This window comes from Muscardinus avellanarius, assembly GCF_963383645.1.
Source record: "Muscardinus avellanarius genome assembly, chromosome: 12".
Taxonomy (NCBI): Eukaryota; Metazoa; Chordata; class Mammalia; order Rodentia; family Gliridae; genus Muscardinus; species Muscardinus avellanarius.
This window is the reverse complement of record NC_137798.1, coordinates 4,329,983-4,473,353: the sequence shown is the minus strand read 5'-3', so window position 1 is coordinate 4,473,353 and position 143,371 is coordinate 4,329,983. Positions and strand designations below refer to the sequence as shown.

General features: G+C 47.2%; 2 protein-coding genes across 5 annotated transcripts in view; one reads left to right on the top strand and one right to left on the bottom strand.

Moving 5' to 3' along the window:
* Window positions 1-39,628: 39,628 nt before the first annotated feature.
* BUB1B (BUB1 mitotic checkpoint serine/threonine kinase B) lies at window positions 39,629-101,101 on the bottom strand (the record flags this gene model as incomplete). Of its 3 annotated transcripts, none has more annotated exons than XM_080707963.1 (22): window positions 100,956-101,101; window positions 98,791-98,850; window positions 97,069-97,213; window positions 94,059-94,255; window positions 85,074-85,243; window positions 82,989-83,200; window positions 82,731-82,822; window positions 78,751-78,980; window positions 69,676-69,788; window positions 68,520-68,635; window positions 66,637-66,683; window positions 65,222-65,297; window positions 64,994-65,099; window positions 59,036-59,295; window positions 57,548-57,681; window positions 57,121-57,261; window positions 56,692-56,792; window positions 51,542-51,688; window positions 48,376-48,518; window positions 43,976-44,147; window positions 42,734-42,840; window positions 39,629-39,860 (listed from the first exon to the last, which is right to left on the bottom strand). In XM_080707963.1, the coding sequence occupies exons 1-22, from the start codon at window positions 101,093-101,095 to the stop codon at window positions 39,629-39,631; spliced, it is 3,141 nt and encodes a 1,046-aa protein (XP_080564089.1). In that variant the 5' UTR covers window positions 101,096-101,101. The 3 variants fall into 3 exon arrangements, with proteins under 3 accessions (XP_080564089.1, XP_080564090.1, XP_080564091.1); XM_080707964.1 differs by having other exon boundaries at window positions 65,222-65,282; XM_080707965.1 differs by having other exon boundaries at window positions 65,222-65,275; window positions 66,630-66,683; window positions 100,956-101,098.
* Window positions 101,102-141,226: 40,125 nt separating this feature from the next.
* BMF (Bcl2 modifying factor) overlaps window positions 141,227-143,371 on the top strand; it is a gene marked incomplete at both ends in the record, with an annotated part of 17,457 nt that continues 15,312 nt past the window's right edge. The window contains 2 exons of one of the 2 annotated variants that reach the window (XM_080707470.1): window positions 141,227-141,518; window positions 143,108-143,205. In XM_080707470.1, coding sequence (XP_080563596.1) covers window positions 141,227-141,518; window positions 143,108-143,205 — 390 coding nt within the window. Of the gene's footprint in view, window positions 141,519-143,107; window positions 143,269-143,371 lie in introns of both variants that reach the window. The other variant, XM_080707469.1, reaches the window with a different exon arrangement.

Below are 143,371 nucleotides of genomic sequence, written 5' to 3'. Positions count from 1 at the left end.
GCTGATGGGTTAGGAGAACAGCCAACACCCAAAACAAGTGGTTCTCAAAGAAGAATTCTCGAAATAGATGGAGCACACCCTGAGGCAGGGTTGCTTGACCTCTATGCACCTCCCTCGGGAACTGGCACCCACCCTTACACCCTTCATGAGGAGAGACGGCCTCACCCACTGGTCTCTATGAACAGAAGACCTCTCATCGGACTAGTCTCATTAGCTAGGAAGATTTTCCTTGAACTTTACTTTCTAGAGTTTGTTTAAATATAAAGATACATTATTCATTCAAAAAGTATTCATTTGCTCAAAAAGTATTTATCACGTCTGGATGTGGTTGCAAATGCCTGTGATCCCAGCGACTCGGGAGGCTAAGGCAGGAGGATCCCAAGTTAGAGCCTAGCCTGGGCAATTGAGTGAGAACTACTTGTCTTAGAATAAAATATAAAACAAAATAAAGTAAATAAGGGCTGGAGATACAGCTCAGTGGTAGTGTTTGCCTACAATGTGTAAGGCACTGGGTTCAATCCCTGATGATGTACTAGAAAAAAAAGCATTATGCACCTACTCTACTCTGAGCTCTGAGGACCACCGTAAACAGGACAAGGGACCTGCTCGCGTGCGGGCAGCTCTCTTCCTCCAAGCTTGAGGTCAGCCTGGATCCGCCTGCACCACCCGGGTCTCCGTGAGCGCAGTCCCCTCTGTCTCCTCCCTAGCCCAGACTCCGGCCCCTCTGTGGCGCCGCCAGTGCTCCACACTCTGCCCCGTGTGTTCAGCAGCGGAGTGCCCTCCTGCTCCCCAAGGTCTGCCTCTATGCCCTTGGCCCTCACTGCGGAACTGTCTTTCCTTAACCTCCAAGTGACATGGCGGGGTGCAGGGGTGCAGGAGTGGCTGCGCCCCAGCACTCTACCCTGTCCAAAGAAACACGCGAGGGGGAAGGAAGCCCGTGGTTCTGCGCAGTTGCAGGATGAGGGATCTTAGGCCAGGGCGACGGCCCTCGGGCCCATCACCACAGGCCTCGCACACCTGGGGCCAGCGCGCTCAAGTGTTGGGGTCCCTAGGAGGCTGAGCAGTACCCGGAGGTTCTGCTGTCCCACACGGGAGATCCAGGCAGATGAGGCGTGAGCTGGACCAGTGTCCGCTGTGCAGGCAACAAGCCAAAGCGTCTAGGCTCCCTGCCCTGCACCTGCACCGTACCACAGGCCCCAGAGATGCCCCAGGGGAGGGATAATGGCTGTTGTTTAAAATGTAAAAATACAATGATGAAGCTCATTCAGTGGCTTGTGTCAACACTCCAGCTGAATGAGAGGCCGGAGAGCGGGGCTGTCCAGCCGGGGAAGGTCAATATTGACTCAGGCGCCTCTCGCCCAGCTCCTGCCTGCTCAGACGGTGCTGCAGTCTGCAGCGGCTCAGGCCAGCCCGGCCCTCTGACCTGTTTACTGATTGTACCTGGAATTCCAACCTGCGCCCATCCCCCTCCCGGTGCACAGCACCCGGCTTTCTGGGCATGGGGTGGTCACCAAGCGAAGAGGGGGAGAATGACATTCTTCTTCTCGGCACAGTGCTCAGAGCCCAGCCAGAAAGAACCGCTGTGGTCCCTAGCTGGTCACAAGACTGCCGTAGATTTTTACAACCCTTAACTTCCACATCTCTATTTCGTTTACCTCCTCACTTTATACCACAAGATAGGCTGAACCAGCTTTATCTGGCCTATTTTACTATTTATTTATTTATTTATTTATTTATTTATTTTGTGGTACTGGGGATGGAACCCAGGGGCATTCTACCTCCAAGCTATACCCCCAGCCCTATTTTTTACTATATTTTAAAACAGGGTCTCACTGAGTTGCAGAGGGCCTCACTAAGTAGCTGAGGCTGTCTGCGAACCTGGATCCTCCTGTCTCAGCCTCCCAAGTACTGGGATGACAAGCGTGCCCACCACGCCCGGCTTATCTGGCCTATTTTAGAGATGGCAGGTGGCTGGAGAGAGGAAGGAGAAGACGAGAAAGGGTCCACACGCGTATAAAGTGCCCAGCACATGCCAATACTAGGCTAGGTGCTTTTGACTAGTGCATCCAACGGTTAAGGGTAAATATTATGAATTCCTTTTTACGGATGAAGAAACCAGGGCTGAGAGGAGAGCGATGGTCCGAGATGGTTAAGAGTGGATCTGGGACGCAAAGTCTGACTCCAAGCTCATCGACTACGCCCAGTGCCCAGAGACGCCAATCAGCCTAAGCCAGATCGCACAGCCACTTAGAACAAAGGTGGACCCAGAAGCTCTCTCCACCCAGGGCCACCCATGAACGCGTGACCACGTGGCATGGATGTGGTTGCTACTATTTCTGCCACTAAAATTGGATCCCCTTCCAGAACTGGCCCCTTCCCTGGGCCAGGGACCCTGGATTAGGGTCTTCCACTGCTCCCTCCTCAAGCTGTCTAATAAATAAATAGGAACAAACTATTGTTTTGTACTAATAAATAAAGAGGCACTAATAAATAAATAGGAACAAACTATTGCTTTGCTCAAGGCCCTCCGATGGCATCTTACTGAATGGCTAGAACTTTCTCCACGTCCTCCCAGAGGAGGGCTCAGGGGCCTAACTTTTTCTAAGCAGAGACTGGGGAGGTGGCCTGCGGGGCTGCTCAGCATCTCCCATCACAGCTGCTCCTCACAACTACCCTATGAGGATGGTAAAAGGGCTCCAGGGGCCAGCACTGCTGGGCTCCTTCCCTCCCGGGCAAAGGCCAGTACCTGGTGGGCTCCTGCCCAGCCTGGGACCTGCTCCCGCAATTTACCTTTTCTTTAATAGCTCCTCGTCTGTTAAAGTCTCCTTGAACGCACACCACCAAGCTGTCCAGGGGAACCTCCGACTTTCTCTGCAGCCATACTCCCACCTGCCCACTTCGGGAGGACCCGACCTCCTGGCCAAGGAGCCCCCCCCCTATGACACCTCCTGACAGCAGGAAGTAGCTTAAGACTCAGTCTCCGCCCAGTATCACCAAAAGGCCGGGATGATAAGTTGGGTCCCTCCCCTCCCCCACGTGATCTCGCAGCGGGAACAGGAGGCCGAACCCTGGAAGCAGAGTCCGCTCCGGAGACGACAGATATCACGAGAGGAGCGGCGTTCCCACGCTTAGCCCCACCCCCAAAAAATATTTGCCTTAAAAGAGAAGTACTTCCACCCTGGAACCCAGATGACTCCAATGGCCGATTGGGACTGGTCCCTTTCCCCACGACCGGAGGACCCATCCCAAAGGGCACTGAGTAATGCAGATGGCTGGCTGATGGCCTCCTTTGTAATCTCTCGCCTCTAACCAAATATTTCAGATGGCATCACAATCCCCATTCTACAGATGAGGACAATCTAAAGGGTGGGGAGAAGTGGAGTGTTTTGTCTACGGAGTCAAAGGCAAAGTCAGCATTCAAAGCCAGCTCTTTTTTGTTACAAATGTTATGTTTTCAGCCACTGTCCTATATATGGCCCAAGGAGAACTCACAGCATTGATTATATATATATATATATATATATATATATATATATATATATATATATATATTTTTTTTTTTTTTCCCCCCGGTACTGGGGATGGAACAACCCAGGGGCATTCTACCTCTGAGAGACACCCCCATCCCTGTTTTTATTCTTTATTTTGAAACAGGGTCCCTTTGAGTTGCAAAGGGCCTCACTACGTAGTAGCTGAGGCTGTCCATGAACTGCGATCCTCCTGTCTCAGCCTCCCAAATGCTGGGATTGCAAGCGTGGGCCACCACACCTGGTGTGCAATATCTTCTTCACCAGCCACAAAAGCCAATACACACTAGGCATGGTGCTGTAGGCCTGTAATCCCAGTACTTGAGAGGCTGAGAGGAGGGGATCGCAGGTTTGAGAACAGTCTCAGCAACCGGGCAAGACCCTGTTTCCAAATAAATACATAAATAAATAAGGCCAGGGGGAGTGAAGTTTGGAGATAGAATGCCCCTGGGTTCAATCCCTAGTACCACAAAAACAAAATAAAACAAAACAAAAACCCAGCACAGACCAGAGCCCCTTTCCCGCTCGCTACCCAGAAAAAAACAAGTCTGAGGAGCCTAAAAACACCCCAAAATAGGGAAAGATGCGGAGGGTGCAGCCCGAACCCCAGGAGCCCCTCATGTTTTAGCCCTTGGCATTCCTAGCAGCAGCACACCCCACAACCACGGCCACCCTGGCCATAGAGAGAGCTGGGCAATTTGAGCTCGGGGATGAGGGACCAGCTGGCGGCTGGGGGTGCAGCGCGGACCCCTGTCTGGAGTCCTCGTGCAGCGCAGCAGGCCCGCACCGCTTCTGTCCCAGCGCATCCAGGGCGCCCGGGCTGGCAGGACCTGAGGCCGCGCTGGGCCCAGGGCGGGCCATCTAAGCCCTCAGGACCTACCCTGGGCTGAGGAATGGCCCCTGGGCCCCACTCACCTCCCCGGGGCCGCCGCCCCGCGTCTGCTCGCCGTCTGCCGCCTGCGCTCCGGGGCGGCCGGGGGGAGACCCGGGGCCGTCCTGGGCCGGTCCACCGCAGGCCTGGGCGGGAACAAGAAATACATTGTGGCAAGAGCAGCCGGGGTCGCCGGGGCCTCCCACGCCCGCCCTGGGGTGCCCGTGCGGCGGCTCCGGCCCGGTGCCCGGTGCCCGGTGCCCGGTGCCCGGCGCTCGGTGCCCGGCGCCCGGTGCCCAGTGCTCGGTGCCCGGTGCTCGGTGCCCGGCGCCCGGTGCTCGGTGCCCGGCGCCCGGTGCTCGGTGCCCGGTGCTCGCCAGGGCGGCGGGGAGCACAGGCCGAGCAGGGCGGCCCCGGGGCGCCCCGTCCAGCCCCCGCGAGGCCCGGAGCGCGAGGCCCGCACCCACCTGCCGCGCGGGCTGGGCGGCGGGGACCGGCCCGCCCTCCGCGGGAGGGACCTGGGCGCGGCGCGGGAGGGGCGGTGCGTGTCGGCGCGCCGGCTCACCTGGCCTGGAGTTTGATTTCAGGGTGGGGCTCCAGGTGGGGCCGGGGCGGGCCGAGCCAGCTGGCTGCCCAGGGCGACCCCTGCCAAGCGCCTCCGGCCGGCCTTCGAGCCCCGAGCGGGCTGCCGTCTTTAGCTCGTTAATTTTCCTTGCAGGCTCGGCTCTGGCACGGTGGGCCGCTGTCGGGGACCCCGGAGGGGCCGCGGCGCCCGCCCGCCCGCCCGTCCCGGAGAGCCCAAGCTGGCTGCGGGCGCCTGGCCCATCCTGGGCAAGCCTGGGACTCTCGGGGCAGCCGCCTTGGGCCGCAAGGAGAGCGGGACTTAAAAGGATTCCAGTCCTCTCTCACGCCGGCCTCACACTGAGAGTTCTCTGACCTCTGGATTCCAGGCTGGACACACCTTGGAGGACAGAGACCTTCAGGAGCCCTGCGACCGAGGGTGAGGCCCATACAGGAGCCCGCCACCTGTGTCTGTTCTAGAGCCAGCATCCTCTGGTTGTCCCCAGCAGTGCCCTGTAAGACCAGGCTGGCCGTTTCCAGAGGTTTCCTCTGGCTTCCCAGCTGGGGTAGGTCTAACAGGTTGCCCTGGTTCTTTTGGGGTAGAGGGGAGTGGCTGGGGAGAGAGGCCAGCCACCTCTCTGTCTTCCCCAGTGAAGCAGGGAGACCCTCGCTGCCCGTGACTTGTGCCCCCAAAGGGCTGCCTGCTGGCTGAGGGCCAAGCGGCTGGGCTTTGGAACTTCAGTGCATCCGGACCCCAAAGGGTCATCCTCAGCTGGCGGCTGTGTGACCTCCAGTGGCATGCCGCGGGGACTGAGGACCGCAGGGACTTTTTCTCTACCCTTGTTGGGGACCTCACATTTCGGTTACTAACCGAGGTCACTGTTACCACACACGTTTGTTTACTGACTCTAGCTACAACACTGCTATTTATGGGAAAATCATTTGCATTGTAGGCTCTATTGCCGTGCAGGTTTAAGGATTTGGCCACAAAAGTGAAAGCGATCCGTGGGAACTCACCAGCCCCCAACAGGTCTGTACCCTGCACCTGGCGGCCGAGCCCTGATGCCCTCAGCCTCCCCAGGAAGAGCTTGGTGCCAGGCAGCATGGGTGATGTAAGCCAGGCAGCTGACCAACAGGTATTCCCTGCTGCGCCCCAGCACACGTCTGGGCTGTTCTGTCCAGGCTGTCTCTTCCTCTTCTCCGCGTCTTTTCCAAGTGGAGCCTTTCCCTCTCCTCTCACTGGCCACCATAGGCCTGGCTCTGTTGGATAAACCCTGGCTTCCCAGGGCTACCCAGGAAGCTGGCTGCTGAGTCAAGGGTGAAAGAGGAAACCTGGCTTTACCCAGGGACACGGGTGGGTGCGGTGGGGGTGCTGGCTGTGGGGAGGGGGAGGAGCTGTGCGTCTGAGCATGTGAAATGAACCGTGGACTGAAGCTAGAGTGAAAGGCATTATGTGGTTGGATTTAGAATCGACACCCTAAATTACTTTTTACTGACTCACAAGTGTTCATGTGAATTATTTTCTCTTAATACAGATGCCTTATGCACCAAACCCACACAGTTCCAAGTAGAAGTTTTGAACTTTTGAACCACAATTAAATATGAATAGTAGAATATTATCAGAAATTAACTGGTATTTAGCCGGGCGTGGTGGCGCACGCTTGTAATCCTTGCGCTTGGGAGGCGGAGACAGGAGGATCGCACAGGTTTGAAGCCAGCCGCGCTGGCTTAAGAGACCCTGTTTCCAAATAAAACCATAAAACTGCCGGGCGTGGTGATGCATGCTTGTAATCCCAGCTTCGGAAGGCTGAGACCTGGAGGATCGCGGTTCACGGACAGCCTCAGCTACTTAGTGAGGCCTTCTGCAACTCAGTGAGACTCGGTTTCAAAATAAAGAATAAAAAATAGGGCAGGGGGTATAGCTCAGAGGTCAAATGCCCATCCTCAGACCCGCAAAAAAATACATATATATATATAATATATAATATATAATATAATATTTAATATATATAATATAATATATTATATCATATATATTATATATAAATAAATATATATACACTCCCAGACATATATATATATGTCTGGGAGTGTAGCCCAGAGGTAGAAGGGTTTCCAGGAACCCCAGTACCACCAAAAAAAAAAAAAAGAAAAAGAAAGAAATTAACTGGTATTAAATTTTGTTTGAATCTATACTCGAGTATCCCAGAATGGCTGCTAGCCAAGTCCTATCCTCACCTTTTAGGGTGTAAGTCTAGGAACTGCTGGGTTCTTCCCATCCTTGGGAGCTGCAATGGGGTTAGTGGCATTGAGAGACATGGAGACTCCCATAGAAGACTGACCAAGGAGGTAATGAATCCCCCACCACTGGAGGTAATCAAGAATACCTATTAGATACGCTAGAGGAAAGGTTCCTGTGCTAAGTACAAGACTAGACTAGGAGACCCTTGGACAAGGGCAGTGCCTCCCTTTCTGCACGTCCAGTCTCCTCTACACGTGTTTCCCGTGTACCAGTTAGATGACACCCTGCGCTGTGGGAGAGCTGGGACTTGCAGGTGGGCCCTGAGCGGTCAATTCCTGTATGTGAGCCTCCCTCCTCTCCTCCCCTGGTCCAGAATGACCGTATGTCAGGAGCAGTCTGAGTACAGCACCTCTTCCAGTGTCCTCATGCCTCCCTCTGGGCCCTTCCCAGGCTGCCGTGCTGAGCATGGGCTGGGTGTGGGGACAGGCGCACCCCGCTGGAGAGCCGGGGCTGCTGGCATGGGCCTCTGGCTGAGGGAGTTGTCCAGACACAACCACTCCGAAATTGGCCAGGACTGAAGTCACCAAGGACAGACATTTCGCCATGGAAAAAGGCCCCTGGATCCCTGCCCGCTCTGGGGCATGGCTGCCCAGTGGGATCTGCAAGGGCCCTGGGCAGGCAGGGCTGGGGCAGGCCCTTCCCACTCTCTCTCGGCCTGTGCTTGTCAGACCTGTTGTAACATCTGAGCTCCAGCAGCCAGGGCTGAGAGCCCAGGTTAGGGCCAAAGAGGAAAGAAACAGATCGACTTGTGGTTTAGAAATACAAACACATTATCTCTTCTCTGCACCTTTTACTCATGTCTTGAAAAGCTTCCTGAGGGTCAGAAACCTGCTAACACCCTCCCTTACTCCTTGCAGGGTTCCTTTCTGTGACGCGTGGTTCTTCCTCCTCTGATAATAGTAATAACACTGAGCCGGGCGTGGTGGTGCACATTTGTAATCCCAGTACTTGGGTGGCTGAGACTGGAGGATGGCACAGGTTCAAAGCCAGCCTCGGCCACTTAGTGAGGCTCTCAGCAACTTAGTGAGACCCTGTTTCCAAATAAAATATAAAGTAGGTTTGGGAGTGTAGCTCAGAGGTAGAAAGCTCCTAGGTTTCATCCCCAGTACCACCACCACCAAAAAAAGTAATAATGCCAGCCAATTGCCAAATGCTCCCATAGGCCAGGCCCCATGCTGAGCTGTTTGCACATAGGATCTTACTCGGTCTTTCCGACAGCCTGGGATGAAGGCACTGCACTATTATAACTCCTGTGTTACAGATGAGGAGACTGAGGTACAGGGTAAAGGAACTAGCATCGGTACTGCTGCACACTGGACCTTTGTGCCCCTCCCAGATTCCTCTGCTGAAATCTAATCCTCAATGTGGGGGTATTAGGAGGTACGGCCTTTAGGGATTAGCTCCTGTGATAATGATTAGCGCCTTTAGAAAGGAGGCCCCGCAGAGACCTCTGACCCACGCGAGGTTGTAGTAAGAAGACGACCGGGAAGCAGACCTTGACACCAAACCTGCCGGTGTCTTGATGTTGACGTCCCAGCTTCCAGAACTGTTGGAAACAAATTTCTGTTGTTTGTAAAGTACCAGTCTGCGGGATACTGTTACAGCTGCGCAAATGCACTAAACAAGTTCCCGAGTGGAAAAGCGAGACTTTGAAGCTAAGGGCATCTGCCCCTAAAAAAAAAAAAAAAAAGCCTGTTCTTTTACCTCTGTGCTGCTCAGAAGTCCCAGGTCCCAAGGACAGTCAGAACAGTTGGAGAGGGGCCGACTCGGTCCACACTGCCCCAAAGGATGAGCCACAGGAGACGGGGGGCCGGGGTGTAGCTCAGTGGAAGAGTGCTTTCCTAGCATGTGCAAGGCCCTGGGTTCAGTCCACACAAAGAGGCCAGGGCTGTGGGGACACAGCCTCCACACATTCCTGAGCAGGTCTCCAGGATCCCACGTGCTGGCATGAGGGGCAGAGCGGTCGCTGGGTTCCCTGGGCATGAGCCAGCGCCCTGCTTGAAACCCCTGCATCGAGCCATCTGTCCTTTACAGATCCTCCTCAGGCCCAGTGCAGGGACTGTGGGGGCACATCTGCTCACCACATGGGCTCCAGGAGAGTTAGCTGCCACTCACCCCGGAGCGCTAGGCAGGCATTCTTTGGAGAAGACCCCTTGCCCTCCGCAATTCTAGGTCACCCCACACCTGACCTTTCTTGCTCTGAGTCTGTGCCCCCCACCCTGATGAGGCCCCCACCTCTCTGTGGATGGGACCGAGAGGCAGGTGCAGCCCTCTGAGGGCCTGGCAATGTGAGTTGACTATGTCAGGCCTCAGGGCTCTCAGGCAAGAGGGAGGTAGACAGAGTCCAGCTACAGAAGCCAGGAATCCTACAGGACTGGAGCCCGGCCGCCTCTCTAGACTGATAGCATGTGCTCAGCTCAGTTGCTTGACATGGGAAATGGGGAGAGGGTGCTTTCTCCCTTGGGTAGGTGGGGAGTATGAGGTCTAGAGCACTGGGGTACAGGGTCCTGAGGACCATAGCTCCTAACAGCGAACACAGCTGCTGGAGACAAGCAAAAACTCCCCTAATCCTGTGCATGTGCACGTATGCGCGCGTGTGTGCGTGCATGTGCACATGCACACGCGCACGTGCGCACACACGCGCGTACACGCACACCACAGGGAGCAATGGAGCCCAGTTTCATGTACCACCGAGCAGAATCCCAGGACTCTTCCAGAAGACAAGGCTTGCTAAACCAACTTCAAATCCCAGGAAGAGAACCCCCAGCCCTGGCTGGGACCCAGCGCGGTGCTGGAGAAGGCAATGATCGCTTCCTGGTACTGCACAGGTTTGTCCTGCTGATACTCTGAGCCTCAGCAGAAAGAAACCGCCATACCCGAGCCTCAAGCCTCTCTCTGGCAGCCTTTCTCTCACGTCCCCATCTGTCCTAGCTTCCCAGGCCAGTGGGCATATATAGGACTCTCCCCCCAAATAAAGTGGCCCCGGGGACTAAACTTGTGTGATAGGCCCCAAGGGGTCTGGTAACTCGGGACGAGCTGCTCAGATTAAGGAACGTTGCTGGCCCTGACTCCTTCCCAGGTGCTTGGGGCACATGGCGACCCAAAGAGCCACCTCGCTTTGAAGCCCCTGCTCTTAATGGCTTCCAAAGTTCTATCAAGAGTCTTTTGGTGGCGCTTTAGCCCAGGCTGGCAGAAATGACAGCTGGAAGCCTCCTTGAATGGAAACCCCTACTGTCCTTTCTTCGCTCTGCTGACCCGCCAGCAGCGTCCCCAGGTCTGGGCCAGGGCAGAGCTGTGCTGTGGAGCCCAGAGCCTGGTTTTCAGGGGGGCAGGCTGTTGTGAGGGGAGCGGAAGGCCTGTGCTGGCCAGGTGAGGGCCAAGGGGAGCCCTAGGAAAGGAGCCAGAGGCAGCGTGCCTCAGCCCTAAATGAGCAAAGGCCACAGGCCGTGGGCTGTGCGGCCTCCAGGGGCCACTGACCACTCTGCTTCTGCCCTGGCGAGCGTTAGAAGGTGTGGCCTGTCACCTAGCTGGTCTGTGCTGGGCTGCTATCCCTCTGCGGCACACACCTGGCAGAGCCCGTGCCTCCCACCCAGGGGGCTGGCCTGTTGGACATTCCTATGGAAGGTCTTGGTGGCAACCCTGCCACACCCTCACCAGTGACCAGCCATCCAGCCCTGCGGAGCCGGCGCATGTCGTGGGAGCAGCCCCCACCTGCTCTGCCCTGAACACCTCGTGTTCCTGCTGCTGGGCCTGGCCCCGTCCCTCCCCAGGGCTGAGGACTCCACCTCTCCCCACCTTCTGGACCTCAGCAAGATCCACTCTAGTGGGATATAAAAGTCTTCTTGTTTAGCTGGGACCTAATGATAGGGTGGCAGGTGACCACTCTCCTCGTTTTGGAAACTGACCTTTGATGGAGCTATTGCACAACTGAAATTCCTGCCTGGGAGCCAGGCATGGCGGAGCGTGCCTATAACCTCAGTCCTGGGGAGCCTGAGCCGGGACTTCACGTTCAAGACCAGCCTCAGCAGCTTCGTGAGACACGCAGCAATTTAGCAATACCCCGCTTCAAAACAAACAAACAAAAAGGCCCGGAAGTATAGCTTGGAGGTTGAATGCCCCTGGGTTCAACCCCTAGTACCAAAATAAATATATAAGATAAGGAATTCCTGCCTAGGGTCAAAAGTATACGCTGGCAAAAAGACTGATGGATGTAGAGGGCCTCCTGGGTGCCTCCCCTAGCCTCTATCCAGATTTTCTTTCATTTTTAGACACTCTTGTTTTTACTCTCTTCTTGGGCTTAAGGCATTACCAGCCTATGGTTAAAATGTAAGATGCTACCTGGGACACACAGAACTAGATCCATTTAAAAGTTAGTTGTTTATCAGCGAGTGATCTGAGCGCTGTGGGACAGGTCTGTCCTTGGAGAGCGCGTAGTTAACAGGCATGGGCCCGGCTAGGGCTTCCTGATGAGGAATGTGGGATGCAGGATGCCGTAGCAGGGCTCAGCCCCGTGGGGGCAGGAGGCACAGAGGAGGGCTGGGGTCTGTGCGGCCTCCCAGTGCCAGGCCAGGGCACTCTCAAGCCATCGAGCTCCTGAGGGCCCCCGAGGTAGCAGCAGCGGCACGGAGCAGGCACTCGGGACCGCTGGGCCTGACACTGGCCCTGCCTTCAGTTAGCTGTGTGGTCTCGGGGACCACTTTCCTTCCTTCTCTGAGCCTGTTTCCCTCTATAATGATGGTGTTTGAATTGAACATCCTCAGAGGACCCCCTCTGGCTTGAGTGTGCGACAACCATCTAAGATGGCAGCCCCTTCACTGGCGGCCTTTCCCTCCTTGACCACCTCCCCACGGTGCTCTGGCCACTCGGGGAAGCTTGGGTACAACTGGCCCCTTCACTCCCTCTACCTCTGTGCTTTCGTGAACAATTCCATATGGAGCTTCATTTGAAGCTCAAAGAAAGAAAATGTAGCTGGAGAGGCTCCAGGCCGGGACGCCGACCACAGAACCAGTCCTCCCGGTTTTAACTCCGCTGCTGCACAGCCTTCAGGAGCCCCTGCGCGGCGGGCGGAGGCCTAGAGCGAGTGACTGGTTTGTTGCTATCTGCCTTGGGGAAAGAGGCTGGTTCCTGCTGCACACTAGGATCAGAGGCCGGAGCGAGGTGCCAGCTCCCTGAGCTTTCTGCATCTGCTTCTCTGGGCGCCCATGGGAGCCCTCCCGGGTCCTGCGCAGCCTGGGAGTGTATGAAGGACGCAACCCTGCTGCCACCTATTTAGCTAGAGGCCCGGGTTCCTAAGTGCGTAGAGGTTTGAGCAAACCCAAGCATAGGCCCGTGTCACCAGGGAAGACAAGCTGGATTTGCCGATCCAGGTAGCACTTTGGCAAAATCGGTTGCCAGAGAAAACCCACGGATGCGCAAAAATGTTCATCAGTGTTCCTCTGCAAAGACCTGGGCCTTGGCGTTGCCTGATGCCATAATGAGGTTTTATATAAAAAAATAATGATGATGATGCTGACCAAGGGTGACCCTGTGTGGGGCTGAGGCCGAGGCGGCCTCTCCTGTGGTCATGAGGGAACCTATTAACATGCGCTCTCTCCCCAGCAGATGAACGCCCGCCATGTTAGAGGTTTGTCCTGTAGGTGGGGGTTTGAGGTGTTTTCTTTTTTTGGTGGTACTGAGGATTGAACTCGGGAGCATACTACCTCCAAGCTACACCCCCAGCCCTATTTTATTTTTTACTTTGAAACAAGGTCTCATAAATTGCAGGGGGCATCATAAATTGCGATCCTCCTGTCTCAGCCTCCCAAGTACTGGAATTACAAGCCAGTGCCACCGTGCCTAGCTTGCCCTGTAATTTTTTTTAATTGTTTTATGTCTTCTTAATATGAAAAGAACTTGGGATTACCTTTTCTAAATTTAAAGGACAGAGAGCCCTTTGGAAAGAAAATCAAAACGTCCCTGAGAAAGCCGGGCGTGGTGGCGCACGTTTGTAATCCCAGCGTTAGGGAGGCCGAGATAGAAGGATAGAGGTTCGCGGCCAGCCTCAGCTACTTAGTGAGGCCCTCTGCAACTAAGTGAGACCCAGTTTCAAAATAAAAAATAAAAAATCGGGCTGGGAGTGTAGCTTGGAGGTAGAATGCCCCTGGGTTCCATCCCCAGTGCCGAAAAAAAGAAAGTCTCTGAGACAGCCTTATAATTACTGTGCGCTTCCAACTCATGTGCCAGAGCAATCACTGGGAGCTCCAGTCTGGCTCCTTTGCATACTCGAACCTCTAAGTTTTGTGCTTTGTTTTTTAATTTTTATGATGCTAGGAATTGAACCCAGAGGTGCTCTGACCTACACCCCTAGTCCTATTTTATTTTGAAACAGAGTCTCACTAAGTTATTGTGTGCTGGCCTCGAAACTGTAATCCTCCTGTCTCAGCCTCCCTAGCACTGGGATTCTAGGCATGTGCCAATGCGCCTGGCCAGGTTTCATGCTTCAGGTGGGGTTCATTAGGACACACTTCTTCAAGGAATCATGACAGAAGATTCCAGCCCAAAGAGCGATGGGACCAGGGCCATGTCCAGCCTCCTGATCCTCCTTCACCAGGTGCAACTCTCAAGTCTTCAATACCTCCAACTCTAGACCCCAGAAGGACCTGTTTCAAGTAGCCAGGTGTGGTGGTGTCTGCCCATAATCTCAGTTTCTTGGGAGGCTGAGGCAGGAGGATCACAAGTTTGAGACCATCTAGGCAACTTAGCAAGACCCTGTCTCAAAATAGAAAAGGAGGGAAGGCTGGTGTGTGTAGCCCAATGGTAGAGGGTCTTGGGTTCAGTCCCCAGCACCACACAACAACAACAATAATGATCTCAAGTAATTACTTGGGGAACCTCAGGGGCAAACAATTTGCCATGTGGGGGGATAAAAGACGGACCTGGTATCATTTCTTTCTAGCCTAACGGGGCACGGATCTCCCAGCAGTCAGAGAGAACCTTAACTTCTCTTCAGGGAAGGGTCCTTCCGAAGCCACCTTCTCCGGAAGCCTTCCCTGATTCCCCTAATCAGGGTGTGGTCTCTTCACGGACAGCTCCTGCAGTAACTTAGCAGGTCCCACCTCGCCTTAGTCAATCCTCTTTCAACAGCCCTCTCACAGGCACTGTAATTATCTCTGTTGGAAACTGGGACCTAGAGACGCGAGGTAACTTATGGAAGTCCCCAGGCCTGGTGCCGGCCCTGCTAACCGCCCGTCCGTCTCTCGCTGCACTTCTGGGTCCCCCTGAGCCTTCTGCCAGACCCAGGACTGAAGCTGCTTCCCCAGGTGGTTTTCATTCTCAGCTTATCTCGTTTTATCCATTTTTATAAAGTCCGGTGTTAAGAACCATCTCCCAGTATTGCTTTTTCATGACCTGGGCTGGATGAGTCATGGCTGACAACTTCAGCAACGACCCCGGGCTCTGCTTTCCTTCCCACCCTCCTATCTAAGAGTGGAAAGCTTCCAGGGCCAGAGCTCCGTCCCATTTATCTATGGGCACGGTTCCCACCTTCTCCAGCCACCGGGGCTGCGCACTTAGGAGCCCGCGCCCAGGGAGGCCTGGGTCCCACATCCTGACAGGCGCTGCTCCGGCTTAAATGTGTGGCCCAAGTTCACCTGTTGTTGGGAATGCAGTCCCCAGCACAACCGCATCCAGAAGTGGGATTTTTTTTGTGTGTGTGTGTGATACTGGGGATGGAACCCAGGGGCATTCTACCTCTGAGCTACACCCCCTGCCCTATTTTTTTTTAATTCTTTATTTTGAAACAAGGTCTCACTGAGTTGCAGAAGGCCTCACTAAGTAGCTGAGGCTGTCCACAAACCGCGATCCTTCTGTCTCAACCTCCCAAATGCTGGGATTACAAGCATGCGCCACGGCCTCAGAGGTGGGATCTTTAAGAGGTCAGGAGGACTCTGACCTCAAGAAGAGATATTAATATCCTTATCACAGGAGATTATCTCAAAAGTGAGTTCAGCCTGCTCTGCACCCTCGCACACAGCACGCAGGCCCTCGCCAGGGCTGAGCCCCTCAATCTTGGGGGCTAATCTAGTCTCCACAACTGTGACCCGAGTAAAATGCCATTGTGTATGAGTCCCCGAGTCTCATGGTTACAGCAGAACAGGAAGACAAGCTCTCCTTTACCTCACCCGCGTCTCACCCTCGCCCTTGGGGCTTAGGGCCAAGCTCCCACGGGGATGCAGGGCAGATTTCTAGGGCAGGAGGGCCAGAAGCGAGCTGAACCCCAACCTAGCCCAGTCCCTCCTACCACAGGCTCAGGAACACTTGTTGAAGTTCCCACCCCAAGGGCAGGCTGCACAATGCTTCTTTTTTTCTATTTTTATTTTTTGCAGTACTGTGGTTGGAACCCCAGGGGCATTCTACCTCTGAGCTATACCACCAGCCCTATTTTTTTTTATTATTCTTTATTTTTTATTTTGTTTGGCGGGTCTGGGGATGGAACCCAGGGGCATTTGACTTCTGAGCTACACCGTCTTCCCTATCTTTATTCTTTATTTTGAAGCAGGGTCTCACTAAGTTGCGGAGGGCCTAAGTAGCTGAGGCTGGCCACGAACCGCAATCTTTTGGTCTCAGCCTCTTGAATGCTGGGATTACAAGTGTGCGCCACCATGCCCTGCTCTTTTTATTCTTTATTTTGAAACAGGGTCCCACTGAGCTGCAAAGGGCCTCACTAAGTAGCTGAGGCTGTCTGCGAACCGCGATCCTCCGGTCTCAGCCTTTCGAATGCTGGAATTAAAAGCCCGTACCACCACCCCCAGCCAGGATGCCTAGTTCTAAGGTTTGCGGGTGTCCTTCTTCCGGTCCAAGTCTGACCACTGCTCCTGAGCGCCAGGCCTTCCCTTGATGGTCTGGAAGGCGTGCTCTGCTTCCGGCCGTGCCACCAGGCAGCCTTCCCTGCCTGGGTCTGCCCGTACTCAGCACCCAGTGGGGTTCTCACAGAGGCAGACATGTGTAAGAAAGCCAGCTGTCCAGAGCCCACCCTTAACCCTCTTAAAACCCCAGGCGGCCTTGTCTCCTGCTCCTATGCCCGGCCCCCGCCACCCTCCCCTCGGCCGGCCAGCGGCTGCTCTGCTCACCTGTAGCTTGCCCCGTGCTCACTGGCCGGTGTCGTTCCGCCCAGGCTGGGCACCGACCACTGCTCGGCTCTGCACACCTGGAGGCCGCCCAGGCTCAGAGTCGCCTTTCCCGAAGAAGCAGAAGCACTCCCACCGCTGGGTCCTCTTCCTGGCCCTGGGGCCAAGTGTGGGAGACGCTTACGACCCTCACTCTGATCCCACGAGCTCTCCCCCAGGTCAGGGGTGTCGGTGGTCATCCTTAGAAGCGGTCCAGAGTAGGCTTTGCCTTGACTGGAGACCCCACCGGCCTGTGCCTGTCCTGTCCCAGAGGACACAGAGCTCACAAGACTCCGTCTGTCCTCAGGGAACTGGAAGGGCCGCACGGTCCCACATGCCCACCCGCCACCACTCTCAGGGTCACAGAGCTTCCCCGCAGATCTCTTTCAGAAAGGCCTGTATCTGGGGCCGGCCCTCTCCTGGTGCTCTTGTTGCCAAGTTCCCAGTTTTGCCACCCTGAGCCTGGAACCAAGGCCACTGCAGGAAAGCCTGCCTGCCCTGCCCGCAGGCCTCAGTCCCAGGAGGTGAGCTCCCCTGGGGCCAGGTCCTAGGCCCACAGGCCCAGGGGCCACCCAGCCCTGAACGTCTCCTCTAGTCTTGAGCCTGGTTCCCAATAGAACCAGCTTAGAGCAAGCCCTCCCCCAGCAGAAATGCAAAACCTCTGACCTTACTCAGAAGTGGTGGTCCCCGCCTATGATCCCAGGACTTGGGAGGCTGAGACAGGAGGGTCACAGGTTTAAGGACAGTCTCAGCAAGTAGTGAGACTCTCACTCACTTAGGGAGATCCTGTTTTAAAATAAAAATAAAGTGCCAGGCATGGTGGCGCACGCTTGTAATCCCTGCACTTGGGAGGCTGAGACAGGAGGATCGCACAGGTTCGAAGCCAGCCTCGGCTACTTAGGCTCTCAGCAACTTAGTGAGACCCTGTTTCCAAATAAAATACAAAATAGGTCTGGGAGTACAGCCCGGAGGTAGAAAGCCTCTGGGTTCCACCCCCAGTACCACCAAAAAATAAAAATTAAATTAAATTAAATAAATAAATAAAATAAAAATAAAGCTGGGTGTGGTGGTATACACCTGTAATCTCAGAACTTGGGAGGCTGAGACAGGAGGATCACAGGTTTAAGGACAGTCTCAGCAAGTAGTAAGACGCTGTAGTAAGACGCTCATCCACCTAGGGAGAGCCTGTTTAAAAAAAATAAATAAAACCGAGTGTGGTGGCACATACTTGTAATCCCCGTGCTTGGGAGGCTGAGACAGGAGGATCGCACAGGTTCAAAGCCAGCCTCAGCAACTTAGTGAGACCCTGTTTCCAAACAAAGTATAAAATAGGTCTGAGAGTGTAGCCCAGCCCCTGAGTTCCACCCCCAGTACCACAAAAAGAAAAATAAATAAAATAAAATGGAAGTAAAACTGGGCTGGTAGGGCTATAGGTGTAGCTCAGAGGTAGAATGCCTCTGTGCTCAATCCCCAGTACCCACCCCACACATACACACACAAAACAAACTTCTGGCCTTGGCCCGTGAGGCGTGGGACAGAGCAGAGGGGAGACTGCAGGGCATGTGCGTTGCTCCTCGGGGGCAGCCCACACTTCACCAGCCTGAGCGCCCCGGCCTGCGGCCCACCCCACCGGCTCAGTGGCCCTCCAGGAGCGATGGGGAGCCAAGGCCTGAGTGCGCTCAGCGGGTGACCCCCTGACCCGGGCTGGCACTGAGTCTCAGAGTCAGAATGTGTGCCATGCCAAGCTCAATGAGAGGGTGTGACTCAGAGCCTGGGACCCAGCGGACGCTCCACAAATATTTGTGGAATGAATTTATGAGGGGTTAGGTGCGAGGGGCTTCCTGGTGGCCCTGGCCTGGGCCAGCCCAGGAACCGCAGAAACAAGCCTCTCTCCCTGGCCAGGGAGCCAGAGGCTGGCTTGAATCGGACTGTTTCAAAATGTACCTGGAGAGGGGGCGGTGGTTTGGATGGGACGGGAACTCAGGGCTTCCGTGAGACACCGCGTTACCCTCTGTGGCCACAGCACCGTCCCAGTCCCAGAAGCCAGAGCCTGCGGTAGCAGCAGGGACCTTACCTTGGCCACTCCTGCCGGGCAGCGGGCCTCACTCTCTCCAGCACAGGCTGCTGCTTGTCTCCAGCCCAGGAAGTGGTGCTTCCTTCAGGCAGAAAAGAAAAAGAAAAAAAGAAAAAGAGAATCTCAGTGCTTTTCTTGCACAGCCTCTCCCCCCGGAAGTCTCCTGGCCGGTGTCGCCCTGCGTCTGTGGGCACGCAGCCTGACTCCCTCGGGCAGCTTACTCACCGGTGTGCCCGCGGGGCTGCCAGCTATGTGGGGGAGGCGGGGCCCCACACCCTCCGCCTGACGAGCACAGGACAGGCCTGTAAGGGTCAGGGCTGGGGTGGCCCCCAGCTGTGCCCTGGCCAGCAGTGCCCTTCTCAATGAAAGTGCCCATGGGCTTAGAGGGGGTGCCTATAGGTGCTATCAGCCCTCACGGGAGAGTGCAGGGTCTTGGGAGGAGGCTGTATCCTTGGTGCCCGGTGGCCAGGAAGCAGGGCCACTGATTCTATGTCCAGCCCAGGTGGGGTTGGTTCCCGCCCTCTGCCAGTCCTACCATGGCATCATGTAGTGTCTGTCCCATGGCCCCAGGGAGATCCCGGGCCTGCCAAGCCTGGACAGGCCATGTGCTTGGTGCCCCTTCTCCTGGCACCGTCCAATATCCGGGCCCACCCAGCATCACTTAGGAGCAATTGCTGTCCAGTTCCCCATCCCCAGCTCTCTGCCGGACCCAGGTTCTATAGAGGGACGGCACACACTGCTACACTCTCTCTCTCACACACACACGTGGGTCCACACCCAGCACGGAGCCACCTACCTGCACAGGCCTTTCTAAGCCAATCCAGCCTTGCTCTCCAAATGCCACGGGCCCTAGAAGCCACTCACTGATAGAGTCATCCTGTGAGGCGGGTTCAGAGCCAGCCCCAGGGGCCTCCAGCTGGCGTGGGCAGAGGTCCCCTTCTCTCTCGACACCTCCAGAGGACACAGGGCCAGCTGATCACCATGTCTGCTATTGCACTCTGCCGGCTGCGATCTCTCCGCAGGCACCTCTGGCGCCCACCGTGCCTTCCTTGTCCTCAGGGAGTGGCGGCAGATTCCCAGCAAGTCCCATCTTCCTCTGAGCCGAGGCGGGGAGGGGAGAGAGAGAAGGGGCGGGCCCCAGGTGCAGCTCCAAGTTTCAGCTCCAAAATAATGAAATGCCAAGGAGAAGGAAGAAAGGCTGTGGCGGAGGGTGATTCAGTGGCGGTGGGCCGGCTTAGTCACCTGGATGGCTGCTGGCGGCTCGGCAGCCGGGGGATCGAAGCCCTCCCCCACCTGCTGTGGGCAGCGGCACTGTCAGGGGAGCCGGCCGCCGAGCCCTAGCGCGCCCGGGCTGCCAGGCTGGCGGCCGGCAGCTCCCGCCTGGCCCTGGCCGACCCGGGCCCGGCAGCTCCGGCCGCGCCGCGCCCCTCCTCCACCCTGCACCCCGGCTCACTTTGGGATTCCTCCATTAAATCCTCAGGCAGCGACCTGCTCGTTCGGGGCGCCAGCTGCTCCAACGTTGCTTGGCAATTTTGATATCGTCGGGGGTTGCCATGGGGAGGAGGGTGATGTCATTGACACAAAAAACCCACTGAATTTACAAATCGGCTGGGGCTGGAGCTATTTATAAAGACACGTTTTCCTCTGCCTTCCCTTGCTGAGGGGGAGGGAGAGGAAGGGCTGCCAGCTCCGCTCAGGGGAGCCTCTTGCAGCCCGCCCTACCTTCCCCCCAGAACCCGGACCTCCCTGGCTCACCCGGCCCCCCCAAGATCCCAGAGCTGGCAGGTGCTGGTCACAGCTGGGCTGAGCCCCCCTTTTGGGGTCTCATCTGGCTCTGGTGAAGAACAAAGGTCAGCTCGAGTTGGGGCGTGGGGGCGTGCCAGGCAGGCTGGATACCAGTGTCCTGAGCTGGCAGGAGCCAGAAGCATCCGCTCTGCCAGGGCCCTTCATTTCCTGGGCCCTGATTAGAAACAGGGGCATTTGCTGGGGAGGTAGCTGGGATCCATCTGGGCGTGCCTGCCCACCTGCGCACCCGCCCACCTGCTCCCGGGAGCCCCAGGTGAAGCCTGGCCTTCCACAGTGCCGGGGAGTGCAAACCTCAGGACTCCTTCACTGACCCTTCTTCTCCCGGAGGGCTGACTGTGGGGTGCCCAGACCCCAGTGCTGACTCCCCCCACCGCTCATCTCCCCCACGCGTGCCCTCTGCCTGGGTGCACCTGCTTCCCAGGGCTGGGAGCCGGAGCCCTCCCTGGCCCACCCAGCCCTGGCATCCACGGGGGCGCGAGGGTGGACAAGTTGTTTTTGAAAACCATTTCTTAAATTTTGCCCATGGTGAAGCAGTATGGTTTTGTCTGAAAGCCCAGGCTCTGAGTTTTCGCGGTATCCAGTTCACAGCCCAGTTCCACCGTTCCTTCATCCGTCCAGTGACCTTTGGCATGCAATTTAACCACCTGAACCTCAATTTCCTCCTCCATAAAATGGCGGTGGTTTCACCGGCCTCACGGCGAGTGGGAACAAAGCTCCTGGCCCAGGGATTGCTCACCTGAGAGCTTAATAAGCAGCAGTTTTCCTCTCTGTTGGCCTGATGATGTTTGGCCTGACAGTATTGCCCATTCTTACCAGTGGCCGTTAATCTACCAAGACCTGGTCACCTCCGGTGCACAGGTGTCAGCATGAACACAGACATCTTGGATGAATCAGAGAGTCCGATATCATGGCATTAAATGTAAAAACTTTAGTTAGTGGCCAACATCAAATATTTTCTCTTTAAGTAGGTTATTAGTTCCTTTGGGGGAATACTATTTCTATTTTTCTGTATCTCAATATAACTTGATGATATATTAAGTTGTAAATAATATGCTCTATCTCACTAAAGATCCAGAAAATGCAAACTAGGGATATACTATCCCCTCCTGTCATATGGGGGAAATACGGCAGTCGGGAAAGGGAATTGGTACAATTACGCAGAGGGCAATTTTACAGTCCTAATCAATTTCAAAATGTGCATCCACTTGATCCAGCAAATGTGTTTCTAGGAATCCATGTTGGGAAATAATTGCACATATCCCAAAGATATTTGTATAAAAATACCCACTGTAGTATTTTAGAACAGTTTTTATTCATTGCAAAAAAGCTAGAAGCTACCAATATGTGCATGAACAGAGACTTGTACAGAATGGCAATTCACATGCAAGGAAGTATCTGTGGGTTTAAGAAGGACGAGGTTGATCATTTGTATGTGTGAAGAAGGATGGGCTCAATGATGATTGAGAGAAATGCCAAGTTGCAGAGCAATGGGATGGCATAGCCACATATTTGTTAAAAAATAAAGATGTTAGGCCGGGCGTGGTGGTACGTGCTTGTAATCCCAGCATTAGGGAGGCAGAGACCAGAGGATCGCGGTTCGCGGACAGCCTCAGCTACTTAGTGAGGCCCGGTTTCAAAATAAAGAATAAAAAATTAGGGCTGGGGGTGTCACTCAGAGGTAGGATGCCCCTGGGTTCCATCCTCAGTACCGCAAAATAAATAAATAAAAATAAATAAATAAATAAAATATAAAATAGGTCTAGGAGTATAGCCTGGAGGTAGAAAGCCCCCGGGTTCCATCCCCAGTACCACCAAAAAAAAAATTAAAAAATTAAAAATAAAAATAAAATAAATAAATAAAAATAAAAAGACTTTAAAAAATAGGACTATGGGTGTGGCTTGGAGGCATAATGCCCCTGGGTTCCATCCCCAGTACTGCAAAAACCAACAAAAATAAATAAATAAAGATATTTATATATCTGTAAGTGTAACAACAAACTATTCATGTTGTTTGGTTACTCCATGCAGTGGTGAAAGGGATCTTTCGCCTTTGATGTGTTATACTTTTGGTGTGTGTGTGTGTGTGTGTGTGTGTGTGTGTGTGTGTGTGTGTGTTACTGGGGACTGAATCCAGGAGTATTCTACCTCTGAGCTATACCCCCCAGCCCTATTTTATTTTTTATTTGGAAAGCCTTGCTATGTTGCTGAGGCTGTCTTCAAACCTGTAATTCTCCTGTCTCAGCCTCCCAAATACTAAGATACCACCATGCACAATTCTTTTGTATTGTTTAAAATTTTCAGTGTGAGCCTGGCATGGTGGCGCACACTTGTAACCCCAGTACTTGGGAGGCTGAGACAGGAGGATCGCAGGTTCACGGTCAGCCTCAGCTACTTAATGAGGCCCTCTGCAATATAGTCAGACCCTATTTCAAAATAAAGAAAAAAAAATAGGGCTGAGTGTGTAGCTCGAAGGTAGAATGCTCTTGGATTTAGTCCCCAGTACCACATAATAATAATAATAATAATAATAATAATAATAATAATAAAAAAATAAAATTTTCAGTGAACATGTTTTTTTATTTAAAAATATGAAACTAAGCTGGGTGTGGTGGCACACGCTTGTAATCCCCACGCTTGGGAGGCTGAGACAGGAGGATCGCACAGGTTCGAAGCCAGCCTCAGCTACTTAGTGAGGCTCTCAGCAACTTAGTGAGACCCTGTTTCCAAATAAAATAGAAAATAGGTCTGGGAGTGTAGACCAGAAGTAGAAAGCCTCTGGGTTCCATCCCCAGTACCACACACTCACAAAAAAATGAAACTAAATATAAGAATTTAAAATATAAAAATTTAAAACTAATATGGAAACCCAAGAACTGTGAAGAGTACTTAAAACATGTATACTGGAACATTATCCCCCACAAATTCCATTTTAAGACAATGCAGGGGGTATGAATAATGCTTTTTCTTCCCTCATGTCTTGTAAATTTCCAGAAGTGGTGATTCAGTAGGAAACGAAAAGATGTGAAGGAGCTAAAACAAGCTTATTAAATTTAAAACAAATTATTCAGATAATAATTATGATTACTTTTAAAGAAATGCTTACTCTCTTTAAAAAAAATGTTTCTAAGTTTCTACAGGTTCTTAAGCAGCAGGTGAGCTGGGCGTGGTGGCGCACGCTTGTAATCCCAGCATTCGGGAGGCTGAGCCTGGAGGATCACGGTTCGCGGACAGCCTCAGCTACTCAGTGAGGCCCTTCACAACTCGGAGAGACCCTGTTTCAAAGTAAAGAATAAAAAGATAGGGCTGGGGTGTCGCTCGGAGGTAGAATGCCCCTGGGTTCCATCCCCAGTACTGCGCCCCCCCAAAAAAAACACAAAACAAAAAGGCAGGTGGAAATTCCTGAAGAAACAATCACTAATATACACAAATCAAGTAAAGTCCCACATTTTCCAGTTTTCTGCTACAGTGTCTGTCAGCTAGAGATGATAGTCAATGCATGAAAGTAATTGAGATCAAAGCAAACCACCTCCCCTGCGCTGTTATCAGTCAGCTTCTCAAACCGCCAGCTGGAGAAGCAAGTCCCAGAAAGAAGCCGGGGACGCTGGGAGTTCTGAGCACCAGGACTGACTCGGTCTCCGCGGGTCTTCACACGGGACAGAAGATGCTTCTCGCGCGGTCCACGACCGCATCCCAGCCCTACCACCAGGGAGAGTCTGATTGGCTGGCTTAGGTCATGTGCCCGCCTCTCACTTAGGAGAGGGGAGAGGTATCCCGGAGACAGCGCTCCTGTGTTCACACTTGATGTCAGGAAGATGGTAGGGAAGAAAATTAGTGCCACAACTAAAGGAACGGGAGAGAAACAGCCAGGCTCACCACAGCATCCTTACTACTTGGAAGTCATGTTCAGTTCCTGAGTGTGATACTCACAAGTGTTGATTCTTTGACCCCCCTTGTTTTCATGGGCTTCTGGAAACGAATGGCCTGTGTAACCCCATCCTGTCGTGTGTTTTCCCCACTGGTGGTACTGGGGGACAATCGCTGGCCATAGGAAGCAGCCCTTCGAGGGCTCGGCCCCTGTTGCAGGGGCAGTTCTCCGACCCCCGTGCTCCGGGGCCAGTCTCTGCTCACCCCAGGAGGCTGTGAGCTCTCCAGGCACCAAGTCCAGCGTGATGCTTTGGCATAGAGCAGATGCTCAGGAAAACTTTGTTGAATGAACATCTGAAAGGTTCCTTTAGCCTCCCTTCCTTAGAACCCATGAATCACAGCGCTGAAAAGGACTTCAGGATCATGAGCCGCGCCCTTCCCTCTAGAGATGCCAACTGCAGCCCCAAGATTAAGTGACTCAGCACAGCTGCAGAGGAAATCGCAGGCAGCGGGGACTGGGCCTCAGCTTTCCTCTCGAGGCCTGGATGGGTCCCGGCTGTAAGCCCATCGCCCCAGCCAGAGTGTGGTGGATTCGTAATTCAAGGCAGAGGCGGTGCTGTCACCACGGATGATTCTGCCTTTGAATTGTGGCTCCTCGGGATCTGCAGCACTGTGAATCAGTCAAGCTGCATCCCTACAGTTTCTCCATCGTCTTTGGCTTTGTTCCCTTCTGTTTTGTGAATGGACACCTACTTGTAGACCCAAAAGACATTTGCTTTACCTGCACCATTTTGACCAGTAGGGCTCACTTAGAAAGATTACTTACATCAACACTCTCCCACGGTTTTTGTGTTTGTTTGTTTGAATTCTATCTCTGAGCTACACCTCCTCTCCTATTTTTAGTTTTTTTTTTAATTTTTAGTTTTTTTTTTCTTTTGATACTGGGGATTGAACTCAGGGGCACTCTACCTCTGAGCTACACCCCCAACTCTATCTTTTATTCTTTATCTTGAAAAAAAGTCTTACTAAGTTGCAGAGGGCATAAGTAGCTAGTGGAGAACTCGTGATCCTCCCGTCTCAGTTCCCCAAGTATTGGGATTATAAATGTGCACCATCATGCCCAGCTTTATTCTTTATTTTGAAACAGGGTCTCACTAGGTTGATGAGTCTCACTACTTGCTGAGGCTGTCCTTGAACCTGCGATCCTCCTGTCTCAGAGTCTCAAGTACTGGGATTCCATACATGCTGCGCCGTCATCACACCTGGCTCTCCCAAGGTTTATTTTATTTGTGGTGCTGGGGATGGAACCCAGAGGCTTTCTACCCTTGAGCTACACCCCCAGACCTATTTTGTATTTTATTTGGAAACAGGGTCTCACTAAGTTGCAGAGTCTCACTCAGTAGCTGAGGCTGGCTTCGAGCCTGCTCAATCCTCCCGTCTCAGCCCCTCAAGTACTGGGATTACAAGCGTGCACCACCACGCCCAGCTTTCTCCCAAGCTTTCAAAAGAACATTGGAGGATGTGTTTAGAAAGGCCATTGTCAATAATGAAATCCTAAAAAGTTTTAAAAACCAAATGTTTTCTAAGTTTCCCCAAAGGATAATATAGCCGGGCATGGTGGTGCACACTTGTAATCCCAGCATTTGGGAGGCTGAGACAGGAGGATCGCGGTTTGTGGTTTGCAGCCAGTCTCAGCTACTTAGGCTCTTTGCAACTCAGTGAGACCCTGTTTCAAAAATAAAGAATATAAAATAGGGCTGGAGGTGTAGCTCGGAGGTAGAATGCCCCTGGGTTCCATCCCCAGTACCACAAAAAAAAAAAAAAGAAAGAAAGAAAGAAAGAAGGAAGAAAGAAAAAAAGAAAAAGAAACAAAGTCTATGGCCCAGTGTGTTAGAAAAATCCTTTTACTAACAACATTTAGACCTTCAGATTCTTCAGCACACTCCCCAAGCCCTTCCCGCAGGCCTCTCTGCCTGGGCCTGTCTCCACCTGCCTGCACTAGTCAGAGCCGCTCAGCTCAAGGGCCGGGAAGGGAGGAAGGGATTCTGGCGGCCTCACCGCCACCTCAGCCACCTCAGCCCGGGCAGGCTCTGCGGAGGAGCAGCTTGGGCTCATGAGCAGGTGTTGCCCCTGGAGCTGGCCTTGCCAGGGAGGTGCCCGGGCCCCCAGGAGAGCTCCGCCCCCTACTCTAAGATGTTGGCAGCAAAGCGCAGGAGGGCCAGACAATTCCTGGGGCCTTGCCAGTGAGTGCCTTAGGTCCCATGTGCCCTCTCCTCCAGCCCCAGCCTCCCGTGGGAGGCCCAGTGCACGGCCGCCCCCAGTGTTCTGTGCCCCTGGGAGGCGGCGTGCCTGCAGGCTGCAGATTTGGGAATGCCTGCAGGAACTCCACTCCCAACCAAGCAGCGCAGTGAGGGGTGACTACTGCTGCCTGGCCACTGCCCCCCTGGCCTGGGTCAGAAGGCCCAGCGTTGGCCTCTGGCTTGGAGGAAAGAGGAGAAGGCCTGCCTTCCAGTCACCTGGCTGCAAGTGGGCAGGGGGAGCGGGAGGCAAAGGACCAGAGAGACCAGAGGGAAGACAGGGACAATCCCTGAGAAGCTGGCCAATGTCCTCCGCCTCCATCTCCCACAATGCTTCTGCCTGGAGGGATGGGTGGAGGGGAGGCTGCATGTGGACACCATTTTGTAAGGTCATTCCCCCCCTTTTTTTTTGGTGGCCTTGGGAATTGAACCCAAGGGCATTTACCTCTGAGTTACACCCCCAGCCCCATTTTTATTTTGAAACAGTCTCACTAGGTTTATGAGTCTCACTACTTGCTGAGGCTGTCCTCCAACCTGAGATCCTCCTGCCTTAGCCTCCCAAGTACTAGGATTACAAGCGTGCGCCACCACACCCAGCTAGCCTTCCCTTCTTGTCCAGTCTCTGGTCACAATGCTCTGGGGAATGGAGAGAGCAGAAGCCAGGATCCTGCCAGGATTGGGAGTAACCCTGGCACAGGACTCCTGCGGACTTCCTTGAGTTTTCCCTGGAGGTTTTTCAAGCAGGTGAAGAGGAAGTGGCATTCATTCTTGCAGAACCAGGGATTGTGAAAATACCTGGTTTCATGACACAGACGGCAGCAGAGAAAGCCCTTCTGTGAGTGCCTGGGCTGGGTGAGGCTCAGCTCACATGGGCATGGCTAGGCGCTTTCCACCCGCTATTTTACTGAATCCTCCAAGCCCTGCGGTAGGTGTTATTATTACAGACTGGGCAGGGGAGGGGCCTGAGGCTCCGCATCCAGAGAACTCGCTCCCCATCAGCCAGGAGTGGCAGAGCCAGGATTGGGGTCCGAGGCCCCGGTTCCCACCGTGGCACTCTGTGGCAGGCAGAGGCAGGAACTTACCGGGGAGCTTTGACTTCTCTGGGTGGCACTGCACAGGGGCTTGAAGGGAGCCCTGCGGCCCGGGCTGGCCGCGGCTGCCCTGCCAGGGGCTGAGTGCCGCTGGGGGCGAAGTGCCGCCGCCGTGGCTTCAGCCTTGTGGGCAGGAGGGTCAGGGCCTGAGCCTCAGGTGCGGGCCAGCCCTCCGGCGGCAGGTCCAGCAGAGGCCTGTCCTGCGGATGAGTCCTTCCTGGGAACAGCCCTGCTGGAGGGCAGGGAGGGAGAGGGGCTACCAAAAACCGACTGCGACTTCACTAGGAACAGACAAAGAAGAAAAACCTTTTTTCTTTCCTTTTGGTACTGGGGATTGAACCCAAGGGCATTCTATCTCTGAGTTATGCCCTCAGCCCGATTTTACTTTTATTTTTTATTTTATTTTTTGGTGGCTTTCTACCTCCGGGCTATACTCCCAGACCTATTTTATATTTTTTATTTGGAAACAGGGTCTCACTAAGTTGCTGAGAGCCTCACTAAGTAGCTGAGCCTGGCTTCGAACCTGTGCAATCCTCCTGTCTCAGCCTCCCAAGTGCGGGGATTACAAGCATGTGCCACCACGTCTGGCTTACTTTTGTTTTAAAACAGAGTTTCACTAGGTTGATGAGAGGCTCACTATGTTGGGAGGCCGTCCTTGAACCTGTGATCCTCCTGTCTCAGCCTCCCTAGGACTGGGATTACAGGTGTGCACCACCACGCCTTGTTAGTGAAGTGGGTGCCCCTCCAGACTCTGGCCAGCTGTCCTCAGAGTAAGCGAGGCTGGCCCATGGGGCTCAGCGGTTAACCCTGAGGTGCAATGGGCGACGGGAAGAACTGCTCAGAAGCCAGTCAGAGCAGAGCTGCAAACCTCGGAGACCTGAGCCCCGACTCACAAAGGTCCTGTTTCCGGCAGGGAATGTGCTGGGCGCGTGCCGGCCCAGCCCCATCCACCCAGAGTGGAGCCTTCTTGGCAGGTCTGGGCTTCTGTGGGGAGCAAGGTATCGGTGGGCCTGTGGCATAGCGGATGCAAGGACAGGTGCAGAGGGCCCCGTATGTCTCTACCATGGCTACAGCTAAAAGAGAAGCTTTTTTTTCCCCAAACATACCATAGATTACGTGCTGTGCCTTGCCCTTGCTATTCATTCATTCATTCATTCATTCAGTCAGTCAGTCAGTCAGTCCTCACAGCAATCCAATCACTTAGTGAATTCAACAAATACCTACTGAACTCCTGCTAGGTGCTGGGGAGCAGTCTGTGAGCCAGTGCCTGTCCTCATGAAATCGCAGTCTGGTTGGAGCTGTTGCCCATTTTAGAGTGAGGAGACTCAGGCCTCCCAAGGGCAGTCAATTGCTCGGGTCTGTCTGACATGGCAGGGTTTGAACACAGGCAATCTGCCTCGGAATCCTTCTGAGGTAGGATAAAAGAAAGACGTGGGTACAAAGGAGACGTAAGAAAAGGACAAAGCCAGGCCTGTCACTCCTCAAGCCAGTTTATCTCCCAGGACAGTCACTCCCAAGTTTCTGAGAAATCTGTAAATCTGAAAGTTAACTGGAAATTCACTCTCTTATGATAGCTACTTTGTGCACTGTTAATTAGCCCACCAAAACTGGGCATGGTGGCGCACGCTTGTAACCCCAGCATTCGGGAGGCTGAGACAGGAGGACCGAAGTTCTCGGACAGCCTCAGCTACCTAGTGAGGCCCTCTGCAACTCAGTGAGACCCTGTTTCAAAGTAAAGAATAAAAAATAGGGCTGAGGGTATAGCTTGAAGGTAGAATGCTCTCCCCTGTTCTATCTCCAGTACCAAAAATTTTTTTTAATTAATTAGCCCATCAATAAATAGGTTAGAGAGGGAGATGACGTCTTACTACCAGTCAGATAACAGACACCAGTCAGCCCAAGAATCCTGAGATTTAATTCCCACATGGCTTCCTGTACCCACCCCTCACCAAGTTTCCTTTGGAACAGGAGCAGGGACCCCAAAGTGTCTCTCCAGATGGTCTGCATTCTCTCTTGAATGTGTGTTCCTTGTTTTCCTAAATAGATCTCGCAATGAAATTCTCGCCCTCGTGACCATCACAGACCCCACGTGTCCTGAGTGGAGTCGCCCCGCCCCCGAGAAGCCCTGGTGCCGTCTTCCAGGGACATCTCTTTTCTGGCGGCGAAGTCTGTGTTCTTCCCAGCACTACCATGCAGCGGCGCTGGCGGGTGCCTCACTAAATCCATCTCCTCTCCCTCCCACGGGGATGGAACGCGGTTGTGTGAATACATACCTCCAACTGGTGAGCTCAGGGAAGGGCCCTCCCCAGCCCAGCCCGGCCCAGCCCCAGGGGCCAATCTTTGCGTTTAAACCAATCTCAGCAACTCCCTTCTCTTTGCCAGGGGTTGGCTTAGGTTCCAAATATGTGACAATCCGGCCAAGAGACCAGAGGGAAAGTTGGCTGGGAAGGTTTTGAGGGACTTTTTTTTTTTTGGTACTGTGGGTGGAACTGAGGCTTTCTACCTCGGGGCTATACTCCCAGACCTATTTTCTATTTTATTTGGAAACAGGGTCTTACTAAGTTGCTGAGAGCCTAAGTAGCTGAGGCTGGCTTCGAACCTGTGTGATCCTCCCGTCTCAGCCTCTCAAGAGCGGGGATTATAAGTGTGCCCCACCATGCCCGGCTTTGAGGGAAATTTTTTAGGCAGCTTCAAGTTGCTCTGAAACTGTGGTCGTCAACTGGGTCTCGTAAGGTGACGGCCGAGGATAAAAGCCACCGTGCAGAGGATGGCAGAACAGGAAGGTGGGACCAGCTCGAGTCCGCGTGAGCAGGTGTGCTCCGGGCTTCTTGTGTGATAACATTCTCACCCCTTAAGACATTCCAGCTGTTTCTGATTTCTGCAGTCCCAAACTACCAAACAGAAGCTAGTTCCGACCCCTGCCACACTGGATGGCTTCTGGGACGCCTCCTGAGCGCTCAGACCCATACTACTTGCTCCTCCCTGGCTCTGCTCAAGGAAAGCCTTGAGGTGCCTATTTTTTTTTTCTTTTTCTTTTGTGGTACTGGGGGTGGAACCCAGGGGCATTCTACCTCTGAGCTATACATTCACTCCTATGTTTTATTCTTTATTTTGAAACAGGGTCTCACTGAGGTGCAAAGGGTCCCGGTAGCTGAGGCTGTCCTCGAACCGCGATCCTCCTGTCTCGGCCTCCCAAATGCTGAGATTACAAGCATGTGCCACCACACCTGGAAGGTGTCTATGTTCTATTTTTATTTTTCATAGTATTAGGGATTGAATCCAGGGGCACTCTGCTTCCGAGCTATACCCTCAGGCCTATTTGATTTTGAAACAGATCTCACTAGGTTGAGGAGTCTCGCCACTTGCTGCGGTTGTCCTTAAACCTGTGGTTGTTCTTAGACCTCCTGTCTCAGCCCCCAAGTACTGGGGTCACAGGTGTGCACCACACCTGGCTAGGGTGTCCTATTTTTTACATTTCTCTCATATCTTTTCTTGGATGCTTTTTTTTTTTTTTTTTGTACTGGGGACTCAACCCAGGGGTTTTCTACCTCTGAGCCATATTCTTTATTTTGAAACAGGGTCTCACTAAGTTGCTTGGGGCCTCGGTAAATTGCTGAGGCTGGCCACAAACCTGCCATCCTCCTGTCTCAGCCTCCCAAGTACTGGGATTACAGGCGTGCAGCACACACCCAGTTTTGAATTTCTTTATGGCTTGTCATCAATGTGAAGCCCATAGTATAGCTTAATGAATATTTATTGGCTGATCTTTTTTATTTTTTTAACCACATTCCAATTTTATTTGCTGCCCTGGAGGGGATAAGTAAACACGTTTCAACATAGTAAAAGAGGAGTCAACGGGTTGCGGGTTGCGGCAGGAGGCCGGGAGTGAGGAAGAATGTCAGTCATCTACCTCAGTCGTGGCCTGGATCCCACAGCTCCAACTGGGCACCAGCTCCAGGGGCCTCCTCTGTGTCTCCTTCTGGGCCGGTACCGGGGCGGCAGAGATGAATCTACTGCTTGCTCCAAACCTAGGAACTTACACCCTTATCTCCTGTTAATTCTCACAACCCTTCGCAGTAGGAGGTAAAAGCACTCATTGAGAGGGAACACGTAGGCAGACTGACCTGCTCCAACAGGCAGCTGCTCACCAGTGGAACTGATGTTTAGGCCCAGGGTTTCCAGCTCCCAAATTGAGATCATAGGATTCCATATATTTCCCGTCTCCTTTTTCCTACTAAGCAAATGACTACCTTTTATTCACTGGTTCAGGAGAGAGATATAGCAAAGCATTAAATAGAAATAATTCCCCAAGTCTAAGTTCAAGCAGGGGAAGAGTCTCAGGAAGAGGCCAATGTCTTCGCCTTAAATCAGTAGGCTCTACTCTCTCAGCCAGAAAACCAATTCCCTCCATGAGGGAATGGAAGAGAAGAGGGTCGAGAGGGAGCTGCGTCTGTAGGCGGCCACTGGGCAGCAAGATGCTGGCTGGTAAGTCAGAGCAAACAGGAACTGAGGAAAAGGGGAAATAGAAAGGGAACACTTGGACATTATTGGTGGGACTGTAAATAAGTTTGACCACTATGGAGATCAGTATAGCTAGTGCTCAAAAGGCCAGAAATGGAACCACCGCATGACCCAGCTATACCACTCCTCAGTACCTTTCCAAAAGAACTAAGGTCAAAATACTACAGCGATACATGCATAGTCGTGTGTGTAGTGATGCTACTCAGATAGCCAAGTATGAACCAGCCCAGATGTCCACCAAACAGATGAGTGCATGAAGAACTTGTGCTATGTATGTTCATGTACGTATGAGACGGGTTTTTACTTGGCCATAAAGATGAACAAAATGATACCATTTGCTGGTAAATGGATGGGACCGGGGAACGTCATACTGAGTGAAATAAGCCAGACTCAGGAAGTCAAGAGATGTGGAAGCTTTTCACATGTGGAAGCTTCGAGAGGAAGAAAGGAATAAAAAAGAACATCATGAAAATGGGAGACCAGTGCAGTAGAGGAGTGGACAGGGGAGGGCAAGGAAAGGGAGGCGCTGAGGAATGAGACTGACTGAATTGTGATATTGTGCACGAGGGAATATAACGCAAGGAAAACCGTGTTTATGCATAATATAATGCACAATAAAAAGAATGATGAACAAAGATTCCTGCAGTCTGCACAGACACAGAAGCAGCACAGCTGGGAGCCAGAGGCCTTCAGACCGAAGTGCCCTGTGAACTAAGAACAGGACCGATGGACTCTGGCACTTGCCTGCTGTTGAGACTGCTTTAAGGACAACATTTGTCTGAATGTTACTCCTAACAACGAATTTCCCTTATCTTTAGATTGCAAAATCCCACATTTCACTTATTACAGTACCAGCTTCGCTCTACTGAATGCTGTGGATTGGGCCAGAAGACCTGACCTTCCCCCCGGTGAGAGCGCTGGAGCGAAGGCCAGTGGTAGAGTGTGTGCCTAGTACACGCGAGGTCCTCGGTCCCATCCCCAGCATGGACAGAGAGAGAGACGGGCTTTTGTGTCAAGAGGGACATTGGGGGGCCACCCATCCGACACGTCCCCTGACTGGCCTGCACACACCCAGGCCACGCATGCCCTCTTCACAGGCTTGCTTCCAGAGCATCTTCCACGCACCACAGAACTGGAAACGAGACCCCTCTGCTTGGTTTTGTGCTGCTCCTCATGTTAGATATCTTGACCAAGCCGGGCGTGGTGGGCACGCCTGTGATCCCAGCATTCAGGAGACTGAGACAGGAGGATCGCGGTTCGTGGACAGCCTCAGCTACTTAGTGAGGCCCTCTGCAACTCAGTGAGACCCTGTTTCCAAATAAAGAATACAAAATAGGGCTGGGGGTGTAGCTCGGAGGTCGAATGCCCCTGGGTTACCTCCCCAGACCCACCCACCCACCCACCCACCCCCACACACACACACACAATCTGGACCACACTCAGGTAAAGTATGTAGCACTTGGCCTCTCCAGAGGAGAGCAGTTTAGGGAACATTCCTATTTTACCTTGAAGCTACACCCCAGCCCTATTTTTTTTTTTTTAATGCTTTATTCTGAAACAGGGTCTCACCGAGTTGCACAGAACCTCACTAAGTTGCTGAGGCTGGCTGTGAACCCGGATCCTGCCGTCTCTGCCTCCAGAATGCTGGGATGACAAGCGTGCGCCACGCCGCCAAGCAGGATGATCTTTGTGAATGCAGGCTCTGCTCTCCCACGTAATCTACTGCAATCTAAGCTGGCTCAGACTTTCAAAACTGGCCTTCAGGGATTGCTGCACCATCAAGGGGAGCTTTCTTGCTTGGCTCTTTGACTCCTTCTACTGTTTGCCGCAGCCGGGGCTGACCGAATGCCGCATGTGTCTCGGGCACTTCTGCATCCTTGTAGCCACTTTTTTTGGTGGTACTGAGGACTGAACTCAGGAGCATTCTGCTGAGCTACACACCAGCACGTTATCTTTTTTTTTTGGTGGTGGTGGTACGGGGGTTCCTGGAAACCCTTCTACCTCCGGGCTACACTCCCAGACCTATTTTTACTTTTTTTTTTTTTGAAACAGGGTCTCCTAAGCCAGCACGTGCAGCTGGCTTCGAACCTGCAAAATCTTGCTGTCCCAAGCGCGGGGATTACAAGCGTGCGCCACCACGCCCGGCCAGCACGTTATCTTTTGTTTTGAAATAGGGTCTTGTTAGGTTTCTGAGAGGCTCACTACATTGCTGAGGTTGGTCTTGAACCTGTGATCCTCCTATTTCAGCCTCCCAAATACTGGGATCACAAGCGTGCACTGCCACACCCAGCTCCCAGTCCTATTTTTAATTTTGATTTTGAAACAGGGTCTTACTGAGTTGCACAGGACATCACTAAGTAGCCGAGGGTGTCCAGGAATCGAGATCGCGATCCTCCTGTCTCAGCCTCTGAAACGCTGAGATTACAAGCATACACCACCACATCCAGTTTAAATATATATATTAGCAGTACTGGGGAGGAACCCAGGGACATTCTACCTCTGAGCCACACTCCAGCCTGATTTTTTTTACCTTTTATATTTGAAACAGGGCCTCACTGAGTTGCAAGGGGCCTCACTAAGTAGCTGAGGCTGACCACAAACCACAATCCTGACTCAGCCTCCCAAATGCTGGGATTACAAGAATGTTGTTACCATGCCCAGCTTTTACTTTTAATTTGGAAACAAGGTCTTGCTAAGTTGCTAAGAAGATAAGTTACAGCTGGGCGTGGTGGCACACGCTTGTCATCCCAGCACTCGGGAGGCTGAGACCTCGAGGATCGCGGTTCGCGGACAACCTCGGCTACTTAGTGAGGCTCTTTGCAACTCAGTGAGACCCTGTTTCAAAATAAAGAATAAAAAATAGGGCAGGGGGTGTAGCTAGGAGGTTGAATGCCCCTGGGTTCCATCCCCAGACCCGCAAAAAAAAAAAAAAAGGTAAGCCTGGCGTGGTGGCGCACACTTGTAATCCTAGCACTTGGGAGGCTGAGACAGGAGGATCACAGGTTCACAGCCAGCCTCAGCTACTTAGTGAGAGGCCCTCTGTAACAGTGAGATGCTGTTTCAATAAAGGAAAAAAAAACAAAACAGGGCTGGGGGTGTAGCTCGGGTTTAAGCCTCAGTTCCAAGAGAAAGGAAGAAAAAGTTACCTTTATCCTACTACACATTGATAAGCTTCTGTATCTTTGGTGGAACCAGGAGTCCCATTAAAGTCAAAGTTCATAATATTATTCTTTTTTCCAAATGCATCCTCCTCACTATGGAAATCTAAATTTTAGAAATCAGATTTTGAAGCCGGGCGTGGTGGCGCACGCTTGTAATCCTGGCACTTGGGAGGCGGAGACAGGAGGATCGCGCAGGTTCGAAGCCAGCCTCACTGGTTTAAGAGACCCTGTTTCCAAATAAAAATATAAAATAGGTCTGTGAGTGTAGCCTGGAGGTAGAAGGGTTTCCAGGAACCCCAATACCACCAAAATAAATAAATAAATAAAATTAAAAATCAGATTTTGGCATCATTGGCATCAGAAGAATTTCTCACTTTCCAATGCAATAGAAAAGCACTTCTCTGCTGTCCTTGCTTAAAAATCCAGCCTAACGACATCAACAAGACATTTCAAAGAGCCTCGTGTTAACCCTCTGAAAGGTTTTCCTACCACAGGAAATCGGGAAGATTTATTTCCAGATTCAGGTTTGGCATCAGAGTCCTGTGGCTTGGGTGGAGGGTTCTTACACAACAGCCATGGAAGGATGAAGGCTCAAGAGTGGCCTTAGATTGCTGAGCGCACAGACGCCTTGTGAAGGCTAAGCACTATAAATTTCACGGTCAACTTTCAAACAAAAGTGAAAATCCTGTCTTTTCAACTCGGTATCTTTTTTCTTCAGGTCAATCATTGTGTCATTTCTGCCCAAATGAGATAAGGAATAAGAGCCATTTAAGTGTCTGACAAAAAAGGAAGGCTTCCTTCTCCTGAGATTGACAAGCATAAAATATAAGAAACAAATGCTGCTGCTTTCTGGTTTTACGCTTAGGCAAAGAGAAAGCTAAGAATGCACAACTCCTATTGGTCAGACTCTATGAAGAAGGGCTGGAGTTGGAAGTGATGGGGAATGGAGAAAGCAGTGGCAAACAGCTGCAAGTTCTCTAATAAAGTAGTTTCTTATTTATTTATTTATTTATTTATTTATTTATTTATTTATTTATTGTGGTACTGGGGGTGGAACCCAGGGTCTTTTTCTACCCCTGGGCTACATTCCAAGACCTATTTTCTACTTTATTTGGAAACAGGGTCTAAGTTGCTGAGAGCCTCACTCAGTACTGAGGCTGGCTTCGACCCCGTGCGATCCTGTCTCAGCCTCCCAAGCGCTGGGATTACAAGCGTGCGCCACCACGCCCGGCTTAAAGTAGCTTCTTGATTCTCTTCCCTTCCCTGAGTGAACTTGAAGAAACACAGCTTTGTCCATACAGCAGCCTTGCTGCCACGGTTGTTGAAGAGTTCACTAGATAGCAGGCAGGCCCATGTTAAGAAAGTGTCTACCTTCACTGTCCAGTCTCAGCAATGGCTGTATCCAAAGGAGACTGAGACGTGGTGAGGACAGAGAGGAAGCGGGCTTCATTACACTGAGATTCGAATGTATTGTTTTATTTTATTTTATTTTTGGGGTACTGGGGGTGGAACCAGGGGCTTTTCTACCTCTGGGCTATACTCCCAGCCCTATTTTTATATTTTATTTGGAAACAGGGTCTCACTAAGTTGCTGAGAGCCTCGCTCAGTAGCTGAGGCTGGCTTCAAACCTGTGCGATCCTCCTGTCTCAGCCCCCCAAGCGCTGGGATTACAAGTGTGCGCCACCTCGCCCGGCCCGATGTATCATTTTATATGACTAGTATGAGAAGCAAATGTGAGAATGTTTGAAGAGCTGTCTTTTGGTTAACAGCAAATATTTCTAAGTTGATTATCTTTCAGATCCAAGTCATGTTTCAGAGCTTCAACTATATATGGTATGCTTGAATATTTTTAGTTGAGACATACTTAGAATATTCTGCTTTTTAGCAATTGTAGATCAGTAAGAATGACTAGAAAGCCAGGCGTGGTGGCACACGCTCGTAATCCCAGCATTCAGGAGGCTGAGACCAGAGGACAGCAGTTTGCAGACAGCCTCAGCTACTTAGTGAGGCCCTCTGCAACTCAGTGAGACCCTGTTTCAAAATAAAGAATAAGCCAGGCATGGTGACGCATACTTGTAATCCCCGCGCTTGGGAGGCAGAGACAGGAGGATCGCGTAGGTTAGAAGCCAGCCTTGCTGGCTTAAGAGACCCTGTTTCCAAATAAAAAAATATAAAAAATAGGTGTCTGGGAGTGTAGCCCGGAGGTGGAAGGGTTTCCAGGAACCCCAGTACCACCAAAAAAAAAAAAAAAAAAAAAAAAAGAATAAAAAATAGGGCTGGAGGTATAGCGTGGAGGTAGAATGCCCCTGATTTCCATCCCCAGTAGCGAGAAGAAAATAAAAAGTGACTAGAATGAAAAAGTCAGGCACCAGCACAGAGGAACATCTGTAATGTTGTTATTAAGATATAAAGTAGCTAATTAGATAATTTTTAGATTTTTGGGGTGGTACTAGTGATTGAACCAGGGACATCTACATCTGCCCTATTTTATTCTTATTTTGAAACTGGGCCTACGTAGGTTGATGAGTCTCACTACTTGCTGAGGCTGTCCTCGAACCTGTGATCCTCCTGTCTCAGGTATGAGGGATTACAGGTTTGCACCATGATGCCCTTCTTAAGTAGATAATCTTCACCTCCTTTTTCTACCAATCTTCTGTATCCCCAAGGCCAGACATGTCATGTTTCTTTTTGGGTGTCAGTGCTTCATCTAGACCTGGGTTTTCCTAAATTATTCTATGCTTCAAAGTTATCTTCTTTTCTTTTTTTGTGGTACTGGGGGTGGAACCCAGGGGTTTTACTATCCCCGGGCTATACTCCCAGACATATTTTATGCTTTATTTGGAAACAGGGTCTCACTAAGTTGCTGAGAGCATCACTAAGTAGCTGAGGCTGGCTCTGAACCTGTGTGATCCTTCTGTCCTAGCCTCCACAACACCTGGCCAAAGTTATCTTTTTATTCTGACCTGCTTCCTCAAATCTTCTAAACAAGATCCTATATTACTGTTTCACTGATCCTTTCTTAATCTAATTCAGTCTGCATGGAATAAAAGAATGGTTATTATTCAATTTTTCTTTTTTTTCTTTGCAGTACTGGGGATGGGCCCAGGGGCATTCTACCTCTGAGCTACACCCCAGCCCTATTTTTTATTCTTCATTTTGAAACAGGGTCTCACTAAGTTGCAGAGGGCCTCACTAAGTAGCTAAGGCTGGTTGAGAACCTGCAATTGTCTTGGTCTCCCAAGTACTGGGATTATAAATGTGCACTACCATGCCCGGCTTATTATTCCATTTCTAAAAGGTTACTAAACCCTTTTCCAAATCTTTTCCTAATCAAGACACTCAGTAGCAGCACTGCTAGTAGATTATATAATATATACTATATATATATCTACTATATATATCTAAGTAGATATATATATATCTACTATATATATCTAAGTAGATATATATATATATACTATATATATAGTAGATTATATATATAGTAGAGCAAGGGTTGGTGGATAAAAGTGAAAACATTAGCCAGGCATGGTGGTAAATGCTTGTAATCCCAGTATTTGGGAGGCGGAGACAGGAGGATTGTGGTTTGGTTTCAGCCTCAGCTACTCAGTGACACCCTGTTTCCAAATAAAGAATAAAAAATATAGCTGGAGGTATAGCTCGGAGGTAGAATGCCCCTGGGGTCCCACCCCCTCAGTATCACACAAAAAAAGTGAAAACATTAAAATATAAATGATACGCACATACAAAATATAATTTTGCTACTTGAAATTTAAGACAATTTGGCTCTTTACCTACTTTCCAATCTAGACCATTTCCTGGGAGGTCAAGAACACCTAAATATAAAATAGGTCTGGAATGTAGCCCAGGGGTAGAAGGCCCCTGGGTTCCATCCCCAGTACCACAAAAAACAAACAAACAAACAAACAAACAAACCCAAAAACAACAACAACAACAACAACAACAACAACAACAAAAAACACCTAAAGAAACGGTTGTCTATTCTGTCTTATAACCCTATGTTAATTGTTCCAAATCTATTTCCATGGTAAAATAGTCCTCTCTACAAAATTAAACCATTTGTTATGGTAGTTTGCAAAAAGTAGATGAAATGTTTGAAGCACAAATTTAACAAATACTGTTTTATTATTTATAAAAACATGGTTAACAATAAGAGTACATGTTACAAATTACAAGAGAAAGGTGCAGGGGAAATAGAGACAAGAGGATTAAATGACAACAAAGTGCCCATTTTTCATGGAATAAAACAGCTTTCTTACAGTGAGATAAGGTCTAGTTAAAAATGCCTGTTACTTAGAAATATATCTCTACTAAAAAGTAGAGTGTTGATAGTGTTCCCGAAGTTAAAATCACAGCATATACAGACCCTCTACAATCCCAGCACCGATTTCAGGCAGGAATCTGTGAGAGGCTTGACGGCCGATCTTGCTGGAAGAGCAAAGCTCCAGGACTAATTAACTGCCCTACCTTCCATAAAGCTTTGTTCAGGTGACTCTGGAATGTGGTATCAAAAACCCCGTTCATTTCTGCTGCAAGTTCCCTCAGGACAGACACCGTGGACTCATCACCGGCATTCAGAATCCGCACAAAGAATTTATTCCACAATTCACCATCTTTTAGCCTAAAAATACAAAGCCATATCCATCAAAATTAGGTATATGAAAATTAGAATTTCTTTGAACTCAGAGGTACATTTATGCACCAAGATACTTAAAGTAATACCTAAAACTCTAGGGGTGGGGTCATTCAAATAATTGTTTGAGAGCTCAGGGAAGAACCACAAAAAGAGCATGCTATAGTGGGAAAAGTCGAAATTCAACAGCAGAAAGAACAAGAGATTCTCTCATCTAACTCTACAAACTTCCTCTGTAAACTAAGATAGGACGCTTTTTTTTTTTTTCCTAAAAATAGAGTACAAAGTTTTGCTTTTCCTTTCTAACTTTTCAAGAGTCTTGGTTATTAAAGAGATGACAGCTCCTTCTACCCCAGTGCTTTATCATCTTTACAATTCTCTAAGAAACCTAAATTTAGCCGGGCATGGTGGTGCATGTTTGCAATCAGTACTCGAGAGTGTGAGGCAGGAGCGTCACAGGTTTGTGGTCAGCCCCAGCAAGTAATGGACTCTCATCATCCTACAGACCCTGTTTCCAAATAAAAATAAAATAGGGCTGGGGATATGGCTTGAGAGATACAATGTTTCTAGGTTCATCTCAGTGTCTGCCCCCCACACTCCTAAATTGATTCAAGTAATCTGCTTGGATCTATGCTGTTTCTACCTCTGCTTACTGTTTTTGTAGGAAACCCCAACTGACCACACCTACTGCTCCGTATCTGTGACATGTACCTGGATAGCTAACTGGAGATGCCTGACTGTCCTCTGGCCTTTATTTGGGGAGGGGATGACATTCTGCCTCTAGGCTATATCCCCAGTCCTTTGTTTATTTTTTATTTAAAACAGAGTCTTGCTAAATTGCTGAGGCTGGCTTTGGCCCCTCGATCCTCCTGTCTCCTGCTCTCAATCTCTGAGATTATAAGCATGTACCATTAAAAAGTGTGAATGGCTTAAGGCTTTTTTTTTGCATTTTGTGGTACTTGGCTTGTTTTGAATTTAGGGGCATTCTACATCTAAGCTACATCTCCAGCCCTTTTTGTTTTTTGTTTTAAAAACAGGGTCATGCTAAGTTGCTGAGAGTTTCACTACTTGTTGATATGGTCTCTGAGCCTGTCTGCGATCCTCCTGTGTCAGCCTCCCAAGTACTGGGATTACAGGCATGCACCACCACGCCCAGCTCAAACCTATTTTTTTTTTTTTTTTGCAGTACTGGGAATTGAACCCAGGGGCATCTACCTCGAGTTACATCCCCAGCCCTATTTTTTACCCTTTTTTTTGAAACAGGGTCTTGCTGAGTTGCAAAGGCCTCACTAAGTAGCTGAGGCTGGCTGCAAACCACATCCTCCTGTCTCAGCCTCCCGAATGCTAGGATTATAAGCCTGCGCCACCACACCCAGCTCAGCTCAAACCTATTTAAAAGTGCATATAAGAAGGCTAGGGATGTAGCTCTGTGGTAAAGCACTTACCTAACATGCACAAGGCCTGGGTTTAATCCCAGTTCCATATACACAACAAAAATATATGTAAGAGACAAATATGACTAGTCAAATTCTAAATTAAATGAGGAAAAAGTGCAACTCAAAGACTTGGGAGGAATAAGAGGAGGAGTGTTAAATCTTCAATGTGTTTTTCCCTAAACCAAAGAATGTATCAATAAGTCATAAACTGTAAGCTTATGCTAGGAAGCTACTACCAAGGATAAGCTGAAGTGGGACACAAGTTACGTAACGCATCCCGAGCGGGCTTGAGGGAGTACTAAGCTCTGAGACCAGCAGCTCTCACTGAAAACTCATTTACTTCTTCATCAGGAGATTCCGTTCTCTGGCTTGGTTTTACCCACGCATTAAATAAATAATAGCCTGAAATCAGCATATAATGCAGAAACTTAACTCTTGTCAAGAGATGCTTATTAGCTTCCGATAACACAGGTATTAAAAAGGGGCTTAAGATTAACATCAAAAGGTGAGAAAATTATTCTTCCAAAATGCTTCTATTAATACTTTTAAACAGAGAAGTTTCCATACTGGTTGTCTATATAATATACCTAGGTTCAGAGACTTTTTTTTTTTATACTGGGGATAAAACTCAGGGTTGGTCCACTTCTGAGCTATACTCCCAGCCTGTGTGTGTGTGTGTGTGTGTGTGTGTGTGTGTGTGTGTGTGTTTGGGGATTGAACACAGGGGCATTCTGCCTCCAAACTACACCCCTGCCCTATTTTTTATTCTTTATTTTGAAACCGGGTCTCACTGAGTTGCAAAGAGCCTCACTAGGTAGCTGAGGCTGTCCACGAACTGCGATCCTCTAGTCTCAGCCTCCCAAATGCTGGGATTACAACCATGCCCACCACGCCTGGCTACCTCCAGCCTTTTTATTTTGAAAGGGTCTAAGTTGCTAAGGCTGGCCTCCAACTTACATTCCTCCTATATCAGCCTCCCAAGTACTGGGTTTACCGGTGTGCACCACTGCTCCCAGCTTGAGACTTATTTTCAATTAACAATTCCTTTATCCTCCATCTTTAACCTGCTGATACCCTACTGAAAATGGGCTGAGGTGACCAGAATCGTGGCATTTGGCTTAAGAAACTTAATGTTAGGCCGGGCGTGGTGGCGCACGCTTTTATTCCCTGAGCTTGGGAGGCAGAGACAGGAGGATCGCACAGGTTCGAAGTCAGCTGCGCTGGCTTAAGAGACCCTGTTTCCAAATAAAAACATAAAATAGGTCTGGGAGTGTAGTCCAGAGGTAGAAGGGCTTCCAGGAACCCCAGTACCACCAAAAAGAAAGAAAGAAAGAAAAAAAACCTAACGTTACTAAAGCAGATATTGTACCCAAAACAGAGAAAATTATGTGCACAGGTGAAGACTCTGAAATGATCACTACTTACTCAGAAGTATTTTGGCTAAGTTTCCAGAGGGACCCATCCCAGAAGACCTGTAGGTGCTCCTTGAACAACAGTAAATGTGCTAAATCTGCTACACCAAAGAGGTCCACCTGAAATCACAAAAGCACCATAAGCTCAAGTGCCGCTCTGCTCCATCATGGAAGCTTTTATGTGGGATGCATCACAGACCATAACTAAGTTTACTTTGTGACTTCTGTGTGTGTGGTGCTGGGGAAGGAACCCAGGGCATTCTACATGCCCAGGCTAGGAGCTATATCCTCAGCCCTATTTTTTATTTATTTAATTATTTATTTATCTGTTTATTTATTGTGGCACTGGGGATGAAACCCAGGGCATTCTACCTCCGAGCTACACCCGAGCCCGATTTTCTATTCTTCATTTGGAAACAGGGTCTCACTGAGTTGCAAAGGGCCTCACTAAGTACCTGAGGCTGGCCACAAATTGCAGTCCTCCTGTCTCAGCCTCCCAAATGCTGGGATTACAAGTGTGCACCACCAGGCCTGGCAGTAGTAGCTGAGGCTGTCTTCAAACCGTGATCCTCTTGTCTCAGCCTCCCAAATGCTGGAATTACAAATGTGTGGTACCACGCCTGGCTATTTATTCTTTATTTTGAAACAGCCACCATGCTCAGCTGACTTTGATTTTTGCATATAATGCCAACATATAACATTTGTCCTTATGTTCTTTCCATGTACATAATTGCATTTAATTCTGACAATGTTGATATATAAAGAACAGAATGCCGGGCGTGGTGGTGCACGCTTGTAATCCCCACGCTTGGGAGGCGGAGACAGGAGGATCGCGCTGGTTCAAAGCCAGCCGCGCTGGCTTAAGAGACCCTGTTTCCAAAAATAAAATAGGCCTGGGAGTGTAGCCTGGAAGTAGAAGGGCTTCCAGGAACCCCAGTACCACCACAAAAAGAAAAAAAAAAAAAAAAAAAAGAAAAAGAATAGAGACCATTGTCTTTGTTTTATAGAGAAGGTCAGAGAAAATGACCTATAGAAGATCATATGGACAGCAAGTAGTAGAAATGGCCCTAGCACTTAGGTTACTGAGTTAAGTCATGTGTATACATATGTGTGTATTCTTCAGTGTTGTGACAGAAAAATGGTATGTTTCCATTGACTTGGTGCTACAGTACTTGAAAACTAGGTTATCTATTCTAGGAGAGTCAATAAAGATTAAGAAACGTCTTCATATTGCTTAGGCTTGTTTTGCACTTACCTGATAGGGAGAAGCACAGTTAGCCACGATCTTTTGTCCTTCCAGAATCTGTAGCGTCGGAAAACCACTGAGGGTAAAAACATCTAGCTGTACTCTAAGGTCAACGCTGTAGGAGAAGTCCACTATCTTCAAAGCTTGACTGTTCTCATTGCAGTCATAGGGATCGTGGATTCTGAGGGCGATTTAAGAGAAAGATCATAAAAACAGGCCATGAAAGAAGCTGAAGAGCTTACGTTAAAAAAAAAGAACTGCAGGTATGTGTTCGCTATGCCGACAGCACCCCCCAGTGGATGTTATGAAAACAGACGCACAGGAACCATGGCAGGGTCCACCAGAGAGCGGAATGTTACGGTCAGTTAGGTGACACAGAGTGTAAATCACAGTGCATGGCCACCTCAGAAAACTTTCAATTTTTGATGCTAGATGGGAAGTACTGAAAGAAGAGTGAAGGTTTCTATTCTGTAATGTGCACATCAAAGCTTATAGCAACAGCTGGGCATGCTGCACAGCCTGTGATTCCAGCTACTCAGAAGGCTGGGGCAGAAGGGTCTTAAGTTCAACCTAAGAGTAACTCAGCAAGAATCTGTCTTCAAAATATAAAAATGGCCTAGGGATACAGTTCAGTGGTAGGGCATCCCCTGGGTTCAATCTCCAGCATCACAAACAAAACAAAATAAAACCCCATATAATAGCAATTATACACTGAGAGGAATTACGATGGAAGGAATTGAAGTCCTAAAGGTGTCAAAGCTCCTTTTGTGGTGCTGGAAACTGAACCCAGGGCTATTCAACAGCTCAGAGGTCAGCTTGGAGACACAAAGTATATCTAAAGTACATCTGTATCTATACCCCCTGCCCTGTTTTATTATTTGGAAACAGGGTCTTGATAAGCTGCTGGAAGTCTCACTAATTGCCGAGGCTGTCTTTGAACCTGCGATCCTCCTGTCTCAGCTTCGTAAGTACTGGGATTACAAGCGTGGGCCACTACACTGGTCTGTGTTACCGCCTTTCTTGATGAGCTTTCCAAACATCGAGGTTCCATCTTCTAGAGCTTTTTTTTTTTTTTGCAGCACTGGGGAGGAACCCAGGGGCATTCTACCTCTGAGCTACACCCTCAGCCCTAGTTTTGTTTTTTTGTCTTTATTCTGAAACAAGGTCTCACTAAGTTGTGGAGGATCTCACCTAAGCAGCTGAGGCTGGCTGTGAACCTGCGATCCTCCTGTCTCAGCCTCCCAAGTACTGGGATTACAGGTGTGTGCCACCATGCCCGGCCTTATACTTGTAATCCTAGTACTTGGGAGGCTGAGACAGGAAAATCACAGGTTCAAAGCCAGCCTCAGCTACTTAAGTGAGATCTTCGGCAACTCAGTGAGATCATTTCAAAATAATTAAAAAATTAGGTCTGAGGGTGTAGAATGCTCCTGGGTTCAATCTTTAGTACCACAAAAAGAAAAAACTAAGCACACACACACACACATAAACAATATAAGGCTGTTTCTTGGTAAAGTGCTATGTATATTATAAAATTTCCTGTTTCTAGTAATTCCAGTTATTTCCTATAAGAATATAACAAATTCACTACCGATTAACTATATTTCACGCAATAAGGCTATTCTCTGAGGAGATATAAAAACTATTTGAGAGAAAAGATGAATTTTATGTGTTCCTTCTGTCTGTTTTGCTCCATTTTCTCCTGATAGATATAGGTTCAGGCCCCATATCACCAAATACAAGCTTCAGCTAATTTAATCATATGCTTCTACTGCACACAATGATTTTGTTTTAAAATTTACAACTTTCTATTTTTTCTTGGCATAAGATACAACCTATTTTTTTTTTTTGGCTATAATAAAATAATAATCATTTCAGAATTTTATATTTTCTATGGTACTGGTATTAAAACCCAGGGTCATTCTACCTCCAAGCCATAACCCTAGTCCCCCCCCCCTTTTTCCCCCCAAATAGGTCCTTTACTAGGTTGATGAGTCTGTCTACTTGCTGAACCTCCCTCAAACCTATAATCCTCCTGTTTCAGCCTCCCAAGTACTGGGGTTACAGACACGTATTACCATGCTCAGCTAAGAACTTTAAAAAAAATTTTTTTATTGGTGCATTGTAGCCATACATCTTAATGGAGTATCTTCATGCACACATCACTCATTTAGCTCTCCCCAGTCTCTCCCCATTCCCTCCTCCCTCTCTCCTCTTCATGTTTGGCTTAGTGATTGACTTTGATGTGTTTGTGAACATATCATGTACATTAGGGAATTGCTCTCCCCACCCCCATCACCCAGTTAGGTCGCCTTATTTGCTCATCCAAGGTTTCTCCTTCCTCATCTAGAGTTCCTCCTACATGTTTTCTCCCTAGTTTCCATATATTAAGGAGAGCATCCGATTTCTTACTTTCTGTGACTGACTAGTCTCACTTAGCATAATGTTCTCCAGTTCCATCCATTTCCCTGTAAATGACATAATGTTCTAGCTGAGAATTAATTCACTAGACCTTTCATCAGCTACTAACTAACTCATTGCAACTGGTGGAACTTTTCCGTTTTTTTAGATCTCATTTTTTAAATAAAAATATGTAAAAACAGAAGTGATTCAAAAGGTTCTGGCTTTTAATTTCTTATGAATCTACATGAAATTTTCTGCCAAATTTGATAAGTAAAGACAAAATAGAAGGCAATGTCCCTTGGACAGACTCATATGCTTTCCTGAACTCTGGTGGTTGAGAAGAGCTATCTGAATACATAGGGCAAAAATTGTCATATTCTAAAAAGTATAGGAAATGCCTGAAAATGCCTCTGCCTCCAATTTCTACAGCCCTGAAAGCTTTAGCACTGTCTTCTGAACTTTTAGTATTGTAAATAAGGTGAAAATAAAAACAATAGTAGGAATTCCCACATTTGAAAATGTAAAAGAAAATTTCAGGTCATAATGGCTGGAGTAATATTACTTGCACTAAGTTATGGGAAGGAGGGCTATAACACATCCTGCAATGCTTGGAACAGACCTGCACAAAGAATGAGCTCATTCAAAATACCTTAGGTGCCCTGGATAAGAAAAGCTGCTACACTAGGCCTGAGGAAGCCATTAAGACTGCAATCTCAGCGGGGGTGGCGGCACAGACTGTAAAGTTCCAGGCCACCTGGCAACTGGGAAGATCCTGTCTCAAAACAAAAACAAACAAACAAACAAAAAGCTGGGAATACAGCTCCGTGGTAGAGCACTTACCTCCCATAAGGGAGGAAGTAAAGGGAGGGTGATGCTGCTATCTCAAGAAAGAAGGTGGGATTCACTAGTTCTTTTGGTTATAATTACAGAAATACATTGAGGGTTCTTTTCATTTCCATGCCAAGTATAATTTAGTCTTATTACAGGTTAAGTAGTCAAAAAAAAAAGGTGGACTGAATTCTAGGCCTTAGTATTCTGTAATACTAATGACCTTAGAAAGGTTAACTGTTTAACCAATACACAGCGTTGGGATTATCATATGACTTTTTTGGGGGGGGTACGAGGGGTGGAAACCAGGGGCATTCTACCTCCAAGCTACACCCCAACCCTATTTTTTACTCTTTATTTTGAAACAGGGCCTTACTAAATTGTGGAGGCCTCAGCCTCCCAAGTACTGGGATTACAAGTGTGTGCCACTATGCCTGGCTATTTATATTTGTTACATGAGTCATCACAATACTCAGAAGTAAACCTTTTAAGTTTATGTATTTCCTCAATGTGTTGTTTTTTTTTTGGTTTTGTCTTGTTTTGTTTTTGGTGGTACTGGGGTTCCTGGAAGTTCTTCTACCTCCGGGCTACACTCCCAGACCTATTTTTTTTTTTTGGAAACAGGGTCTCTTAAGCCAGCATGGCTGGCTTCAAACCTGCGCGATCCTCCTGTCTCCACCTCCCAAGCGCGGGGATTACAAGCGTGCGCCACCATACCCAGCCAATGTTTTTTTTTTCTTTTGGGGAGGTCTTTATTTTTATTCCACTGGTTTATTAGTTCAAGAATTCTTGCAGCAACATCATTCTGTTCTAAACACTACAGTACAACTTATCACATCAACAAATTCAAGGAGAAAAAGCATTATGTTAATGTAACGAAACAGCATTAGTAGGCATTTCTAATTTTTTATTTTGGTACTAAAGATTGAACTGGGGCATTTTACCTTTGAGTCACATCCCCAGCCCTATTTTATTTTTTTATTTTGCAATGGGGTCTTACAAAGTTGTGTTTTTTCTATGGATTCTTTTAAACTATTATCAATGTTATTGACTTTAATGTAGCAAATAGTCTCTGTATTCACAGATACTGCATTCATTAAAAGGCATGAAAATATGGCAACTATCCAAATCATAAAAGAAAGCTGATAATTATAAGAAAATTAAAAAGACCGACCAACCTGTTTCTTAAAATTAGACTCCTTGGACTCAAATCTCCATGAACTATTTCCGCTTTGTGTAGCTTTTCCACTATTGTCAAGAGGTTATAAATAATCAACACTGTTATTTCATGGGTAATAAATTCACTGTGTTGGAGAAGATCCTGAAAATAGAAGAACGAAAAACGATTTCTCAAGTTGGTGCAAATACTCAATAGCTTGATAACTGCTGCACTGTAACTTTCTTTTCAGTTCTCTACTACAATGTTGACTATGTTCCAGGTTTATTTTTTTCCCTTTTATTTTTCTAATGTTATAGTTTTAACAACACTACAATCTCCTTTAAGATTTTTCTTTTTTTGTACTAGGGATTGAACCCACCATGCCTGGCTCCCAGACCTATTTTTATTCGTTATTCTGAAACAAGGTCTCACTAAGCAGCTGAGGCTGGCCTGGAACCTGTGATCCTCCTGTCTCAGTTTGTAACTGGGATTACAAACCTACGCCACCATTCTTGGCTTAGTGTAAAAAAGATTTTTTTAAAAATTTTTTGGTGGTACTGGGGGTGGAACCCAGGGGCTTTCTACCTCTGGGATATACCCCCAAACCTGTTTTATATTTTATTTGGAAACAGGGTCTCATTAAGTTTTTGAGAGCCTCACTAAGTAGCTGAGGCTGGCTTTGAACCTGTGCGATCCTCCTGTCTCAGCCTCCCAAGTGCGGGGATTACAAGCGTGTGCCACCACGCCTAGCTTAGTGTAAAAATTTAATGAGATACTGGATAAAGTTTTGTGGGGGTTTTTTTTGTGGTACTGGGGGTGGAACCCAGGGGCTTTCTACCTCCAGGCTATACTCCCAGACCTATTTTATATTTTTTTATTTGGAAAGAGGGTCTCACTAAGTTGCTGAAAACCTCACTAAGTAGCTGAAGCTGGCTTTGAACCTGTGTGATTCTCCTGTCTCAGCCTCAAAGCAGTTGTAATCCCAGCACTTGGGAGGCTAAGATAGGAGGATTGCACAGGTCCAAAGCCAGCCTCAGCTACTTAGTGTGGCTTTCAGCAACTTTGAGACCGTTTCCAAAAAGAGTATAAAATAGGTCTGGGAGTATAGCCTGGAAGTAGAAAGACCCTGGGTTCCACCCCCAGTAACACAAAAAATAAAAATAAAATACTTGCAGCCCAATCATGTTAAAACATTCATATTACTATCAAAATCTGCAGCAAAGTTGGGCGTTGTGGCACACGCTTGTAATACCAGTACTTGGGAGGCTGAGACAGGAGGATTATGCAGGTTTGAAGCCAGCCTCAGTTATTTAGTGAGGCCCTTTGCAACTTAGTGAGACCCTGTTTCCAAATAAAATATAAAGTAGGTTTGGGAGTGTAGCCCAGAAGTAGAAAGCCCCTGGGTTCCATCCCCAGTACCACAAAAAAACTTCTTAAGAACATGCCAGTGTTGGGGGTGCAGCTCAGTGGTAAGATGCCTGGTATCTGTGAGGCCGTGGCACTGAAAAAACAATGCTAAATAAAAAAAGTGGTATGTTGTGTCTGAGTTTTATGTTTTTAAATTATTTTTATTGGTGCATTGTAATCATACATCACATTTGAATACAAGACTTGAGAGGATATACAAGCACACATCATCCAATTAGCCCTCATCCAGCCCCCATCCCATTCCCACCCCCTCCCTCGATCCCATGCTTGTTTGCTGATTAACTTTGATAAATTTGTTTATGTACCTCCTACGTTTTAAACACATACCCTCTGATTAGTCACCTTAATTGCTTCACTATAGGGCCCTTTCTATAGCTCGACCTCTTCCTGTTGCCCCTTTCCTCCTAGTTATTGCTGATTAGGGGAAGCCTCTGGTATTTTTTTTCTGCGATATTTCTCTGTGCATGCCGCGTTGCAAGCACCGATCCCACTCTTGACAGCCCCTGTAGTGGCCTGACTACACGGTGGACTGATCCAGACCTCACTGGCTCAAACAGCGGCCTTGCCTCATGGGAGGCCCCAATTCTGGTCTCGCTGGCCCCGCCACCGGCCTAACCCTTCAGCTGGCTCCGATCCCGGCCTCGGTGGCCCCAGCACCAACCTAGCCTCAAGACAGGTTCCGATCCTGGCCTCAGAGGCCTCAGTAGCGGCCTTGCCTCACAGCAGGCTCCAATGTCGGCCGCTGGCCTCGGCACCGGCCTAACCCCTCGGCAGGCTCCGATTCTGGCTTCGGAGGCCCCAGCACTGGCCTTGCCTCACAGCAGGCTCCGATCCCAGCCTCGCTGGCCCCGGCACTAGCCTAACCCTTCGGCAGGCTCCAATCCTGGCCTTGGAGGCTCAAGCACTGGCCTTGCCTCATGGCAGGCTCCGATCCTGGCCTTGCTGGCCTCGGCACCAGCCTAACCCCTCGGCAGGCTCCGATCCTGGCCTCGGAGGCCTCAGTAGTGGCCTTGCCTCACGGAAGGCTCCGATGCCAGCCGCTGGCCCCGGAACCGGCCTAACCCCTCGGCAGGCTCCGATCCCGGCCTTGGAGGCCCCAGAACCGGCCTTGCCTCACAGCAGGCTCCGATGCTGGCCGCTGGCCCCGGCATCGGCCTAACCCCTTGGCAGGCTCCGATCCTGGCGTTGGAGGCCCCAGCACTGGCCTTGCCTCATGGCAGGCTCCGATCCCGGCCTCACTGGCCTCAGCACTGGCCTAACCCCTCGGCAAGCTCCGATCCTGGTCTCGGAGACCTCAGCACCGTCCCTGCCTCACGGTAGGCTCTGATGCCAGCCGTTGGCCCCGGCATCGGCCTAACCCCTCGGCAGGCTCCGATCCCAGCCCTGGAGGACCCAGCACTGGCCTAGCCTCACTGAATTTTAAAATTATTGTAGTACAAGTAAGTAAAACAAGAGTATCTATAAGCTGATTATTATTCTAGTTAGATGACTAGTTCATGGGCGTTCGTTGCATAATTCTATCTCCTTTTTTGGTCAAAATGAAGAGTTAAAAACAAAACCAAATAAAAAACCAAAGAGGTCCTTGATCAAAATGACCTGTGGGGGGGGGGGTGTTCAATGCTTTTAACTTATAATTTAATCCATCTACTGCTAGAATATTGACAGAATTTTGTTTTAAACTCTGCTAAATGGAGCACAATTTTTTTCTGTTAGAAAACTAGTATTGAGCGTAGTTGAGAATAGGTATTGTTGCAAACCTGAATGGTGGTGCAGTTTATGTATTGGTACCAAACCATACATCCATCCTGGTATTGATAACACCTGCAAAACTGGTCACACTCATTTACACGCTCTTTTAACTTGAGGTTGATATAGAAGTCCCATGGCACAGGCTGAGAGGATACCTGTAAATTATTTAAAAATAAGAGCAGTTAAAGGTGAGCATGGTGGCACACACTTGTAAATCCCAGTACAGGAGGCTGACACAGGAGAATGGCAGGTTCAATGACAGCCTTAGCAGGTAGTGGGACTCTCATCGACCTAGTAAGACTCTGCTTCAAAATAAAAATAAAAGGAAGCCGGGCGAGGTGGTGCACGCTTGCAATTCCAGCATTTGGGAGGCTGAGACTAGAGGATCATAGTTCGTGGACAGCCTCAGCTACTTAGTGAGGCCCTTTGCAACTTACTGAGACCTTGTTTCAAAATAAAGAATACAAAATAGAGAAGGGGTCTAAGTCGGAGTTCGAATGCCTCTAGGTTCCAGCCCCAGACTTACAAACAAAACAAAACAAAACAAAATTAGAATAAAAGGACTGGGGGTGTAGGTAAGAGGAAGAATGCCCCTGAGTTCAATCCCCAGAACCACAGCAGGGGTTGTGGGGGGTTAAGAGCAGCTAGAATGCATGGCTATGGTTGGCAGATTGAAAACACATTCTGGAACTTCCAGCCTTTCTGATATCTCAACAAAAATAATTGTAAAGGAACATTTAAAAAGGCATAAAGCTGGGCGTGGTGGTGCATGCTTGTAATCCCAGCATTTGGGAGGCTGAGACTGCAGGATTGTGGTTCGTGGCCAGCCTCAGCTACTTAGTGAGGTCCTTTGCAACTCAGTGAGACCCTGTTTCAAAATAAAGAATAAAAAATAGAACTGGGGGCATAGCTAGAAGGTAGAATGCCCCTGGGTTACATCCCCAGTACTGGGGGATAAATCTAGAATAAAAGACACAATAACAAAAAGAGTTAGGAATCTCAAAAAGAGTTAGGAATCTACTTAGATGACCCAATTAACGTTGTTTCTTTTTGTGTGTGTGTGTGTGTGTATGTGTGTGTGTGTGTTACTGGGGGTGGAACCCAGAGGCTTTCTACCTCTGGGCTATACTCCCAGACTTATTTTATATTTTATTTGGAAACGGGGTCTAAGTTGCTGAGAGCCTCATTAAGTACTTAGTCTGGCTTCGAACCTGCGTGATCCTCCTGTCTTAGCCTCCTAAGCGTAGGGATTACAAGCGTGCGCCACCACGCCCGGCTGGAAAGTCGTTTCTAAGAGTGGAGGAAACAAAAGAGGAATCACATTTATATAAGACCCCTTCCTGTAAAACTGGCAGTACCAAACTACCTATGAAAGTAAGGCTGTGGGCAGAGGTAAAATGAGAGTGGTTGGATGGCATATAAGAGGATGTTAGTGTGGTGGTGCACACCTTTAATCCCAGTACCCCAGTTCCTGGGAAGTTGAGACAAGGAAACCACAGGTTCCTAGCTAGACTCAGTAACTTAGGCCCTCTGCAACTTAGTGGGACATTGTTTCAAAATAAAGAATAGCCAGGTGTAATGGTGTACCCTTGTGATCCCAGCATTCAAGAGGCTGAGACTGGAGGATGGCAGTTCTCGGCCAGCCTCAGCTACTTAGTGAGGCCCTCTGCAATTTAGTGAGACCCTGTTTCAAAATAAAAAATAAGGCAGAGGGTGTAGCTCGCAGGTTGAATGCCCCTGGGTTTCATTCCCAGACCCATGCAAAAAAAAAAAAAAAGGAAGAAAGAAAGAAAGAAAGAAAAAAGAAAAAGAATAAAATAGAGTGGGGGGGTGGTTCAAAGGGAGAGAAAGAGAGAGAGAGAGAGAGAGAGAGAGAGAGAGAGAGAGAGAGAGAGAGAGAACGAACACATTAGACATTAGACTGCTCTTTGTATAGCCCAGCCCAGCAACGTTCTGTCCTGTCTCTATTCCCAAAGACCAGAAGTGTATTCCCTAGAGGATATCAAAATGGGCTCTCTAGAAACCAGGACTCTGGAGGAGAGGACACTAGAAACCAGGAAAACTGTATGTATCGAATGTTAACATGTACCTTCCTGCACTTCCATTCTTCAGTCTAATTTCTTCACTCAATTTTCGTAAAAGTAGCAGACCGGCTTATATGTGCCAGGCAGAAAACAACAAGTCTTCTTTGGGGATCTGATCAGCTCAAGAGAAAGACTTAAAGATTGGGGTGGGGAGGTTCCAAGAAAATGACCAAGCTACATCATCCCGCAGTGAAGCCCACAGTTGTTAAGGACCATTCTCATTATTCACAGAGCTTTGAATTAACTTTTAGTGTTCCACATTTAAAACTGAATAGAGAGCCAAAGACTCAGAGAAAGGCTTGAATATAAAAGATGAAAATTGAGCCGGGCGTGGTGGCGCACGTTTGTAATCCCCGTGCTTGGGAGGCTGAGACAGGAGGATCGCGCAGGTTCGAAGCCAGCCTGAGCTGGCTTAATAGACCCTGTTTCCAAATAAAATATAAAATAGGTCTGGGAGTGTAGCCAGGAGTTAGAAGGCCTCTGGGTTCCATCCTCAGTACCACACACACACACACACACACACACACACACACACACACACACAAAAGATGAAAATTAAAAAACGTGAAAAATTGGAGGAAACGATACAGGGAGGGAAAAGAGCATCATCAGTATCTCAGAGAGATAAGGAATAAAAAATATTCCATCTCTGAACGAAGCGAGCATGCTACAAAAATAATTTTGAGAACTAAAAAAAAGAGCTCTTATAAATTAAACACAGACAAAAAAATTAAAAAAAGAAAAAGACTGGCAATAAAATTGACAAAATACAGCAGGATCTCTGTAACTCCAGGTTCTTTACTGGAGGATCAAACTAACCATGAAATATATTTAAAAATTTTGGGGAAAAAAATGCATGACTGGGCATAGTGGTGCATGCTTGTAATCCCAGCATTTGGGAGGCTGAGTCTGGAGGATGGTGGTTCGTGGGCCTCAGCTACTTAGTGAGGCCCTCCGCAACTTAGTGAGACCCTGTTTCAAAATAAAGAATAAAAAATAAAGCAAGGGGTGTAGCTCAGAGGTCAGATGCCCCTGGTTCCATCCCCAGACTCCCCCCCCACACACACACACACAAAGCATCTGAGCTGGGTGTGGTGGTGCACATTTGTAATTCCAGTACTTGGGAGGATGAGATGGGAGGATCGCAGGTTTGCAGTCAGCCTCAGCTACTTAGTGAGGCCCTCTGCGACTTTGTGAGACCCTGTTTCAAAATAAAGAATAAAAAAATAGGACTAGGGGTGTAGTTAAGAGGTAAAATGCCCCTGCGTTCAATTCCAAGTACCTTAAAAAAAAAAAAAAGCATCTGTATCGAGCCTGTGCAAGTTTTTCTCATCGTTACTCCCTAAACAACATAGTAAAGCAACTATCCACATAGCATTTATACTGATCAGGTATTATAAGTAACATAGAGATGACTTAAGCTATCACATACAAGTACTACACCATTTTATATAAGGGACTTGACTCAGATTTTGGTGTCTACGCAGGATCTCGGAATGAATCCCCTGCAGACGCTAAGGGACAAATGCCTTACAAAAAGTAAAGCAAAAAGAAATAGAAAATAGGAGAGGGGAAAAAGAGTGAGAGACTTAGAGGTTCCATCCAGGAAAATCCATATCCTCATAAAAAAATGATTTTATTTTCACCACAGCTGACTGAAATAAAAATTTCCTTGAGGAAAAATTTTCAGAAATGAAGAAGTTTCCAGGTTTGAAATGGCCATTGAGAGAGCTGGCTGTTGTGGTACACGCCTGGATCTCAGGACTTGGGAGGATGGCAGGCTTGCAGCCAGCCTCGGCTACTTACTGAGGCGCTGTTTCAAACCAAAAATAAAAAGAAATGGAGTTTAGCTTGGAGTTCAATTCCCAGTACTACAAAAATAAACAAAATAAAATAAATGGCCATCGAGTGCCTAGCACATAGGTGACAATATGCTTGTACCAAAATATGTAATTATGACATTTCAGAACACCTGGGACAAACATAAGATCCAGAGAGCGAGAGAAAGAGTTCCACACAAAACTTTAATAATTTAAAAGCAAGGCTAGAGGCCAAAAGATAATGACATTCTTTTTCAAAATTCTAAGAAAACCAAAATTCTTTTTTTTTTTTTTTTTGTGGTACCATGGATTGAACCCAGGTGTATTCTACTTCTGAGCTACAGCCCAGCCCTCTATTATTTTTCATTTGGAAAGGGTCTTGCTAAGTAGCTGAGGGTCTTCCTAAGTTGCTGAGGCTGGCCTCAAACCTGCAATTCTCTTGCCGTAACCTCCCAAGTACTGGAATTGCAGATATGCATCACCATGCCCAGCAATAAAAAAAAATTTTAACTTAGAATTCTAAATCCAGTCAAACTATCAATGAAGATGCAAAATATAGATTTTCTGACATACAAGTTAACAGAAATGATATAAACCATCCCTTCCTGAGAAGTTACTAAAGGATATGCTCCTTCAAAATATGGCAAATTAGCCAGGCATGGTGGCACACGCTTGTAATCCCCGCGCTTGGGAGGCTGAGACAGGAGGATCACACGGGTTCGAAGCCAGCCTCAGCTACTTAGTGAGGCTCTCAGCAACTTAGTGAGACCCTGTTTCCAAATAAAATAGAAAAATAGGTCTGGGAGTATAGCCTGGAGGTAGAAGAATGGCAAATTAAACCAAGAAGGAAGAAAAAATGAAATCCAAAGAAACTGGATACCCAATAAAAAAGGCAATGTCACTATCTATGATGGCGATGAATAAAAGCTTTAAGGTGACACTGGTTGTATTTGCCAAACCTAGAATATAACTTGACCAGATCAGAGCAGGTCTGAAAATTCCAGTCCAGATTTCCTCAAAAGAGATAACAAAGACTACTTAGTATATCTGGACATACAGAGATGTACCCCTAGTTTCTCATTTCTCATATCTGATCCTGGCCTATAATGGTAACTGTCCTTGATGATTTATTCATTTTCCTAGAAAGTAGCTAACAGACAGTTAAAAAGCATTTAATGGCATCATGAGGACAAAGTTATTTCTTCAACTCACATTAACCACAGGGTAACTGAAATGACAAAGAACCAGCCTTACCTTGATTATGGTTAACTCTGCAGAATTTCTTGGAGCCACCCAGAATAACTTATAATCTTCACATATTAGGTATTCTTGTTTAATACAATAATCCTCATTACCTGTTGAGCAAGTTTGATCAATTTAAATATTATTGTGAATATATAGACTTCTAGCCTTTACCTCCTAGTTTAAGGGTGAGAAGTACTAATATATTTGCCAATTAGTAGCATCTACAATACTTTTCAAAATTACTTGCTAAAAATTGAAAGATGGGAAAACATAACTTCCACCATTATTGGGACAAGAAGTTATCAATGTGTCAACTTCTATAATGCTATTTCTTATAATCGAGGGCATGTATGTGCTCCAACATCAAGGTCAATTATTAAAAAATCACTTATTTGTATACTGTTATATGCAAAAGCACATGTATTCAATAATACTTACCTAATTCAATTTCCTTCTCTATTTCTAACTTGGGCATTGGTCTATCTTCTACAAAATACTCTGCAGAAGAACTTAATTCTAGTAAGGATTTTAGAAGTTGTCTGCGGTAATGTGAGGACCAGGGTGGCTGAAGAGAGTTTTCTGCAGAGAAAAATTGAAAACATCACCTAAGAAACCTAATGGTTAAAATGGCTATTTTAACAGAGAAGGAGGGGAAAAAAAAACATTAGAAAGTCAACACTGCTAATCTGACTGCATTCATCTGCCTCAGGTCTTTACAAAAAACTGTGTTATGATAATGGTAGTTAATTCTAGAAATATTACAACTTACGGCAACTTCTCTAGGAAAGAAAAGCATATAGTGGAGATAAGTAAGTGCGCACTAGGCATGGATCTGGATATTTGTTCATAAATTGTAGGATCCTACCTGCAGTCTCATTAGTAAGCTCCAGTTTCTCAGGAATTTGAAGACTTTTGATGGAGGAGGTGCTCGTAACTGAGGCAGAAGATCCAGAAAAGCCAGACGAGTGTGTGACTTCACGACTATCTTCAATAATTGGACTAAAGAAGCACAAGTGAATCAATGCTCATGGGGAAAATATAACCAATTTATGTTTGTTATAGTTGTATTCCAATTTTAATTTAAAATTTTTTGTTATGTAGTCAGCATGGTGGCACACACCTATAATCCTACAACTTGGGAAGGTGAAACAGTAGGATAATAGGTTCAAAGCCAGCCTCAGCAGTTTAGTGAGACCCTCAGCAACTTAGTGAGACTGTTTCCAAATAAAAAATAAAATGAGGCTGGGGCATATCCCAGAGGTAAATGGCCTTGAGTTCCAACCCCAGTACCCAACACACAAATAAAATATATAAAAAATAGCTGTTCAGCTGGGCGTGGTGGTGCACTCTTGTAATCCCAGTATTTGGGAGGCTGAGACTAGAAGATGGCGGTTCACGGACAGCCTCAGCTTCTTAGGCCCTTTGCAATTCAGTGGAACCCTGTTTCAAAATAAAGAATAAAAAAGCTGGATCTGGACCATCGTGGGCTGTGAACTCATTCATACCACACGCAGCAGCAAACCTGCCCCGGGACCACTTTATAAGCACTATAGCACCCAAAACAGATGGCACAGGAATGGAATGCCACAGAGGCCGAGCCAGAACGGCCATAGGGAGAAGACATCTCAGTGCCTGGAGTGTCCGGGGAAGAGTGGAAGCTGTCCTGCCTAGAGTTTTTTTGTTTTTGTTTTTATGGTACTGGGGTTCCTGAAACCCTTCTACCTCCGGGCTACACTCCCAGACCTATTTTATATTTTATTTGGAAACAGGGTCTCTTAAGCCAGCTGAGGCTGGCTTCAAACCTGTGCGATCCTCCTGTCTCAGCCTCCCAAGCGCAGGGATTAGAAGCGTGCGCCACCACGCCCGGCTGTAATTAGTTCTTTTAAATTAACTGACTTAAAATCAGATGGCTCAGTCCCTGGCTCTCTGCCCATTTCCTCATATCTAGTCCTTAAAGCACTTCAACCTATCAAAAGATACTTTAACACATCTCTGGGTGACTATTTGAAATCAACCTCAGCTATTTTACCATTATATTAAACTCAGTAAAAAAAAAAAAAAAAAAAAAAAAAGCAAAGGAAGAAAGAAATCTGTCCTTTCCCCATTCATGTATGCTTTCAGGCTCTTCAAATCTATCATTGCCCTTCTGGACCTTTTAGTCTCATAACCTTCAAACCCCTTGGCTCTCAGAGTGGAATTAATCACTGAACCCCACTGACACTTTTTCTGGAGCAGATAAGCAGATAAGTACCTGGCAGACAGTAAGAGCTTGATCACTGATCACTGAAACTGAGAAGTACACACAGAACAGGAGAGACACATTCTGGCCTGTCAAGCACATAACCCCAATCACCTCAGCTTTTTGATTCTAAGGGTTTGATTGTAGAGAGTGCCACATACAGTCTGCGGGTCCTCAGAAGCCTTTGCATCTAGATCTTCTTCTGGATCAGAGGGGAGACCCTTCACACACAGTATCTCATGAAAAGGAGTGGATACAAAACGAGCTGCTCTGGCGAAGTCGCAAGTGTCTTCCGGGTTAGGACAAAGCGTTACATTCCTGAAACCCGTGATAATGGCATCCTCGCTCAAGGGCTCGATTTCTGTAAGTTCATCCTGAAATAAAACCGTATAAAGTTTATAGCTGGGGGGAAAATGTTTTTAAGGTACTAGAGATTGAACCCAGAGGCATTCTACTTCCAAGCTACATTCCCAGCCCTATTTTTTTTCTTTATTTTGAAACAGGCTCTCACTAAGTTGCAGAGGGCCTCACAAGTTGCTGAGGCTGGCCCTCCTGTCTCAGGCTCCCAAGTACTTGGATTACAAGTATGAGCCAACACACTTGGCTTTTTTTTTTTAAATATACTCGGGGTTAAGCCGGGCGTGGTGGCGCACGCTTGTAATCCCTGCATTCGGGAGGCTGAGACCTGGAGGATCACGGTTTGCGGATAGCCTCAGCTACTTAGCGAGGACCTCTGCAACTCAGTGAGACCTGGTTTCAAAATAAGAATAAAAAATAGGGCAGGGGGTGTAGCTCGGAGGTAGAATTCCCCTGGGTTCCATCCCCAGACACGTAAAAAAATAAAATAAATAAAATAAAATATACTTGGGGTTGAACTGAGGGGCATGCTACCTCTGAGCTATACCCTACTTTATTATTCATTTTTATTTGTTTGTTTGTTTATTTTTGGCGGTACGGGGGTTCCTGGAAACCCTTCTACCTCCGGGCTATACTCCCAGACCTATTTTTATATTTTTATTTGGAAACAGGGTCTCTTAAGCCAGCGAGGCTGGCTTCAAACCTGTGTGATCCTCCTGTCTCCGCCTCCCAAGCGCAGGGATTACAAGTGTGCGCCACGACGCCTGGCTATTTTTTATTTTAAAACAGGATCTTGGTAAATTGTGGAGGCAGGTCTTGAACCTGTAATTCTATTGTCTCAGTCTCCCATGTACTGGGATTACAGGTGTGCACCACTATACCCAACCTAGAAGAAATATTTCAACAAACATATATGAATGGCCATCTTTTATTTAAGAGAAACCCACATCAGATCACTGACACAGGATACATAAATTAACACACCAAAATCTCTAGGTAAAGCACTTTCTAAAAGTATATAATAGCATTTGAGGAAAATTATTTCTGTATCATAAGCAGAGAAAACTACACATCATCAAACTGCAATGGGAGGATTCTCTACATAAAAAAAAATACTGGTCAACTTTTCCCCAACCAATTTTACCTAAGAATAAAAATAGACACTAATACTATTTTTCTTCTAGTTTTTATTTAGAAGATATTCTGATAATCTGCTCTCTTTCTTGTTTTAATTCCGCTTCCTCTATACATATATTTTTTTTATTTATTTATTTTTTTTGGTGGTACTAGGGGTGGAACCCAGAGGCTTTCTACCTCCAGGCTATACTCCCAGACCTTTTTTATATTTTATTTGGGAACAGGGCCTCACTAAGTTGCTGAGAGCCTCATTAGCTGAGGCTGGCTTCGAACCCGTACAATCCTCCTGTCTCAGGCTCCCAAGCGCGGGGATTACAAGCGTGCGCCACCACGCCCGGCTCATATATTTTATTTTTATTTTATTTTCTAAAGGCAATTTATAAGTATGAAAGATATAAAAAAAACTTTATAAAATGTGAAGAAAGAATACATGGACCCAGAGAACAATATGTTAAGAATCACCTGAAATACTATTACCTAATCTAATAATTTTACTATAAAAACTTGCCTTTAAGCGGGGCGTGGTGGCGCACGCTTGTAATCCCTGCACTTAGGAGGCCGAGACAGGAGGCTCACACAGGTTCAACGCCAGCCTCAGCTGCTAAGTGAGGCTCTCAACAACTTAGTGAGACCCTGTTTCCAAATAAAACATAAAATAAGTCTTCTGGAAGTATAGCCTATAGGTAAAAAGCCTCTGGGTTCCACCCCCAGTACCACCAAAACAAAAACAAAAACAAAAAAACCTTGCCTTTTTATATCTTTATTATTATTTTTGTTTTTATTGATAGATTATAGTCTCACATAGCCTTTTTACTTAAAAGAAATGCATGTAAGGGCTTTACATAGCAACTAGTTTAAAAGGATATACAATGAGAAGGTCTCCCTCCCATACATAAGCACCTGTCTCAACACCTATTCCTAGACTGCAATGTGTATGTGGTAGTGTATAAGTGTATTCTTTACATTTACAGTAGAGTAGGGGTTTTAAAAAGTGAATATACAGCATACAAGCTCTTATGGATTATTCTTAGAGTGTCCACATTTTTTCTGTGCTACTAAAAGTTCATTAAAAACATGATGGCATACTGTGGCACTCTTAGAAACTAAGTTTTCTAGGTTATTCCTCTTTTTTTAAAAAACTAGCATAGAACTTTAAGCTGGGAGTGGTGGTCCACACTTGTAATCCCAGCACTTGGGAGGCTGAGACAAGGAGGCCCGCAGGTTCACGGACAGCCTCAGCAACTTAGTGAGGCCATTTGCAACTGAATGAGACTGTTCCAAATAAAAGAATAAAATAGGTCTGGGGACATGGCTTGGAGGTAGAATGTCTCTGGGTTCCATTCCCAGTACCATCAAAGAAATTTTTTTTTACATATTCTCATATATGAATCTTTATGAACTTAGTTTCCTAGGATTAATTCCAAAAGGAAGTATTAGGACAAAAAGTTACAAGCACTAATTTCTTTATTCATATTGGTGAGCTGCCCTTACAGAGATATGCCACTTTATATATTTAGCTGCAATATACAAAAGCGCTTATTTCACTTAGCCTTCTGGATCTTAAGTCTCTATATTCAATTCAATATATAGTGTGAATAGATGACTCAAATTATGTATAGATGGGAGATATATCTCGAAGAAAAAAAGTATAGCTTAAAAAATTATAAGACCAAAGTAAAATAGATGCCTATAATCTAAGTAAGTATTTATTTTAGGTGAATACTACTTAATGTAGTATTATGTTTAGACATTTTAAATATGACTTGTTTAGAGGATAAAAATTCTAAGCCGGATTGCTGGGTGTGGTGGTGCATGCTTGTAATCCCAGTACTTAGGAGGCTGAGACAGGAGGATCACAGGTTCAAAGCCAGCCTCAGCTACTTAGTGAGGCTCTCAGCAACTTAGTGACACCCTGTTTCTAAATAAAATATAAAATAGGTCTGGGAGTGTATCCCAGAGGTAGAAAGCCCCTGGGTTCCATTCCCAGCAACACACACACACACACACACACACACACACACACACACACACACACACACAATTCTGTCAGGCACTTATTAACAAAATTCACGTAAAATATTTTAAGACAAAAAAGCAAGAAGAAGAATAACTCTCTTATAGTAATTCAGACTATACCTGAACAGCTGAACCTAGCACCCTGGTGTCCAAATCCAGCCCTAGCATCATTTTCTCCAGTTGAATCCTCCAAAATACAGAATATAATTATTCTTTTGCATCATTTTGTTTTTGTAGCAGTCAGAAAAAGAACTATATCAAAATTCTCTGGGAAAATATTTCCAACCAAGGAAAATACATGCTTGAACTTCTTCCCTGGAGATTCCAATTTCATATAGCTAGAATGGGGCAGGGGTATCTGGTCATAAAAATCTCCCTAGGCTCTTCCAAGTTATTGGAAATAGTCTATACCTTGTGTATAAAATAGCAAGAATATTCATATTTATACAACTCATCTGGCTGTACTTACTATTTGTGCAGTTAATATATAACTCAATAAAAAAGTAAAAAAGAAAATTTTGCTTAAAAAAATTTCTCCAAGCCAGGTATGGTGGTGCACGCTTGTAATCCCCGCGCTTGGGAGGCAGAGACAGGAGGATCGCACAGGTTCGAAGCCAGTTTCGACCCTGTTTCCAAATAAAAAATATAAAAATAGGTCTGGGAGTATAGCCCAGAGGTAGAAGGGTTCCATCCCCAGTACCACCAAAAAAATAAAAAACTCCACACAGGTATATTGGCCAGCAACTCAGGAGGCTGAGGCAGGTGGATCACAAGTTCGAGGCCAGCCAGGGCAATTTAATGAGTCGCTGACTCTGGCTCAGGAGTAGAGTATAGAGTACTCTTGCAATCAGTCCCCAGCACCACAAAAAAGCAACAAGAATCTACAAATGATTCACCCTGAATATAGAGGACATACTGCTTAGAGTCACTATGAGTCACCTCTCCCTTTAAGTCTTTAAGTTGGCGCCATGGCACATGCCTGTAACCCCAGTATTTGGGAGGTTGAGACAAGAGGATTGCAGGCCAGGGAGTGCAGCATGGAGGTAGAATGGCCCAGGGTTTCTATCCCCAGTACTAAGAATACATACATACATACATACATACATACACACACACACACACACACACACACACACACACACACACACACATATAGTAAAAGTCTCTGGATTAAACATATTCACTTCTCTTCAACCTTACAACAATTTTCACATGCTGGTTTAAAGAGAAGAATGATTTTTCTTCCTTAAAAACGTCAATGAAATGCTTAAGGTGAGTCATTCCCTTTGACATAAATGACTATGCAGGTCTCTTCACCCCTGAGTATTATGATGTCACTAGACCACAGTGGTTAAAATAGAACATTACTGAAGTAAAATGTGTGGCCCACATAAATTTCCCATTGCCACAAAAGACATTTTACATAAAAAAGAACAAACATCTTTTGCTACGTTGGTTTAAAAAATCTTTAAAAGGCTGTCAAACAGTGGCCTTGGGTTCAATCCCCAGTACCAAAAACAAACACAAAATTTGAAATGTAGTTCAAATAACTCTAAAATTCACCTTTTTACAGTCAACATTTCAGTGTTTGCTAGTGTATTCGCAAGTCTGTACAATCACTAACTGTTCACCATCAGCAGCCCCTTTCATCAGCCTGGGTCCCCGAGCCCCTGGAAACCCCGGATGCACTTTTGCCTATCCTAGACATTTTACCTAAGTGCAATCATATGTGGTTTTCTGTTTAGCTTCTTTCACTTAGCATGTTTTCAAGGTTCATCTTTGTCATGACATGTATCAGTATTTCATTCCTTTTGATTGATAAATAATATTCCATTGTATGGGTATTTTACCCATTCTTTAGTTGATGGACATCTGGGTTATTTCCACTATCATAAATACTGTTTCTATGAACATTGATGTGCAAATTTTATATGAACATATGTTTTTAATTTTCTTGGGTATATTTCCAAGAGGTGTGGGGGAGAATCACTAGGTCTTACAGTAACTCTGTGTTTAGCTTTTTTTTTTTTTTTGGTGGTACTGGGGTGGAACCCAGGGGCTTTCTACCTCTGGGCTATACTCCCAGACCTTTTTTATATTTTATTTGGAAACAGGGTCTCACTAAGTTGCTGAGAGCCCCACTAAGTAGCTGAGGCTGGCTTTGAACCTGTGCCATCCTCCTGTCTCGGCCTCCCAAGCGCGGGGATTACGAGCGTGCGCACCACGCCAGGCCTTGTGTTTAGCATTTTGAGGAACTGCTGAAGTTTTCGAAAGTAGTTGCATCCTTTTACTTTCCCACCAGCAACATATGAGTGGTCTAGTTTCTCTACACCCTGCCCCAGGACACTTGCTATTGTCTGTCTTTCCACTGTAGCGGTTGAGTGTGAAGCAGCTCCTCACTGTGGTTTTGATTTGCATTTCCCTGATGATAAATGACGCTTGCGCATCTGTTCATGTACTTAGTTCAAGTTAATGATTTTAATTTTAAAAGTAAGCTTTTGAAAGATTTGAATGAAACACTCCTCCCCCCATCTGTATTAACTTCGGCACACTGCTTCTTACACAGACATCTGGAGACTCGTCCTCGTTTGAGGTGACGCTTTCTGTAGTTTTGAGAATAGCAAGGGGTCTTCGTTGGGCTAAAACCCGTGGGGGATCTACAGGAGAACTGGAAAAAGACATACTCTATTTAGTAATTTTTGTTTTTTTAATACAGATAAATAGTATCCCTTAATTTAGCCTCATTTATAATAGCAGAAAAAAGTTAAAAAAACAACAAAACCAACAGACCTTTCATTCTTTTTTTCTGAAAGAAGAAACTCATCAAAAATGGAGAAAGGTGTACTGAGACCTATAGAAAGAGAGACTAGATAAACATAATGTTAGGAGTAAGTAAGTATTTTACCCTCCCAGACAACTAAATAAGTTAATATTTTGTTTTGTTTGAAAGCAGAAAGGCAATTTATTTTTATAATGAAAAACTTCAGGCTGGACGTGGTGGCAAATGCTTGTAATCCCAGTATTTGGGAGGCTGAGACAGGAGGATCACGGTTCACGGACAGTCTCAGCTACTTAAGTGAGGACCTTTGCAACTCCACGAGACCTGTTTAAAAAAATACAGAATAAAAAAATAGGGCTGGGGGTGTGGTTTGGAGGTAGAATGCCTGAGTTTCACCCTCAGTACCACAACACAAAAAGCAAAACAAAAAAAAATTCAAACACATTCAAAACAGAGATTATATGCTGCTAACAATAATCCATAATCATCTAACAATTGTCTACATATGATAATCTCTTTTTTTTGTTTTGAGGTATGGAATCCAGAGACATTTTACCTCCGAGCGACACCCCCAGGCCTATATTTTTATTCTTTCTAATTTCAAAACAGAGTCTCACTCAGTTGCGAAAGGCCTCGCTTAGTAGCTGAGGGTATCTGCCAACTGTGATCCTCCAGTCTCAGCCTCCCGAATGCTGGGATTACAAGAGTGTGCCACCACGCCCAGATTACATACAGACAATATTGATTCATTCATTTATTTCCCCAACCAATGCTACTGTTCCTCAAACCCAACCCAACAGGCATATTCTTCTAATTTTTTTTGTGGGGGGTGGGGGGTCTGGGAGTGGAACCCAGGGGCATTCTACCTCTGAGCAATGCCCCCAGGCCTATTTTTTATTCTTTATTTTGAAACAGGGTCTCCCTGAGTTACAAAGGGCCTCGCTAAGTAGCTGAGGCTGTCCACGAGCCGTGATCCTCCTGTCTCAGCCTACCAAATGCTGGGATTATAAGTGTGCGCCACCTTGCCCGGCTTTATTCTTTATTTTGAAAGAGGGTTTCACTAAGTTGCGGAGGGCTTCACTAAGTAGCTGAGGCTGTCCGAGAACCACAATCCTCCTGTCTCAGCCTCCCAAATGCTGGGATTATAAGTGTGCGCCACCATGCCCGGATTGCTTAAAAATCTTTTTTTCCTCCAAAAATACACTCTTCTTACAGTGTTGGCTGCTGAATACTACCGATATGCTTGGCTTGGTGCACAGTAACTGAAGTGGAAGCTTATTTTATAGTCAGTATAAACTTAATAATTCAGAGATACAATAATACTCTATGCCCCCTTCATGCCTTCTTTCAAACCCCTTTACTGCAATTAAGAAAACAGTTACCATTTGTTAGCAACTTCTGCATGAGGCTGTCAAATACAACTCACCTTCAGAGTGAGGTTGTTCTTGCCAAATGTTTCCTGCGAGAGAGTCCCTGTAAGGAAAAGTTATTTAAAATATGTGCTCAAATACAGACAGTAAAAAGTGTTTTTCACACTAAGATAAATTCTTCTACCACTGTCAATCCAAGTTCCTCTCTATCTCTGTCTTTGGGTGCTGGGGACCAAACCCAGTAGCATTTTACCTCTGAGCTACATGTACAGCTCTGTTTTATTTTTTATCTGGAAATGGGGTCTCACTGAATTGCTCAGAGCCTCATTAAGTTGTTGAGACTAAAAATGAATCTGTGATCTTCCTGCTTCAACCTCCTAAGTACCGGGATTAAAGGCGTGCGCCACCATGCCTGACAAAACCCAAGTTCCTCGAAGACAGAACTTTTGGTCATCAAAAATGTTTTAGAAATATACTTAACAATGGACATTAAAATACACTAACAGCTAAGCAGATCACAAAATGGTAAGCTGATACCACTTTTTTCTTTTTTTGTTTGTGGTATTAGAGATTGAACCCAAGGGCATTCTACCTCTCAGCTAAACTCTAGACCTATTTTATTTTTTATTTTGAAACAGGATCTCACTAAGTTGACAAGGGCCTTGCTAAATTGTTGAGGCTGACCTCAAAATTGTAGTTCTCCTGTCTCAGCTTCCTAAGTAATGGGATAACAAATGTGCAATACCACACCCAGCTGTAAGCTGCCATTTTGTTTTGTTTTGTTGGTACTGGGGTTTGTTTTTGTTAGTACTGGAGTTCCTGGAAGCCCTTCTACCTCTGGGCTACACTCCCAGACCTATGTTGTATATATATATTTTTATTTTTAGAAACAGGGTCTCTTAAGCCAGCATGGCTGGCTTCGAACCTGCATGATCCTCCTGTCTCTGCCTCCCAAACGCAGGGATTACATGCGTGTGCCACCACACTCTCGGCCTAAGCTGCCATTTTTATAAAACAAAAATAAAGCACAAAAGAAGAAATTCTCAGTCGGGCGTGATGGTGCACACTTGTAATGCCTGTACTTGGGAGGCTGAGATAGGAGGATTGCAATGAGACTCCCATCAACCTAGTGAGACGCTATTTCCAAATAAAAAATGAAACTGGGCTAGGGATGTAGCCTGAAGGCAGAATATCTCTGGGGTCAATCTCTAGTACCCCCCCCCAAAAAAAAATAAATAAATAAATAAAATAAAAAAATCAGTGTTAATAGTACTTCTCTTAGTGGTAAAAATAGGTTATTTTACTTACTTATTAATATATTTTGTGGTACTGGGGATTGAACCCAGGGGCATTCTATCTCTGAGCTATATACCCAATCTTTTATTTTTGCGGGCCTGGGGATGGAACCCAGGGGCATTTGACCTCCGAGCTACACCCCCTACCCTATTTTTTATTTTTTATTTTGAAACCAGGTCTCACTGAGTTGCGGAGGGCCTCACTAAGTAGCTGAGGCTGTCCATGAACCGTGATCCTCCAGGTCTCAGCCTCCCGAATGCTGGGATTACAAGCATGTGCCACCACGCCCGGCTCCAATCCTATTTTTTATTCTTTATTTTTAAAAATGGCCCCACTAAGTTGCAAAAATAAAAAAAGGGCTGGGGTTGTGGCTTGGCTTTCTGGGTTCAGTCCTTAGTTCCACCAAAAAACAAACAAAAAAAGAAAACAGTAAAATATTTTTTAAATATAAGAAACATATTTTTTAATAAAAAAAAGTTAGCACCCCATCTTCCTTGATCAGCATCAAAGCTTATAACAGAAATGTATAAAAATCGTGACCCAATGCTATAAAAATCAAGATGACTTCATGCACTAGAGTCAAGAGTTGGTTCTAAGCTGCCCCCCGCCAATAAGCACTGTCCCTTCTACCAATGGGTCTTACCTAGGACAAGAATTCAGTGGACAAACAGAACTGGATAGAGCCGTTCCTGGTGTTTCCTGAGGCTCGTAAGCAACTTGAAGGTCAGCTCTTTCTTTTGTAGGCACCTTTTCTTCTTGCTGTATTAAAGTAAACAAAACCAGTGTTGTCTCACTCATGCAGAAAATGCCTATTTCCAAGCTCTAGCTCCAATATTACTTTATCATGCTCTTCTCCTTGGACATCCACTAACCACATGGAATATCTGCCCACAAAAGTTCTTTCCCATAATTTACGTTCCTAGTATAAGCGATACTGTTGTGCTCAGTGCTCAGTTGAGCAGTGCCAAACATATACTGAATTACTTTTTTTTAGTCTTTTTTGAAGTACTGGGGATGGAAGCCAGGGGCATTCTACCTCCAAGCTACACCCTCAGCCCTATTTTTTAGTCTTTTTATTTCTTGAAACAAGGTCTGAGTTGCAAAGGGTTTCACTAAGTAGCTGAGGCTGTCCACAAACCACGATCTTCCTGTCTCAACGTACCAAATGCTGGGATTACAAGAATGTGCTACATGCCTGGCTCTAAATACTGAATTTCCTAGTTAACCCCGTTTTAGTGGAACATGACTAGAATAAAAAGCTAAAATCAGAATTAAAAAATAATAGTTTAGCATACAGCAAAGAAGTGAATAAGTTGGATCATTTATTTCACATGCCACAAACACCATTTTTTTTTGGGGGGTGGGCACTGGGGGTGGAACCCAGAGGCTTTCTACCTCCGGGCTATACTCCCAGACCTTTTTTATATTTTATTTGGAAACAGGGTCTCACTAAGTTGCTGAGAGCCTCACTAAGTAGCTGTGCGATCCTCCTGTCTCAGCCTCCCAAGCGCGGGGATTACAAGCGTGCACCACCACGCCCGGCTTACACAAATACCATTTAAAGTCACCTGTTACTTTCCTGGTCAACTCTGCTGCTACTAATAACTAAGAAGCTACCAAAAATTAAATGGGGGTTGGAAGATCTTTAGCCTTTTATACTTTTATGTTGTTTAAAGTGGTAGAGCACTTCTCTAACATGTGCTAAGCCCTGGGTTTAACCCCTAGCACCACAAAAAAAAAAAAAGACTAAATTTATTTCAACAAGCTTTAGTTTTATGTATTAAAAAAAATCAAATTACCTGGTCAGCTGCTCTTCCTTGCTGAGCAGTTTGGATTTCTCTTAGCTGCTTCTCCATTTCTTCAATCTGCTTCTGCATTTCAGCTCTCTTCTCTGCACTGGTCAATAGCTCGGCTGCAAACAGTGAAGTTGGCTGAAGCATTACTCCTTACAGCAGTTCATTCTGTCAAAAACTGCATTTGGAGGCCTGGCGTGGTGGTGCACGCTTGTAATCCCTGCGCTTGGGAGGCTGAGACAGGAGGATGGCACAGGTTCGAAGCCAGCCTCAGATACTCAGTGAGGCTGCCAGCAACTTAGTGAGACCCTGTTTCCAAATAAAAAAATTATAAAAAAAAAAAGGTCTGGGAGTATAGCCCGGAGGTAGAAAGCCTCTGAGTTCCACCACCAAAAAACAAAACAACAACAACAAAAAAAACTGCATTTGGGACTCAACATGTATGTTAACACAAATAAAAATGACATAAGTGGTACGAGGTCCTCAATATGAGGTCTAGGTGTCTATGCTTTTATTTATATAATTAAAGAAAATATAATAACATGAAAAAAACAACTTGAAAACTTAAGTTTTTAGTACTGTGTAACACAAAGTCCTTAGTTCTATAATGCTAACATTCAAATTTGGGAGAAATACACAAATTAAATGGAACGCAAAGGCTAATTATGGTTAGTGAAAAGGAATGATAATTGTTAAGTTGGGTCCTGCACTCATGTGACTTTGTGTCACATGACCTCTGCAGGGCAAGGGAGGGGCTGAAACCCCCGCGAGAATTGGGCATTCCCGCGAGTAAACCCTCATCTCGCGAGATGCATGCCTTTAAAAGGAGAGCCCGCGTCCTCAAGCTTCGGACAGGCGCGCGGGCCCCACGGTGCCTCGCCCTGATCCCCGGGAGAGCCGTGCCATTAAAACTTTACATGCCACGTGTACCGGACCTCTCTCGTGTTTTTCACACTCCGCCGTACGCACATTATTTTTATTTTACTCGCATTTAATTTTTTATTTTACTTATCATTTGGTGCCGAACCGGGAGAACTCTTGGGTTCCTCCCCATTTTTTTCCTTTTTTTTTTTTCTCTGTTTTCTCTTTTTATTTTTACTCTCTTTTTGAGCCCCGGACTCTCCGACCCGCCAGCAGCTCGACTGTGAGGTCCCACACCAGCGCTCCGCTTGCAGGCGTTGCTCCCGCCACTGCCGCTTGGTCCTCCTAAAACCGCCGTTCCCGCCTGCCCACGCCGCCGCCGCTGGAATGGGACCGCGCCACACCGCGCGCCTATGTCTTCTCCGCGCCTGGCGTTGCTTAGACCCAACTGCCGGGGCCGCCTCCCTCCTCCATCTAGGCGGCCGCCACTCTGCTAAACAGCCCCCAGCCCGCCAAGTCCAGTCCGCGCTCCAGCTGGTTCCTCCACTCGGACTCGCGCCCTGGCGCCCTTCACCCTGTGCCTGCCCACCCCTGCTGCCTGGGCCTGGCCATTCCGGTAAGCAGCCACATGGAATTACTGGGGGGGGGGGTTGCCAGCTTTGGCCTGCCATCTTGGACACGTGAAATCACTGGGGGGCCGCCATCTTGGCCCCACCATCTTTAACCCCTCCCACCTCATGGCCTCACTGGAGGCCTCGCCATCCTTAACCCCTCCCACCTCATGGCCTCACTGGAGGCCTCGCCATCCTTAACCCCTCCCACCTCGTGGCCTCACTGGAGGCCTCGCCATCCTTAACCCCTCCCACCTCGTGGCCTCACTGGAGGCCTCGCCATCCTTAACCCCTCCCACCTCGTGGCCTCACTGGAGGCCTCGCCATCCTTAACCCCTCCCACCTCGTGGCCTCACTGGAGGCCTCGCCATCCTTAACCCCTCCCACCTCGTGGCCTCACTGGAGGCCTCGCCATCCTTAACCCCTCCCACCTCGTGGCCTCACTGGAGGCCTCGCCATCCTTAACCCCTCCCACCTCGTGGCCTCACTGGAGGCCTCGCCATCCTTAACCCCTCCCACCTCGTGGCCTCACTGGAGGCCTCGCCATCCTTAACCCCTCCCACCTCGTGGCCTCACTGGAGGCCTCGCCATCCTTAACCCCTCCCACCTCGTGGCCTCACTGGAGGCCTCGCCATCCTTAACCCCTCCCACCTTGTGGCCTCACTGGAGGCCTCGCCATCCTTAACCCCTCCCACCTCGTGGCCTCACTGGAGGCCTCGCCATCTTTAACCCCTCCCACCTCATGGCCTCACTGGAGGCCTCACAATCTTTAATCCCTCCCACTTTCCACTCCTAACCAATCCTAGAAGTCGGCGGCCATCTTTCTGGCCCGAGCCAGGCAGCTTGGCACTTGCTCTGCCTGCCAACTGCCTGCGCGGGCCAGGACCTCTGCCTGCCGCTTGTACCTCCTAAAGCACCGTTCCAGCTTGGTTCTCCGGTCACCGCCGGGACCTCTGGCCGGTTTGCCCCACCCGCCCCGAGCCAGGCTCACTGGCGGTGCTCCTCGGGGCCCAGCCTCAACGTCTGGCGTGTGCCTGGAAGCCATTTTGTCTCCACGCCGCCGGCCCGGCAAGCCATGCCGCCTGCGCACCCCCACTTATCCCACCTGCGCCAGCCGCCAGTGCCGTCCACACCAGCCACCGGCATCCACGCGCCCCAGCTCCACCACGCTCCCAGCAGCTTCTCAGCGCTTCTGTCGCAGCCAGCGCTGGCTGGCAACACTTCACTCCGGTAAACTGCCTCCTTCCCTTGGTTAGCGGGTTCCGGACTTGGGTCTTCCGGTCCACTGGGACCTAAAAATCCAAGCGCTTGGTGACCCATTGTCCCCCGGTCCACTGGGACCACGCTGCGGATGACCAGGTCATCCTCCGGTTTTGAGAAGGAATGAAGACGTTCTTCCCTATCTCTTAACCTCTGTTTCCGAACGATTGAGCAGGGAAATCGGGGACGCCCATTTCCTGTTCTTCGTTTCCGCCCGCGAACCAATTATGGGGAGTCGAACCTTTATATTAGCAGATGCCCTGAGAGCCTGTCTGCCTTGATACGAGTTGGGAAATAGGTTGCGGTGGCCCAGGAATAGTTAGGAACTTTTATAAGCGGTCTGGTATCCCTCCAAATGCTCTCCCCCATCAGCTTCCATTTATTTTCCCGCCAGCTGCCATTTTGTGATGGCACGTAGTCGCTGCCTGGTGATGTCAGAGTCGCCATCTTGGCCCGCGCCAGACTGCAATTTTGCTGGGCGGCCCGCGTGGGCGCGCCCTAGGTGCTGTGGGAAACGCCGGGGCTGGGGCGACACCCTCTGCCCGTGGGGAGTCTGCGTTGCCATTCTTGCCAGACACCAGCCCCGGGACCTGCTCTTTGTGAGTATAGGTCCGTCACAGCTGACAGAACCTTAACATAGTATCCAAGTTTTAATTCCAGAGAGAAACAGGCGGAAATGGAGCATACACTCCGACTTTGCCAAAAAGCAGATCCCTGGTAGCTGCCCTTTGGCTGGCGGTGGCGGCTCAGCCCCCTGGAGCGCCACCTAGGTGTGGAGGACTGCAACAACAACTACCTCCAGGAGCCTGCCTCAAGTGGGGCAAAGCCATGCCTACCAATCAGACTGCTCGGCGTGTGGCCAGGAGGGCCACTGGAACAGTGCCCTTGGAAAAGGGTGAGCCCCAGGTGCCTCAACACAGGGGGAGCACCTTTCCAGACCAGGCCCCGCCGCTGGCCCTACTCAGCCTGGCTGAAGACTGATGGCTCCTGGATCCCTCAACCTCCATCCTCTTTGCCAGCTCAGGGTAGCTCTCCAGGTACTGAGTAAGCAGTCTCCTTTTTGGTCGCCTGCTCAATCTCATGATTTGTTTTTTTCTTTAATAGCCCTTGCCTGTTCAAGCCTCCTCAAGCGCACATCACTAAGCTGTCCAGGGTAACCTCCAATTCGCACTACAGCTATGCACCCACCTGCACCCCCTTCTGGGGGACTGAACTCCCGACTCCTCCCGGCCTGGGGCCCCTGACGACGCCCCTTGACAGCAGGAAGAAGCTAGAGGGTCCAATCGTCATCCATTATCCCTACCATCAAAAGGCCGGAATGTTAAGTTGGGTCCTGCACTCATGTGACTTTGTGTCACATGACCTCTGCAGGGCAAGGGAGGGGCTGAAACCCCCGCGAGAATTGGGCATTCCCGCGAGTAAACCCTCATCTCGCGAGATGCATGCCTTTAAAAGGAGAGCCCGCGTCCTCAAGCTTCGGACAGGCGCGCGGGCCCCACGGTGCCTCGCCCTGATCCCCGGGAGAGCCGTGCCATTAAAACTTTACATGCCACGTGTACCGGACCTCTCTCGTGTTTTTCACACTCCGCCGTACTCACTTATTTTTATTTTACTCGCATTTAATTTTTTATTTTACTTATCAATAATTCTATAAAGTAAAAGCCGTGCGTGGTGGCGCACGCTTGTAATATTAACGCTTGGGACGCTGAGACAGGAGGATCGCATAGGTTTGAAACCAGCCTCAGCTACTGAGTGAGGCTCTCAGCAACTTAGTGAGACCCTGCTTCCAAATTAAGTATAAAAAAAATAGGTATGGGAGTATAGCCCAGAGGTAGAAAAGCCCCTGGGTTCCACCCCCAGTACCAAACACACACACACAAGTGATATAATAAAGCTGAAACTTGAATGACAAGGAAAGTTCCCCAATGCAAGAAGATCACTGTTTAAAAATCCAACAGAAGGCTAACTTGGACTGTGGTAGGGCAAGAATGAGGACAGAAAATCTAATCAGAGTAGTTCAGCTAAAAGATATATCTTGAATTAGGGTAATGGTGGGTATCTTAGTCTGTAGGGGCTGCTATCACAGAATACAACTGGGTTATCAAAAACAGAAAATGACTGGGTATAGTAGCACACTTTTGTAATCCCAGTACTTGATAGCCTAAGACAGGAGGATCACAGGTTCAAGGCCAGCCTCAACAACTTAATGAGGCCGTTTCAAAATAAAACTTAAAATGGCTGGGCAAGGTGCTTGGAGGTAGAATGCCCCTGGATTCAATCCCCAGGACTAAAGAAAAGAAAGCAGGGTATGATGGCACATACTTATAATCCCAGTACTTGGGAGGCTGAGACAGGAGAATCACAAGTTTGCAGCCAGTCTCAGCTACTTAATGAGGCCCTCCACAACTTGGCGGCACACACTTGTAATCCCTGCTCTTGGGAGTCGGAGACAGGAGGATCGCGCTGGTTCGAAGCCAGTCTTGCTGGCTTAAGAGACCCTGTTTCCAAATAAAAATATAAAAATAGGTCTGGGAGTGTAGCCTGGAGGTAGAAGGGTTTCCATGAACCCCAATACCACAAAAAAAAAAGAAGAAAGAAAGAAAGAAAGAAAGAAAGAAAGAAAGAAAGAAAGAAAGAAAGAAAAGAAAAAAGAAAACTAGGGCTTGGGGTATAGCTCGGAGGTAGAATGGCCCTGGGCTCAATCCCTAGTACCGCAAAAAAGAAAAAAGAAAAAGAAAAAAAAGAAAAAGAAAGAAAATCAGAAAGCTGGGTGTGGTGACACACACTTGTAATCCCCGTACTTGGGAAGCTGAGACCAGAGGATCACCGGTTTGAGAACAGCCTCAGCTGCTTAGTGAGGCCCTTTGCAACTTAGTGAGCCCTTGTTTCAAAATAATAGAATACAAAATAGGGCTGGGAGTAGAGCTCAGAGGTAGAATGCCCTTGGGTACCATCCCCAGTACCACCACACACACACACACACACACACAAAAAAAAAAAAAAAAAAAAAAAAGAAAAGAAAAAAAGAAAACCAGAAATTTATTTCTCACAGTTCTGGAGGCTAGAAAGTCAAGGTACCAAAAGATGCAATGTCTGTTAAGGGCCACTTTCTGACTCATAGATGATACTTTCATGCTGTGTCCAAACATGGTGGGAAGAAAGGGAGAAATGAATGCTAGAGGGTGAAGAAAACTAAAGACCAAATCCTTGGGGTGAGAGGGAATGAACACTAGAGCCCAAAAGGAAAAGGGCCTTGATAAGAACAGAATGTAAGCAGATAGCTGAATTGTATGAGGTTTAATGTTTTGCCAGGTAAATACAATGAAGAGACATGTTATTTACAGGGGAGTGATTATAATAATTTATCCTGACTATAAGCTGGGAAGGAAGTCAGACTATAAACATGGTAATGAACAGTAAAGAAATAAAAGTGTTAGCCGGGCGTGGTGGCGCACGCTTCTAATCCCCGCGCTTGGGAGGCTGAGACAGGAGGATCGCACGGGTTCGAAGCCAGCCTCAGCTACTTAGTGAGGCTCTCAGCAACTTAGTGAGACCCTGTTTCCAAATAAAATATAAAATGGGTCTGGGAGTATAGCCCGGAGGTAGAAAGCCTCTGGGTTCCACCCCCAGTACCACCAAATAAGAAATAAATAAATAAATAAAAGTGTTAGGAATAGATTAACAAATCTCAATGAGATCACAGGATGTTAGGAGTAGAGTCCTAGAAGAAAAGGTGATGGTTAAAATATAGGATCTTCAGAATAAAGATTTCTAAGCCAGGCACAGCAGTTTATGTCTGTAATTCTAGTACTTAAGAGGCTGAGATGGGAGTTTTGAGGCCACCTTTAGCAACTTAGCAAGACCATAGCTCAGAGGTAGAACCTCGAGTTCAATATCTAGCAACATAAAAAGAAAAAAAAAAGATTTCTGACGCAGTACAATTATTAGGTGATAAGGTCAATACTACAGGACCAAGGAAGCAGATAATGGTTGAGTAAGGAAGAGATCATAGGAGGGGTATGATCAAGGAATTGAAAAGCTATGGGAAGCCGGATGCAGTGGCACATGGCTATAATCCTAGTACTTGGGAGGCTGAGACAACAGGAGAGCCAAGTCTGAAGCCAGCCTCAGCAGTTTAGTGAGATACTGTTTCCAAATAAAAAATAACCTGGGCCTGGTGGCACACTTGTAATCCCAGTACTTGGGAGGCTGAGACAGGAGGATCACAGGTTCACAGCCAGCTTCAGCTACCTAGTGAGGCCCTCCCCAACTTAGTGAGACCTGTTTTAAAATAAAGAATAAAAATGGGGCTGTGGGCATAGCTCCAAGGTAGAATACCCCTGGGTAAAATCCCCAATAACACAAAAAACAAAACAAAACAAACAAAAAGAAGTCACTACAAATAAAAAATAAAGCCAGGCGTGGTGGCATATGCTTGTAACCCCAGCATTTGGGAGGCTGAGAGAGGAGGATGACAGTTCAAGGACAGCCTCAGCTACTACTTAGTGAGGCCACTTGCAACTCAGTGAGACCATGTTTCAAACTAAATAATAAAAAAAATAGCGCTTGGGGTTAGCTTGGAGGTAGAATGGCCCTGGGTTCCATCCCCAGTACCACAGAAATAAAAGAAAGAAAGAAAGAAAGAAAGAAAGAAAGAAAGAAAGAAAGAAAGAAAGAAAGAAAGAAAAGAAAGAAAGAAAGAAAGAAAGAAAGAAAGAAAGAAAGAAAGAAAGAAAGAAGCTTCTAGGTTTAGGTACCACCCTCCTTAATTTTGCCAAGTCTTTAAAGCCAGGTCTCAAAAGTAACAAGCACTCACAATTATGGGCACATAATTTGTAGGCTTTCTAAGGACTCACACTATGCACAAATGGAAAATTAAATTCCTAGATTCAGAGACCAGCTTAGGAAATGGGTAGTAAAAGACACACAAAGGTCAATACACCTCTTCTTATCTACTCAGATCCCAAACTAGTACTAGGATAGGTCCTTTTTTGGCTAGCTGAGAATAAAACGTACTTTCATCTTATTTCTGTATGCCCAGTACAGGCTAGATTTCTCCCTGTAAGATAAACCTAGGTTTGTTTACCTCGTTCTTCTCCAGTTCGTGTTTGGCCACCTCCTGCCCTGTTTTGTGAGTGCGCCCTCCCTCCCCACAAGGGATCCACGTCACGGGCTTTCCACTATAGGCAAACTCTCCCATGAGGCTGCACTCCCGTTCTGTTCCCCCTCAGCTATGCTATGTGGCAAATGCCTATAACCCCAGGGATCTCAAAGGCTGAGACAGGTGGGTCTCAAGTTTAAGGCCATCTTGGGAAACTTAGCAAGACCTTGTCTCAAAATTAAAAATAAAAAGCACTGAGAAAGCCAGTGATAGAGTGCCACTTGATTTCATTCCCAATTACTGCAAAAAAAAAAAAAAAGAGAGAAAGAAAGCCTTACTCAGCTAGCTCCTTGCTTCACAACCGTCCCTTCTTCTTACCTAGCCATAAAGGTTCCACTCTCAGTATATTATTTGAACCCTGAGCACTTCTGTTAATCTTGGAACGCACTAATGTAATAAACGAAGGCAATTCCAAGCTAACAGTCTGCTTTATAGAAGTTTGGTTCTAACTTATCACCTGAAATGCAGAAAGATTTTTTCTCAAATTATAACTGATAGTTAAGTTTCTCAAATAGCCTTTCAAATATGATATTTATTAAAAAGAACTGACCTACAACAGTAGGTCATTCTGGATAATCATGTATATAAAAACATCACCTTCTTCCTTCCTGGTGCAGAGCCTAACCAAAATGCCTAAATAGTTCAAATCTTTTTTTTTCTTCTGGTATTGGGGATTGAGTCCAGGAGCATTCTACATCTGAGCTATACCCTCAACCCTATTTTTTATTCTTTATTTTGAAACAGGGTCTCACCAAGTTGTGGAGGGTCTCATTAAGTAGCTGAGACTGGCCGCGAACACACGATCCTCCTGTCTCAGCCTTCTAAGTAGTGGGATTACAGGCGTGAGCCACCATGCCTGGCTCCAAAAGAAAAGTGTCTTGAATGAGGAGGCATGACATGCACACATACAGGCATGTCAGGGATCAAAGAAGTCTGCTAATTTCATTGGAGAATAGGATTGCTCCTATAGTTCAGAGCTTCTTTTCCTCATGAGCACACACTGTTTTCCCTACTGAGTTTTGTGACAGGCAGCAGTGCGATTTCAGCATATGCAGGGAGAAATAGTACAAACATAGAAACATCTCATCAAGGTACAAGTAACAAAGGCAATTTTTTCTCAGATGTATCAGTTCAACCTTCTCATAAATAAGTAATTTTAATAAACTAGAATTGTATCAATACACTCACCTTCCCTTTGCTCTTTTAATTTCTTCCGAAAAACTTCAGCCCGGATTTCTTCAAAGGAGAACTCCCCCACTCCTGCATAAATTTTCTCCTTACAATACATCATCTTCTCTTTCTTCTCCTCAGAATCTTGCTGATGGCTTTGAACTCTTTGCAGAGGATCCCCTTCTTCCTTTCCAGGTTTCCTAGTGCTTAGAATGTGGTTTATACTGGGTTCAATTTTACATGGTGTCCTAAAGAAGCAAAATAATTATTATTCACGATCAGATCTAAATGAGTTATTTCTTACATAGTTTGACCAAGCACAGGTCAATAACATGATCTATTTCAAGAAATAAAAAATAAGTAAGGCCGGGTGTGGTGGTGCACGCTTGTAATCCCAGCATTCGGGAAGCTGAGACCAGAGGATCCCAGTTCGCGGACAGCCTCAGCTACTTAGTGAGGCCCTCTGCAACTTAGACCCTATTTCAAAATAAAGAATAAATAATAGGGCTGGGGGTATAGCTCGGAGGTCGAATGCCCTTGGGTTCCATCCCCAGACCTGGAAAAAAAAAAAAAAAAAAAAAAAAAAAGTAAGATTGAGAAAGGAGGCTAAAAATAACAAGGATCATCAATAATTGTGTTCAGGGCTAGAGGTATAGCTCAGTAGTAGAGTGCTCGCTTCATATGCAAGGTGCTGGGCTCAGTCCCTAATTGGGAGTTTAGTCTATGTTCTGAGAATAAACTCTCCTATGAGGAAATAAATTAGCAGTAAATTAGGGTCATCAAGTAGCTTATGTTACTTGGAGGTAAAAATAAATTTTAATAACATTATCTCCCAAGCCTGGTGTGGTGGCGCATGATTATAATACCAGTACTTGGGAGGTTGAGCCAGGAGGATCTGTTTTTGCAGCCAACTTCAGCTACTTAGTAAGGTCCTCCACAACTTATGAGACCCTGTTTCAAAATAAAGAATAAAATGAAGAATAAAAAATAAAGAATAAAATATAGGGCTGGGAGTGTAGCTTAGAGGTAGGATACCCCACCCCTGGGTTCCATCTTCAGTACCATCTTTTTTTTTTTTTTTTTGGTGGTGGTAATGGGGTTTCTGGAAGCTCTTCTACCTCCGGGCTACACTCCCACGGGCTACACTCCCAGACATATTTTATAATTTTTTTTTTTTAATGTGGAAACAGGGTCTCTTAAGCCAGCATGGCTGGCTTCGAACCTGCGCGATCCTCCTGTCTCCACCTCCTAACCGCGGGGATTACAAGTGTGCACCACCACGCCCGGCTCCCAGTACCATCTTTATTTTGAAGATCTTTATTTTGAGGGCTTTACTAAGTAGGTGAAGCTGTCTGCAAATCACGATCCTACTGTCTCAGCCTCCCTAATGCTGGGATTACAAGTGTGCATCACCACACCTGACTCAAAAACATATTTTTTAAAACCCAATAAGTAGAGCAGGTAAAGAATTTAACCAATGCAATATGGTCATTTTTCAAAGTTTGGCATCCAAAAGAATTAGAGTTAGGGATATATCAATGGGCAGGAAAATTACAAGTTTTAGGCCCCTGTGGGTAACTTAGCAAGACTCTGTCTGCAACTAACATGAAATCAAGGACTGGGGATGTAGCCAGTGGTCGAGTGCTTATGTAACATGTGCTCCGCTCTGCGTTAAATCCCTAATACTGAAACAGAACCAAAACCTGGATGCTTTCTAAGTGCAGGAACAAGACAAGATGTCCATTTTACATGCTTACCATGAACAATCCGAAAATAAAATTTAAAAAAATAACTATTTTCACCAGCATCATAAAGAATAAAATACGCAATAGCCCAATGGCACACACCTGCAATACCGTGGGAGGCTGAGACATAAGAATCACACTTTCAAAGGCGTCCTCAACAACTCAGACTCTCATCAACTTTACGAGATCTTATTTCAAGATAAAATTGACTTTAAGAAAAGAGCTGGGGGTATAACTCAAGACATAGAATGCCCTGGGTTCAATCCCCACACTATAAACAATAATTCAGAATAAATTTAAAATAAAGAAGTCTGATCAGACCTCACCAAGAAGATATACACACAGCAAAAAAAAAAAAAAAAAAAAAAAAAAAAAAAAACACACCCAAAAAATACATTTATAATAGTGACTAGAGAAGGGAAAAAGACAAGTGACAAACCAGGGGAAAATATTTGCAATCACTCTTGCAGATTGAGTTGAATTTCTTCATCTGTTTAATACAAATCATAAAGAACATCAAAACCTAAATAAAATGGTCAAATAAGTTCCTCAAGAAAAAGAATTTATATAAAATACATCTTCTATACCATATTAATTTTGACATAATTCAGGTTTCTACAAAGGGACTTGAAACATTAGAAAAACTAAACATCGCCGGGCATGGTGGCACGTGCTTGTAATCCCCGCGCTTAGGAGGTGGAGACAGGAGGATCACGCAGGTTCGAAGCCACGCTAGCTTAAGAAACCCTGTTTCCAAATAAAAAAGTATAAAATAGGTCTGAGAGTGTAACCTGGAGGTAGAAGGGCTTCCAGGAACCCCAGTACCACCAAAAAAAAAAAAAAAAAAAAGAAAAAGAAAAACTAAACATCCATAAATGTATGTCATCGATTTCTGTAAGGACTCAGGAAAATTTCTTAAGAATCATTTCCCATGTCCTTAGCTCTTACCAAATTTTTTTTCTGATTCTTATTTCTCTGGGTGTGTGTGGGAGGGGGCGGGGATGATGGGGACTGAACAGAGGCATTTTAGCTTTGAGCTACACCCTCAGCCTGATTTTATTTTGAAAGAGTCTCTCTATGTTAAGGCCTCGCTAGGTTGCTGGTCCCGAGCCTGTGAATTCTCTCGTCTCAGCCTCCCAAGTACTGGGATTACGGTGTGGAATCAGCCAAAACCTTGTTTACTTGTACACTCGTAGGGTACCTAGAATTAAGATAAACTCTTAAGGAAACTCTTCCATTACCAGCCAGAACTGAACCTAGTATTAGAACTTAGCAACTGTGAGGCCACAGTACAATAATTTGGCAAGACCCTGTTTCAAAATAAAAAAATAAAATAGGGCTGGCAGTGTAACTGAGAGGTAGAATGCCCCTGGGTTTATTCCCCAGTACCACTACCATAAAAAAACAAAAAAGCAATAGTAAGTATGTATAAGATTAATCAGTGCATGTGTGTATACATGTATGCACTGAGGATGGAAGCCAGGGGCATTCTACCTCCAAGCTACATCCCCAGCCCCTTTTTGTTTGAAACAGGGTCTTACTAGGTTTTGAGAGTCTTGCTAAGTGGCTGAGGTTGATCTTAAACCTAGAATCCTTCTGTATCAGCCTCTCAAGTACTGAGATTACAGGCCTGTGCCACCACACCTGGCTTAGACTAAATCTTAAAATGGCTTATGTATCTACCACCTACTATACTTCTTATAAGCAGAAACTCTAAGGGTTAAGAAGGAGAAAAAAAGATATTCAGAAGGAAAAAGCAGAATAAGAACAACATCGTAACTCCTAATTACTGTCAATAACGAAAACAGAACATCTCACCTAAATTAGTGATTATGTAGCCAGGTGTGGTGGCACAGGCTTGTAATCCCAGTACCTGGGAGGCTGAGACAGGAGGATCACAGGTTCATGGCCAGCCTCCGTTAATGGGGCCCTTCACAACTTAGTGAGACCCTGACTCAAAATAAAAAATAAAAACTAGGGCTGAGGGTGTAGCTCAGAGGTAAAATGCCCCTAGGTTCAATCCCCAGCACTGCAAAAAAAAAAAGTGATTATTTTGGTTCTAACAATGTAAATATCAACCTAATTGCTGTTTATTCCCTAACAAAAATATTAACAAATGAGCTTTTAGTCCTAATGTATACGTAAAATTTTGGCTACTTTCATCCCAACGAACAGAATGCCTTTGGGGGCCTGATAGGAGCCTCTGCCCGCCCGTCATACTTCCCACCTCCAAGTGTCTGGAATCAAACTCACATAACTGGCTGCTGTGCAGTCTCTTCCACGTATGGAGTGAAACTGGGAAGCAGAGGGGGTACAGCTGTCACAGAAGCTGTACTGCCAGGAGGCTGGAGACAGAGGATAGAACGAAAATTACCACGGATTCACATTCTTCCACCGCACATGCAGACCCGGCCGAAATATTCAAGAGGAACAGAGACTCTAAATATCCCTCTACTCTGAACCTAAAGTCCACGTCACATTGGCAGACGCGTCTGACCTGCCAGTCCTCACCCGGCACTCCAGTGGCCTGCCTGTGTTCCAAGGGCCTGCGTGCAGCTCGTTCTCCTTGGCCCTGGGGACAGGGGGTGCCATCCATGGCTGGACTGTAGGCTTGGACTCTGCTCCGGAAGTCTGACCAGCGTTTTCATCAAAAACAGCAATCCTGCAATTACCCTGCATTTGCTGGGGAACTAAAGTGTGGAGTCCTCTGTTCTGGCTTGGAGCTAGAAAAGAATACATTAAATTTCATGTAAATCTTTAGTTATTAACTTAGAGAGAATTAAGGTATACCTATTCTTCCCTAAATCAAAGAAAATATTCTACTACCATGAAAGGAGGAGTGTACTACAGATTGAACCCAGAGGCATTCTTCCTCTGATTTATATTTTGAAACAACAGGGTCTCGCTAAGTTGCTAAAGCTGGCCTCAAACCTGCAATCCTCCTGCCTCAGCCTCACAAATACTGGGAATATAGGTGTGCACCACCATGTCTGTCTAAAGTAGATTTTTAAAAGATAATTATTTTAGGTATGGTGGCGCACATTTGTAATCCCAGTACCTGGGAGGCTGAGACGGGAGAATCCCAGGCTCAAGGACATTCTCAGCACATAGTGAGAGTTCATCAACCTAGTACGATTGTTTCAAAATAAAAATAAAGAAGTAGTGCTGGGAGTGTAGCTCAGAGGTAGAATGCCCCTGGGTTCAGTTCTCAGCACCAAAAAATAAAAATATTAAATAAATAATAATCATGAAACCTTAATAAGTCAAATTAATAACATTTTAATCCATTTTGTCCTTGCTATTTATTCTCCTGCTTCTTTTCCTTTATTCCTACAACCTCTAATCTTTTCTTCATAGAATTCCAAAAATAGAAAAACATTCTTTTCTTTTGGCAGTACTGGGGATGGAACCCAAGGGGCATTCTACCTTTGACCTATACCCCCAGCCCTATAATTTTATTCTTTATTTTGAAACAGGGTCTCACTGAGTTGCAAAGAGCTGGGGCTGTCCTTGAACTGCGATCCTCCTGTCTCGGCCTCCCAAATGCTGGGATTACAAGGTGTGCGTGACCAAGCCCGGCTCAAAAACAGAAAATTTTAGTGAGATGTGCTAGCACATACCTATGATCTCAGCTATTGGGAGGCTGAGGCAGGAGGATCACAAGTGCAAGGCCAGCCTCGGCAACTTATCAAGACCCTGCCTCGGAACAAAAAGGAAAAAGTACTGAGATGTGGCTCTGAGACAAAGTGCCCTGAGTTCAGACCCTTGTACTACTAAAAACAAAAACAAACAAAAAAAAACTATCTTTCTGAGTCACCATTTTATCGCTGTCTAGTTTTATCAGAAACTAACTGAGGGCTTTACTTTTCGGCTTTAAGTTTTCTCTTAGTGGAAATACACCAGATAAACCAGAACTAAAGACACAAGACCTGCTCATGTGTTTCTTCTCTGTTGTGAGGCGGGTTATTACTTTAAGCCTTAGCATGAGCTTGAAGAAATATCATCAAGTACTATGCACCCCACACTCCAATTCTTACATCTCCCACCAACCTTCTGATTATTAAGAAGCTGGTATGAAGGAAGGGGCAAAAAACCAAAATCCAGTCTGTGCTGCATATCTGATTGCTATAAATTTAGTGAAAGCTTATTATTCTTAGTATTTTCTGGTCGATTATGCTGTGAACCTACAACTGCTCTAAAATAGTCATTGTTAATTGGGAGAGAAAATTTTTCATTTCTTGCCTAAAAGCTAAAGACGGGATTCTTAACCAAATTTTAATATCACTCAGGGTTTGGTGCATGTAAGCTTTGACAAAACCTGATATATTACTACTTATCTTCTTTCAGCTAATGACTCTTACTCAGAAAATGATACCTTCTAAATATCAGGTCTTTCATATTACACAAAAATGTTGATACCTTTTGGTTTTATTGTACACTATGATATTAACTCTCTTTTGAATTTCCTTCTTTTTGCTACCCAGTACTCAGAAAACTAGGGCAGTGTCCACATGTGTATTTAAGCATTTATATTCTTACATAATTTGCCTACCACAAGAGACTAGGGCTTTCCAAAATAACATTTAACAAACTTACCTTTGAGAGCACCTCCTACACGACTGATTGGAGCTCTTGCTGTCTTTTTCCCTTTGCTCTTTAGTTCGGCTAGTGTGCTTCGCTGTGGCACAGAAGATCCAAAACCTTCTTCCTCTTCTTCTTTCCCAAGTGCCAAAAAAGTCTGTCGTGATACTCGAGCTTGGAATTGTCTAAAGTAAGAGAGTGGACAATTAATTTTTGGTTGACTTGACTACTGCTTGACAAACTCAAAATTTCCAGTTGCTGAAACAAACAAAAAATAAATAAACTGAGGAATATAGAAATACCCCCAAAGAAAGTGCTTATATTCTCTCAGGAATAAAGAGAGGTGCCAGATGTAGTGGTACACCTCTGTAATTCCAGTACTTGGAGGCTGAAACAGGCCAGCTTCAACAACTTAGTGAGACCCTGTTTCTAAATAAAAAATATGAAAATAAGGATGGGAATGTAGCTCAGGGGTAAACGCCCCTGGGTTAAATCCCCAGTACAACACACAACAACAACAACACACACACATTAATTTTTTTTGAGGGGGGGGGGTCTGGGGATGGAACCCAGGGGCATTCGACCTCTGAGCTACACCCCCTGCCCTATTTTTTATGCTTTATTTTGAAACAGGGTCTCACTGAGTTGCAAAGGACCTCACTAAGTAGCTGAGGCTGTCTGCAAGCCACGATCCTCCGGTCTCAGCCTCCCAAATGCTGGGATTACAAGCGTGCGCCACCACGCCCAACTCACATACATTAATCTTAAAAAATAAATAAAAGGGGCTAGAGGTGTAGTTCAAAGGTAAAATGCCCTTGGCTCAACCCCCAGTACCAAAAATAAATAAATACAATTCCAGAGTAGATGAAAGAGTAAGTGAGCACCCATACACTCTTCACCTGACCCACCATTTGCTCACAACCCTCCACCTCTATTTCTCAGGGTCTCCTCTCTGCACACACAGGTTTTTCTCACTCATATAAAATAAAGTTGGCTGGGCGTGGTGGCGCACGCTTGTCATCCCCGCGCTTGGGAGGCAGAGACAGGAGGATCGTGCAGGTTCGAAGCCAGCCGCGCGCGCTGGCTTAGGAGACCCTGTTTCCAAATATAAATGTAAAAATAGGTCTGGGAGTGTAGCCCGGAGATAGAAGGGCTTCCAGGAACCCCAGTACCACCAAAATAAAATAAAATAAAATAAAATAAAATAAAATAAAATAAAGTTGCATACAACATGACATTTTACTTTAGTATAGTTGGCAGAAATTTAAAAATTAAACATCTTGTGCTACTGCCAGTTTTAGTATTATCAGAAAGGTTTTAAAAACTGAATAGACTGTAGGTGCCAGCTAGGATGAAGTGAGCCTACTATAATCTCTCTCTTTCACAATGATTAGAATTTAAAACTTCAGACAACACACAGCAAGAACAAGTAACTGAGGACTCTGAAAAGTAAACAGAAGTAAGTGGACTGTGGAAAGGAATCAAAACTTAAAGACACAACCTACGCAGGGTTGTTTCCTGTTTTTTCCCTTCTGTTTTCTCTTGTGGTTTTGCACTGTTGCAACGGTGGTGTGGGAATCTAAAACTCCTACAGAAACTCCATCTGCCTGGCTAGAGGAATGGAAAAAGGGATCCTGAGGACCAAAATGTATAGGAAGAAGACTGGAGAGGAATAAGCAGAAAGGGATTTCCTAACTGTGTAAACTGGCGCAAACCCTGAGCTCATACCCGAACTGTGCACGCACAGAGAAGGCTTTGAGAACTGGACACTGATATAACCACTACCCAAGTCTCACACTAACTCCTGAGCAGGACAGGAATGGGACAGACCCAAAGCACCCTAACTAATAAAGGTCCTGAGATCTGAACTGATATTAGAACCACCACTGATATAGTGCAAGAAATATATATTTTTTCTTTTTTTATTGTACTGGGGATTTAACCCAGGGGCATTCTACCTCCAGGCTATACCCCAGCCCTTTTTTTATTTTGAAGCAGGGTCTTGCTAAGGTGCTAATTATCTTATTAAGTTACTGAATCTGGGCTCAAAACTGCAATCCTCCTATCTCAGCCTCCCAAATACTGGGATTACAAATGTGCACCATTAACTTCAGCAGAAATAACTTTTGGGATCTGAAGTTTGGTTGCCTACTGAGACATCATTCTCTCTCATCCAGAGAATAATAACCAACAGGATTCAGAATCTCACAATGTAGTATCAGAATAAATAAATGTCCGGGATATAATCCATAATTATATAACACAAATAACAAAGAACCAGGGAAATGTGACCAATACTCAAAGGGAAAGAGAAATAACAAATGCCAACATTGAGAAGACCCATATGTTGGTGTTTTCAGAGATTTTGAAGCTGCCACCATGACTATGCTCCATGAGATAAAGGTAAAAAATTTTGAAATAAATGTAAAGACAGAAAATCCTCAAAATGAACACAAACTATAAAAAAGAGCCAGGTAAGCCAGGCGTGGTGGCACACGCTTGTAATCACCGCGCTTGGGAGGCGGAGACAGGAGGATTGCGCAGGTTCTAAGCCAGCCAAGCTGGCTTAAGAGACCCTGTTTCCAAAAATAAAATAGGTCTGGGAGTGTAGCCCGGAGATAGAAAGGCTTCCAGAAACCCCAGTACCACCAAAAAAAAAGAGCCAGGTGTAGTGGTATATGCCTGAAATCCTCGTACGTGGGGAAGTTGGAACAGAAGAATTGCAAATTTGAGGATAGCAACACACAGTAAGTCATCTAGCCAGACCTTGTTTCAAAATAAAAAATAAGGCTAGAGGTATAGTTCAGAGATATAATGCTCCTAGGTTCAATCCCCAATACTCCCACACCAAAAAAAATATTTTTATTTTAATAATAAAGGCTAAGCCATGTGTGGTAGCACACACCTAGTAATCCCAGTACTTGGGAGGCTGAGACAGGAGGATCACAGGTTTCAGGACAGCCACAGCAAGTAGTGAGATGCTCATCAACCTAGTTAGATCCTGTTTCAAAAATAAAATTTACAGCCCAGAATGGTGGAGCACACTTGTAATTCCAGTATTTGAGAGGCCGAGACAGGAGGATCAGGGTTTGCGCACAGCCTCAGCTACTTACTGAGGCCCTTTGCAACTCAGTGAGACCCTGTTTTAAAATAAAGAATAAAAAAATAGGGCTAGGGGTATAGCTTGGTGGTAGAATGCCCCTGGATTCTATCCCCAGTACAGCAAATAAAAGTAAAATGTTCCTGGGTTCAATCCCCAGTACCACACAAAAATAAATAAACAAATAAAGGCTGAAAATTTGACAAATTTTGTGAAAGGCATATATTTACAAATTCAAAAGGCCCAGAGAAATCTAAGCAGATTAAATGCAAAAGGAAGCCGGGCGTGGTGGCGCACGCTTGTAATCCCCGCGCTTGGGAGACAGAAACAGGAGGATCGCGCAGGTTCGAAGCCAGCCCCGCGCGCTGGCTTAGGAGACCCTGTTTCCAAATAAAAATGTAAAAATAGGTCTGGGAGTGTAGCCCGGAGGTAGAAGGGCTTCCAGGAACCCCAGTACCACCAAAAAAAAAAAAAAAAAAAAAACAAAAAACAAAAAAAAAAACAAAAAGCAAAAGGAAACACATAGACATATCACAATCAAACTGATGAAAACCAAAAATAAAACCAATATGATACATATAAGGGAGGCATTACTTAGATGACTATAAATTTCTATTCACAAACCATAGAAGCCAGAAGTCCCTGGGTCTAATCCCAAAACTGCAAACAAAAGAAAACAAAACGAAACCCACCACCACCAACAGAGACAGAAACTATGAAGGCCAGAAGACAATGGAAGAACATCTTTAAAGTACTGAAAGAAAATAAATGCTGACCCAGACTTCTACATCCAGTGAATATATTCTTCAGGAATGAAGATGATGTGAAGACATTCTCAGATGAAGAAAACAGACCACTCTAAATAGACTCTAGATAAATGGAAAAAGCAGGTTCTTGAGACTGAAGAAAAATGATAAAAAGAGAAAGTAGATGTATTTTGAGATTAAAAAAATAAATAAACATACACCCGGGGTGTAATCCCAGCATTCGGGAGGCTGAGACTGGAGGATTGCGGTTTGCGGACAGCCTCAGCTACTTAGTGAGGCTCTCGGCAACTTAGTGAGACCTGTTTCAAAATAAAGAATAAAAAATAGGGCTGGGATGCAGCTTGGAGGTAGAATGCCCCTGGCTTCAAGCCCCAGTACTAAAAAAAAATAAAAAAAATAAAAAGTATAAGGAAAGCCACATAAACACGTATAACACAAATGTTCACAGCAATATTCTTTCATAATACACTAAAAGTAAAAACAAACTAAATGCATATTTGCCTAAATGGACACACACAATATAATATACCCATACAATGAAACATCACTCAGCAATCAAAAGAATGAAGTACTGATACATGCCACAACTCTGTTCATCTATGGTGAACCTTGAAAATATGCCAAGTGAAAGGGCCAGTCAAATAACTGTATTTCAGGATTCCACTTATGTGAAATGTTCTGAATAGACAATCCATATACACAAAGTAGATGAGTGAAAACTAAGAGTAAGAATGGGGAGTGACAACTGATGGGTAAAGGGTTCATCTGGGGCATTAAAATGCTCAGGTGCTGGGGATGTAGCTCAGTGGATGAGTACCTGCCTAGCTGAGTTCAACCCCTGGAGTGCCCCCAAAACGTTATAAAATTAGATCATGGTGACGGTTACACAACTCTAGATCTGTATTTTAAAAAGTTAAAAATAAAACGGGGATTGAACCCAGAGCCATTTGACTCCTGAGCTGTACCCACCCCTATTTTATTTTTATTTTGAAACAAGGTCTCACCAGGCCACTGAGAGTCTTGCCAAGGTGCTGAGGCTGTACGAGGACCTCCGATCCTCCTGTCTCAGCCTCCCAAGCACTGAGACTACAGGCATGCACCACCATACTCAGCTGGGTTTTATTTTTAATTTTTTGTTTTGGCAGTGGGAATTGAACTCTGGCCCTGTGCATGCTAAGCATATGTTTGAGCACTGGGCTAAACCTCCAGCTTTGGAATGGCTGTGTTAAATATCAGAATGAGCCAGGCATAGTAGTGCACACTTGTAATCCTAGTACTTGGGAGGCTGAGGCAGAGGATTGCAGGTTTGTGACCAGCCTCAGCTATGTAGTGAGGCCCTCCACAACTTAGTGAGACTTGTTTCAAAAATAAAGAACAAAAAATTAAAAATAGAGTCAGGGTAGAATGTCCCTTGGTTCAATCCTCAGTACCACAAACATAAATAAATAAATAAATAAATAAATAAATAAATAAATACCAGAGTAAGTAGACTTCAGAACAAAGGTGTACGATAAAGATTAAGCAGGACACTATACAATGATAAAAAGGTCAACTCTAAATGTGTTTGCACCTAACAACAGAACTTCAAAATATATTAAGCAGAGCCGGGTGCAGTGGCACATGCCTGTAATCCCAGTACTGGGAAGCTGAGACAGAAGGATTGCAGGTTTGAGGACATCCTCAACAATGTCCCAAGACTATCAGCCACCTAGCAAGACCCTGTTTCAAAACAAAAAAATAAAACAGGGAGGAGGGTGTGGCTCAGATGTAGAATGCCTCTGGGTTCCAATAAAACATGTAAGAAAAAAACGAGGCTAAGCCATGCTGAAATAACAAATACAATATGAAATCTCAGCAGCTTACAGGAATAATGTCCTTTTCTTTTGCTTATGTAAAATAAAAATAAATACATAAATGAATAAAGGGCTGGGGGTGTAGCTTGGAGGTAGAGCACCTTACCCCATATATATATATATATATATATATATATATATATATAATCTCAGAAAAAAGAAATAGACAAAAATTACAATTAATGAGACTTCAAAACTCCTCTGTGATGGATAGAACAAGTAAGTAGAGAGGAAATCAGCAAAGATACAAAAGATCAGAAAGATTACAAATCAACTTGATCTAAATGACATTTACAGAACATTGCACTCCAAACATTCAGAATTCAAACAAAATTTTCAAGTGTATGGAACATTTAGTAAGATAGACCATATTCATGGAGATAAAACAAACCATAATAAATTGAAAAGAACTGAAAAATCATACAAATTGTGTTTTCTGACCATATGAAATTAAATAAAAATCAGTAACAAGGTAATATCTGAAAAAATCCAAAAACTTTTCCTAATTAAATAACACACTCATAAATAACCAATGGGTCAAAAGGAAGACACAAAAGCAAGTAGAAAACACTTGAACTAAATGAAAATGAAACTATAACGTATCAAAACTTGGGAGATGCAGCTAAAGCGAAGTTGAGAAGGAAATTTTGAGCACTAAATGCTTACATGAGAAAAAGATGGTGATCCTAGCTTTTCCTTAAACTAGAAAAAAGAAAAAGTTGCATCAAGCAAGCAGAAAGGAAAAACTAAAGAGCAGAAATAAAAATAGGAACAGATAATGAGAAAGAGAAACATCCAAAAGCGTGTGTTCTGACAATCAATAAAGCTGATCAAGTTCTGGGCAGAGAGAAGAAGAGAAGACACAAGTCACCAGTAGCAGAAATGAAGGCGGGTATGTCACATAACCTGCAGACACTTAAAGGATAATAAATGAACATTATAAACAACTCTGTGTCCATAAACTCATCAACTTGGATGAAATGGACCTGTAGGATGAGCCGCCCAGTCATGCCAAAGATGGCGCCTCTTTGGCTTCTCTTCCGGATTGTGCCGACTACCTCATAGCCAGCCAAAGGGGCCATGGGATGCCCAACAGCCAGGCCCCTGAAAACACACTCACTGGGGTATGAGCCACCCAATCAGTAAACGCCCCATACTTTGTGTGATCTTCCGCTGTGAGCGGAATCCCCCTCCTCCCAGCTGCCTGATATGAAAGGGAGCTGGGCTGTCTTAATAAAGCTCTTGCTTGCTTGCTTGCTTGCTTGCTAATCTCCGACGGCTGGCCTTGGGTCTTTCCTGCGCCGACCCCCCTTCATTGGTCCCGAAGACCCCCAGACCCCCTTCAGGACCAATTCCTTTAAAAGACAAAATCTACTAAAGCTCACTAAAAGAAATCAGATCTAAATTAAGTGGAAAAGTATACTAGGTTCATGTGCAATCCTAATCAAAATCCCAGAAAGCTGATTCAAAATTATACAGAGCTGGAGATACAGCTCAGTAGTGTACAGCATGTGTGAGGCCTTGGCTTCAATCTCCAGCACCATCAAACAAAATAAAACAAAATAACTCCAACAAAAATGTATATAGAAAGTCTAAGGAACTAGAAGAAATACAAATAAGAACTAAGTTCCTTTTCCTTGATTTCTACAAAACTACAGTAGTCTAGATAATGTGGTATGCATTGATGAATAGACACTTTAGATTAAGAGGACAAAATAAAGTCACAAAACTAAACATACAAAAACATAATAAACTGATTTTTCACAAAGGCGCCAGTGCTAATCTTAAAAAAGGCATTAGAAAAAAACATTAAAAAAAAAAAAAAAAGAGCTTTGCCAGGTGTGGTGGCACACACTTGTAATCCCAGTAACTGGGAGGCTGATAGGAGGATCGTGGGTTTGCAGCCTACCTCAATTGCTTAGTGAGACCCTTCAAAACCTAGTAAGACCCTGTTTCAAAATAAAGAATAAAAAATAGGACTTGAGGGTGTAGCTTGGAGGTAGAATGCCCCTGGGTTCAATCCCCAGTACCCCCCCCCCCAACACACACACAGCCTTGCCAGGGGAAGTGGCATGCACATGTAAAGCTAAGGCAGGAGGATCATAGGTTTGAAGGCTAGCTTCAGCAATGTAGCTAGATCCTGTTTCAAAAATAAAAGGGTAAGGGAATGTTGTATCTCAGAGGCAAAATGCCCCTGAGTTCAAGTCCCAGTTCTTAAAAAAAAAAAAAAAAAAAAAAAGGAACTATATTTGTAGTTCTGGGGATTGAACCCAGGAGCATTCTACCTCTGAGCTACACCCCCAGCTCTATTTTTATTCTTTAGTTTGAAACAGGGTCTCACTAAGTTACAGAGGGCCTCACTAAGTAGCCACGGCTGGCCACAAACCTGTGATCCTCCTGTCTCAGCCTCCCAAATATCGGGATTACAAGCGTGTCACCATGCCTGGCTTAAAAAAAAGAATTCTTATAACTTAAAAATATTATTATAAATCAAAGAAGCAAGACTCAAAGGGCTACATACTATGTGACTCCATTTATATGACATTCTAGAAAGATCAAAACTGTAGGGCTAGTGAATTGACAGTGTCTCCTGGGGCTCAGGAAGGTGTGTATTCGTTACAAAGGGACAGCAAGCATGAGTCCTTTATGAGGTATGGAACTAATCTGTTTTTCTTGATCATGGTGACAGTTCATCATTTGGAAAACTCAGAATGGTATACCAAAGAATGGATTTTACTATATAATAGTTAATAATAATCTTTTTAAAAACTGAATAGCGCCAGGTGTGGTGGCGCACGCTTGTAATCCACACACTTGGGAGGCTGAAAGAGGAGGATCGCACAGGTTCGAAGCCAGCCTCAGCTACTTAGTGAGACCCTGTTTCCAAATAAAATATAAAACAGGTCTGGGAGTATAGCCCAGAGGTAGAAAGCCTCTAGGTTCTATCCACTACTTGGGAGGCTGAGACTGGAGGATCACAGATTTGAGGACAGTCTCAGCAAGTAGGGAGACTCTCCTCAACCTAGCAAAGCCCTGTTTCAAAAGAAAAAGAAAAAGAAAAAGCAGGTCTGGGAGTATGCCTTGGAGGTAGACTGCCCCTGGGTTTAATCCGCAATACAAAAAAAAAACCACACACACAAAAAAACAAAACCACCCTGAATAGTAACTAAGTAAATTTAAATTGATTGCCAATACATGATAGAATATTTTATTCAAATGCAAAAGACCATTTATCCCTTAATTTAAACAAGAATTAAAACAGCACTAGAGAAACAATTACCGGTGCTGGGACTGCAGTTTCTCCAGCGGTTCAGCCTTCCGTTGAATCCCTTCCTGAAATACTGAATCTGCTCTCTTAAAGTTCTCTCTAGCTTCATACTCTTCAGCCCATGAGATATAGAACTGAGCGAGGGAAATGCCGATCCCGTGGTTGTGTAAGTAACTGTACATGTCCAAAGGTTCGCTGCATAGATGCCCCTGGAGCAGAGAAAAAATGCTCAGTTTACCAATCTGTGCCAAACGGTCACCAGAAACACTATATGCAATTCCTATATTGAAGAAAATATATCTATTACAATATCATGTGATCAGGAGAACCCCAAAAAGGAGACAAAAGTGAAAGGCTAAAAGTGAAAGATAAAAGGCTTCAGAGGGTTAACATTTGAGCATGGCCCGGAAGGACTGTCATCAGACCTAGAATGAGAAGGGCATTCCAACCAGAGAAAACAGTATAAGCAAAGATAAAAAGACTAAAGGAAGCCGGGCGTGGTGGCGCACGCTTGTAATCCCCGCGCTTGGGAGGCTGAGACAGGAGGATCGCGCAGGTTCGAAGCCAGCCTCAGCTACTTAGTGAGGCTCTCAGCAACTTAGTGAGACCCTGTTTCCAAATAAAAAATACAAAATAGGTCTAGGAGTGTAGCCCGAAGGTAGAAAGCCTCTGGGTTCCATCCCCAGCAGCCCCCCCTCCAAAAAAAAAGAAAAAGAAAAGACTAAAGTATGTAGGAGTAGAGAAAAGATAGAAGAGTCCTGAGGAAAAGGCTGTGACAGGTCTTGAAAGCCAAGCTAAACAATTTTACCTGTACTTTAACTACTTTAACTACTACCCAAGCCTGGCAGTTAGGTACACATAGCAATTAAGATATGCACCATGACTTTTTTTTTTTTGCAATACCGGGGCTGGAACCCAGGGGCATTCTACCCCCGAGCTATACCCTCAAGCCCTATTTTTTACTCTTTTTTTTTTTTAAACAGAGTCTCATTGAGTTGCAAAGGCCCTCACTAAGTAGCTGAGGCTGTTCAAGAACTGCGATCCTCCTATCTCAGCCTCACGAATGCTGGCATTATAAACGTGCGCCACCACGCCTGGTTCATTATGAATTTTTCTATGCTGCTATTTACTCTTCTAGGGTTTGAACCCCAAAGCATTCTAACTCCAAGCTCTACCCCGGCCCTTTTCACTTTTATGTGTATATTTTGAAAGAGTCTTGCTAAGTTGCTGGTCTCATTGTGTTGCTAAAGCTGGCCTTGAACCTCTGGTTCTCCTGTTTCAACCTTCCAAGAACTAGGGATACGGGTAGGTGCCACTTCACCTGGCTCAAACTTGTAAAGAGCTTGGGATGTAGCTCAGGGGCAGAGGGCTTACCTAGCAAGCATGAGGCTCTGGGTTCAATCCCCAGTACTACACTTAAAAAACAAAAAAGGCATTTCTGCATTCTAATTACTTTTTTTTTTTTGATGGTACTGGGGATGGAACCCAGGGGCCCTCTACCTCTGGGCTACACTCCCAGACCTAGTTTATATTTTATTTGGAGACAGGGTCTCTTAAGCCAGCTGAGGCTGGCTTCGAACCTGCGTGATCCTCCTGTCTCAGCCTCCCAAGCGCAGGCACCACGCCGGGCTCTAATTAGATACTTTTTTAAACTTTTTTTTCTTTTTTGTAGTACTTGGGATTGAACACAGGTGCATTCTACACCCCAGCCCTATTTTTTTATTTGAGGCTGGCTATAAACTTGTGATCCTCCTGAGACAGGTTCACAGCTAGCTTCAGCAACTTAGCGAGGCCCTCTGCAACTTAGTGAGACCTTGTTTTTAAATAAAAAATAAAATAGGGCGGGGGATGTAGCTCAAAAGTAAAAGGCGTGTGGGTTCCATTCTCAGTACCACAAAAAAAAAAAAGAACTACATAGTTAAACGAAGATTCAAAAGTTAGCTAAATCTGTTTTTGACAACCTCTAAATAGGCCAACTAAAGATATTTTCATCTTTAACTAAAAATACTGACTTTCTAGGAACAATTTTTCTTAGTTATGTTATAGGAATACTTATAAAATAACTAACTGGAGGAGAAATCTTTCTGCAAAGCAAAAGAATAGTGTGAGGAATGCATCTAGCACTCCTCTTGACCACTGCACAGTGAAAGAAAAGGCAAAGTGGCTTAATAAATGCCCTGCTGGCCTCGTACAAAGCCCAGGCCTTTGCTGATCATTCGCGGGCTGATAATTTGAACCTGATGACTGTCTAGACCAAGGGTGGTGAAGGGCCAGTTTTAGAGTGTGTATGTGTGCATGTGTGTGTGTTTAAAGGATTTCATTACCCTGGGCACTGAAACTTTTGCAAAATGTAATAAAAAATAAAGGTCACTAACAAACAATGCACATAGATGTCCTACCAATGTCAAACTGTTGTCAAAGTTTCCAATTCTCTCAACATGTGTACTTATATTCAAGTCTACTGTTCCATTGCTCACTTGGCAGCGCTGATCTAGACTATGCTTGATTTGTCTGTACGTGTGGATGTATCTATGAACGTAGTTATTTATTTGCAGTGTTGGGGTTGAGCCCTGGGCCTCACATAAGCTAGCGAGCACTCATCACCGACCTACATCACAACTGAAAGAGGCCCAAAGACCAATAAATACGAAACATCACTTTTTTATGGTGATGATTCTTACCAAAGAGAGGAAGGAATACCAGAATCACTCAGGAAGCTTTTCCCCAAATAATTATACTCTGAAGTGTTGGTCCTGCACACCCTTCTCTAGTACAGTTGCATGGCCCAGTTATGTTTAGAATAGACAACCATACAGCGCTCATGGTCAGAATCACAGGGGTGCAAAGCCTCTGTATGCAAATCTCAGCCCGTCTTTAACCAATTTAACCAGCCCTGGGTATCTGTTAAATGCTGACTGTCTGCTAAGTGCTCGGGCTTTCCCAGTTTTATATGTTAGATACCTCTCAAGGAAACCTCTTGGTTTAATATTGCAAATTCAGGTGGCACTGGAGAAAGACTTACCAATTTAAGCCAGAGATTGAGGAACCGGGGATCACTATAATAGCGTTTTTCTCCTTGCAGTGCTTCTACAGCTCTTTCTAATAATGTTGACATATTACTCTCCTTTCCCCCTTGAGGATAGTTCTGCTCTGTCCAGTTAATATACCTGAATGGGAATATAAAAGAACATATTTTAAGTTGCAAGAATGCTTCTGGTCTTGCTCCAAGACCCATTTTGGATTTCTTTAAGCAGAAATACCTAATATGTTAAAAGTATGTTTCTAGCCAGGTATGGCGGTGCTCACCTGTAATCCCAGTACTTGGAAGACAGAGACAGGAGGATTGCAATTCAAGGACAGCTTCAGCAAAGAGTAAGACTCTCATCAACTAGTGAGACCTGGTTTTAAAATAAAAATAAAATAGGACTGGGAGCTGGGCGTGGTGGCGCACACTTGTAATCCCCACGCTTGGGAGGCTGAGACAGGAGGATCGCACAGGTTTGAAGCCAGCCTTAGCTACGTAGTGAGGCTCTCATTCACTTAGTGAGACCCTGTTTCCAAATAAAATATAAAAAATAGGTCTGGGAGTATAGCCTGGAGGTAGAAAGCTTCTGGGTTCTACCACCAGTACCACCAAAAATAAAAAGGGCTGGGAGTGGAGCTGGGAGGCTGTATGGCCCTGGGTTCAATACCCAGTAAAACACACAAACAGACAGACACACGTTTCTTTAGAAGTCCTCAGTGATGTATCCTAAGCCTGATTCTCTCAAATTTTTCCATCCTGTCTCTAACATGTACTTCTGGGTAATGCTGGGGCTAGCGACAGAAAAGTATACTCAAAGCTACATGCTACAGACTCTTCAATCTTAGACACCTCAGTGGGGCTGGGAATGTAGCAATTGACCAACATGTACAAGGTCCTGGGTTTTCTCCTCAGCACTATTAAAAGAAAAATAATTCCTAGTGGCTATGGTGATGCATGCCTGTAATTCTGGTACCTGGGGAGTTGAAACAGGAAGGATCGTATGTTTGAGGTCAGCCTCAGCGACCCAGCGAGACCCTGCTTCAAAACAAAAAATTTAAAAAGGACTAGGGGTATAGTTCAAAGGTAGAATGCCCCTGGGTTCAATCCCCAGTACCAAAATTTAAAAAAATCAGCCAGACGTGGTGGAACACGCTTGTATCACAGCACTTGAGAGGCCGAGATATGAGGATCGCATAGGTTTGAGGCCAGCCTCAGCTACTTGGTGAGGCTCTCAGCAATTTAGTGAGACCCAGTTTCCAAATAAATGTAAAAAGAGGTCTGGGAGTGTAGAAAAAAAAAAACACCTCAGCAAGCCGGGCGTGGTGGCACACGCTTGTAATTCCCGCACTTGGGAGGCAGAAACAGGAGGATCGTGCAAGTTCGAAGCCAGCCTCGCTGGCTTAAGAGACCCTGTTTCCAAGTAAAAATATAAAATAGGTCTGGGAGTGTAGCCCAGAGGTAGAGGGTTTCCAGAAACCCCAGTACCACCAAAAAAAAAAAAACCAGCAAGACCACTATGTCTATTCTGGATCTGTGCCCCTAAAACACCACTTTCTACTCTGAGATATCACTCCTTATATCCCAGAGTACAAGAAACATGGCCCCTAAAACACCACTTTCTACTCTGAGATATCACTCCTTATATCCCAGAGTACGAGAAACATGGCCATAAGGACTCATCTGCTAATTTTTCAGTTCCCCTTAAGTTATAAAACCCACCTATCCCAAACATCCAGAGGATCATTTCCAGCGTAAAATCGAATTTCAGATTCAAATGCCCTGAAATGTAAACAGAATATGTTAGCATATACAACATACTTAACTGCCAGTGAACAAGTACCATGTAACTCTTTATTAAGTAGTTAATATTAATGTAAATAACTGTACCAGAGTTTGAGGATTAACCAGAAAGAAAAAGAATAGAAATAATTAATATTCTGACTGGTAACAAGAGAGACAAGTTATGTAGAAACTTAGAAAAATAAGCTTGGCATGTTACTATATATCTTTAAGCAACTCAGGAAGCTGAGGTAGAAGGATCAGAAGTTCCAGCCCACGCAGGGCGCGGTGGCACACGCTTGTAATCTCCGCACTTTGGAGGAGGAGACAGGAGGATCGCGCTGGTTCGGAGCCAGCCTCGCTGGCGTAAGAGACCCTGTTTCCACATAAAAAAGTTAAAAAATAGGTGTGGGAGTGTATCCTGGAGGTAGAAGGGCTTCCAGTACCACCAAAAAAAAAAAAAAAAAAAAAAAAGCAAAAAAGAAGAAGTTGTTCCAGCCCAACCTGGGCATCTTAGTGAGACCCTATTTCAAAATAAAAAGGGGCAGGGGATACAGCTCAGTGGTAGAACGCCCCTGGATTCAATTCCCAGAACTACCAAAAAAAAGTAAAAAAGTAAATGAAAAGAAATTAAAGAAACAAATTTCAGGACAACATAAAGAAAAGCAAAGCCAGGCATGGCGGCGCACCTGTAATCCCAGTATTGGAAGGCCGAGACAGGAAGGTCTAGGGTCTGAGGACAGCCTCAGCAACAAAACAAGACTCGCAGCAACCTAGAGACCCTGTTTCAAACAAAACAACAACAGAAAAGAGCTAGAGGTGTAGCTCAGAGGTAGCATAGCCCTGGTTTAAATCTCCAGTATCACAAAAAAAGGAGGAAAACAGTAGACAGTGTGGTGGTACGTGCCTATAATCCCAGTACTTGGGAGTTAGGAGGTCAGATTTAAGGCCAGCCTCTGTAACTTAGTGAGTCTGTCAGCAACCTAACACAACCCTGATGCAAAATAAAAAATAAATAGGGCATGTGGCATACACTTCTGATCCTAGTACTTGAGAGGCTGAGACAGGAGATCACAGGTTTGAGGGCAGCCTCAGCAAGTAGTGAGACTCTCAACAACCCAGCAAGACCTTGTTTCAAAACTAAACATAAAAAAGACTGGGTAGGTATAGCTCAGAAGTAGAATACCCCTGGGTTCAATCCCCAGTGCCACAAAAAATTAACTTATTAATTAATTAAAATGGGGCTGGGGAGCCGGGCGTGGTGGCACACACACTTATAATCCCCGCACTTGGGAAGCTGAGACAGGAGGATCACACGGGTTCGAAGCCTTCTCTATTTAGTGAGGCTCTCAGCAACTTAGTGAGACCCTATTTCCAAATAAAATATAAAAAACGTCTGGGAGTATAGCCCGGAGGTAGAAAGCCTCTGGGTTCCACCCCCAGTACCACCAAAAAATAAAATAAAATAAAATAAAATAAAATAAAATAGGGCTGGGGATGTAGCTCAGAGGTAGAAAAAGGCCACTTGCAATACCCAGTACCACATACAAAAAGATAAACAGTACACTTAAAAGTCTGAGCAAAGCCAGGCATGGTGGCGCACGCTTGTAATCCCAACATTCGGGAGGCTGAGACCGGAGGATCACAGTTCATGGACAGCCTCAGCTACTGAGTGAGGCCCTCTGCAACTTAGTGAGACCCTGTTTCAAAATAAAGGATAAAAAATAGGGCAGGAGGTGTAGCTCGGAGGTCGAATGCCCCTGGGTTCCATCCCCAGACCCGCAAAAATAAATAAATAAATAAATAAATAAATAAATAAATATTAAAAATAAAAAAGAGTAGAAGTGTAGCTTAGAGGTAGAATGCCCTGGGTTCAATTTCCAGTACCAAAAAAAAAAAAGTTTTGCCCTCCACAATCAAATAAATCTATAGCTCTCCTCTTGATAGTTTTTGGAACGCTCTGGATAGAGAAAGCTGGTGGGGAACAGATTATCAAACCACTCCGTTCTGAATACTCCTGCGCCATCCTGCACGGATCCATACCCATGCCATCTAGCACGGCTGGGGATGAAGGACAACAGAGGAGCCCAAGCCATTCCACACACCTTTTCTGCTGCTGAAGAGCAGTGTTACAGGCAGACTCCTGCTGTGCCAGCGCTCCCTGAAGTGTGGACATGATCCTCCCCTGCCTTAAGGGTTGGACATTTTCTTTACTCAGCTCCCATTCATCTCCCTCCAGGGACATGGCTTCACTGGGAAGGAAACAAAAGTCTGATCTCAACACTGATTTATTACAGTACTAGATAATATAGATACAAACAGAGATATGTAACTATTTACAATCTTTGGACTGAATACAGTAGGCTGGCATATTAGTAGTAGTATTATTCTCCTAAGCTTCTGGCCTGTCATTTGATTCCAAGTTTATGGCTGTGTATTGCCTACTGAAAATTAGCCAAGGGTTTGAGGGCAATACTATACAAATAAAATATAAAGCCTGGTGCAATCGTGCACATCTGTAATCCCAGCTACTCTGGAGGCTGAGGCAGAAGGACTGCAAGTTTGAGGCCAGCTTGGGCAACTTAACAAGACCCTGTCTTAAAAAACAAAAGGTGCAGCCAGGCGTGGTGGCGCCTGCTTGTAACACCAGTACTTGGGAGGCTGAGACAGGAGGATTCAGCTCATGACCAGCCTTAGCTACTTAGTGAGGCCTTCCACAACTTAGCAAGACCCTGTTTCAAAATAAAGAATAAAAAATCAGTCAGGGTATAGCTTAGAGGAAGAATGCCCCTGGGTTCCATCCCAAGTACCACCAAAAAAAAAAAAAAAAAAAAAAAAAGTGCTTGGAAATATAGCACAGAGGTAGAGAGCCCCTGTCCAATCCTTAGTACTGGGGAAAAAAAAAAAAAAAAAGTGATTAAAAGTGATTATACTCTCTCAGTTTAATGTCCCCAAACAACTATCTCTTCCTTTCCTCCCAGAACCTGCTCCTCTTACAGTCATCCCTCATCTCAAATAAGTGGTAATTCTATTCTTCCAATTGCTCAAGCCAAAAATCTTAGGCTGACCTTGGTGCCCCTCTCATAACCTGTCGGCCAATCCTGTTGGCTCTACCTGCAGAATAAACCCTGAAATCAAGCACGTTTCCACATCTCCACTGTTTTCAGCTCAAGCCACACTTTTCTCTTACCTGGACTATTTCAATAAGGTCTTTATTGGTCTCCCTGCTTCCATCCTTTTCTGCCCTTAGTCTATTCAACATTGCAGTTAAAATGTCCCATTTCAACTCAAGTAAGATGTGCCTCTGCTTTGCTCAAAACCTTCCAATGAGCCTGGCATGGTGGCACATGCCTATAATCTCCAGTACTCGGGAAGCTGAGGCAGAAGGATCACGAGTTTGTGGCCAGCCTTAGCAAGTTAACAAGATCCTGTCTCAAAGTAAATAAATAAATAGGGCTTGGGATGTACCTCAGTAGTAGAACCCCTATGGGTTCAATCTCCAGTAAAAAAAAAACAAACTTCCCAATAATTTTCAATTATAGAGTAAAATCCAATGGTTTTCAATTATAAAGTAAAAAATTATAGAGTAAAATCTACAATGCTTGCAAATTCACCTTTGTGTGTGTGCGTTACCAGAGACTGAAAGCAGCGCTATATTCTTTATCTCTAAGCTACACTCCCAGCCCTATTTTATTTTTTATTTCGAAACAGGGCCTCACTAAGTTGCTGAGGCTGGCCTCAAACCTGCCATCCCGTCTCAGCCTCTAAAGTACTGGGATTTCTTACATGTGCCACCAATGCTCAGATTCACCTTGTTTTGCTTGATTTCCTTCTCCGCTGGTTTGCTGTGCCCCGGTGACACTGGCCTTGGACAGGCAGCGTGGCAGCTTCCTCCCTCAACCTCACCTGGGGCCTTTGTACTTCTCCCAGATACATGCGAGTAGTTCTTGAGTTTCCTCCAAGTCAGGACCCAAGTAACAGACCTCAGGGAGGCCTCTGTTCAAACCTATGGAAAACAGGACAACCTCCATCCCCAACACTCCCTTATCCTCCTGGGCTTTATTATTTTTTTTTTAGTACTGACCACCTGATTTTTAACTTGTCTGTCTTCTTCCAGTTTCTTCTCTCCCCGGAATTTATATTTCATGAGGGTTGAGATTTTTGTTTCTTTTGTTATTGGCTCTATCCAGTGCTTAGTTGGTGGGAAATAAACATTTATTGCATGAATGAGCTGGTGACAAGGCGTACTATGGATTTTACAATGAAAATTGTAGGTCCTGTGGATTCTATAGTAAAAATTCATATTTAATTCCAACTTCGAAGAACTACTGTTTTTTGTTGTTTTTGTTTTTTACTGTAAGAAAAAGGAACAAATGTGCAGAGAAGGGCTTTTTAGATCTCCACTCTATTAGCGTCACGATAACCCCTAGCATCAGCCGAGCACTTATTTGGAAGCTGTTAATTTACAAATACTTTGAATCCTCCCCCAACCCCGTAGGGGAGGGGGGCATTAAAATCAGCATTTTCCACGCAGAAGACGTGTCCAAGGTCAAAGGGCTGGGGTACAAACGCAGCGCGCGCGGGGCTCCCGGCTCTGCCCACGGCCTCGGGCCTCCGCAGGGCCTCCCGCGCCCGGGCCGGGCTTCACCCACGCTCGCGTCCCCGGCGGGGGGAGCCCCGCGGCCCGCGCCCCCGCCTCGCCGCCGCGGCCCCTCGCCAGCACCTACCTCCGGGGCGTCCCTTCCTTCCTCGCCATCCTGCGGACCGCTCCGGGCCCTCCTCTGCCTTTCCTAAGGACCGCAGACGTCCGAGCTTCCTCCCGCAGCCCGCCCTGAGGGCTACCGAAGGAATCTGGGGGCGCCCCGGCGCAAAAGCACTCAACACCCTCGCTCACACACCCGCCATCTCACGCCCTCAATCCCGGCCACCAAGTTTCAAATTTAACGGTCCCGCGCGTACGGCGTGGCCACGCCCTCCTCCTGGCGCCTCTCTCCCAAGGCATTCTGGGGCTTGTAGTTGCTTCCGGCTTTAGTCCTCGCGGTCGCGATGCATCACGGGAGTTGTAGTTCCCGGAGTCTATGGCCGCCCAGTTGCAGCAGGTGTAAATATTATGATTATGAATTTTCTGCAGGTGCTATTTGTATCTCGGCTATAATATGAGTATTTTGGGGGTACTGGGCATTGAGCTCAGGGCCGTTCTACCTCCGAGACACACCCCCTAGTCCTATTTTTATTTTTTTTTTTAATTTTGAATATAGGGTCTCGCTAGATTGATGAGGGGCTAGGTAATTGCTGAGGCTGACCCCGAAGCTGAGATCCTCTTGTCTCAGCCTCCCAAGCACTGGCATTACAGGCATGCACCACAGCACCCGACAGATGTTAGTTGAATCAAGTTAGCAGCCCTTTATAAACACCTGAATTTCTTTATTTTGTGTGTAGGGACATGTCTTTGAGTACATGCACTTGGCTTGACTTTCTGGGGTGCCGGCCAGGCAGCAGTCATGCCCTGATGTCTGTCTCAAAATCTCACATGAGTTCAGGGTTCTCAGGATGCTCTAATTCCGCTGTTTACTGCTCAACCCTTGAATTTAAGAAAGCTGGATTTTGTCTAGCTTGGTGGCACTTGCCTGTAATACCAATGACTGGAGAGGATCTGAGTAAGAGGAATCACAAGTTCAAGGCCAGCCCGGACAAATTAGCTAAATCCTATCTCAAAATAAAAAGAACTGGGATGCTGGGCGTGGTGGGACATGCCTATAATCGCAGTACTTGGGAGGGGGAAACAGGAATATTGCATGTTTAAAGCCAGGCTCAGCAACTTGTTGAGATCGTCAGCAAATTAGCAAGACTCTGTTTCCAAATAAAATAGGACTGGGAATCTAGGTCAGAGATAAAATGCTTCTGGGTTCAATCTCCAGTGAGAGAGAGAGAGAGAGAGAGAGAGAGAGAGAGACAGACAGACAGACAGACAGACAGACAGACAGACACCTGGGAACTGGGCACACTGGCACATGCTTATAATCTCAGTACTTGGGAGGCTGAGACAGGAAGATCACAGGTTCAAATCCAGCATGTGGCAACTTGGCAAGACCCTTTATCAAAATAAAATAGGACGAGCCAGGCGTGGTGGCGCACGCTTGTAATCCCTGTGCTTGGGAGGCTGAGACAGGAGGATCACATAGGTTTGAAGCCAGCCTCAGCTACTTAGTGAGGCTCTCAGCAACTTAGTGAGACCCTGTTTCCAAATAAAATATAAAAAAAAATAGGTCTGGGAGTGTCGCCTGGAGGAAGTAAGCCTCTGGGTTCTACTCCCAGTACCACCAAAAGAAAAAATAAAAATAAAATAAAATAAAATAGGACTGGGGGTACAGCTCAGAGCTAGAATGCCCCTAGTTTCAATCTCCAGTATCAAAAAAATAGGTAAGTAAATAAATAAAAGAGCTGGGGATATAGCTCAATGATAGAACACCTCTGGGTTCAATTCTCAGTGTTTTAAAAACAAAAAGAAATCTGGATCCTCGTTCAATAATACTATGGTTCATTTTATCTTTTTCCTGGTTTAGGACCATATCTCCTTTTCTCAGGGTGTCCTGTTCACCTCTGCAATTCCTCGGATTTGACCAATTCCTCCAAGCTATTTCAAAAGTGTAGCATTTGTTCTTTTACTCCTAGACTTATTTGTAGTCTAGTCAGATGTCCCATGAACTGTGGTACAGTGTAGAACACAACCAGGCTAAACCCCTTGCTTTTTGCATTAGGGGAAAAAAAGAAGTAAGACAGACAGACAGACAGAGAAGGCGCTCTGTGGCTGAGCCACCAGCATGGGGCCTGGGTGGTGTTTAGGGTTCACTTGCTCAAGAATAAGATCACACATTTATGGTAAAAAGAAACAGATAAAGGCTGGACCGGAGGACTCGATGTGTTGAACAGGGATGGGACACAATTCTCGTACTCTAAGAAATTTAGGCCCATGAAGAGACAAACAGGCAGTTTCAAGATGTTGTTGGCACAGCCAGAAGTAAATAAGCTCTGAGGGCTGTAGAAACGTAGAGAAGCTTCCAACCCAGGTCCTGGGTGATAAGTTGGGTCCCTCCCCTGCGTGATCTTGCAGCGGAACCCCAGAAGCCAGAAGCGGAGATATCACAAGACCCCAAGTGCCTCGAGACTCCAAACATCCCGAGCCTACAGATGTCGCGAGAATCGGCATGCCTATAATACAGCAGTGCCTCCGACCCACCACGTAACTCAGCAGGCCGATCAGGACTGTGTGCAACTCTCCAGACGTGTGGCCCGTCGGTCCCTTCCCCCACGGCCGGCTGACTCTCCGGAGGGTACCAGGTCTGAATAAAACAGCGGTCTCTGATAGCCCGGTTGGCGTTTTTACCTCCCTCCTAAACCCCCAACTCTATTTTCAACCTAACCTGGGGAAGAGGAGACAGTTGGGAAAAGTTTCCTGAGAAGACGGTGAACTTGAAGGGCAAGGAAGACTTGCACAAACGTTTGAGCACAACAACACAAATTGTGTAGCGCTGAAGGGTATCTGTAGTCCACACCCACAGCCTCCGCTCAGCACTGCCCCATGAGTTCCCCCACCCGGGCCTTACCGCTTTGGACCTTGGGCTTACCCAGACTTCCCCTGTGTCTCTCATCTATCCTATTGAAAACTGTCACACTAAGATGGTATTAACATTTAGCGCTATAGTGTGATTATTTTCCACATCGTGTTCTCAGAGTCCCATAGATGTCATAGGGTAGCAAGGGGTTGGTGTTCAATTGTTTCTGAAGTGCTGGGTGAAGTGAACACCTCCTTGGAGTTCTTAATATGCCAAAGTGGTGAGGCAGGAAGCCAGGCGTGGTGGCTTGTAATCCCCGCGCTTGGGAGGCTGAGACAGGAGGATCACGCAGGTTCGAAGCCAGCCTCAGCTACTTAGTGAGGCTCTCAGCACCTTAGTGAGACCCTGTTTCCAAATAAAATATAAAATGGGTCTGGGAGGATAGCCCGGAGGTAGAAAAGCCCCTGGGTTCCACCCCCAGTACCACCAAAAAATAAAAATAAATAAATTATTTAAAAAGTGGTGAGGCAGGGCGGCACATGCCTATAATCTCGGTACTTGGGAAGCGGAGAGAGGAGGATCACATGCTCAAGACCAGCCTCAGCATCTTAGTGAGCCTCTCAGCACCCCAGCAAGACAGTTTTTTGGTTTTGGGGGGGGTGGGTGTACTGTGTATGTGGTACTGGAAATTGAACCCAAAGGCTTTCTACCTCTGAGCTATACCTCCAGCCCTATTTTATTTTTATTTTAAAGCAAGGTCTCACTAGGTTGATGAGAGTCTCACTACGTACTGAGGCTGTCCTCAAACCTGTGATCCAACTGTCTCAGCCTCCCAAGTACTGGGATTACAGGCATGTGCCACCACACCAGTCTAAAGGAAAGAAATCTTAACCGCGAAACTTTAGGCACAGTGGCAACTGGTAGAAGTCTATCTAGCAAGCCCCTCAATTTCATACACTGGCGTTGTGTCAAAGCATCAGTATCTCTTAGAGGGATTTGGTTCTCAGAGTCTCTGCTCTCTTGTTCTTGTGGAGATGCGTATGTACAAAGGCTGATTTCCCCGATTTTGTCTTACCTTCATGGGTTGTACAAAATCCCTCTTAAGCAGGCTGAGCACTCCAAAGGTGAAAACCTCTGTGTCTCCAGGGAACCCTTGGATTGACTACATGTTTACTCTGCAACCACAGAAGGAAGAGGGGGTAGGATGAAGGTCAGGGAGACAGAACTGGGGGCCAGGGGTCAGTATTCAGGACCAGAAGAATATCACATCTGGGTAAGCAAGTCACCATGTTGGCCAAACCCCAGCAACAGATCAGCCAATCAGAACAGCAGCTACATGTTGAACTGACCAGTGATTAGGTGTCTTGAGATGGAAATACCAATGAGAGGGAAGTATAATAATAAGCCAACTTGTGTCACCAAGAGGAAGGGAGGTGGAAGGTGAGGGCTCCTGGCTACTGCCAGTCCCACCACACAGTAGCTGCTGCTGACGGCATTATCGAACTCTGCGAGGAGCTGGGTTTCTCTCTAGTCCAATGGAAACTCCCTTCTGGATGGTACTGCTTCTTTTCTACAGAAGTACTCTGCCTTTTTTTTTTTCTCTCAGTACTGGCGATGGAACCCAGGGACATTCTACCTCCAAGCGACACCCCCAGCCCTACTTTTATATTCTTTATTTTGAAACAGGGTCTCACTGACCTCACTTTGCAAAGGGCCTCATTAAGTAGCTGAGGCTGTCCACAAACTGCAGTCCTCCTGTCTCAGCCTCCCAAATGCTGGGATTACAAGCATGCGCCACCAGGCCTGGCACGTACCCTGCTTTTTATGGTCTTCTCAAAACATTGGAAATAGAGCCGGGCGTGGTGGCGCACGCTTGTAATCCCTGCGCTTGGGAGGCTGAGACAGGAGGATCGCACAGGTTTGAAGCCAGCCTCAGCTACTTAGTGAGGCTCTCAGTAACTTAGTGAGACCCTGTTTCCAAATAAAATATAAAATAGGTCTGGGAGTATAGCCTGGAGGTAGAAGACTCTGGGTTTCACCCCCAGTGCCACCAAAAACAAAAAACAAAAACAAACAAACAAAAAAAACATAGGAAATAGCCTGACCCAGAATTTCTGCACTGCTATATCTCTGTCTATATATTATGCATGCTGAATGGGAGATACCAGTCATCAACTTTTCTGCACCTGACAGAAAAGAACCAAGAGGTCCAAACAGACCCCAAGCCAAGAATGTGAGCAGTTTATGTTAGGCTGCTAAGGAACAAGGCAAGATGCGGTGTAAGGTAAGTCACCTGCTAATGAGAAGTGCAGAATTAGGCTGTTTTACCCTACCATCATTCTGGCCAGTTTTGTGTGCCAGGCAGATTTTGGAGAGTCTTAGAAAGTTCCCCAGTATTCACGATTGTGCCCGTTTTGCACGGAGGTGCTCCAAGCTCGGAGGCGCAAAGTGGCAGTGAGGGTCGGCCACGGAGAAAGAGCAGAGTGGGCTCTGGGTGCTGCCGGCTTCTTGGCTCAAATCCAGTGCTCTGGGCTCCAGCAAACACAGCCCTAAAAGGATCCATCCAGCTCAGATGATTAATACATTAGTTTCGGGGTGCCACAGTCTGGAGGAGGAGCAAATTCAGAGTCTCTCAGCACCACATGTGTGGGAGCGTCCGCTCACTCCCGTGTGCAAGGGTGACCCCCGTGCTGATAGGTGCAGCCGCGCAGGCAATTTTGCCTTTGGGGAGGAGGAATGGTGAAGGTAGGTTCCGGGAACTGGACAAGGGGGACCACATGGTCTTCACCCTGGGCAGGGGCCCTTCTTGGCCTGGCCCAAGGATTTGTGACCTTGTGGAGAGAGGCCTGTAGGAGTGGTCACAGCAGCTGGCTGTGTGAGATGTGCAGCGCTGCCTGCACACGCAGGTGCCGATGGCTCAGCATCTCAAGCACCGGCCATTCTGAGAGCATCACTAGGCCACCCTGAGGCAGGACATCAGCACCCCTGCAGCAGGCCTCCCTGGTGTCAGAGACAGAGGCCAGCCATCTGGGGGTTGGGGGGGGCGGGTTAAAGCATGGGCCATATATATAAGTCTGCAAATTATGATCATCCAAGGACACAAGTGGGGACGCTTTTCTGCTTTGTCCACGCTGAGGGACACCTTCAAAAGCTCATCCGCGCGGAGGGGCCTTGCCTAGCTCTTCACACGAAGCCCTGCTGGTGCAGCTGCAGCTCTGGGACTGGAGTCCCATACAAGAGCAGCCAGTGGAACGTTCCTTACTAGTGTTCAGAAGACCGTAGCCGTGAAGGCTGAGGAGGCCAGGTCTGCACTGCCGTCTGTATTGGAGGAGCCGATGGTCCTAAGATAGCTGAAAGGTGGGGGATGGCTCCTCGCAGAGCCCGTCCCATGTGGGAATGACAGGTCGGAGCGCCTTGCCTCGGGGTGATCCGTTCAGGCTCCCACAGCGGTCCTGCCAGACAGGCTTCCTTGCTCCCGCTCAGATGCTCCTCCTGGGGCTTGTGCTTCTGACATTCTGAGGGGCCCAGCGGCAGAAGGCATTCCTGCAGAGCGGAGCCCTGCGCTGCTTTTCCAAGGAAAGGCCAGAGGTCAGAGGCCTCCGGCTAGGAGGGAGCCAGACCACTGCAAATAACTTGGCTTGGCTGAATGTGGGAGCTAAACTGGCCACCGCTGAATGTAAGATGATTCAGAGAAGAATAGAGGGAAGTGACAGCTATCTGACCCGTCCCCACCTCTGCTGTGCCTCTTCCCTTCCTTTGTAGCTTCGCCTGGAGTGCAGGCTCCAGCCAGAAGTGGCCAGCGTTCTTCCTTCATGAAATAACTCTGGGAGACCGGGGACCACTGGAAAAGCGGAGTCAGGGCCCCTTAGAGAAATGCACAAGGATGTTCCGAATCCCAGGCCCACTCCTGGGTTTGAGCATGCCACAGGCGAGGACCCCAACCTCCTGCGCCAGGACAGAGTCATACAGGCTTCCTTCCTTCTCCAAGGACAGGCTGCCCCTGGCGGGTATCAGCGCCTTTCTTCCAACACAAGCTCACAAGCCAGACCTGGGAGAAAAGAACCCAGAGCCTGGCAGAGTCAGAACGGTGTCGTCTCTCTCTCTCTCTCTCTCTCTCTCTCTCTCTCTCTCTCTCTCTCTCTCTCTCTCTCTTTTTTTTGCAGGTCTGGGAATGGAACCCAGGGGTATTCAACATCTTAGCTACACCCCCTGTCCTACTTTTTATTCTTTATTTTGAAACAGGGTCTCACTAATTTGAGGAGGGCCTTAGTAACTAGCTGAGGCTGTTGGCCAACCGCCATCCTCCAGTCTCCCAAATGCTGGGATTATAAGAGGGCGTCACCATGCCTGGCGCAATGGAATCAGTCTCCTTCAGGAGGTCGTATCATCTCTTCACAGCCAAAGACAAAGAGAGGGCCACAGACCTCTGTGGATCAACTTGGGCCTGCTTCTGATTTTCCATCCAGCCCCCTTGAAATGAGTCGTAGAAGGTGGTAGTCATGCAAAGAGAAGCGGGGATGTTTCCTAGCCCTGGTCCCCTGTGTTGAGTGGGAGCTGTGCAATTGTCATGCTGGGTTTGCCAATGCTGAGAGGTATGCCCAGAGCAGATCTAACACCAAACACAAGTGTGGCAGCTGTCAAGAGGTTCATCCCACCCATCCTTAGGCTATTGTCCTCTCTTCAACTATAAACAAAGAAATTAAGCTGGGCATGGTGGTCCACATTTGTAATACCCGTACTTGGGAGGCTGAGAGAGGAGGATCACAGGTTCGAGACCAGCCTCAAACCTTAGTAAGACTCACAGCAATCTTAGGGAGATCCTAAGACAAAAGGATTCAAGACATAAAATTAAAAAGGGCCTGGAGTATAGCTCAGAGGTAAAATGCCCCTGGGTTCAATTCCCGCTAGCGCCCCCACACATACACACACAGAAATCAGACCAGCTCACCTCCCAGCAGTCAGAGGCTCTGGGTTCCAGGGCGTTCCCCTCACTGGAGTACCTGAGCCACGGGGCAGGGCGTGTCCATCAAATTCCCAGCATGCTTGTAATCCTAATACTTACGAGGCTGAGACAGGAGGATCGCAGGCATACAGCCAGTCTCAGCTATTCAGTGAGACCCTGCTTCAAAATAAAGAATAAAAAATAGGGCAGAGGGTGTAGCTCAGAGGTAAAACGCCCCTGGTTCAAGCCCCAGTATTGAAAAAAAAAATTTCCCAGCACCCCTCTGAGACAGAAACTCAATAAGTAATGGCTAACTGACTCAGAGAACCTAGCATGTAACCTTGTTAGACCAAACCTATGAGGATACCCTTCATCCATCCATTCAATAAATGTTCCTTGGGTATTTTGAATCAGATGCTATGTCGGGCACCAGGGACGTTACACACACACACACACACACACACACACACACACACACACACACACACCGGCCCTATGCTCAAGAAGAATGATCTGTAACCTAGCTTATGAGCTGTAACCCTGAGACATACCTGGAGTTAGAGGAACTCTGGAAGGTGCAACCCTCTTCCACGTGCCTGGGGCTGGTAGGAAGGGAGGTCAGAAAGGGCTGCCAAGAAAGGGCTGCTTTGTGGTTGTTCTGGGGGTTGAGGCCAGGGGCATTCTACCTCCGAACTATGTTCCTGGCCCTTTTTATTTATTTTTCATTTGTTTTTGTGGTACTAGGGATTGATTCCAGGGTTGTTCTACCTCTGAGCCACAGCCCAGCCCTATTTTACTTTTTATTTTGAAACACAGTTTCCCTAAGTTAAAGCACACTGACCTCAAAACCTGTGACCCTCCTGTCTCAGCCTCTCAGGTCCTGGGATGACAGGTACAAGCCACTGTACCTGTAAAACTGCCAGGAGGGATCTTAAAAGACATGTTGGAGATCACGGCATTCGCAAGAAAATGGAAAGACCTGGAGGATATTATGTTAAATGAGATCAGCCAGGCACAGAAAGAGAAGGGACATGTGTTTTCTCTAATATGCCCAAACTAGGGAGTATTAGGGATACCAGAGGGACTCCAGATAATGGAGGGAAACCTCAGCAAAGCTAGAATGGAAGAGTAGGAGAGGAAGAAGGCTGAGGTTGATTAAGGGAGGAGCTACATTCAAATATGTGTACAAGTATGAATGTAGCAGGTCAACCTGGACACGCATTGTTGGGAGGGGAAGAGGAAGTGGGGGAGAGGGCACCAAGCACAGTCTGAATGTGTGCCCTTTTCAATATGATCCACATAAAAAATTTAAAAATCAAATAGAAGTTACTAAAAGGAGAGGAAGCGGGAGTCCTCAGGGCTTCTGGGGAGGTGCGGGTGCTCCTACTGGTAGGCAGGCGTCTAGGGGAGGTGTGAGGACTTGGGCAGGAGCCTGGTGAGTGCGAGGTCAGAGGGCAAACCAGCCCCTCTCCTCAGGGTCAAGGGCAGCAGTCCAGCTGCAGTGTGGAAGCCCAGGCTCCTGGCTGAGCTCTCCAGTTTCCTAGTCCAGGAGCCTTCTGCTCCTCCCACCTCTGGGACGGGGCCCTGCTTCAGGTGAGAGGGGGCAGGGCACAGAACGGGCACCATCCCACCCTGGTGCAGTCCCTTCCTCGCCCAGACAGCTCTCAGATGCCAAATTGTTTTCATTTATTTGCTTTGCCCTGAGTAGGCCCTTGAGGCTGCCAGAACTTGGGAGAACTGGCCCAGCTGGTCCGACTGGTTGGGCTGCACCGGCAGCTCCTGCCTCTCCATAGGCCTCCTGTGTCTCCCCTGTTGCACTGCTTGCTGCCTCAACGTGGACATCAGCTGGGAGTCCTGGCCCTGACTCCTTCCTGGCCGGTGCTCATCACCTGGCCCCTTGCTGCCTCCTGCCTCTGAGGACCTTCTGAAGAGCCATACTGACGGCTTAACTCTGCTTCATTCCCGAGCCCTTCGGTCAGGCAAATTGCAATCACCCATGGCCTTGAGTGAAGGGACTCTCCTCACTGCAAAAAAACACTTCTCTCCAGGGGTTTGTACCCCAAGGCATCCTAAGACAATTGGTTTTGCTCCCAGAGGGTGTAGGAGAGTGTTTATTTTTTGTTGTTGTTATTGTACTGGAGGTGGAACCCAGAGGCTTTCTACCTCCGAACTATTTTATATTTTATTTGGAAACAGGGTCTCACTAAGTTGCTGAGAGGCTCACTAAGTGGCTGAGGCTGGCTTCAAACCTGCCTGATCCTCCTATCTCAGCCTCCCAAGCGCTGGGATTACAAGCGTGCACCACCACGCCCGGCTTGTGGGAGAGTATTTCTGACTGTTTGGGGGAACTGAGGAGCTCATAGCAATGGGATAAGATGTCCTGCAAAGTGGGAAACAACCCCACTTTGTTCCTCTCCAAATGGCAGTAGCCCCCCAGAAGCATTGCAGCCTAGCACCCCACCCCATCTTTATTCAAGAAAGTGTAATTTGTGTAAATGCTTTAGCTGTGCTTCTTAAACTTAATTGTGTAGATGAGTCACTTGGGTGTGTGTGTGTGTGTCTGTGTGTGTGTGTGTGTGTGTGCACGCGTGCCCACGAGTGGTACTGGGGATTAAATCCAGTGGTATTCTACCTCTGAGATATATCCTTAGCCCTTTTTTATTTTGCTAAATTGTTGAGGGCCTCCCTATGTTGCTGAGCCCATCCTTCAACCTGCAATCCTCCTGTCTCAGCCAAGTACTGAGATTACAGGTGTGTGCCACCATGCCTGGCTAACCTGGGGATCTTTTAAAAACATAGATCTTGGGTCCCCAGGCTAGACTGCACGTAGCGCCAGACCCCTGGAGAAACCGGGCCCAGTAAGACCCTGGGTCCCAGGCAGGGGTTGTGCGGGGCACGCCGGACCTCGGAACAGTCGAGCCTGGGTCGCAGGACTCTGGGCCCCAGGCGGAGTAGTGCAAAGCAACTGGACCCATGGGGAAACCGGGCCGGGTCACAGTGCTACTGAGTGCCTGATCCCACTACCTCCTCAAACCACACATATTGTCTTCTCTTATTAAAAAAAAAAAAAAAAAAAAAAAAGGAAAAGAAAAAAAGAAAAAAGAAAAATATCAGAGAGGGGTTAAGAAGGCCGTGGCAGATGCCAGGATACTGGAGATGCAGACAAAACTTATCCAAATGCACTGGAACTTATGGAAAAATTCCCCGTGAAGGAGGACTGCTGTTTCTCTATATTGTTAAGAATCTTGGACATCACCTGTAAGGAGAGAGTTTAGTGGAGACCAAGGAGAAAGGCGGTGTTGAAAGCGGTCTCCACGATGGCGGTGGAGACTTGTATTCAGAAGAAGCAGATATCGGAGCCTACCAACCTTATTTTTTTGGAGAAATTACACCAAATGTCGAATGCTACCATCACACATGCTTAGGAACACTGGACAACATTCAGAGTGGAAAAAGAGCTTGGGAAATATTTGAAATGGTGGAGGCAGTGGCAATGGCAGTGGCCAGTACTCAGGGGAGGCAGAGATCTGATGCATTACACCTAGAACCTTTGAAATAATAACCCCAGAGGCAGAATGTTACCACCATGCACCCTTGAGAACATGGGACAATTGGTTGGGCGAAGAGGGTGCTCGGATTGGAGCCTGCCGAGGGGTAAGACCAGCGACGGACACAGCAAAGCTGGGATTGGAGCCTGCCGAAGGGTTAGGCCGGTACTGGGGCCAGTGAGGCTGGAATCGGAGCCTGCTGAGGGGTTAGGCCGATGCTGGGGCCAGTGAGGTCGGGATCAGAGCCTGTTGTGAGGCAAGGCCGGTCCTGGGGCCTTCAAGGCTGGGATCGAAGCCTGCCGAGGGGTTAGGCCAGTCCCGGGGGCAATGGCCGGCATTGGAGCCTGCCGTGAGGCAATGCCAATTCTGGGGCCTCCGAGGCCGAGATTGGAGCCTGCCGAGGGGTTAGGCCAGTGCTGGGGCCAGCAAGGCTGGCATCGGAGCCTGCTGTGAGGCAAGGCTGGTGCTGGGGCCTCCAAGGCCAGGATAAGAGCCTGCCAAAGGGTTAGGCCAGTGCCGGGGCCAATGGCCAGCATCAGAGCCTGCTGAGGGGTTAGGCCGGTGCCGGGGCCAGCGGCCAGCATAGGAGCCTGCTGTGAGGCAAGGCCATTGCTGGGGCCTCCGAGGCTGGGATAAGAGCCTACCGAGGGGTTAGGCCAGTGCCAGGGCCAATGGCCGGCATCGGAGCCTGCCGTGAGGCAAGGCTGGTGCTGGGGCCTCCGAGGCCGGGATCAGAGCCTGCCAAGGGGTTAGGCCGGTGCCGGGGCCAGCGGCTGGCATCAGAGCCTGCCGTGAGGCAAGGCTGCTACTGAGGCCTCCGAGGCCAGGATCGGAGCCTGCCGAGGGGCTAGACCGGTGCTGGGACCAGCAAGGCCGGCATCGGAGCCTGCTGTGAGGCAAGGCCGGTACTGGGGCCAGTGAGGCCGGGATCGGAGCCTGCCGAGGGGTTAGGCCAGTGCTGGGTCAGCGAGGCGAGCATTGGAGCCTGCCTTGAGGCAAGGCCGGTGCTGGGGCCTCCAAGACCGGGATAAGAGCCTGCCGAGGGGTTAGGCCGGTGGCGGGGCCAATGGCCGGCATCGGAGCCTGCCATGAGGCAAGGCCGCTACTGGGGCCTCCGAGGCTGGGATTGGAGCCTGCTGAGGGATTAGGCCAATGCCAGGGCCAGCGAGGCCAGGATCGGAGCCTGCCGTGAGGCAAGGCTGGAGCTGGAGCCTCCGAGGCTGGGATCAGAGCCTGCCGAGGGGTTAGACTGGTGCCAGGGCCAGCGGCCAACATCAGAGCCTTCGGTGAGGCAAAGCCACTACTGAGGCTGCAGAGGCCCGTATTAGAGACTGCCTTGAGGCTAGGCCGGTGCTGGGGCCACCAAGGCCAGGATCGGAGCCAGCTGAGGGGTTAGGCCGGTGTCAGGGCCAGCGAGACCAGAATTGGGTCTCCCATGAGGCAAGGCCGCTGCTTGAGCCAGCGAGGTCTGGATCAGTCCACCGGGTAGCCAGGCCACTACTGGGGCCGTCAAGAGTGGGATTGGTACTTGCAATGCAGCATGCACAGAGAAATATCGCAGAAAATAAAAATCAGATGCTTCCCCTAATCAGCAAAAACTAGGAGGAAAGGGGCAACAGGAAGAGGTCGAGCTATAGAAAAGGCCCTATAGTGAAGTAACTAAGGTGACCAATCAGAGGGTATGGAATAGGGGAGGATGGAGCCTCTTTAAAACGCAGGAGGTACATAAACAAATGTATCAGCAAGCAAGCATGGGCTCGAGGGCTAATTGGATGATGTGTGCTTGCATATCCTCTCAAGTCTTGTACTCCAATGTGATATATGATTACAATGCACCAATTAAACAAATAAAACATAATAAAAAATAAAGAAAAATTAAAAATAAATAAATAAATAAATAAAATTTAAAAAAAAATAGGGCTGGGGGTGTTGCTCTGAGATAGAGTGCCCCTTGGTTCGATCCCCATTCACACACACACACACACACACACACACACACACACACACACACACACAGAGAGCTAAGTGAATCCAGCACAGTTGAGAACACCTGTACTGTAATCCCAGGATTTGGCAGGCTGAAACAGGAGGAATGCAGATTTGAGGCCAGCCTCAGCAACTTAGTGAGACCCTGTTTCAAAATAAAAAGTAAAATAAATAGGGCTGGGGGTGTCGCTCAGTTGTAAAACACCCCTGGGGTTTAATCCCCAGCATCATAAATAAATAAATAAATAAATAAATAGGGCTGGAGTGTGTGTCTCAGGTAGAAGGTCCCTGGGTTCAATCCCCAGTATCCCCCGCCTCCAAAAAATAAAATGTAATAAAGCAGAGGCACTAGCCTGGGCTCACCCACTGCTCACTCCTTGGTGTGGGTGTCACCGCACTGCTGCATGGAGAGCACCCTGGGGCCCTGGACCCTCTGGATACTTGGATCCCAGGAGCGATGCCCGTTTGCATGATGTCGGCCCCCACCTTGGCCATCAGCGTGTGATGGGGGATGTCAGGGTTGCTGAGCCAGGCAGCCTCCATGGGAGGGGAAAATGAGGCTCCTTCCAAGGCAAAGACCCAGATGGGGGTCTGTATTAGTCTGTTTTCTGTTGCCAATAACACAATATTCTCTCTTTTGTCAAAAACCTCTCGACACTAGGTCTGTCAAGTGGTTTGAAATTTGAAATCCACTAAAATCGTGCACTTTGTGACTGTGTCCACCGACGGGCCTTTGGGTTCTTCCTACTCATGCCACGCTGTCTGCATTTGAAGCAAAATGAAGACGGGGCCTCGTCTTGGTCATCTTCGAATCCTTGACAGCCTGGCTAGTCAAGATGTGGTCTGCACCGCAGCAAGATCTCGAGGAGATTCAGCAAGCTTTGAGCAGCCTGGTTCTGGGCATTTAACACAGACACTTAAATGTTCCCCTGGGCCAGAAAAATGGGCACAGTTTAAGGCAATGTACTTTTTACTTTTTCTTTTCTTTTTTTTTTTTTTTTTTTTTTTTAGTACTAGGAAGACTTGAACCCAGGGGTGTTCTACCTATGAGCTACACCCTTAGCATATAAATAAAACTTCTTTTTGCAGTAGTGGGGTTGGAACCCAGGGGCATTCTACCTCCAGACCTATTTTTTATTCTTTATTTTGAAACAGAGTCTCTCTAAGTTGCAAAGGGCCTCACTAAGTAGTTGAGCTGTCCACAAACCTGGATCCTCCTGTCTCAGCCTTCCAAGTACTGGGATAACAAGTGCGCACGTGCCACCACGCCCAGCCTCCAGCCCTATATTTTAATTTTTAATTTTAAAACAGGGTCTCACAGCCGGGCGTGGTGGCGCACGCTTGTAATCCCCGCGCTTGGGAGGCGGAGACAGGAGGATCGCGCAGGTTCGATTCGAAGCCAGCCAACCTAACCCAGCCAAGCTGGCTTAAGAGACCCTGTTTCCAAATTTTAAAAAAGTATAAAATAGGTCTGGGTGTGTAGCCCGGAAGTAGAAGGGTTTCCAGGAACCCCAGTACCACCAAAAAATAAAAAATAAAACAATAAAACAGGGTCTCACAAAGTTGCTGAGGATGGCTTATAACCTGTGATCCTCCTGTCTCAGCCTACCAAGCGCGGGGATTCCAAGCGTGCGCCACCACGCCCGGCTCTCTTTTTTTTTAAACAGAGGCCTCACTAAGTTGCTGAGGCTGGCCTGGACCTTGCGATCCTTCTGTCTCGGCTTCCCAAGTGTTGGGATTACAGGCGGGCGTCACCACGCCCTGCTATGGGCTAGCTTTGGAGTAGCAGATCTAAGATGTGCTCCCTCGACCTTTGCTTAGGCTACAGACCTGAGGCCTTTGAAAGGAAATTGCCCAAACCTGCAGCTTGTCGTGAGCAGTACTAAAGCAGGTGCCAGATGCCGTATCACTGACCTTTTTGTTTCCTGGAAAGCCACAGGGGCGTGGGATGTGGAATGAAGGGCTCAGGTGTCCCTGAGGACTTGGCCGAGCTGCCAGGAGGACTGAAGGGCAGAAGAAGACAGGGCGGCTGAGGAGAGGCACTTGGAAGGGGCAGGGAAGGAGCTACCATCACTGGAAACTATTTCGCTTCCATATGAAGCAAAAAACTCCAGCACAGGTTATCATAAACAGATTGGAAGCCAGCCTCAGCTACTTAGTGAGGCTCTCAGCAACTTAGTGAGACCCTGTTTCCAAAAAATATATATAAAAAAGGTCTGGGAGTATAGCCCGGAGGTAGAAAGCCTCTGGGTTCCACCCCCAGTACCACTAAATAAATAAATAAATAAATAAATAAGAAAAAGTAAAAAGGGATGGCAGGGGCTGGGGGTAGCTCAGAGATAGAATGCCCTTGGGTTCAATTCCCAGTATAAATAAATTAATTAATTCTTTTATTAATCAATTGTTTTGTTAATTAATTAAGATACCCAGTGCCCTAGAAGCCACAGGAAGAAAAATAAGGACTTGTTCTGGGAAGGATGTACAAACCAAAAAAAAGGGCCAGGGAAGGTCCGCCTGAGGTGACACTTGTGTAAGGAAATAGCTATGTGGTTAACTAAGAGAAAATCATTCCAGGGACAGGGAGGATCAAACAGAAAGGCCCTGACGTGAGCGTTCGTTCAGTCATCGCAGGCCCAGCTTATGGTTTATTTCTTTTGCTGTTTTGTTTACAGTACTCTACCACTGAGCTATACTCCCAGCCCTTTTTAATTTTTATTTTGAGAGTTTATCAGTGAGTTGCTCAGGCTGCCCTGGAACTCATGATCCTTCTGTCTCAGCCTCCAGAGCCACTGGGATTACAGGTATGCTCCGCTGTGCCCAGCCAGATGTTTACCTTGATGATACAGTCACAAGCCATGAGTTTTGCTACTAAGTTCAGCAGGAACTGGGCCGCCACTCCATAAAGAAACACTAATTTAGCATAAAAATAACAATAAAATAAGACATATTCTATTAGAATATAAAAATAGATATATTATTATGGTAGGGATAACCACCATAAATGAGATAGAGACCATGAATAGTTTCAAATCACTTTTTTAGTCTCACCTCTTTTTAAGTAGCTTTACCCCAAATGCGTTATATACATGTGCATGTTGCTTTATACTCGGAGCTTTGAGTAGATGAGAGGTGGGTCCCGGTGGCAGGTGGCTGTGATCCTGGCACCTGGGAGGCTGAGACGGGGGTATTGAGGGTTTGAGGCCATTCTCGGCAACTTAGTGAGATCCTGTTTCAAAACAAAACATAAAAAGGAGGTGTAGCTTGGAGGTAGAAAGCCCCTAGTTCGATCCCCAGTACCACAAAGTAAATAAGCAAACAAACAAAAACAAATTGTGTACAAGGGCTTGTGCATGTGAACGGGCAATTCTCCTCGTGGAGAAGTTCCTTAGTAAGTTTTGTGCTGTACTCAACTGGGTCTACTTCATCCCTGTGAGACACATTGCACTAAAGCCCTTTGTCCCTCACAGGCAACCAAACGTGAAGTCCCTCCCATGGGAGAGGGGGATGGGGGGAATTAATTGGAGAGGTTTGGGTCCTTGACTTTGGTCACAGAAGGAAAAAAACCCTGGATCATTGGGAGAGGTTGTGTCTGAGCAGGACCCTGGAGAAGCCAGAGCCGTAGGGAGGCGATAGCCTCTTTCTGGAAGACTTTTCTCTTTTTTCTGTCTGGATTCTCTGAAGGTCTCCAGTGGTGGGATCTGCTGAAAAATAGAATCCGAGGCCAGAATTCAGAGCAGTCCAGGCTTCCCAGCGTCCTAGCAAGTCACCGGCCAGCTGTGGATACTGTTGCCCGCTCAGTCCCCTCCCATTTCCTCCACGCACGGCTTGACTTCTGGGACACGGCTCTGAGTGACAGCTCCTTAGATTCAGAGAGCTGGTGGAAACCTCAACTTTAGAACAATCTCTCTGGCTTTGTGCTGGAGCCAGGCTGGTCAGCAATGGCTAGAGAACAAAGAACTCTGCAGACGTGGGAAAAAACAGCATCAGACTTTGATGGTGGACTTTAAAAGCAGGTGCAATGGATGGGGGCCAAGTCCCCCCATATTCCCAGGTCTGCCCCTCTGCCCATCGTCTTAGGGACTTCCTGACAAGGCTCCACACTGCTGGCATGTGCTGCATAGCTGCTGCCGTAGCTCTACACAGTTTCTCTTGGGTTCCTGGGCACTGCCAAAGCTGTCTGTGCCCAGTAAGGCCCTTCTTCTTCCCAGGCTTACAGAGCTCTCTGTAGCCTGCAGATCCTCAGGGAGTCGCTGACCATGGTCTCCCTGGATTGAGAGGGGGAAGAGCAGGAGTTGGGTGGACAGGGAAAGCGAGGACCTCAGGTCTCTGAGGCACTGGGCCCTGGCCCTCATTCCAGAGAGGCCCAGAGCAAAAGCCGTTTCTGGGCTGCAGCCCTACGCTGCCCTGTGCTGATTCCCAAGGTCAGTGACTGACATTGGGGTGGGTTGCAATCATTAGTAGGGACCCTAATTAATTCACCGTGGGTATCTCGAGAGGCCCCTTATTTTTATTCAGATTCCCAGGCTTAAAATGTGGATTCTTAGCTGGGCATGGTGGCACATGCACGTAATCCCAATACTTGGGAGGCTAAGACAGGAGGACTACAGGTTCAAAACCAGTCTCGGCTACTTAGTGAGGTCCTCTGCAACTTAGTGAGACCTTGTTTCCAAATAAAAAATTAAATAGGCCTGGGAGTATAGCTCAGAGGTAGAATGCCCCTGAGCTCAATACCCAGTACCACACACACACACACACACACACACACACACACACACACACAAAAGGAATGTGGATTTTTTTGTGGGCATTCCATAAAGCTTAGGGGAATTAAAAAGATGAGCCCATTTCCTTTTTAAATACAACAGCCTATTTTCCCTCTATTTCCCTTTCATTTTTTAGAAATTCAGCCCTAGAAATTGTGAGAGAATGGAGAAATGTAAACCTAAAACAAAAGCCTGGAAGAAAGCACCAAGCTTTCTTCCAGGGAATGGATGAAGTCTGTGAGTGAGACAGGGGCCAGGGACTGTCATCCTCTGTGTGTGTGTGTGTGTGTGTGTGTGTGTGTGTGTGTGTGTGTGTGTGTTACAGGAGATCAGATCCAGAACCTTGACCATGCCAGGCGAGCACTCCGTCCCTGAGCTACAGCTACATTCCCAGCCTTTGTATTAATTATTATTATTATTATTTTTTTTGTGGTACTGGGGGTGGAACCCAGAGGCTTTCTACCTTCGGGCTATACTCCCAGACCTATTTTATATTTTATTTGGAAACAGGGTCTCACTAAGTTGCTGAGAGCCTCACTAAGTAGCTGAGGCTGGCTTTGAACCTGTGCGATCCTCCTGTCTCAGCCTCCCAAGCGCGGGGATTACAAGCGTGCGCCACCACGCCCGGCCGTATTAATTCTTAACAATAATAATTTTAGAATGGTAATAAAAAATGATGGGCAGCCATTGTTTTGGACTGGGCTCCTGTACTAGGCCCCTTGAGACCAGACAAAATCAAAATGGAGTCACTCCTGCTAGGTGCCACATAACCAAACTGAAACGCTCAGGAAGAAGATGATCCCAGAACAGGTCAGTGCTTCCTGGATACGAGAGATGCCAGTCGACCGGAGTCAGCTATAAGGAAGTCCCCCTGGCAGAAAAAGCAACTTGAGGTAACCTGGCGTTCACCAATCAGGCTTTTCCCTGTTGCTTCCTTGTTGTCACGTTACAAAATCCACTGTTCTACCGCCAAGTAGGAGCTCTCATTCTATCATGAAGAATTCATGAATCACAAATAAAAGGGCAACTTATCAAAAATTAAAATAAGCCGGGCGTGGTGGCGCACGCTTGTAATCCCTGCGCCTGGGAGGCGGAAACAGGAGGATCGTGCTGGTTCAAAGCCAGCCTTGCTGACTAAGAGACCCTGTTTCTAAATAAAAATATAAAATAGGTCTGGGAGTGTAGCCCGGAGGTAGAAGGGTTTCCAGGAACCCCAGTACCACCAAAAAAAAAAAAAAATTAAAATAGTATTTTTTTTTCTGCCGCTTGAGTTTACAAGTTATGTACTGAAAATGTAGATTATAACTGAAACCAGGTTAACCATAACTTTACTACAGCTCTGACTGGGGAATTATCAGAGAAGTATTTAACATATAAATGTGATCCTGAGCTGGGTGTGGGGGCGCACACTTGTAATCCCAGCATTTAGGAGGCTGAGACAGGAGGATCTGGGTTTGCGGCCAGCCTCAGATATTTAGTGAGGCCCCCCACAACTTAGTGAGATCCTGTTTCAAAAATAAAATAAAAATAGGGCTAAGCGTATAGGTTGGAGGTAGAGTGCCACTGGTTTCAGCCTCATTGCTGCAAAAAAAAAGTCATCCCTTATTTATTTATTTATTTATTTTGGTGGTACTGGGGGTGGAACCCAGAGGCTATACTCCCAGACCTTTTTTTTTTTTAATATTTTATTTGGAAACAGGGTCTCACTAAGTTGCTGAGAGCCTCACTAAGTAGCTGAGACTGGCTTCGAACCCGTGCGATCCTCCTGTCTCAGCCTCCCAAGCGCGGGGATTACAAGCGTGTGCCTCCACGCCCATCTCATCTATGTCTTTAATTAGCAGTAGTTCTATATTACACAGATGCTGAGTCACAGGGACACTGGTGGCTCTGGAGGGTCGAGTAGAGGCTGGGGCAGCTGACTGATCACACCCCTGCCCTCCTTCCGTTTTGGGGAAAGGGAAGGGAAACTAACATTTCCTAAGCATCTACATGGCTGGCACCATGCTAAGGACTTATGCATTTGTCATTTGTCATCTTGTCTAATCTGCATTTAAAAATAAACAAACAAAAAGATGAAGAAACTGGGATGCAAAGAAGTGTGTGTGTGTGTGTGTGTGTGTGTGTGTGGTGCTGGGGGTGGAACCCAGGGGCATTGTACCTCTGACCTACACCCCTATCCCTGTTTTTTATTCTTTATTTTTAAACAGAGTCTCACTGAGTTGCAAAGGGCCTCACTTAAGTAAAGCCGGGCGTGGTGGCGCACACTTGTAGTCCCAGCATTCGGGAGGGAGGCTGAGACAGGAGGATCGCGGTTTCATAGTCAGCCTCAGCTAGGTGGTGAGGCTCTCCCCAACTTAGTGATATCCTGTTTCCTGGGTCTCATTTTTTGTAGGGTAAATTTGGGAGGAAGTAAATTTTAAATTAGTAAAAACTTTCAATTAGTCAAACTTACTAATATAAAGTTTTGAATTTTGGGGGGTATTTGGGTGGGTTGAACCCAAGGACATCCTACTTCTGAGCTATACCCCCGGCCTCTTTTATTTTGAAACAGTTCTCAATAAGTTTCTGAGGGTCTCACTAAGTTGAGGCTGGCCTCGAACCTGCACAGTCTTCCTGTACTTTCCAAGGACTGGGATTATAGGTGTGTGCCAACATGCCTGGCAATGTTGGAAATTTCTTTATTTTTTGGCAGTGCTGGGGATCAGACTCAGGGCCTCACACATGCTAGGCAAGTGCTCTGCTGCTGAGCTACATTCCCAGCCCTTTTTATTTTGAGACAGAGTCTCTCTAAGTTGCACAGGCTGACCTGCAATTTGCAAGTCACCAGCTTCAGCCTCTAGCTTCAGCCTCCAGACTAGCTGGGATTATAGACAGGAGCCACTGGATGTGTTCTTTTTATAGAACTCTACCTAGAAGTATATTTCCTTTTTCTTTTTTCTTTTCTTTCTTTTTTGGGGGGGGATACTGAGGATGGAAGCCAGGGTCATTCTACCTCCGAGCTACACCCCCAGCCCTATTTTTTATTCTTTATTTTGAAACAGGGTCTCACTGAGTTGCGGAGAGCCTCAGTAAGTAGCTGAGGTTGGCTGGGAACCACGATCCTCCTGCTCAGCCTCCCGAATGCTGGGATTACAAGCGTGCGCCACCACGCCCGGCTAGAAGTTTATTTCTAACCCCCAGATATATACTTGAATAATCTGGGGTGCATTAAAAATATCCTGATGCCTGGATCCCATCCCTTGAGATTCTAATTGGTCTGGGTAGAGCCCAGGTGTCAGAAATATTCCAAGTTCCCCAACTAATTTGAATGTGCAGCCAAGCTGAGCAGCAAGGCACCCTCATGGCCTTGAGGACACTCACTGCTGGGGCCCTGCCCTCTGGTGGGTGGGTGAGTTGGTGGGTCTGGGAGAATTCGCATTTCTAGGCATGGTGGTGTAAGTCAATGTCTAGGGCACTTGGCTGGTAAGTGCTAGGCTCTGGATTCAATCAGGAAGTGCAGAGGGGGAGGAGATAGCAATTACCGCCACTGGTCAAATACTTCCTGTATGTCAAGCACTTTGGTGAGAGAGATTATATATATATATATACATATATATATATATATATATATATATATATATATATATATGTGTGTGTGTGTGTCTCATTTCTATAGTAATGATATTCTGTATGTGATTTTTTTAGGGTAACTTGTATGTTTTTTTTTTTTTTGTGTGTGTGTGTGTGGTACTGGGGATGGAACCCAGGGGCCTTCTACCTCTGGGCTCCCAGATCTATTTTATATTTTTTTTGGAAACAGGGTCTCTTAAGCCAGCTGAGGCTGGCTTCGAACCTGCGCGATCCTCCTGTCTCAATCCACCTGTCTCAGCCTCCCAAGCGCGGGGATTACAAGCGTGCACCACCACGCCCGGCTACCTGTATGTTTTTGACATAACACACCGCAGTTGATTTTGTATGTGCTCACTTTGACTCCCCAACTAAAACATATACCTGCAAACAGGACCAGTCGTTTGCTCGTTCTTCTGGACTTTTTCTCTTTCTCCTGGTGTCGCACAGGGCTGGTCAGATGATAATAGCTATCATTCGTTGAGCCTCTCTTATGTATAAAAGCATGCCTCTGGGTATGCTTTGTGTACTTTATTACAGTTTCTATCCCCAACCACATGAAAAGAATGCTATAATTATCTCCATCTAATAGGTGATATAAGTAAGTTCAGAGAGGTTAATTTACTACGCCCAAATCGCTAGCGCATCCTATTGCTAGAGTATGAATCCTCATTTATCTAACTCTAAAGCCTTGTTCTTACCCTTTTATACTGGCTTCTTGAGACTCCCAGTGTTATCTTACGGCATTTTTTTTTTTTTTTTTTTTTTTTTTTGGTACTGGGGATTAAACCCAGGGACATTCTATCTCCAAGCTACATCTCCAGCCCCTTTTAATTTTTTTGCTTTGAAACAGGGCCTACCTGGATTGCTGAGAGTTTTGCCTGTTGCTCAGGCTGTCCTTGAATCTGTGATCCCCCAAAGCCTCCCAAGTACAGGCGTGGTTTCACGGTGTTATCTCTGGCACCTAATTAAATCCCTCAAGGAGTCCTAGCGCCTTCTTTTTTTTTTTTTTTTTTTTTTTTTGGTGGCACTGGGGTTCCTGGAAGCCCTGCTACCTCCGGGCTACACTCCCAGACCTATTTTTACATTTTTATTTGGAAACAGGGTCTCTTAAGCCAGTGCGCACAGCTGGCTTCGAACCTGCGCGATCCTCCTGTCTCTGCCTCCCAAGCGCGGGGATGACAAGCGTGCGCCACCACGCCCGGCCTAGCGCCTTCTTTAATGGCTCCTTCTTTAACGCACTCCAGTCATGGCTTGGGACATATAGTTGTACTCAATCAATACTTCATATAAAGGAAATGTTTCACTTTAAAGAGGAAATGCTAATTGATTCAGTTATACCCTTGGTAGATGGTTAGAACTAGGAAGGGAATCTGTTGTCAAGGAATGAAAAGAGATAAAATGAAACAAGATCCCCAAAATAAAAGACTATTTTTACTTATTTATTGGGGTCCTGGAGATCAATAAACCCAGGAGCATTCTACCCAGGCATATATATGTATATATATGTACTCTGTGTGTGTAGTCAAGGGTGCTCTACCACTGAGCTACAGCCCCAATGGAGAATGAACCCAGAGACATTCAACCTCGAGGCTACACCCCTAAACTTTAAAAATTTTTGTTTTGAAACAGGGTCTCATAACGTTGCTAAGACACTTGTTACATTGCTGAGGCTTGTCTTCAACCTGAGATCCTCTTGTCTCAGCAGCCCACATACTGGGATTACACCTATGTGCTACCATGCCGGGTCCCCAGCCCTTTTTATTTATTTGTTTGTTTGTTTGTTTGTTTATTCGATTTGTGTGTGTGTGTGCGCTGGGGATGGAACCCAGAGGCATTTGACCTCCAAACTACACCCCCTGCCCAGTTTTTTATTCTTTATTTTGAAACAGGGTCTCACTGAGTTGCAGAGGGCCTCACTAAGTAGCTGAGGCTGTCCGCGAACCGCGATCCTCCTGTCTCAGCCTCCCGAATGCTGGGATGACAAGCGTGCACCACCACGCCCGGCTGACATCAAGATTCTCTTCTCATCACCTCTGAGAACTTACCTAGGCCAAGGCCATCGTGAAAATGTAGCCTATGACCCTGTCTTAGAGCTGGTATGAACTCCAGAAGGAGTTTCTTCCTAAGGTCAACAGGGATTTATGCCAAGAACTTATGCAGGGGTCAGTTTTGTATATTTTTATACCCTATTTTGAAAGGTATCAGGACTGAAAAAAATTACTTGCTCTGAAACATTTTTGACATTTTCTCCAGTTATGAGATCCAGGATTGACCCCGATATTTCGTTTCTTCATCATGAGGACACACAGTACCAGGTGATATGTAGAAGTTCATGAAACCTGAAATAGCCTCATATCTCATTCTGATCTGGGGGAAGAAATCAGAGTCCTTGGTCCTTGGGATTGCCATCTTAGGGTGTGTGTGTGTGTGTGTGTGTGTGTGTGTGTGTGTAGAACAGGCTTAATAACATCAAAGCCCTCGGACAGAGCCTGAAATGGCCCTATCATTATCCCGTTTTGCATTGTAGTCTGACATTTCTTTAAACAAAGTATACTGGTATTGGTCATTTAAGGCTGGACTGGTCCTAAAAGAACAACTTCAAATGGGCATGGTGGCATAAGCTGTAATACCAGTACTTGGGAGGCTAAGACAGGAACATTGCAGGTTCCAGGCCAGCCTTAGCAACTTAGTGAGATCCTGTTTCAAAATAAAAAAATAAAGGGACTGGGGATGTAGCTTGGAGGTAGAATGCCCCTGGGTTCAGTCCCCAGTACCAAAAATAAAATAATATAAAACAAAAAGTCTGGGATTCAAGCAAACCTTACTTATTTACTTATTTATTTTGTGGTATTGGGGATTGAACCCAGAGACATTCTATTTTGAGCTATACCCCCAGCCTGGTTTTATTTATTTTTTATCTTTATTTAATTAATTAATTTATTTATTTATTTATTTGGTGGTATTGGGGTTCCTGGAAGCCCTTCTACCTCCAGGCTACACTCCCAGACCTATTTTATATTTTTTACTTGGAAACAGGATCTCTTAAGCCAGCGGGGCTGGCTCCAAACCAGCGCTATCCTCCTGTCTCCGCCTCCCAAGCGCGGGGATTACAAGCGTGCGCCACCATGCCCGGTTTGGAACAGGGTCTCAAAGCCGGGTGTGGTGGCGCACGCTTGTAATCCCGGTACTAGGGAGGCTGAGACAGGAGGATCGCGCAGGTTCGAAGCCAGCCTCAGCTACTTAGTGAGGCTCTCAGCAACTTAGTGAGACCCTGTTTCCAAATAAAATATAAAAAAAGGTCTGGGAGTATAGCCCGGAGGTAGAAAGCCTCTGGATTCCACCCCTAGTACCACAAACAAAAACACAAAAAACAAACAAAAAAAGAGGCCCTGTTCCAAAATAAAAAATAGGGCTGGGGGTGTAGCTCGGAGGTAGAATGCCCCTGGTTTCCATCCCTAGTACTGCAAAAAAAAAAGAAAGAAAGAAAGAAAGGAAGAAAGAAAGAAAAGAAAAGAAAAGAGGAAGAGAAAGAGAAAGAGAAAGAGAGAAAAAGAAAGAAAGAAAGAGAAAATGAAAAAAATAAAATGGGGCTGGGGCATAAGTCAGAGGTAGAAAGAATGCCCCTAGGTTCAAGCCTTAGTATTAGCAGTAGTACTATTATTACTACTAATAACAACAATAATAATAAAATAAGGCTGGGGGTAGAGCTCAGAGGTAAAATCCCCTGGGTTTGATCCACAGTACACACACTCACACACGGGTAGTGTGCTGAATGTAGAAAAGGCTAGAAGTAGGAACTGAAAATGTGCCCGAGCTGATGCTGGGCAGCTGTCACTTCCTGAGGGTGATGCAATAGCTTCTGCTGGTGGCTGGTGGCCGCGCTTGAATTTACCTCCTCGCCTTGCTCAGCGGCCTCAGGTTCGACCTTCCTGCTCTGGGGGCAGGAGGACCGTGGTTCTGGATGGGCAGGGGGCGAATCCCGCCTGAGGGCCGGGCCGGGGCTTGGGAGCAGGTGCCCCGTGCTGTGAGCCCTGGCTGTCAGGCTTCCAGTCCTGCTTCTGTTGCTGTTTGGTTGTTTTCCTTGGAGATGTGACCTTAATTTCCTTAAGTGTAAAATGGAACTTATGGCGTCCTCAGAGATGGGATGAGACACCTTTCGTCACACTGCCTGGCCGCTAGCGGGTGCACGGGACGGGATGAGGGGCTGGTATCAGCCCCCAATCTCACCTCCCGCTGAGCCAAGCCAGGCACCCAGGCTCTGCCACCTTTGGGCGAAAAAGGGCAAGTAAGCAGGGAGCTGATGTTGGAAGAGCCCCTGTTGGTGACGGAGCCGGGAGCTGAGCCAGAGCTGACATCTAGCCTGGAGCGATTCCTCTTGTGATGACAAGTGGGCTTTGGGTACAGGAAAGAAGTGGGGTGTCGGACATTTCTAGGTGCTTCTGTGCAAGGAAAGGCAAGGCGGTCCCGGAGGAGGTTCAGCTCCCCGAGAAGGTTGTCTTTCCTTCACTTGTCTGGTTCTAGCTGCTCCTTTCTTTCTCCAGTGTCTGAAGCTCGAGTGCAGTGTGCGTGTGTAGTGTAGCACCCACTTTTGGGAAGAAGGTGCTGATGTCCTCGAGGGTCGCCCCCCACTCCCAGTCAGGGATCATATCTGAATCTCCAGCCCGGGAATGGAGTCTAACACATGGCTGGCTGACATCAGTATATTTGATAAGGTCTCGGCTGAGTGGCCGAGCCCCTCCCTCACTACGAGAGAGAGACCCTCTCCCACTCCAGGACGGAGGGGCCTAAGTGCTTGCAGCTGGCCTAACTCACCTTCTCAGCCCGGAGTCTCTTGAACACCAGGATCAAAACCTGGAGGGCTTTAAGCCAGGAAGGAAGTGGTCCCCACCTCTTCCAAGTGGCAGGTTCCTAGATAGCAACTGATTGTTCTCTGGCCTCGCTGGAAATTTCTGGAATTTCACATACTGATGTGCCTTTCCCCGTGAAAGGAGCTGCCATCCTGGCAGAAGTAAAGTAAGAAGAAGCATATCTGGGGGGGGGGGGGGCTACTGGGACTTGAACCAGGGTCGCTCTACCACTGAGCTATACCCCCAGCTCTTTTGTTTTATTTTACTCTATTTTATTTATTGAAACAGGGTCTCACTCACTAAATTGCTGAGGCTGGCCTCAAACTTCCCATTCTAAGCCTTCCAAACACCAGAATTACAGGTGTGTACTGATGCACCCCACGAGAGAAGTCTATTTTAACTGGATTCCTCCATCCTTGGCAGGGTGGCGGGCAGTGAGTGGGTGGGCAGGGAGCTCTGATGGTCCGGCTTGGAGCTTTCTGTACATTTCTCTTCACAGACTTACTGAGTGCCCCTGTGTGCCAAGCCGGGCAGGATGGGCCGAGGGCAGGAGGAGGTGGCTCCCACCCTCGCCTCTAGCAGCGGTCTCGCTACCACTCACGGAGAAAGTAAGGCGGGCCAGCATCCCAAGAGGCCGACGCAGTGTAGACAGGACGCAGAATGGAAATCCTCCTCTGCGGCTTTCTGCCCATGTTGCAACACAGAGCTACTTGTACTTTTAAAATATGAAAATGGATATTCATTCATTTCATCAGCAAATATTTATTGAGTAGTCCCTCAAATAAAATCAAATATGTGCTGGATGTCATAATCCATAGGCTGCTGGACTGCACAATTAGACTGTCCCGGACAAGGCAGCCTTAGTCCTCAGTCTCTGAATCCTCAGACCCTCCCTCCCGCCCGCCCTCACTCCCTCCCTCCCTCCCACCCTCCCTCCCACCCTCCCTCCCGCCCTCCCTCCCGCCCTCTCTTCCTCCCTCCCTCCCTCCCTCTCTTTCTTTCTTTCTTTCTTTTTTTCTTTCTTTCCTTCTTTTTCTTTCTTTCTTTCTCTTTCCCTAGGGCTTTTTACTTTCAGGCTATACCCTCAAGCCTTTTTATTGTTTTCATTTTGCTTAGTTTTTTTTTGTTCTGTTTTGTTTATTGCGGTACTGAGGATGGAACCCAGGGGCATTCTACCTCCCAGCTACACCCCCAGCCCTATTTTTTACTCTTTATTTTATTTATTTATTTTCTGGTGGTGCTAGGGGTGGAACCCAGGGGCTTTCTACCTCCGGGCTATACTCCCAGACCTATTCTATATTTTATTTGGAAACGGGGTCTCACCAAGTTGCTAAGAGCCTCACTAAGTAGCGGAGGCTGGCTTTGAACCTGCGCAATCCTCCTGTCTCAGCCTCCCAAGCGCGGGGATTACAAGCACCACCACGTCCGGGTTTTTATTCTTTACTTCAAAACAGGGTCTCACTGAGTTGCAAAGGGCCTCGTTAAGTAGCTGAGGCTGGCCTCAAACCGCAATCGTTCTGTCTCAGCCTTCCGAATAGTGGGATTACAAGTGAGTGCCACCATGCCCGCTTGTTTTAGTTTTGAAACAGTGTCTTGCTAAATTGCTGAGGCTGACCTCAATCCTGCAATCCTCCTGTTTTGGCCTCCCAAGTCCTGGGGTTACGGGCGTGTGCCACCACGCCTCGCTGCTTTTTTTTGTCTCAATCCCACTGAATCAGTGATCGGTGGGTAGTGACCTTATTTGACAAGTGGAGATCAAGTCTCTTCCTTTGCCCAGTTAGCAGAAGCCAACCTCTCTGTTCTGGTGTCTTTCTTTCTGTTTGTATGTCCATCTATCTGTTCTCCCTTTCACACATTGTGGATCTCAGAAGATGGAGGAATTACCTTTTGCAGACAGATGAAATAGTGCACAGATGAATGCCTTGTGTTAGGGCAAGTCCAGTGGGGGAAGGACCCCCAAGGCTTTGAGGTCTCTCTTCTACATGGCCTTCCTAGAGGGAGTTAAGACCCCCACCTTACCGATAAATCAGTTTCCACTCTAACCCCTCCCTGGGGGTTGAGTTACAGACCTCAGTGACCCCGGGGCAGCCTGCCTGGTAATTCCTATTATTTAGCTGTCAGCTGTATTTTTTTTAACCACCCTTCCTAGTGATCTAGTTACTGGAGTTTCAGAGCCCATTTCTTGTCTCAGAGAGAAATCCTATAGCCAGGTGAAACAATGGAGCGGGCTCTGCCTGCTTTGGCTTTTCCCTGGTTAGGAGCAGCCTTCCCTTAACCCTTTGCACCCCTCCCAGATTGTCGGGAAGGCCACCGCTCTCCACTGAAACCTTTCAGAGCAACTCTGCCTTTCTCTGGGGACTCTCCTTCTAGAGCCAGTGTTGGTAAACAGAGAAAACAAACTGAACTGAAGGGTGCCTAGAGAAAGAGCAGAAATTCTCCAAAATAGAGGCTGCTGTGACTGCAACATGCATCTTCTCCTTGCTGGCGCTGCTGTGGGTCGGGGGGCCTGCGCCCAGCTCTCCCTCCTGCAGGTCCTGACACCGCTGAGTCCCTGCGCTGGAAAGGGAGAAAGGGCACCGAGGGGGAGGAGTCTTCTTTGACAGTGATGAGAGGTGGGGGTGAGGCTCCTGGCCTCCCTGACCCCTTTATCCCTGACAGCCCTTCTCTGGTCCCTCCAGCTCAGAAGGCCAGGCCTCCTGCTGCTTGACCTTAGAGGCTGAGAGCACCGGAGGCCAAGCCACAGGTGGCCTTTGGAAGCAGCCCAAGGGAACCGACTGGAAGGGCCTGGGAGAGAAGCCTTAAAAGCAGCAGCATCAGTCTGTATGTGCCCCCGGCCCCCCCAGCTTACAGACTTCCCAGGCCCACGAAGATGACCTCTTCCTCCTCCCAGACCATTCTCTTCAATGGTGATTTCTCATGTTTTTGGTTTTTTGGGGGAGGATACTGGGATGAACCTTGGACAGGTTAGGCACTGAGCTGTGCTCCTAGCTCTCTCTTTTGAATTTTATTTATTTATTTATTTATTTATTTATTTATTTATTTATTTATTTATTTTGGTGGTACTGGGGTGGAACCCAGAGGCTTTCTACCTCCGGGCTATATTCCCAGACCTATTTTATACTTTATTTGGAAACAGGGTCTCACTAAGTTGCCGAGAGCCTCACTAAGTAGCTGAGGCTGGCTTCGAACCTGCGCGATCCTCCTGTCTCAGCCTCCCAAGCGCGGGGATTACAAGCGTGCGCCACCACGCCTGGCTTGAATTTTATTTTGAGACTGGATCTTGCTAAGTTATTCAGGCTGGCCTCCAACTTGCAATCCTCCTGCCTCATCCTCTCTAGTAGCTAGGATTACAGAAAGGCACCACTCTGCAACTGACTTTTAAGTGTGTGTGTGTGTGTGTGTGTGTGTGTGTGTGTGTGTGTGTGTGACTAGGGATGGGACTCAGGGATGTTCTACCTCTGAGCTATACTTCTAGCCCTATTTTTATCTTTTATTATTTTTTATTTTGAAACAGAGTCTCATTAAGTTGTAGAGGGCCTCACTAAATTACTGAGGCTGGCTGTGAACCCGTGATCCTCCTATCTCAGCCTTCCAAGTACTGGGACTACAAGCATAGGCCATCATGCCTACTGATTTTCAACTTTCTTTCTTTCTTTTTTTTTTTTTTTTTTTTTTTGGTGTGGTACTGGGGGTGGAACCCAGGGTCATTCTACCTCCAAGCTATACCCCCAGCCCTATTTTTTATTTTTTAGTTTGAAACAGGGTCTCACTGAGTTGCAAAGAGCCTCAGTAAGTAGCTGAGGCTGTCCTCCAACCGCGATCCTCCTGTCTCGGCCTCTCAAATGCTGGATTACAAGCGGGCGCCAACTCGCCTGGCTTAATTTTTAACCTTTTATAAGGTCACAGGCCCCTCTGGGATACTGCTATAAGCTATAATATAATATTTGTGCACACTCGCGAACACGGTTTAGTCATTTTAGGGTTCAGAAACCCCAAGGCTCAGGACGCCGGTGAACTTATGAATTTGTGGATCTAGGTTAAAAAAAAACACACACATACACAAACCAAAACCTGCTCTCCCAGCATTCTTTCCTGGTGACCTAATTCTACGATGCAGGATGCAGGGCTTGATGAAGCAGAGACCTTTAGCATCTCAAGTGGGTCAGGGAAGCTAGAATGAACCCTTCCCTTCAGGAACTACAAGGGCCCAGGGGACAGATCTGAAGCTGCTTTGCCCTTCAGTTCTACTTTTATTGCGAAGAATGCCCATGGGTACCACTGGCCAGCCCGAGGCACCGGCTGCGGTAGGAAGCCAACGAGAAGGCTGGAAGGCAGGAGGGGAAGGAGGTGTGTGCGTGGGGACTGGTGGGCTTCCATGTCAGCAGCTGGACTGGGCCCCCATCTCCCCACGTGTGGCACCAGTGCAAGGTCACCCTGACCAGCTCTCACACTCCCTCTTGGCCAAGACTCCTGGTAGAATAATGTACCTCCTTTTGGCTTCAGCACGTCTTGCTGGACATCTATCAACTCCAGGGAGGACTGGGCTGCTGGCCAGCCCTGACTCTCCCTCTTTCCCTTTTCTGTCTTCACTGTCCTTTGGGGACAGTATTTTACTACTCTCGAAACCACAGCCTCCAGAATGCCGGCTTCACTCTTTTTCAGGTGCACCATGAAGGAGCCAGGGAGAGAATGGGTGGGACAAGGGTACAGGAGATTTCAGGTTCCATTATACTAAGGGTCCCAGCTCCACCTAACATAAATCTGTCTGAGTTTGCAACCCAGACAGAGCAGTTTGGTGGTCAGAGGACTGCCCATTTTTCTTTCTTTCTTTTTTTCCTTCTTCCTTCCTTCCTTTCTTTCTTTTTCTTTCTTTGTTGATTTTGTGTGGTACTGGAGATGGAACCCAGAAGCTACACCCCTATCTCTATTTTTTATTCTTTATTTTTGAAACAGGGTCTCACTAAGTTGCAGAGGGCCTCACTAAATAGCCGAGGCTGGAAGCAAACTCCAGATCCTCCTGTCTCAGCCTCCCAAGTACTGGGATTACAAGTGTGTGCCACCACATCTGGCTCCTCCATCACCTCCTCCTCTATCACCTCCTCCTCCTCTTCCTCCTCTTCCTCCTCTTCCTCCTCTTCTTTTTCATCTTCATCTTTCCTTTTTCTCTCTCTTTTCTTTTTTGTGGAGCTGTGACACATGCTAAGCAAGTTGTCTGTCACTGAGTTATACACCCAGCCTCTTTTTTTTTTTTTTTCTTCTTTTGGTACTGGGGATGGAACCCAGAAGCATTCTACCTCCAAGTTATGCCTCCAGTTCTATTTTTTATTCTTTATTTTATTCTTTTATTTTTTTATCCTCTGAAACAGGGTCTCACTGAGTTGCAGAGGGCCTCACTAAGTAGCTGAGGCTGGCCACGAACTGCAGTCTTCCAGTCTCAGCCTCCAAATGCTGGGATTACAAACGTGTGCGCCACCACTCCTGGCTCCCCAACCCTCTTTTTTTTGGGGGGGGGTGTGTTTAGTACTGAGAATTGGATCCAGGGATCTTCTATCTCTGAGCTATACACCCTCAGCCTTTTTTATCTTTTTCTTTTAAACAGAGTCTTGCTGTGTTACTGAAGCTGGCTTTGAACCTGCAATCCTCCTGTCTCAGCCTCCCAAGTACTGAGATTATAGACATGTGCCACCATGCCCGGCTCATCCCTAGTCCTTTTACAAACATCTGAGACAGGGTCTTATTAAATTGCCCAGACTGGCCTCTAATTTGCAATCCTCCTGCCTCAGTCTCAGCCTCCCTAGTCACTGGGACTGCAGGCATCTGCCACTGTGCCCGGCTTCACCTCACTGATTTCTGTTCTTTGTTTATCTGTCCTAAAATTCAGGCATGGCCAAGTCACTTATCGTCTATAAATTTTTTTCTGTCTCCCTCTTACCTTATTTTGTTTTTGTGGTCTGGGGATGGAACCCAGGAAGTATTCTATCTTGGAGCTACACCCCCAGCCCTACTTTATTTTTTTTCTTTTAAAACGGTCTCACTAAGTTGTGGAGGGCCTCTTGTTGCTGAGGCTGTTCTTGAACCTGAGATCCTCCTGTCTCAGCCTCGCAAGTACTGGGATTAAAGCATACCTGACACACCTGGCTGCTGTTTTCCTTTTATAAAATACAGATTCCTCAGCCTGCCATCCCAGGAACATCATTGTCAAATGTTTCTTTATGTTTGTTTTTTGTTTTCTATTGATACTAAAGACTGAATCCAGGGGCATTCTACCTCTGAGTTATATCCCCAGCTGTATTTTAATTTTTATTTGGAAACAGAGTCTTGCTAAGTTGCTGACAGCCTCACTGAATTGCTAACACAACTTTGAAGCTACGGTCCTCCAGCCTCAGCCTCCCAAGTACTGCAGTTAAAGGCATGGGTCACTGCACCCAGGGCCACCTCTGTAACCTGACCGGAACCTATAGGCCCACCTCTCCTCAATTAGTGTGAACCTGGTGATCCAGTTGTCCAAGTACCTCCACTAACTGGGTAGGCTCTCCTGTTCTTCACTTTATTCTGCCCCCCCATACCTGGGCTATATCCCTAGTCCTTTTAAAAATAATTATTTCTAGCCGGGCCTGGTGGCGCACGCTTGTAATCCCCCAGCTTGGGAGGCGGAGACAGGAGGATCGCGCAGGTTCAAAGGCCCTCCCTGGCTTAAGAGACCCTGTTTCCAAATAAAAATATAAAATAGGTCTGGGAGTGTAGCCCGGAGGTAGAAGGGTTCCATCCTCAGTACCACCACCAAAAATAAATAATAATAATAATAATAATAATAATAATAATAAATTATTTCTGCAATGCCAGGAATCGAAGCCAGAGCCTCACACATGCTAGGCAAGTGCTCTACCATTGAGCTATATCCCAAATTTTTATTTTGACAGGGTCTTGCTAAGTTGTCATAGCTGGCCAAGAATTTGCCATCCTCCTGCCCAAGTAGCTGGTATTACAAGCCAGCACCACTATGCCGGTATAGGTTGTTTTTGTTTGATTTTTCCATTCTTTTCTTTTGTTCCTTCTTTTGCGGTCGGTACTGGGGATGGAACTCAGGGGCATTCTACCTCCGAGCTATAACCCAGCCGCATTTTTTATTCTTTATTTTGAAACAAGGTCTCACTGAGTTGCGAAGGGCCTCACTAAGTAGCGGAGGCTGGCCGTGATCCTCCTGTCTCAGCCTCTCAAATACTGGGATTACAAGTGTGTGCCCCCATGCCCGGCTTGGTTTTCCCATTCTTCAAGGCTCAACTCAAAAGCCATCTCTTTGAAAGCTGTCCCCAGCTTTTGCATTCTGAATTTTTCCGCACCCCTCAGCAGTCATGGTCCTGGGGATGAAGACAGTTCTCCTGCCTTCCTGTGTCCAGGTGAACTGCAAGCTCCCCGGGGAGGGCACCGGGTTTTAGGCACTTAGTACACTACTCGGCGCAGAGTAGGTTCTAATAAATGTGCAGCAACCCAGGGACTCCCCTGGCAGCGCTAGCTCGGTCTTTGTATATACCATAAACAGGATGTGTCAACTGTCCAAGCAGTCCCTGTATTCTTATCCCTCCTCTCCTCTGCAAGATACTTATTTCGCCAGTGAATTAAAAAAAAAAAATAGGGAGAGCTGGGGGTGTAGCTCGGAGGTAGAATGACCCTGGGTTCCACCCCCAGTACCGCAAAAAAAAAAAAAAAAAAAAAAAGTTAGGGTTGTACTAGACCCGGCCGTGCCTTATACAAGTGTTCTCAGGTTCTAAGGCTTGGAGCTTGGCGCTTTTCTCTAACCCTCCGGGGGAAGCCCGAGGGCGCTTTCCCGCCAGATCGGGCTACTAGGATCCGTAACTTTCCCCACGGGATGCCTCCGGACGCGTCCTTAAACTCCCTGCCGCCGCCTCCCCTCCCTTCTGGACGCGCCACAATTTTCAGCCCATTCCCGCGGAGAAGACAAAAGTCACTTTGGCGCCCCCTCTCCCCATCTAATAGAAAACCCAGGGACTCTCTCGCGCTTCTGGAACCTGCGCTAGGAGCGAATCCACTCAGCCGACGGGGCTCCCGCTGCGCTTCTGGCAGGGGTCAGAAATTTGTTCGGCCCCTTGCAGTGTTTCCTAGGGAAGGTTTGTACAATCGTGACCGTCCCTGGCAGCCGCCCAGCCCGGGCCTCGGGGTTCCGCTCGCCATTGGCCAGCGCTCGGCGTGACGCGCGGGGGGCGGGGCCTCATCAGCTGTTTGCGGGATGCCCCGAGCGGGCGTATTTTGGAAACAATACCGCGCGGTGCGCCGTGGCCTCCGCCGCGCCGCCGCCGCCCCCGTCGGCGCAGCCCGGTGAGCGCCGGGGAGCCGGGCCGGGCCGACTTGGACCACACCTCCTGGGGAAGTGGGGAGCCGGGTCGCGCCGCGCGTGGGGCCCGGGCAGGGCTTGGGCTGCGGGCATCTGGGGTGACCATGAGGACCTGGGCCCTGGGGTTGGGGGTCAGGGTGAACCCACACCTGGGCGCGCTACCCCGAGAGGGAACTTGGGGATGCCTGGGAGGTCGAAGGCGTGGAGTCCAGGTGAGCAGGAATCCTGGGTGCATTGCTAAGTGGACCTGGGCACCCAAGAACGGCCCGGCCACTAGCTCTGACTTTGGGGCAGCGCGGGGAGTTGCGGGGCGCCCTGCCTCCCCGCGGAGGCTGAAGGCCCCTCTCCTTAACAGCTGGGCTTTCCCCTCCTTCCCATTCGCGTCTGGGCGCCAAGCCCCCAAGTGCTCGTCACGCTGGACCCTGGCGCAGAGCCCTGGCATCACGACTCGGAGGCTGACACTCTCCCCTGGAGTCACGCAGGTCTGGGGTGTGTGTGTGTGCGTGTGTGTGTGTGTGTGTGTGTGTGTGTGTGTGATCGCGCGCGCGCCGAGGTCCTCGTCGAGGCTCAGGGTATCTGGCTACTGCCTCTTCCCAAGAGGAGGAGTCTAAGTCCAGCATCCCTGTTGGAGCCCTTAGGCACTGGGATGAGTCCAGCGGCTTTAGTTCGCTTTGCTAGGAATAAAGCCTTCCCTGGCAGTGTTCTCAGGAAGCGCCCTCCCACCAGTCTGGACATGACCACTTCAGCTCAGGGAAGAGGCAGGAGAGGGTCTCTATACTCGTGCCCAGTTTACACTTGACCTTGCCCAGCGCCCCTCTGGAGGTTCTCGCGCGACTGGAGAGCCACCTGCGGGCCCCCGTAGAGTGGGAGGGGTCCGTGGGGCTGGCAGAGCCACACCTCCAGGCTGCACCTCCCCCCACTGTCCAGTCTAGGCAGGGGTTGAACTTTGGGGCTTTGCTGGGAGGGGGAGGGGTAGGGAGGCTTCAAAGGAAACACCAAGACAATGACTCTTGCTTGTCATTGGCTCTGGAGGGTCCCCTCTGAGGTTGGGATGGCCAGCCACAGAACAGAGATTGGAGGGCCAGAGTGGAGCCCTTGCCAGGTGACAGCACTTGGTCCTTTCACTGGGGAACTCTGTTTCCTGTTGTTGATAAGATGTCCTCCCCCCCACACTGGGAAACACTATCCAAAGATGTCTGCTTTGTCTTCCTATGGGGAATGGCTTCACTCTCCGGGGAAGAGAGCAGAGACAGGACCACAGAGAGCTCAGGGACTGGCTAGTTTGGAGAGAGGGTTGGAGCAAACACCTGGGGGAGCTTGCATTTGGGAAAGACAGATTTCTGAACTTTTCTGCTTTCTTCTTTCTTTCTTTCTTTCTTTTTCCTTTGATATCGGGAATAAAACCCAAGGACACTACCACTGAGCTAGACTCCCAGGCTTCTAATTTTGAGGCAAGGTCTTGCTAAATTGTTGAGGCTAGCTTAGTACTTTCAATCTTCCTGTCTCAGCCTCCCAAGTACTAGGATTATAGGTGAACCCACCACACTGAACAAGGTTTCTCAGTTTAACTGAGACTCTGTGAAGGACCCCACCAGCTCATAGCCCATCTGGCTTGTTCTTCAAAGGCAAGACATTGGAGGCTGGGGGCAGAACTCCTGAGCTCTCTGACAGAGGCTGACAAGGACAAATTTTGTCTGGCCATCTCTTCTACTGTTCAGGTGGTTGCTACATCTCAGTGCCCCAGGGGCCCCAAAGGGGCGTGTGCGAAAGGGGCTGGGTCAGAAGCTCCAGCTGCTAGGTTACTTCAAGCACAGGCTTCCAGGAGCCATCAGGTGGAGCAAGGGGGACTTCTTTATCACCAAGACACTCCTATCAGCAACCCAAATGTATGGGCAGTGAGTGAGGTCACAGAGAGAGGGGTGAATTTTACTTCCTTCTGGGAGGCACAGTACACCAGTCTTAGGTCCATCACAGGCAGGAGTGGGAGGCTGGGGGGATAGGATTTGAAGTTACAGAGGGACTGGACCGTTTGCCAGACTCCACCTTCCCCCTCGAGGCCAAGCGTGGTAGGCAGACAGCTCAGCTCTGCTGGGGAGCTGCGGTGACTAACTTGGGTCTCTATCCCCGCTCCCAGGACACTCTCACCACAGGGCAGAGCCTGTTTGTTGTATTGTGCAAGCAGGGGGCGAGATGGGTGGTGGGGCGGGGCTCAGCAGGTTTGGAGGGAACCTGGCTGCCCTAACATTGCAGGCTTTTGTTTTTGTTGCTGAAGTTGGAGCTCAGCTCAGACAGAGATGAGAGCTTGAAGGTTACTCCTTGGGGTGGTCAGCGTGTGTGTGTGTGTGTGTGTGTGTGTGTGTGTGTGTGTGTGTGTGATGAGCACTCTTTGTACATTCAGTCGTGACCTCCTTTTGTGTTCTGCAGTCACAGAGCTAGTCTTATTGGTATTTTCTCAGGTACCCTGCATGCTGGTAGCACCCGAGCCTACCCTGCCTTCGCTTACCACCCTCAGAGTCCAACTTTGTGACCAGCCTAGATCAGAAGAGGTTGGGGGAGGATGACTCTGGTAGTCCCAGGGAAGAGGAGTGGCAAGTCCCCCAAATTGAGGCAGTCCACCTGCAGGGGTGGATACCACCCTTGGTAACACTTTATTGCCAGTCTGGCTTGTCATCAGTACCTGGCTCAGCTCCCTCAAATGAGAAGGGGAAGCAGAAAAGGAAGACGGGGAGGGAGTCCTCCAGACACCCCACATGCCTGCCGTGCTCTCTGACAGGGGAGATGGAGCCGCCTCAGTGTGTGGAGGAGCTGGAGGATGATGTGTTCCAGCCAGAGGATGGGGAGCCAGGGACCCAGCCCGGGAGCTTGCTCTCTGCCGACCTGTTTGCCCAGAGCCAGCTGGACTGCCCCCTTGGCCGGCTTCAGCTTTTCCCTCTCACACACTGCTGTGGCCCCGGGCTTCGACCCACCAGCCAGGAAGACAAGGCCACTCAGACTCTCAGCCCAGCCTCCCCGAGCCAGGGTGTCATGCTGCCTTGCGGGGTGACCGAAGAACCCCAGCGACTCTTTTACGGTGAGTGCTCTTAGCCTCAGGACTCCTCCCTAAGAGATTTGGGGGGAAAAGGGGACTTTCCCTCCCCAAACCTGCCCTTTGCTGTTTCCTTCCCCAAACTGAGCTGCGGGGGCTGCGGATTCCTTGACTTTGAAGCTTCTGCCTCTGTGCTTCTCACCTGTGCTCAGGCCCCAGAGGGAAAGCTTCTTTGCCCTTCTTTTGACTCTCCTGTCTCTTCCTGAAAGGATTCTTGGGGCTGTGTCTCCTTTTCCATCCTAGGCCACTGGAGTGGCGTGGCCTTTTGTGTCCTGGTAGTGATCCGTGATATCTATCTTTTATGAAGTAGTTAAGGTTGCCCTCGAGAAGGCTGAGGATCTGTACCTTGCTGCTGACAGTCCAGGAAAAACCCAGCCAGTTCTGGTAGGGAAGGTTCCTCAAGGCGGAAGGTGGCCCCCGGGTGTCACTTGGGACTTTCTGTGCTTGGAAGGGGAACTGGAGAAAGAGGTTGGGCCTGTCTGGGCTCGCTGCCAGCAGAGGGGCTGTTTCCAAGGCTAAATCAGACAAGACCCCTTCATTTGTGGGCTTAAATGGTTTGTTTTATGAGAAATATGCCCTCCTAAGGCAAAAGGGCAGGGTTAGACTTTCAGTCTGTTTTCTTCTTTTAGCACGGGGCATATGGAGGGAGGGTAAAAGTTCGGAGGCCTCCCTGCGGTGTCTGCCTGAGCAGATCGAGGAGCCGCTGCAGTCATTCCCAAAGGGAGCTGCCCCACAGGGCACTTCTGGCAAGCAGTTCTGGCGGGAGTCTTGAGAAGCTGGACAAGGCCAGAGGCAGGGAAGAGGGGAGGCAGGAGGCCGCGGGCTGGCGCCCCTAGCGGCGGCCCTGACGTCGCGCTCAGTGACTGTCCTGCTCTGCTAGAGCTTTCTCCCGGGGCTGCCTCCAGAGAGGAACTTGGCTGTCGTGTGGGCCGCGACGCGTTCTCTTTGGTGTCGCTGCATAGTGCTTCAGTGCCGAGCCGAGCTTTCCTCCGCTACGCTAAGGAAATAAAGCAAAAAGCGAAGGCACTTTTGTTTTTCGTTTCTGCCTGTCGCATGCTCGGCTCAGCCTGGAACTCTGGAGCGCTACCGCTGCCAGTGCTTTTCCAGAAGAGCTTCAACCTGCTACTACATGAATAATCAATTGTGGTCAAGTGCAGCTTGATAAATAAGGACAGAAGGTTGGCATGTTCACTCGCACACATTACTGTGCCCATGCCATGGCCCTGCCGGCGGGTGGAGGACTGGAGGGGAGAAGGCTGGAACCATTCCTCCTTATTCTCCAGGCATCAGCCCTTTTTTTTTTTTTTTTTTTTTTTGTGCAGGGAATTGAACCCAAGGCCTCGAATGTGCCAAGAACCACAGAACTACAGCCTTGATCCCAGCGTTGCTTTTATAAGCTTGGGCAATGGGCAAGGCAGGCTGTCCAAGCTGGGCAGAGTGCCCTGATAAAGGCAGGCCGTTCCTCTCCCCTCCCATCCTAGGGTCTTGGCCCAGGTCTTGGCCAGAAAAGGACAGGCCTGGGGAGGAGGGGCAGCGGTGGGGAATGTTGAAGTGTGGGTCTTCTGTCTTTGCAGGCAATGCTGGCTTCCGGCTTCCTCTCTCCGCCAGTTTCCCTGCAGGCTTGCCCCTTGGGGAGCAGCCCCCCGAGGGGCAGTGGCAACACCGAGCAGAGGTACAGATCGCCCGAAAACTTCAGTGCATTGCAGACCAGTTCCACCGGCTTCATATGCAGCAAGTAGGCATGGGCTGGGGGGGTTGAGTCTGCTGGGGCTGGGGGCCAGGGCCCACCTCTGTCCTCTATCACAACTCAGTCTCTGCCAGCCTCAAGGATGTTCCAG